Genomic DNA, 144,179 nt, shown 5'->3' on the forward strand with positions numbered 1-144,179 from the left:
GGTTTATGGCCATTTCCTGTTCTTTGAAGGGCAGGAGCTTAGTTCAGCAAAACTTCCCTGACTGTAAAGGGCAGGTATTGTGCATCCATGTACATGCATGGCTGCTGTGACTGATTGTTGGTAAAATATGGAAGTTGCATTCAAATCCTGACAAAACTGCTCCGTCCTCCCTAATGGTCTGATTTCCCGAGATCTGCAAACCCCAACGGTTTACTGCCTAAGGTAGCTACTTTGTGTTGCTTTCTTCCTATTGTACCCAACTGTGGTTTGTAACATGTTAAAAAAATTGGCAACTAAATTCTTGTACATTTTAAGATCCTATTTTTACAAATCTTTTTCCACACATTTTTATTATTATTATAACTTAATTTCTGAAGACATGTAGACTGTATTTCAACTCTGACAAAAAGCACAGGTTTATAGCATTTTAGCTATAGGCGGCGTTAAAGCAGAATTATGCATTTAAATGGCTGTAAATCAGGAGTTCTGAGCCTGAGTTGAAGTTAGCATATTATCACCAAGTATAAAGCCCTAAGATGAAACTTTAATTGCTTTTTAGTTCCTGTGGAAAAATTTAAAAAAGGGATAGGTTGAACTTAACAACGACTTAAAAGTTTATCTACATCATTGAATGAAGAATCATTTAACAACTTCCATGATTGGAAAGTAAAACGTATATTTTACATACACTTCTTTTGCATTAACCACCACTCTGCATCCCTCATTCATCCTGACAACTCTAATTTATCAAGTCACATGAATCAGAGAGAAAAGGCCAGAGTTATTGGTGTGTGTGTGTGTGTGTGTGTGTGTGTGTGTGTGTGTGTGTGTGTGTGTGTGTGTGTGTGTGTGTGTGTGTGTGTGTGTGTGTGTGTGTGTGTGTGTATAGTGCAGTGTCTGTAGAGGTGCCAGGAGCACAATAAAATGTTTTAATATATCCTCAAACCATGTCGACACAGTGCCTCTGTGGCAGATGTTTATCTGTAATCAATATAAACACAGAGAGATTACAGCAAAATCTTATCATCTCACATTTATTACAGCATGTCCCTGTAATATACTGTGTACCTGTTGTGGGGGGTGAAGCCTGTTGTATAGAAGGGACTGAGCAGCTTTGAGTTGCAGTGGCAGTGGTCCGAGCTGTGATGATGATGAACAAACGCAGCCGACTGTGACGGGCTTTGTAAGTGGTATCATGAAAGCCCTCTATCATGTCAACCCAGTCTCACGGCATTTCGTGTTATAGTCACAAAATGTAATCTATTGATTTGTGTTCACCAACACGATTTTCCCCTTTTTTTTCGTGTCACACAGAACGATTTTAAAAGCAATGTATTTATATTGGTAGTAGGCTATGTTAACAAGAAGACCTAATTAAAAAAACGGTCCGATTTTGGTTTTTGAACAAACCAACTTCATTCAATTTTGTATTGAAGAATGAAGAAAAGCAGTCCGGTGGACCGGAAGTTAAAGAACATATTTCAAAAATAAAAGACACGAGGATATAATGGCAATGCTGTAAAAGTTCAATCCTGGAACCCAGAAGTCTGACGAGGATAAGTTTATTTCTGCATTCATATGCAGATATGCGTTTATAGAGATTAATACAAGTATGCAAGCTCTGTGCATATTGCATAGCTTTATTTCGCTGACTTCCGGTTTGTACGACTTTCAGTTTGTACTGTGTCTGTAAATCCAGTGTCCAGCTTGTCACTGTGTGACAACCAGGGCCGTCCCTCCCTACAGGCCGATCATGCAGGCTGCATGGGGCCTCACATTGCACAGGGGGCCTCGCGCAGGGGGCCTCGGTTTATGAGCTCGGCTTTTGTGCAGTTCTCAGCGCAGTTCTCAGCGCAGTTCTCCGCGTTAGGGTTTAGGGGTTAGGGTTACACCGTTGCAATGAATCGACATCTGACCAATCACGGCTTTGATACGGCCACTAGTGCAGGTGAAGAGATGTCGGCGAAAAGACAGTTTCAGTCCGGCGCAAGCAAGAGGGAAAAAAAAACAAAACATGAAGAAACTAGAGCATCACTCGAAGGTGGGTTATTGTATGAGTCAAATGTACAACTTGCGAATGTTGTATAAGTCAAATGTCAAACTTTTGCCAATTGCCATATTAAAACATCAGCTGCAATTCACGACATGAGGAAGGCAGTCTCTGCATAGCATATAGGCTAATGGAGATGCAGTTATTTCCAGCATTCTTTATTTACCATTCATTCAAGTATTTTATGCCTTTTATCTGCTAATGTACAGGAGGAAGAGTGATAAACTGTATGTCTAGTTGGCTTACATAACAGTTAAAGTTTACAGCCTAAAAAACATGGAGCATTTTTTCCCCTTTTATTCATTTTTATGTCAATTTACACATTTCATGGTGATGCTCAGCCTCTCCCCTTAACTCCTAACAGTCATCATCATGTCAACCACAACACAGAGAAATACTGATAGAATTGTGTGTGTAGTTGATACATTGCTGACAGAGGGAACTACATTTGAATACAGATTTAAGAAATATCAGTTTTTGAGCATGTAATAAGCATGTTTTGTCTTGACTATATTACAACTATATTATAATAAAATAATATAGTATTTATATTATTGAATTGATTATGATTATTATTATTAGTAGAAGTAGTTTATTTGCATTAATTATATTTTAATCTTTTTGAGGCTAGTATTTGGCAGGAAATGCAGACGTATTCACCTGTAAACGCATACTGGACGACATAGCCTACATGCTCATCTCACAATGTCGCTTGGGGCCCCAAGTTGGCCAGGGACGGCCCTGGTGACAACCATAGACTGGTGACAACATCATGTTTGTTGCATACCTGCAAGATTTACCTGTGACAAATGTCAGCGATGTGAACAGAACTGTCGCCCTACTTTCACCTGCACCCAGCAGCAAGCGGGAGAACGATGTATCATACAGTCGACCCCTAAAACAGTTCACTCGGTAATGGAACAGTTGTTAAGCATTATTTTGTCCAACTAGTCTATTATGAATTTGATGTTTGTCTAAACTGCTAAGAAGCTGACAGCTGAGTTAGAACAGAAAGACATGCAGGCCATAATCACTAGACGCTCAAAAGAGGAATGTGTGTGTAAGGCTTACATGAACTGAATTGAAACACTGTCCATTAGTTGATTAATAAACAAGACATTCAAGTAAAAGTTTTAGGCATTTTCATTTGTAGCACGCTGTAAATATGGACTATGAATGAACACATGCAATGTGGAAACACACAAATAGGTTTTACTGAGAGTGAAGATGACATTACTGTATGGTACTGAAGACAAAATGCAGTATATTGCATTTACCTCTTCCTCTAACTCTCTCTCCAAAATTGGCCTCCATTGTTGTGCACAACAAAGTGGCTAAGAACCAATCAGATTGCTTGATTTGACTTGTCCGTTTTATAATTATTTATAGAGCCCCGATTAGAAGACTTCTGGGAGACACATCTATGGAATCAGAATTTCAATAGCTTACCATTAAATGACGGATATACCTTTCTGTCTGTGATGTTTTACAAATCAGATATTAATGTGTAGAAGTAAAACATGTGAAATATTATAGCAATATCCTGTAAAATTATGTGAAAACATGAATAAAACTACACATCTTCAGATGTTATACATACCGCCTAGTGGTTAAAGCACGTTATAGAATACTTTTTTAAATATGTTATATTTGATGAAAAAGATATTAAGAGTACATACGCTGTGTGACAACCATAGACTGTGGGGAAAGTAGAAGGTCAATGATAGAAATATAGAATATAAAAAATCAAGAAGATACTGCAAGTGATCTCTACAATAAAGCAGTTTAGTGCCGGATGTACAAAGATATTAATAGGAGGATGTGCAACAGAAAACGAATTAACCTTTATTTAAACATTAAAGAATACTTTAGGTTAAGGTCTTCTTTTAAATAAGAAAAATCTACAGATAAATATTAAGCCTGACAAAGTACTTAACGTCTAATATATTGCTTTCCTGCAATGTTAACTATGTTGAAGCACTTATTTTAACTGATATTATACATGTGAATTATACTCTTATGTATGTAGATAGTATAAGAAATGTGCAGAATATGACAGTTTAATGGTGGAGGTATACACATATTGATAGATGTCTTGTAATGCACTGTTGAGGAACCTGCAACCCAAATGTTTCATTCATTGCATAACTCCAACGTAGTTGTGTATGATATGTCAATAAACCTTTGAAAATCTTGAAATCTTGAAAGGGATGTGCAAAATAGCCATTATATACAGTTTTTAATTAACTATTATTAGAGAATAACGAGTAATGAATATACTTTATAGGGATCTGCAGATAAATGTTTAGTCTTCTCAAGCACCAACTATCGAATATTTCTCCTGATTGTTGGCACTTGACAATCACCTTCCCTGAATTTTACTCGGGTGTAACTAAAGTCTGATTTAAGGGTTGTTTTTATATTTCACATCATTAATCAGAATCTATAAAGTAACTAAAATAAATGTAGTGGAGTAAAAATACCAGGTTAACCTCTGAATTGTAGTGGAGTAGAATTACAAAGTAACAATGAGCTGTCATGTGGGTATATATTAATGCTGCCCATTATGGACACAAGCAATTTTCACCCATTTATTAATTATATGTTTTAAATTTGATAACACCAATGTGTTTAATACTGGCAACTTCTAATTGTGGGAAAAACGAAAACGTTCCCAGTAGAGACGTCCCAAAGAACATTTTGCGAAACACAATAGCCAGCATGTGTAGTTCTGGGGGACGGATAGTCTGCCGTGGTTTCGTTCCATTTCAAACAAGTGCTGTTTGACGCTCGGCGTAACCTTGGCGCACTGCCACTCCAAAATCCAATCCCAGAGTTTGAAGATTAATCACGGGGTTTGTCAAGCAAAGGGACTGTAGTCCCAAACGATAGCTGAGGATTATGGGTAGGGTAGTGTCTTCGGCCATCCTAAACTCCGAAATGTTTTTCGGGTTTCATATCGCACTAACACCATATCCCAACGTGCATTGCGGCTAAAACATACAATCACCGAGCTTAAACCATAGCTGAGGATCTTGGGTAATCAGTTCAGTGGCTGTGTATCGCAATGATGCTCGAAATGTCCCATATAGGCCTACGTCTGTTTCCTGTTACTTTATTTTGAAATTCACTTCCTGACGGACGGTAAAAAAAGCCCGAGATTATAGAATTAAACAAATAAATAAAACAAGGATAATTGTGTGTTATTGTTGAGTAAATAACAGTGTGTTATTTAGAAAAGAATAACAAATTAGAAGGAAAAAAAAGATTTAAAAAAATACAAATTTCAGTATTCTGAAGCTCTGAGCCCCATTTCTTTTCCTCACAGACGGCAAAAAAAGTCAGACATTATACGATTTAAAATAAAAACAATAATCGTGGCTTGATATTGAGTAAGAACATGTTTTTATGAACCCCACAGCTTCCGGTCTTCCAAGACCCGACCGGACAAAAAGACGTGGTGCAGGCACGAAACACACCACCAATAGAAATACATTAGGCTTGTTTGAGACAAACGAGACCTGCGCAGACCTGCGCAATTGCGATCAACGTCTTGCTAGTGCGTTGCATGATGGTAAGTCATTTTGTCCGACTTGCTCTGGAGGCTCGCCTACATGAGACGTTGAAATCTCGCGGGACAAAGACGCCCGCAGACTTGAGAGCGAGGCGCGGCGAGGCGGCGCAGTTTCTCTCCACGGGCTGCGGAAGCGAAATGCTTGATGGGAAACGACTCGCTGGTATCTCAGCGCTCATTGGTGGTTTTTACCCTGTGCTGGTGATGAAACTCTCCATTGGCTCGGCAAAAGTGTGTTGTTGTTTTGTGTCAGTTTTACGTCGTCACTGTAGTGCCGAGAGATAGGAGTCGGAGGCGGTGCATCGAAGGTGCAAATGGGTACTTTAATGAGCGACAGAAATAGACATGTTGTCGGGTCGCAGCCCAGGAAGAGAAGAGAAAGCGAAAGGGAGGGCACGCAGTAAGTACCAACCAAGTATGTCCGTGTGGAAACAGTACCCCCAACCTGTAGTTCCATGATTGGATTATGTAACCCCAGTGTATGAATCAGTGATCACTACACAAGCCCCCCCAGAATTCAACCATGGACACAATCCTCGCGTCCGGGAGGAAGCACCACAGGGGCCGAGGAGGGCGGGGCCGCCGGAGAGGGCCGGGCCATGGAACAGGCCGTCGGAAGGGGGCCGCAGGAGAGGGCAGGAGCCCTAATGAGGGCGAGGGCATCCCCACCGGGGGTGGGGGGCGGGCCGGAACGGGCCGTCGTAAGGGGGCCGCGGTAGGCGTCGTGGCGAATGAAGAAAACCTCCGCCAGCCATAGAAAACAGGGCCGCTGTGCTGCGACGTGGGGACGGGCGTGAATATCCCGGTGGTCCCCAGCAGGGAGGAGCGCTGCCCGGCCGCAGGCGAAGGCACAGCGGCGGCGGGTACGAAGTCCTCGGGAGGAAGGAGCCGTGTCCCCGGGAGGAGGGAGCCGTGGACAGGGGAGAGGCCAGACGGGGCGCCGTCCGAAGCTGCCGTCGAGGCGAACCGTGAGCTGCGGTTAGAGGTGAGGCCAGGCAGGGTTCCGAAGCGCGCCACCCACGGGCCGATGAAGGCATGGGCGACGTCCGAAACCGCCGAGGCGAGGGAAGAGGCCAGACAGGGTCCCGAAGCGCGCCACCCACGGGCCGATGAAGGCATGGGCAACGTCCGAAACCGTAGAGTCGAGGCGAGACGGGGTCCAGAAGCGCGCCACCCACGGGCCGAAGAAGGCATGGGCGACGTCCGAAGCCGCCGTCGAGATGGTGAAAAAGCGAGAGGGTCCACACGAGGCCGACCAGACATGGTCGAACCTCCTCTCAGGCACCAGAAAAAGCTCAAAAGGGTCGTCCTGTCCACGATCAAAAACAGATGGGCGAAGTTGTGAGAGGATCCACACGAGGCTGACCAGACTTGATCAAACCTCCTCTCCGGCACCACAAAAAAAAAAACAGTCGGATGTCGATAGCCAATGGATGTCGTTAGCCGCTAGCTGCTAGTCGTTAGCTGTCGTCGTCAGCCGTTGCTAGCTGTCGTCGTTAGCCGTTGGTAGCAGCTAGCCGTTAGCTGTCGTGGCTAGCCGTTCTCGACGGCCGTAAGCCGCTGTCGGCGGCGGCGGCCCCGGAGCCCCTGCTAGGCGGCGTGCCCCCACCAGGGAAGGTGCCGCAGCGTGTAGTGGCCAGCACCTCAGGGGTAAATCGCCGGGCGGCCAGGAAGAACCGGCTAGCTTCTTCGGCCAAAGCGCGGGGCTCAACACTAGCCGTGTTAGCTAGCGCAGCCTGGACATGCAGCCGCATGTCCCGAAGAAACAGCTCCACGAGGTAGAAGTCAGGTTCCTCCATACCTAGCAGGTCGCGGGAATGGCGAGCGACGTCCTCAGCCATTCCGTGGGGCGCACCGAGCCTCAGTCCGTGTGCACGTGGCAGCCACGGACGTCTCCAAGAATCTCCGGCATTTCGAGAAAAGCTGCGCTTTTTGCCGTGTTCGGTTCAGTCTCGGATCCTTCGCGAGACTTATGTCGGGGTCACCAATGTAGTGCCGAGAGATAGGAGTCGGAGGCGGTGCATCGAAGGTGCAAATGGGTACTTTAATGAGCGACAGAAATAGACATGTTGTCGGGTCGCAGCCCAGGAAGAGAAGAGAAAGCGAAAGGGAGGGCACGCAGTAAGTACCAACCAAGTATGTCCGTGTGGAAACAGTACCCCCAACCTGTAATTCCATGATTGGATTATGTAACCCCAGTGTATGAATCAGTGATCACTACACCACTTCCATTCACATTTTTCATCATTGTTCCACAATGTTTATCATCATGAAATTAATATCTATATATTTTATACTATACTTGCACTACTTACCGTTTTCATACTTTATATATCTTAGCATATTCATACAACACACAGTTCATACTAGGCTATGCTACTGTGTATATAGTGTATTCATACCCCTCACTGTTTTTTCATCATTCAATTAATTCTATATTTTATTCTGTAGATTGTGTACATTACTTTTTACTTTACTGCTTTTTGCACTCCTGGTTAGAAGCTAAACTGCATTTCGTTGTCTCAGTACCTGTAATCTGTGCAATAACAATAAAGTTGAATCTAATCTTGAGCAGGAACAAATGTATTTACTTAGTACATATCTGACATTAACGATTAAACACATTTGTGCATTCTTTATAAATGCAAACCGAGTCAAGCCGACTCCGGAGGTGGCGGTATGCACCTTAAAGTTGTTTGCAATCCGCCAAAAAACCGAGAGAAGAAGAAGAAGAGGAAGAAGCCGACTCCGAGCTGTCCGACTTCAGGCGAGCTTTTTGAGACCTCCCCCGGCTGCGATCGGCTATTCTCGTCTGCTTTCGAGGCGAGCCGCAGCTCATCTCAAACAAGCCTATTGCTTGTTCTGTGTGACACGAAAAAAAGGGGAAATCGTGTTGGTGAACACGAATCAATATATTAAATGTCGTGACTATAACACGAAATGCCGTGAGACTGGGTTGAACATGTTGGGGCATATCTGATTTGCAAATCAAATACCCTCAGCCAAAATGCTCTCTTTCAGTTGTTCACAAGTGGAGTATATTAAAGAACCATTTGACTTGAATGGTAATGACTTTTAACACTTACGCTATGTATACAGGCTTTTTTCTTGTGCAGCTGCAGATAAACTGACAGACTGAGTTAAACATATCTAGTCCATCTGCGGGCGTCTTAAGACCAGGGTGATGAAAGCTTTAGAAAATAGAATATTGCTGCTGTAAACACGCTGCCTTTTCAATGCTCTGATTTTTTTGTACATAAATTTAACATTCACGTGATCAAACTGACAATTTCACAACTTGAATTCTTAAAATTCACTTATTTTCAGATACTGGTCACTAATATTGGTAAAATATTCATATGTGGCAAATAGTCGTGCAGGAATTAGCATAATCAACGGAAATTAGCATTTCAGTAAATTAGCATATTCTTAAACATAATAGGTCAGTGAATGTAATTATCTGAAGTTTCTATGTGACGGCAGTTGCTAAAAAGTGACAAAATTAGGCTACAGAATGTCACCATGTCAAACATTAGCAGCCTTTAGCTTAGCCACGATTATGTCAATTAATGATGGTCTGTTTAGCTTGACAAATTGCATTCGTGCTAAGAAAATCATAAGGGGTGTCAATATGTGGGGATTATCCTGTTGAACAAAGCTTGTAAATATCATAAATCGTTTCGTATCAAATACCAGAGTTCTTATATTCCAAAATCCAATGGAAAAATCCTGTTGCTTTTTATCGAGGTACGCTAATTTCCGGGTCAGGCTACAAAAATACATCATTACTGCACCACTCCATACAAACCAAACTACGAGATTATGTTCATTTAATCCAATTTAGTTCTGGAAATGGTGCAAGCTGATCACACACAAATCACAGTATGCCGACCATATTGCCCCTCAGTACAGACACTGCTCACAGTAAATGTAAGACACAGATGCAGACATGCATAATGCATGAGTGTTGAGCAACTGTTCACATTGCGATGCAAGTGTGCTATGTTGATAGTATTTATGGCATATTGTACCGTGAATAATGACAAAAAAACACACATATATATACACACACACATTCATTTGCATGTTCGCTGATGCTTGCACGGCTGCAGGCACACGCTGAACAAACTGGAGTCTGCTGGCAGTACAAACGGATGTCTTCTTGGCAGCTTATAACCCGTATCAAACTGCCTGCTTGGCTTGCACTGAGCAAGTAATTACATATACACTGGATTATTGCATGCATTAATATAAATGTACGCTGCAGTTCTCTCTTGGCTGTCGGTTTTATTCAGTGTTAATAATGAGAAGTTATTACTATGCTGTTCTTTACATCTAGAAGTGATTTAGTGTACTGCATGTATTGATCAGTGCACGGAGGAGGATACTGTATCCGTCGGTATTCTCTGTTGGGCAGAGCTTGTTTACAGAGACCTTGGCTCCTGTACTTGGTAAACGTATTGACCAGTAACTAGTATATGTTCCAATAAACCATGCTCATGAATATTGATCGACATCCCATAAAATGTTGATGAGTGGGCTGCCGGGATCCTTGGGTGGGTGCAAGGATGGATCAAATTATTTTTGTGTATTTTCATTAATGTTTCAGTCTGTTGTGTTACTAAATGAAGAAAACTGTAGCAAATCATTATCATTATGGTTAATCATATTTTTTCTATATTTTGAGGACCTTGAAGCTGACTCCAAAGCAATTGTGTTAAACTATTAAAGCTCATAACGCATATAATCTCTTAAATTAAATACACTTTAAAACTAGACACTGCTCTTCTCACACAAAATAATAAGAGAAACAAAGGGATAAATAAGCAATACAAATAAGTAAAGATATATCAGACTATTGCATGATTCCACCTCTTGCGATGACTAATAAAGGGATAATTATTAAAGAAAATACAGTTTAGTATTCATATTGATGAATGGTTTGCATTATGTATATGCATTTATTCAGTAAATACACTTTGTTAAATGAGCACATGAGTTAGTTTGATCTTAGAAATATGAGGGCTTTGAACTCTTAAAGAAACATGTCAAAGCACTTCTCATCAGACTGTAATGGATTTGAATCAACTTGTATCACATCCTACTTGTGAGTTGACCTGAGGTGTCACACTGGAGCTCACACTTTGACATTTATGAGCAGGAAATTGAATTGAGACTCGGACCTCACGAGGTAAGTGACTCAATCAAGGCTCATTGGGTCTCACATCTGTTGCTTGTGTGATATAGGGCTTTGGGGACATCCATCAATCACCGAGCTACTTTCATTTACACAATTTTGCTAGTGTTGCATTTCTTTTCAGCATGATCAACTAATGTAATGAGCTCAATACAGGAAGGGGGTGGGGGGGCTGATGTGTTGCTGATGGGGCAATGTAGTACATGATGATGGCTGGGGGCCCACTGTGTGGTAAACAGGCCTCTATATCAATCAGCTGAGGAGGACTCTGGAGCCCCCTCCAACCCACACACAGCCTCCAATTAAACAATTAGAGGCCAAGGCTGCAGTAATTGGAAACATGGCTGGTCCTGTTGCACAAGGGCCTCCACTCCATCAACAGCCCCTTGGCCACACTACTCCATGGCACTCAGCATGCCCTTGAGTTGAACTCTAACATCCCCATTGCACTCTGTCTCACTGCCCACCCCCCCTCCTTCTCTCTCTTTGTGAGTCTGCTTGTCTCTCTGTCTGCGTCTCTGCTTCTGTTTCTGATCTAATTGCAGCAGTCCATATGGATGCTGGGAAAACTGCAGTGTCTGCAAACCTGGATGTATTTCCTGTGGCGGCGGTGTCCTTTATTATGGCACGAGCTGCTGTAACGCAAGAGTAAGGATTCAGGATTGTATGTGTGTATTCTGCATACAACTGGGTGTCATTTCTTGCATAAATGTTACTATTTACAATCTATCATGACAAATGCCACCATGAGGTCAAATCGAAATGGCACAATTAATGTATAAAGTAAAAAGTGAGACATTTCTTACAGAATGTATTGTATTACGTTGAAAATGACCCAAAGAAACTTGAAGAAACAAGACATAAGGAAAATAATTCCCTGTAAGCAGTTGCTGTAAATCTGGATAGTTACCCCACCTTGAAGCTCAGTTTGAAAGCTGCTCCCCTCAAATGCGGCCCTTTCTCTCAGTGTCATGGGAAGAAAATGACAAAGCACCGTGTCTTGGAGGAATGCCGGGCATGTTGTAGCCAGTCACCCAGGTCAGCCTCCTGACAGCGGGCCCGTTTTTATGGTTTAGCTGACTGCTGCTTTTGATGGTGTAATGGTGACAATGATCTCATTCTCTGCCTGCTCTCAAGGAGCCCTGTGCACAGCCTTCCTCTCAGCGGCTGGCAGTCAAGAGGGAGAGGTGGGGGTGCACATTTCATTAGCCTTCAATTCATATTGAATTTATTAATCCCACGCTGGTTCTGCAGGGTGGGAGGCTGCTTAAGAAGGGGGAAAATATCTCCGATATAGACACCTTTCCATCCATCTGCTTGCAATGTGTGTGCAAAAGTGTATGAAAGAAAGGAGGCAGGGGGGTGGAAGGGAGGAAGGGAGGAAAGGAACCAAGAAAGCGGGAAGGCAGAGGGGGAATAACAACGACAGTCTAACAACAAGGGCTTGTGAAAAGACTGCAGCGGGAAAAAGTGTGTCAGATCATTTACCAGCGGGGATGCACGACTTCGCCTCTTTAAAGGCAGCAGCCCATGCAGAAAGGCTCTTGTCTAGTCAGCACTGCAACAAAGGCACAGCGACGGCTTTATTTACGCGCCTGGAATGTTCCTGTGTGCAGGGGGGCAGCACCAGAACAACTCAACCTCAGCTCCATCAAGGGAGGGAACATGGCGCTAACCTCAGCCAGACCTCACCCCAGATAGAGAAGCAAAGAACTGTAGCAAGAACTGAGCTGACAAGCACGTCACACCATTTAACTACAGAGGTGTCTCAACAAAGAGCAGCTCCCTGCCTAACTGCCTCTGAATAACACTGTTTGACGCCGTTCTGAAGAGACTCATGTTGTAGCACAGTGGTCCTGTTACAAAACAGGCACTCGCGTTCCTTGTGAAGACAGTTTACAAGCATTAGTTTAGTGATAGAATGCCTTGTTGGCGACCAGGAGAAGAGACTTTTTTTTGGGTTGGAGTGCTTTTGGTTCACAATCTGCTTTGGCTGACCCTTCACTCAGCGAGCCTTTACACACTCCACCCGGCTGCTCAGATGGAGGCTGTGGGCACGGAGCCAGCCCCCCCGCCCCCCCCCCCCCCCCCCCTGCATCCTCAGCACTCTGCAGCCCTCTCAGGCTAATGACCAGCGCTGCTCCCACTCTGTCATACGGACAACTCGCAACCTGCCATTGCAGCGCCTGGCCTTAATGTGGCAGGTTCCCATTCAAGTTGAAGTGGTTTGGCAGATTAAGATCAGAACCTGCTGATATGGGTGTTCGTTTAGAAACTTTTTAATGACTTTCATAAGACCTTTTTTTTCTGCACACAGAGCACCTGTCAGTCAGACATCAGTCACTTACTTGATCTGACAGGGATCAGATGGAACTTATGGCGCATTTCCACCATGGCACGGAGCACGGTTTAAGCGTGCCGTGTCGTGCCGGGCCCGTTTTTGGTTGCGTTTCCACTATGCCTAGTTCCGGCCCGGGGCTACTTTTTCACCTTTTTTCTGGCCCGACAAAATCGTGGTTCTATCGGGGCCAACAAACAGGGCTGAGTCGGGCTGAGTTTGCTAAACTAGAGAGAGAATCGCTGGCAAGGGGGCTACAACTACAACAAGATGAACATATTTGACCGTGATTTAATTGTAATACACGTTTCAAAATGATGCCGAAGTAACAACATACTGATACCGGTTAGTAAAAACCATGAATTAATGCTTTGACAAGTCTGCAGACAGACGGCAGGCGAAAAACCTTTTAAAATGCGCGTTGTCTAAATGGAGATCGGCTAAGCTAACACAATATATGCTCCGACCGTCCACACTCACAACAACGGCCTATACAGACATAAATAAACCAGCGAGTGTATTCGCCATGACACAGACAGTCTGTGGTTTGTACTTGTTTAACTTGTGTCTAGTTTCTGAACAGATATGAGGAGCTGTGAGCTTGAGTGCTAACAGCTAGCGGCTGATGTTGTTTTTCTAGGGTGCTCATTGAAGATGACGTCACGGCTCCGCCTACACTGCGTTACTATAGATACTACCCCAGTTCCTAAACTGTAATGGAAGCGCAGCATTAAAGTGAGCTGGGCCTAACTAGGCCTAACAAAACCGTACTAAGTCGAGCGAGGCCTGCGGTGGAAATGCGCCATTATAGGCCTCCAGCTCACACATGTTAGGGCCAGGAATAAGGGGAGAAATCACATGCAGATTCTTCTTTGTTTTGCATGTCTAGAATTTAAATAATAAGGTTGAAATGTTGAGAATAAAGAGGAACTTTTTTATTAATGTTTGTAGCTAAAATTGATCTTGAAATGCCTTGTTTTTTCTCAACATTTCAACTTTATTCTGAAAATGTTTACTTTGTTCTCAGCATTTTGACTTTATGCAGGAAAAAGAACATCTTCATATTCTTCTGTAGTTTTCTAGACAGGCTTCTTTGATATTATGTTTTGCCTCAAGGGGTTCTAGCAATACAAAAGCCATTGTATTCTGAAGGTATCATCAACATGTTTAATTATGTTGTAAATCTTTAAAGAAAAAACAGCAACATTTTGCTATTGTGGCTTTTATGGAAAATGATATATCTGCACTAAAATAATAACTGTGTTTGCTGTGACATAAAGCCAAAAGATATTGCAGCAATAGCGCAGCAGTGAACATTTCCCTAATATCTATTCCTCGCTTTATTCCTTGTGAAAGGAAATGTTTTCACTAAAACTTCAATAAAACAATATTTAATATGTCGAACTTGAGCCAACTGAGAGCAAATGAAATGCTGTGCATGATATCCTCTGTAGTCCTTGCTTCACAGGTCAAGTGTTATGCTTACTACCTGGCTTATTAGCCAAATGCATCATTATTCTGTATGTTGCAGTACAAGTTAAAGTACTCTACCCATTCCCAGATGCAACTTCTTCAGCAGACTAAAAGATTGTGCTTTTATTTTCAAGTTTTATTTTTCAGTTTCCTTCTTTAAATACGACACTGCCTATTGCACATTAAAACTGTTTATTTATTCATTAAATGTTATCCTTTATAAAAGGGCTAATTGCAAGTGAATATGAACTATAAAGAGTAAGTACTTGAATCTAATGCGTTTTTATACTTAATATCAGCCTCGTTGCTCTTAAAACATTATATCAAGCACAACCTTGGCTCTCAAGATGTTTTTATTTCACATTTTAATAACTTCAGTCAGGGCCAAGTGTCATTATGTGAGTAAATGAATGCAACAAGGGCTTGTTCTCATTATTTTCTAAAGCTCTCCTCAATCCATCTTGGCAAACTAGGCGTGTGCTCAATAAGCAGAGTGAATAAATATGTGTGTGTGTGTGTGAGGGCAGGAGAGAGGTGAAAGCAAAGAGCTGTAATGTGTGTGTGTGTTAACACAGGGGCTGGGAGGAGGGATAGTTTATTTAAACATGGCACGCTTGTTGACCCTCTTCATAACTATTCCTTCTTTGCAGAGGGCAGGAATGGGATATTACCACTTAGCCTCAGTAAACACAAGTTACGCTGTTGAACTGTGGACCTCGGAGTCACGCTCGTAGCTGCTGGATGCCTCAGCTGTGTCTGCCGGAGAGGAGAAAAGCCTTTCCTGTCTGGGTGGTCAATTTTATTGATTCTTTTGCAGAAAAGCTTTCAAAAAGCCACGTGATTCTTGTGATCTTTCAGTAGCAGCGCTGTACTTCCTGTGTTTAAGGTCATAGGACACGCATGCATTCATGCACACACACACACAACACACACACACACACACACACACACACACACACACACACACACACACACACACACACACACACACACACACACACACACACACACACACACACACACTCACACTCACACTCACACTCACACTCACACTCACACTCTCACACACACACACGAAAAACCTTCACATTACTTGAAAGTGTATTCTAACTGGATGAGATGTATTTCATGGTCTGCTATTTGAGTATGTTAATTGAATGCTAAGTTAATCATGGTAGCACCTTCTATGATTAACATTTATTTATTATAGACATTATAAACATGCAAATATTCAATGTTCATTTATTGTGAGTCTGCAACAAAGTGTTGCACCGTTGCATTTGCAGTTCAGTAACGCTAAACTAAACTCACTCTAAACACTAAATTGACTCAAACTAGTTAATTTAATTTCTTTCACCTTATTTAAAGAAAACAACACATTATAGTGACATTATATATTATAACAGGCCTGTAATGTAATATACCTTTCTATAAGTTGAATCACTTCCCTTAAATACCTAATGATCACTTAGGGTAACCCATAATCACATTAAGATGCATTGCAGTGATTATAATGCATTTTAAAGATGATTATGAGGCATACAGTGATTGTATTATCCATCCATCCATCCATCCATTCATCTTCTCCCGCTTATCCGTGGTCGGGTCGCGGAGGTAGCAGTTCCAGCAGAGAGCCCCAAACGTTCCTTTCCCTGGCCACATCAACCACAGTCTCTTCCCAGCTGGACGTGCCTGGAACACCTCCCTAGGGAGGCGCCCAGGTGGCATCCTTACCTTTTGATGCTATTATGTATTATAAAAATTATAATTTATTTACAAAAGGAAATCATAAAACACTAAAGTCATTGCAAAATAAAGTCAGTGAGTGACCAACAATTATGAATATCATGACACTTGACCTTATGTCCTTACAAAATACTTTTAATTACGTGATTATTATTACTACAGTGTAAGGGTGTTTATAGTCATAATACACTGTAATAAGCAGATTATGATGCAATATTGGGGTCATAGAAAATGTTACCTTATGTTCTTTAGTCTTATCTGACTACAGGCACTCCTAAATGAGCCCATGTTCTGTTTCTGAATCTCAGATTTATTATTCCCTTTCCCATGCTGGATTTAGTCACACAACAGTGGGACGGGGCTTTCTGGCAAACGCTCCTCCAGCAGAATGGCAGGGACCACAGAGCATGGCAAATCAAATGTCAAAAAAGCAGTTGGCTTACTCCAAACTATCTCACACTTTCATTCTCCCAATATTCTTGAGTGCTGCTGGGAGAGAATATATATGACACAATGTCTCTGTGGGACTTAGATTAGAGGGAGCTGGAGATAAGTGAGAGAAAACCATCAGCAGATATGATAGCAATCTGGGATCCACGTTAGTTATCCTGCTGTGACAACTGTGCTCATCGGCTGAGCTATTAGATGTTTTCTCTGTTAAACAATCTTACGCAGATGGTATCATGCCACAACTGTTGTTGGTTTTTTTTTGTATCAAGGAGTGTAGTGATAGAGCGTGGGAGGTACTGAATGTGAGATTATTATTCATTCCTATGGGGAGATTTAAGGTTGAGAAAGCATGCTTGATCCTTGGGGAAGAGATGGAAGACACAAAGCTTATGTTGCAGTGCATGGAGACGACACAATACACGCACAAAACCTCTGTAATACATTGTGTTGGTAATTAGTTCAAAGTGCTTTATTATTAGCATATCTCTGCCTGATCATATCATTGCTAGCTCTCTATCTTTTCACCATTGGTGGAATGTAATTAAGAATATTAACTCAAGTAAGTATGCTCTACGTCTCAGAGGGAAATATTGTACTTTTGACTTCACTATATTAATTTTGACACTTGTAGCTCGTTATTTTTACATACATATGTTGTGTTAATATGAACGTGTATGTATAAATGTATTTGCTGGTTATAAAAACAGAATGCTATTATTATTATCTATGACAATACACAAGTTTAATAAGTGCCACTCTGCACATTCAGAAAGGAGAAGTACATTTGTAGATAATGCTTCTGTATTTTTACTTGGGTAACATTTTAACTTAGAACTTTTACTTTAATGTAGTATTTTTCGACCGTGGTATGACTACTCATCCTTAAGGAAAGGATCTGAGTACTTTCTCCACCACTGCTATTCACTGAACCGGCACTGTACGTTGACATTTGAAGAAATATTGAAGTTTCCTTCAAGTGTTCACATCATTTTTATCCTCTGCAAGTCAATTTGGTGAAGAATTCTTCCAATAAATACTTGGGACAAACCGATCTCCTCGCTGTATTATCACTCTTCATTCTGCCACATCTTCATGAATCCTACATTGTTTCTGAAGTAGTCAGCTGCTTTCTGCCCCAGGACACGCTGTCATCGCCACTTTTATGACTTTTTTTTTATCAGCTCTCAATTTCATTATTTCAAGCATGACATGTAACTTATGATTCTATATCTCTCTAAGCACAGGGAAAGAGCTGTCACACATGTAGGTACAGATTTGATTTATTGATTCACAATCTCACTGTATATTAACCTTAATAAAATATAAAAAATAAAATATCAAAAAAGAGAAAGGGACATTTTGTAATCCTGGGATTACATGGCTAAATCAGTGGTCTTACTAGAAGAAACTACTACATACAAGTGGCATTTAAAGGGAGAATAATTATGCATTAGTGAATCCCAGGATAACAGAATTAATTATGGGCTAGCTGGTCAACCAGTTGCCATTCATTTCTAAAAAGAAACTACCATGACTAAAGAGAGCTTACATTGTATTTTCATTAGGAGGCAATGCACAATGATTGGACAAGGACCTGCTAAAAACTCATTAAACCTACAGCGCTCACACTCTTTTATTAGAGGAATTAGAGGAAGTAATATTCTGGCTGAGAGTGTGCCCTGGGGTAAAAATGGAAGGAAAGTTATGGTGGCTGAATTTAGTTAAAATTCCTGGGTTGCCTGAATAATTGATTGTGCAAAGCAGAATATCTGAACCACAAAATGAAATAAATTAAAAAGATAAAGATGGAAAACATGTCAAACTATTTTGCATGTACACTATAAATTGGAATAATAGCAGTTTAAGGATTTTATTCTTTGTTGAAACTAGCTATAAATATCAGCTCCAAAAGATCTAATAATCATAGCATGCACAGAATACTGAGGAAAACTACTGTCCTTGGTGGTAACGCAAATTCAACTGGAGAGGCCCTGTACAACCAATTAGCCTTAAGCTTAATGCTTGAACAAACACTGATTTAAATGTTTTATTTCTCTTAGAATTTGCAGCTGTCATTATAGCATTTTTGGTTGTATTATATCAGATGGACAGCTCTCAATTGTCTCACGTTTTGCAATGTTTGGTCTTTTGGGGGATTTGTCCTTGTCCGCTGCAAGTCTAAGGATGTGTAGTATGCTGTACAGATTTTAAAGCCCCCTAAAGCAAATGTTTAGTTTCTGATATTGTGCTATAAGTACAATTCTGGTTATCTGTTAACTGAGCTAATTTCAGAGAATGTGTTTAATGAGATACAACCGTCTCATTTCAGGTATAATTTATTTAGAAGTTAATGCCGGGTGCAGTCATAAGATGTTTTTCTTTAAATGTGTTGCCTCCCAAGGCAATAGCAAGAAAATAAATACATAAAAACAATTCAAATTGATTTCTGTTTAAACCATGAAGAATATACTACTGAGAAATACTCAGTAGCATTACTCTGAAAAGACTTGGTTATAAGTCTCTAATCTAAAACAAAATATAAATAAAAAGGGGGATGAGCGTTTGTATTTATTGAAAAAAGACTTTGCAAACCGAAGAGCCAGCAGTATCAGTTAGTTTGTAAACTAACTGATTCTGCTGGCTCTTCGGTTTGCAAATATTAAACTGTATCCTGGGTATTTGTATAATTCATACACTTGCCCTTTTATTCTATTTACCTATGAATGCGTTCCAGTGCACACATTTATAGCATCAAGAAATATGTAATTAATTGATGTGTTGAACTTGATTGTCCTCTTGTTTCAATTGCTTCTTAAATTGTCTTCATTAATATGTATTTATGTTGTTTCTGCACCAGATAAATGTTTCCCTCAACTGTCATAATTATATCACTCAAGCTACAATCTGCAAAATTGAGGTCAAATGTATGTATTTGATGAAAGAAAACAAAACAAAGAGGGAATCATTGCATCTCGGTTGCACATTTCAAAAGCAAGTGCAACATCACATGCGCTAGGTGGTGCACTGTGTAAGTGAGCAAGTTTATGGTTTGATCATTTGAAACAAAATCTGTTGCTCAGTAGCGCCACTTGCGCTGGCCTGGCGGCAATACCTATCAGTCTTGTGTTATTACAGCCCTCATGACCACGACAGTGTCAAGTTAACATACTGAAACAAGGAACCCCTGATCTGGACTGTCAAAATAAAACGCTCCCCGTTGGTTTCATGTTGAAGCATCCTTTCATCACATAAGATGCATCAATACGTAAAATATAGTATTAAGCATTGAAATACACTTTACAAATTAAACTTCCCTAAATATTATTTCATAGCATTAGGCATAATATGGAGAACAAAGATGGTATACTTTTACTTTACCGGAAACGTTGTCTACTTTGTGATGTGTGTTGTTCTGTCTCTGGTTAACTTGACAAAGCTTTGACCACGAATGAGCCAATAGGCTGTGGAAGGCAGAGTTGTCCCTGTGGCCGCCATTAAAGAAAGGAATCCATGAATTCAAATGGAAACCAACAGGAACCGAGGCTGAAATAATGACCGAAATAATCGCTAAAATATAGGCCGATGGCAGATTTCGAGAGGCTTCCACAGGATGTATTTCGTATTTAGACTCATTTTTGCGATGGAGGAATAAGACAGGACGTCTTTATTTTTTTTAAGCACAGACCGTTTTAGGGCTAAGGGGGAGGGGGAGAGTTGCTTCTTTGCTCTCCTTTTCTTTTTGTTTTATGAACATTTTTCGCTTCCCCTAATGAGTTTTTACAGTGTGCTTTTGGGATGTCGACATAAAGCCCTCACGGTCTCTTTTATCCGCTTTTAGCTCCGGCAGTGAAACTGCAATAGGAAGGTTGTTAAATTAACTATCCTCCAGCCAAATGTTACAACAAATATTTCTCGTTGATTAGACCTGCACATCTTCTGAAAACAAAAAATAGCAAATTGTTCTCTATTTCCCGGGAAGTGAAATGATGGAGAGTTGGACCTCGCAGTGAAGAAGGATGAGTTCTTGTTATGTACCAAACGGGGCCAGCTTGGAGGATTGCCATTCCAATCTATTCTGTCTGGTAAGAGATTTAAAACTAAAGGAAAGCAGCCATTTTTAACTAGCTGAACAGGGGCTAAGCTAACGTTAGCCACACAGGCATCAGTTGATAGGAGCTTAGCTAGGCTTACGGCCCTGTCGAGCTGACATCATTTCAGGGCAACAAGGTATCCCGGTTCGCTAATGTGCCCTTGTTTGAATACTTTGTCACTTAACCCGCTTGTAACCGCCTGTCTATTGGTGTCTCCTCCTGCCACATTTCCATTTCTCCACTTGCAAAGCAAACATTCAAGGTTAACGCCACTCGCTTGTTAAGCTTAATTTACTACATTTCTCAGGACAGACACAACAACATATCGCATGTGAGCACGGAGATACATGTTGTGTATTTCACTGTCAAAAGCACGGGTGTGTGCCTCAACTTAGTCATTTGTTGTTGCACTTTCTACAACCCCTTGTTCATTATTAACTTGCTATCTCGTTGTCATTACATCCCCACTTTGTTTTTATCAAGTAGTGACCCGTAAAGTAAACACCTCTGGCTTTGCAGCGTTAAGTTGTATCGCGGAGGCTGGGGAACCGCTGAGCATTTACTGTGAAATACTATATGTTTATGCATAACACTGACAACTCCTGGAGTGTCAGTGCACGACTCGCACACCTTGTTGATAAAAGCACGCCCCTTATGTTATGCACAGAAAGCCTTTTTGCAACAAGCATGCAACCAGATTTCTTGTGGTAACAGTTCTTGTGTTTAAACGTTAATTATTGATGTAATATGTCATCATCGTGTTTGTCAGAGGCTTAATCTCCTTGGACTTCATTTTCTAGTATTCACACCAACTAGGGCAAGGGCCCCAGGGTGATTATATAATCTTTGGCATGCATTCCAGGGCATTACAAACATGTAGGTAACTACATGTCTACACTTTCCTCTACTATAACTACAGTTTAAATTTAAGAAAACGTATAAAAGCAACTACCCTTTATCTATCTTATTCATCATACCATGTTGTCAGTTGTGGCCAGATCAAGTTTCCCTAAATAGTTGTGGTTTTGCTCCTGGAGTTTACACATATTCTTTAAATCCCATGTGGGAGGGTTATATAGTGCAGTGAAAATCTACTGTGTAGTTCACAATCTTTACTTGCTTATGGAAAGGTGTTGCTCATGTGTTCCTGGCTGGAAAATAATGGTCTGTGTGTTTGTTGTTGCAGTTAATAGGCTTGTCAGCAGGCTTAACTACTCTTTGACTTGTAGGTGAGCTCAAGAGTGTAATACCTCAATGAGCTCCTCTGAACAATCTGCTTAAACAGTTGAAGATGTGTTTTGTCATAAATGAATGTAACCCTTAGAAAAAGTAGTGTTTTGTTAAAGATTAAATGACTCCTAACCACTTTGTGGTGCAGGGCCAGAAATTAGAGACCGCAAAGTGCATCGATCCTAGATTGATTTGTTAATTTATGCAAAAAGAAGTTATTAAAAGAGGATTGCGGGTAGAAATGCATCTATATCAATGCAGCCTTCGAAAGTAGAATAATAACAACGTAGTGAAATACTACACTGCTTTTGACACAAATTGACACAGTTTCAAAGCTGTCCGCCCACTAAAGGTAACATTTCATCGCAGATAATCCCCACTCTCTCAATACTACTTAGTTGGGTCGATTGTGTGTGCTGAACTCGTAATTACAATGTTTACGACAGCACTTGAAGGCAGCGTTGGATACAGTGGACAGGCGAGGCAGAGGCTGGTGCTTGTGGTGCTGTGCCTGTCTGGCTGACATTTTCCTGCACACTGAGACTAAGCATAACACCACTGCTGTTATGACTCACTCGCTGAACAGACTCCACTTTGTGGTTTTATGGTGAAAGAATGCCAATACATTGTGGTACTTTTTTCCCTCTTCATTTTTCATTGGATAGTCTCCTCTTTTATTTTAAGGAGGCTTATTGAAATGAACTTTTCTGCATTTCTATGCATGCTCATATGTAGGCTCTTCGTGACACTTGTATTTTGAGCTTCCATGCATTTCAGCACCATTCAACCCTTTTAAAAAAACTCTTCGAAAAATTCAGTTTTGTGGAAGCATCAAATACAGTTAATCGCCAAAAGCCTTGTATAAAGTTACTGAAATGAAACTGATCTAATTTGCATTCATTTCAACCAGAAATGCAAACGCACATGTGTTGGTTTCACTTTTGCTCCCCGAGAGGGTTAACTGAGAGAGAGAGGTGACAGACAGGAAAAGAGACTTGGTGGAGGAGCGTCTGTGACATGATTTGAGCAGCTTCACCTGTTGCTTGTCTCATGTCTTGAAAGGCAGTAAGGCAGCTGTTTGAACACAGTGTTTCCCACTGAGTCCCTGAGTGGCCGCAGGGAAGGTGAGCAGCTGGCTATATCAGGGGTCGTAACCATCGAAGTGCATGTCACCTCAGGAAAACTTTCTTCCTTCATCCCGTGCATTTGGCCTTAAGATTCTCTGCTGATGCAGCTGTGTGGTTTTTGGGTTTTGCAAGGAATCAAAAGCTTCTTGAACATTAAGACACAGGCAGGGGGGAAAATGTGTAGATTCATGGTAACGTATCAAGTGTTTGAGGCACCACCTTGTACCAATGTATTTTAAAATGACAGAGCAATTGCAGAAGGCACATTTATCCTTGATAGAGAAGCAGTCTGCCTCTTGGATATTGTTGATGAGGACTTACATGTCCAGTCTTTGACATGGGGAAAATTAATGTTTATACAGTGTAACAATGTACAACATTTTCTTTATGCTATTTAAATGCAGTCGTCAGTTTTATTTCTGAATGTTATAGATTAGCAGTAAATCTTTTCAACTAGAGTGGTTGCTTGAAGTAGGCTTTATGAAGTCCTAAAAGGTTTTACAGCATTCAAGTAAAAATCAATTAATGTTATTTGTTGTTAGGATGAAGTGGTAAAATATGTATTGTGTTGCTACAGTTAATGCAAGATGGATGTTTCTTACAATGCTTGCAATCAGTCAGTCTCAGTTTCCCGTTTCAAACTCAGTGTTGCCACTCGGCAGTAAAACACTGTCCAGGTGATAATGTGCAAATAGTTACAAAAATAAATGTAGAGTGTTTCCACAATGACATTTGTAGAATCATGCATTATATACACACATTTACAGTTTGTATCACCAGTTACTTCCAATATGAATCAGAAGTGCATATATTTGGCTTGTTTCCTGTGTAAACATAACAGATTTAGCTAGAAGTCTCGAATGAAGAGACATACAAACATTTCTAAACTTTTTCTCTCAATTAAACTAGACACTTGTTATTCGAATGAAGTCATTCAGCTTTAAAGCGGCTTCAGATCTTCACTTTCTCGCTTTTCTCAAGCATGTGGTTATACTCTATACTTAGTAAGACTACCAACGGACCTACACCCCACAAAAGCTTGTGTAGTCACTTTATAGAGTTTCAGTTTCTCACCACATCCACACTGCATTAGGCTCAGCGTCTCACTGTTGTATCTTTTCAACAGTGAGACGCTGAGCCTAACAAGCAGTGCAGAAGGGAAAAGAGAACTCTAAAATATCCAAGTTGCACACATTGTCATTTGAAGCACCTTCTTTCTTTCAGATAAAAATTTAAATTGCATAAGAAAAAGCTTGGAAATTGCCAAGTATTGCTCTAATTGAGTGTTTAACACATGATATCAATTTCAACACTGAAGCCCTTGAAAAGAAAACTGTTAACATGTCTGTGGTGTGAGAGATGCCACTGCAGTGATCTTCTTTTGCAGTGTAATGATTAGAGACGGTAATAAATGAAGCGCCTGTTAATGATAAGATATTGAAAGCCGGGATTTCATTTATAGACTCAAGATAATAAACTCAATAAATTCAATAAGGCATTTATCACAGAGTATAATGCTTGTTGAAAGTCCTTTTATAACAGAGTTGCTGTAGTGAAGGTTTTTTTTGTGCCATTTATTCTAAAGGAGTATTAATAATGTATCACTCATTAACAGCACAGTAGCCGTATTAATCAGTGTGATAGCGGTGACTGCTGCTACAGTGGCTACATCTCATAAACCAGATCAAAGTCTGTGTGCCCACAGGATGTGGTCAGCTGGTTCAAGTTGCCCCATGTGTACAGTTGTAGCACAGTAGCTGTAGTCAATAACAAGAAGCATGTCAGTGTTTCAAAAACCACCAGTCTGACTGTTAATGAAACTGTTTAGCCTTCTTTTGACCACATGCACATACAATTGCAAGGTTTCCTTATGACTCTGTGTTCCGTTTTGTAAATGATCTGTGCACCAATTACACTTATTTGTCAGCTGAGAGACAATAACTTACAGTAATCCTCACATTTTCATTAGATCGACTAATCAATTAACGGACTAATTGTTTCAGAACAGATTGTAACTGCTTAATTGCTGTACTCACATTTTATTTGCCAGGAGATTGGATAGAGAGCAGTTTACGTTACCCTATAAATCTTTGCTCTTGTAAATGTAACGCTCACATGGAAGATGATACTGTAGGAAATGTTAAGCTTGAGGCCTTTTAACCCTTTATATCTGAAAGGGTATATAATATGACTGAATGATGCAGATACAACTCAATGCACTCTACCTCCACAGTAAAAGAAATGTCAAGCAATTATGTTGCAACTGTATCCACTTTACTACTGCGTTAAATCTTCCCTCTAAGAACCATCACAATGCTCATCTCATGGTCCTTGGTTACAGCTTAAACATAAACAAAAGAAAGATAAATAAAATGATTTGAGGCACAGCAATGAAGTAATGAAATGGGTAGAAAAGAGTAGCAAGAGTTACCGTAACACCAATTTCAATAAGAGTGATGTAATTCAAAGCAACGTAAAAGTGCCTTGTCACCAGTTTGATGCCTGTCTGTCTGTGTGCAGAACATAGTCAAAAAATGCTGTGCCAAATATCTATGTGGAGGAGAGAGCCAATCTGTAGGATCTTGGCTTTGGAACTGAAGGGTCGCCGGTTCAAGTCCCAATTAGACCAAGTATAGGGTGTGGACTGGGAGCTGAAGAGGTGCCAGTTCACCTCCTGGTCACTGTCGAGGTGTCTAGAGCAACGCACTAAACCCCCAAATGCTACTGAACTAAGGCAGCCCCTTCTTTCTTGACACCTCTCCCACTGATAGATGTTTATAGATCCTGTTTGTGCATGTGTGTATTTCGGGCCTATGATGTAATGTAAATCAGAGTGATAATGGAGTTTCCCCTCAGGGATTAATGCCTTCATCTTAATAATATAGGTAGGACAGCGACACACACCATAACATTGGGGCCTACCCATGGTCAGTAAGATGACTGGGTGGGGGTGGGTTTACTTGTTAATTCCCTTTACTGTACTGCTTAGGATCTGGTTTCCCAGTTAAGCGTGGTCCCCACCCTCCCGCTGCATTGTGTGCACAGATGTTTCCTAGCAAGCTGCAGGTGTAACATAGTGCTTCTCACACTCCAGCAGGAAGAAGCAGCCTAACTGCTGTAGCTCTGTTGCCACACACACGCACGCACGCACGCACACACACACACACACACACTCCACTGTCGGGGCTTTATACTCAGCAGCTTCTGAGTTCTTTAGAATTGTTTTTATAGGAGGTCATCATGTTTTGATCATGCATCCCGACAACTGCCGTGTTAAATTATGATGACACCTTGGGCTGTTGTTTGCGTGCCAGCCATTTTCCCCTTGAGTTAGCGGTGGAGAACAAATCAAACACATGCTTTCTGTTTTATTTATGAGGCACAAAGTGTATACTTCATATATCATTGTGGAATAACCTGCCAGTATGCTGCTGTAGTGTATTACTTGGACATACAGGAGTACAAAATGTAGTCAAACATATTTTTTACCCTCAGGTTTTTTAATTATTTGTCGTTCTGTGTTCTTCTTACTTTTTATTGTATGTTGGAGCAGAGCTACATCACAACAATTAGATTATATTAGATTTTCTTTGATCCAGAGAAGGACATTATTTAGTTAAGTCAGCAGCAGGTTAACAAGGCATTGCACTTGAGTCACAATTACATTTAAAACTCATGTGCAATGACTTTAACCTGCTTCTGTTAAATAAATATATTTCCAATTTGGGATCAATAAAGTTCATTTAATTCAATATTCCTAATGCTTACTAACCTGTTGTTTTGATCCAGCTCTGCTCCAGCTGACGCCATACAATGTTCTGTTTTGACAGACCCCCAACAGCCCACCCCCAGCATCACAACTAACACCACAAATCTCCGAGCTTATCCCTAGCCAGGAGAAAGACCACCGCTTTGCCATAACCACGGGTAATCACTTGTTCAGGCTCAGCGCCTCTGCACTCGAGTTAAGATATCCTCTGATTTGTAATGGATTAATTGGTTGAATATACAGAGGGACAGCTTGCCAACTCAGCCTGAACGGAATAGGACTAAAAGGCATGAAAATGAGCAGTCCCATGTTCGCACTGATTACTTAAAATGTCTACAAGGATAGATAGAGGACCAAGATTGCAGGCGGAAATAGGAATGTATGCTTAAGGGCTGCGTGTGTGTTTTGTGCTAGCTAGTGTGTGTATGTGTGCAATGTGCATGTGTTATAAGGTAGACACTGGTAGTCTGTCAGCGCTTGGATGATTAGCAGCAGCAGCGCTAGCTAGCAGTGGAGCGTAATGTTCCTGCTTTAACACTTAATAACCCCGCCAGTGATTTACTGCCTATGAGGCTTTTTCCTGTGTGTTTTGTTCCCTCTATAAAAGCCAGACAGCGTTTATAGAAAGGCAAAGCACCCCCACAAGCACTCACCAATAATGAGGATTAAGGTGGTGAGACCACAATTACCAGCATTAGTTTTTTCCTGTGTTTCGGACATCCGAGGGGATATTGAAAGCACCTGAAGCACAAGTTCACAGTTCTTTGCGGAAAGAATCAAAGATCCCAATTTGTTAATGGCAATTTCACTTTTACTTTTATTAAAACAGAATGGTGCCCTGCTTTCTGCTCTATTTTCTTGTAATTCACTCTGGATATTTTCATGTTTAAGTGTACATCCCCATATATTGAAAGCAAGTGAAGGACAAATAAATTCAAAATGTCTCATACTTTTCCAAAGAAAATGCTGCTCTGTTTTCTGGAAATGTACTGTTGATCTCTCCATCTTTAATTCTTCACCTATATCAGTTTCCCCCCTGGTTTTGACAGCCCGGGTGTCTATTATCAGAAGTAGTTGGTGGGTGAACTGCCACGTAAAAGAGGATTTATACCCACTCTTTACACTGCACTCAGCACACGTTTTACTCCGAGGTGCTGAGTGGATCCTGAAGCATCGACTCCGCACACTGACAATCTCTTTCTCTCCCTTTTTGTTGCAGGCTGACTTGACAGGGATCAAATGGAAGAGGTTTGTGTGGCAGGGTCCCACCTCTGCTCCCATCCTCTCTCCGGTCACGGAGGAGGACCCCATCCTGTGCAGCTTCAGCCGCTGCCTGAAGGCAGACATACTGAGCGTATGGCGGCGCAGTCAGCGGCCGGGGCGGAGGGAGCTCTGGCTCTTCTGGTGGGGGGACGACCCAAACTTCGCCGATCTCATCCACCATGAGCTTGCAGGTGAGGGCCTCTTGGAATACACATGAGGGCATACCATTAAGAAATAACAATGTATGTTTTATTAAGCTGTGCAGGTACATGCTCATTATGCTGCTCCCTCACTACTTGGAGGTCAGAGGTCAGGGTCAGATGCTGAACAACACCCAGGGTGCTTGTAGGGATTCATTGATTGAGTTCAAGAGAACAGGGAGAATGCTCCTTGACACAGAGGTGGTTGTTGTTGTTAAGGAGAAAGTCATTTGCCCTGCTGTTGCATGACAGTTTGACAAATAGTCAGTTAATTTGTTTTTGTAGTTTTGGCAAATTGTATGATTTAAAGAGAGCGAGGAAGGGCTGACATTCTATGTCCAAGTCTCTGCTCTGGGAAGTAGATTAATCTATGAATATGAAATTCCCTTCTCCTACCAATATATCTTTTGTTGGATTCATTCAAGGTTATAAAGCTAAAAGAGTGATGGCTGTAAAAGATGACGGGAAATGTAGAAGGCTTGCAGCTTTTGTAAAAGAAGCACTTGAACATCGATCACCCTGTCAAGATATGTTATTGGTTGTAAAATGAAAAATGATACAGATGCCACTGCTTGATTGTCAGGTATGTAAAGGGGAGGTACATTGTGAGTGAAAGGGAAGTGTTCAAATATGTGTAATCTGATGCCTACCTAATGCCCCCCTTAACACAATTCTAGGACAAGCCAGCAAGGCTGGTAGTGCCAACACCTGTAGGGCAACTCCTTCTCACTGTAGACGCTGGGCATCACGCTGTCTAATTATATCATGTGTGTTTGAGAGAGGGTTATCATCACTAAGGGCCTGTGTCCACATGGCGCCTACTTTTGGCAGAATGACAAAGATATCTCAACAACCTATTACCGGTTTTAATGAAAAACTAGCATTGCCTCCTTGGATATTATTATGTGTTTGTGCTACTATATATTAGTTTTTTCACCATAAGCACCAACCGGAAGATGCTTGCTCTCACACTGAATGAACTTCACCACTCGGGTTGACAGCCGTAGAGCGTGGAAGATGATTCGAATACAGAAATACAAATTACAACACTCACCAACAGTAACATCCAGTGTCTGCCTGGTCAATTAGCTCACACCAATGAGCTGTTGTTGTGGTAGTTTTTTTATGATATACACGGTCAAAAAAGAGGTTCTCTCTTTTGTTTTGTTTGAGGCATCTGCCCGAAAAGCCAGTGTGCTCAGAAAAGAGACGCTGGGTGCAGCACCTTTTCTTGAGGCGGCCACATGCACTCTTTTCTCATTGAAATCAATAAAAAAATGATACAGCCTCTCGGAAAAAGGTGCTATGTGGACACAGGCCTTGTGACCATTGCCCTAATCACATTGCGCCATTACACAAAGGATGAAGAAAAAGTTATAGGAAGCTGAGCTCAATCCCAAACACAGCATGCAGGAGCAGGCACGCAGAAACAAGGAATATGCATTCACCCCCTACTTTCTTATTTTCCATCTTCATTAACGAGGAAGTTGGGAGAAGGCCATCTTTATTCATCATCTCTGCCATGTAGATTGAACTCTGGAGTCCGAGCCAAACACAGCCGGTGTGGGACCCTCCTTCATTATGGAACATTAGGCGCTTTCACACCAAGTACTTTCCCCAGGAATAGTTCCCGGAACTTTTATTTCCTGGAACTATCTAGTAAATCGCGTTCACACCGGAATAAGTCCCTGTTGTTATTATTCTACTTTCGAAGGCTGCATTGATATAGATGCATTTCTACCCGCAATCCTCTTTTAATAACTTATTTTTGCATAAATTAACAAATCAATCTAGGATCGATGCACTTTGCGGTCTCTAATTTCTGGCCCTGCACCACAAAGTGGTTAGGAGTCATTTCATCTTTAACAAAACACTACTTGTTCTAAGGGTTACATTCATGCATATGACAAAACACATCTTCAACTGTTTAAGCAGATTGTTCAGAGGAGCTCATTGAGGTATTACACTCTTGAGCTCACCTACAAGTCAAAGAGTAGTTAAGCCTGCTGACAAGCCTATTAACTGCAACAACAAACGCATTCAGACCATTATTTTCCAGCCAGGAAGAGGAACTACACACATGAGCAACACCTTTCCATAAGCAAGTAAAGATTGTGAACTACACAGTAGATTTTCACTGCACTATATAACCCTCCCACATGGGATTTAAAGAATATGTGTAAATGATGTTGACAATCTCCCAGGCATAAAGAGCCGATGAGATTTTTCACATTCCCATCTTGCCATTTCTATAGTGTTTGGCACCCTGACTTACCAGCGTCTCGGTGTGAATGGTTCCCAGATGGGCGGTGTCATCCATGTTTCCTGTTATGGAAGCTGCTGCTCCATATCTTTTGAGGAAGACGTTTTCCTCCTGCTTCTTTAGCCTTGAGCTGCTGTGGGGCTCTGTGGGTGAAATAAAGCAGAGCAGCCACTCAAGATGGATCTATAGTCAGCCGGAGGGTTTCTCTTCCTCCTTCAACCTCCGATCTGCAAGTGCTGATCAATCTGTTCAGGAGGCCATGTCTTTCGCCTGATAACACAGCTCAGACGGAGATGGAGGAAGATCAGGACCTTTTTGTCTTGATGGCTTTACTCCTATATTTGCAACTGTACCACTGGATGCCATTTGCCTCTTCGAGAGACTTTTAAGAAGCACATAAACTCTGTCAAACTGCTCAATCAACCTTATGTCTGGCAATTTCTAAAACCTTATCAATTCGTCAATCCAACAATCACATCCGATTATGCAGAGGTGAACAGGAGCCAAGGTTGGAACATCTCTTTCTACCCCCCTCTTTTTTTTTCCACAGAAGTAGGATTGACAGTCTTTTGCGTTTGTGGACTCTCCTGGCTGCCTGTTGCTTGAGGAGGTGCAAATCAACAAATACCAGCTAGCGCTTGCACAGCTGGACCAGCCCAACTCAAATACTGTTGCCTTTTGAGCTCTTTCAAAGTGTTTCCACTAGTTCATTGGATTGTGTGCCTTTAGTCCCAGCCTAACTTGGGAATTTGCATTGCTATTCTTTTTTTTGACTCTTTTTAGCAAGTCAGTGTTGGCGGTAAACATGAAAATCCGGTCTTTTCCTTTCATTTTGGCCAGCTGAACTGGCGCTTACTCATCCCCCTCCTTCCACCCTCATTAGATTAGCGGCCTGTGAAAGTCTTTTAATTTTGAGCAAGTGCCATTTCTGTATACCAGTGTGCCAGTAATCCCTTCTCTCCAGGGAGATGAGGGGAGAAGGAGCGAGCTACAGAGATGAGAGTGGTGAAGGGCGGAAAACTTGAGGGATCTTTTAATGTCTGACACTTAATCACCATTGAAGGAAGGGTAAGGGTATCCACCAAGCCCCTTCTCTTCACTGTTGGACAACCCGCCTCGCTCATACGAACACAACGAGAAAAACTCATTCTAATCTTCCCCTGGCTATGCACTGAATTTATTCCCAACAAGTGAGCGCCATTGCCATTAAACGGCTTGACAACCCCTCCCACTGGTTGAGTAAAGGCATGTATTCTTATGCAAATGCTCTATTCATCGCCATCTCCACTCAAAAGCTGGTGGAATCTCCTGACTGGGGGGCATCAAAAGCAACAGATAAATGGCTGACTTTTCCTCTCCTCAGAGACCCACTGATCTTTTTTGCATAGAAATGAGGAATGGATGTCTGTCTGGGAGGGTAATTGCTCCGTGGTACATTTCTGACTAGTCTGTCCCGCTCCCTTTCCCACCCTTCATCCCCCTCTTGTACGAGTCCCACTGGGGTTTCTCTGCTGGCAGTCTGGCAACACTTGGGTCTCCCTCTTGGGTCTTTCCTACTCAACTGTTCCCTCAGCCGCATGTGACTCTAGAGTGTTGGCCTTCACGTTGCAGTCATTCCTTACCTTTCTGATTTAAGTTGAGAGGGAGAAAAACAGATGTAGGAAAGTTGTCTGCATTGACCAATGCTTTAAATTCTAGTTCTGCGCTTGCTTGTGAAAACGGGAAACATCTCCTCGTGGCCATTTCTCTCTTTGAGTAGCAAGGCTTGGATTATTTACCTGCTGTCCAGCACAGGTTATCAGCAAGCCATATCCACTGTGGTCCCTGGAGCTCACACATCTTTTCAGTTCTGGGTGTTGGGTCAGATCTCTCGGGTAAAAAAGAGGAAGAAAAATGGTGTGAGAGAGAAGGAAAGGACTGAATTTAAGATCTCCATCCCCTCCACCAGTTAATGAACATAGTTCTTGGGATCCATCGGTGGATAGAGGGAAGAAAAGCTGAATTTAGCAGCTCTCTGTGAGCTTGCTTTCCACAATGATTTCAATGTGACAACTGTTTTACTGGTATGCAGTAACTCTTGGAATTGTTCTAGCCTGGTCAAGTTCTTGTCCTTGTCTTAGCCCCCTCCTTTGTGCCTGTTTGAATCAAAGGTGCAACAAAAACAACACTGCTTTGCACCTTGGGGCAATATATCCAGTTCCAAAGGGCATATTTCAGTAGCCTGCGAGGGCCGTGTTGACTCCTTTTGCTTTCTATGAAAAGCTCACAACTTCAAAATGATTGAGCTGCCCTCACATCTGTGGGAGAAACTCAGTTTGAAGCACGAGCGGCACATTATAGATGTTTGTTGACAACCCATTTCCACTGCATTCAAATACCTAAACATCAGTTTAACTGATTTCCGATTTTTGTTTAAGTGTGCTGTAGTGTTGTTGTCTATCCAATGGTACGTGATGGGACATTATATCGATTACCATTTGATGGATAATGGGGCACATTTTCTTTGTTAAATAGTTCGGATTTCTAAAACGACAGTTGTGTTGTTTCAATAAATTAGGTTTATTTAATTTGTCATGAAGCCTCTCTTTCTTTCGTTTCCTGGTGCTTGTTTCCATCGGCCTACAAGTATCTGTTAGTATTCTGTCTGTTAGTAATACAAGCATCTGTTCATCTTTTGGAATGTATAAATATTGACAATATGAAGATGTTGGGTAATATTTGTCTATTAAAGAGCCTCATACTTACAGCACAATGTCAAGCCATCAGTTGTGTGTTTGCGTGACTCTGCACTTGCAATCCTATTTTAAAGATTGTACTAGCATATTTGCTCTCATGGAAAGTGACTGGAGCGATGACACACACAAAATGAATGTGATTCAGATTCAGTCCCACAGTGATGTCAGGCCTATTGTATACACAGCAGTCCAGTGAATGCCCGTGGCAAGGATTCAGAAAGGAGAAATGCCACTCACTTTTTAGCATTTCCAACTGTTATTGACTTGGACAGCAGTGGAGAGTCCAACTGAATTTTGAAATCTCCACACTTGAGCTGTAAACATGGACAAAGCGAGTTCCAAAGCTTTAAAGTGAACAGTGAAGTGTCTGGACCATGAACTCCTGGCTGTGGCTAAACTAATTATAAAACTGACTTCGAGTACTTCATTTGGAAAGGAAGCATTGCTTTCTGGAATGCTATTAAAACATCCTCTTATTACTGTAAAAATACCATTTTTAACCTCAATATGCAAATTGGCAGATTCTTAATTCCCATACCATTTGATCACTTGTAAACAACGCTGGAAGTACTTTGTTATTTGAGTGTGGATGTGGTCACAGAGAGGCCATGGATGGGTATCAAAGATAATTAGTCTGTGGTTAACCTTGGCTCGGGATTTGTGTTTTTTTCTCTTTTTTTTTATCCCTCAAAGATGGTTCTAAACTTCAGTATACAACACACAGAATGATGAATAGATAAACCCAGACCAGCGATTAAAAGAAAAAGTAAGGGAGGCTGATGGCTTTTGTGCTTGGGGATCAATTTTCCAGGGCTAATCTCCTGCCTGTGAACCACCCTCCGCTTTCCTCTCTTCCTCCTGCTCCATCTCCCTCTGATAGATCTCCATTGACTGGCATAGCGCAGGGACTCGACCATGCATGCAGCTCTGGCCCATGGGTGCAGCAGTCTCCCTCTCCCTGCTCTCTATCCATCTCTGTTTTCAACCTCTCTGCTCAAGAAATATTCATTAATTAGTAATGGAGCTTTTACAGTGCACCGCTGGTTCCTTCTCTCTTTCCTTCCAGATAAGGAGGAAGAGGAGGAGGAAGTGGAGGAGAAGAGAAAACCTTCTGGCCAGGCTTGGTAGAATCCCCCTGAGCACAGTCGATCACAAGGCATTAATCTTGCTGTTTAATGACCGGCTGCTGCTCTAATTGCTTATACACAGATGAGCAACTGGGATTGGGGCTTTAAAATGTACCCTAAATTAAACTACTTAACTTTATGGACCCGAGTTCAAGTTGTGTTCCCCGGATCAGCCTCGCAGCTGAGTCCCTGTAGCATCCTGGAGCTAACAGAGCTAACGGAGCTAGCAGAAGGACAGACAGCTAGAAGCAGCAGTCACCGCAGAGACCTGTCCATCAAAGTGACCCCGCCCTAATTTATGCAAACACGTTAAGACCTAATATAACTAAAAGGGGTGCGTTATAAAAAAATTCACTCCCCAATCCATTGTCATGAAGGTGGAATCTAACTATATCCAGAATGATTTTTATTGCATCAAGGGGTAGAAACGTGTTTATTTCTGCTGTAAAGTTGGGCATTTTAACATGGGGGTCTATGGAAATTGCTCCTTTCTGCAGACTGCTTCTACCGGCCAATAGATGAACTGCAGTTTGTTGCACTTCCTTATGGGCTTCCCGGCTCTGCCCCAGAGTTTGCCGCTTGATCGTAACCCAATGTTCTACGATGTGCGCTTTTGTGTCACAAGGTGTTTCCCTGCTAAAGGTAAATGTGAGGATCTTAATGGAGCCCCTGTGCACTCGCTTAAAAGCCCCTCTAAAGGTCAGCTCATGTGGGTCTGCTACACAGGAGGCAGAGACGTGTCCCAGCCATCAGCCCAGCTCATAAATCTCCGTCTAAATGAGGCCACTCATCTTTCGCCATGTCCCCAGACCCATCACATGTGCAACAACAGATCTGTCCACAAGCTTGAATTTTGGGTCACAGGCTTAAAAAGTAATTTGTTTTAACTGTTGATTATAACAAGCATTAACCATATTCAACACAGAATGAGTTAAGTGCACAAGGTCAAATTTAAAAGCCCTACAAAAGCACATTGACTAAAGACAGTTTAATGTCAATGTTAATGCACTCTTTCACTAAAGCTGAAACTATTAGCAGATTGAATGAAAATGAATGAACTGCTTCTATAGTTGTTCATTACTATACAGCTGAAAACACTTAAAGAGATCACGCCTGTCAGGGTCAAATTGATGACTCTATGCAGATGATTCTTATTTCTCTCTTAATTTCTCATGCAGATTAGCATCTAATTGACTTTCTTACATGTATTACCTGAATTTAAAGAAGTAAAACGGACTGCTTGGAAATGCGTAGAAAACATTTGTTTTGTCTCTGTGTCTGTCTGAAGAGGGGAGTGATGCATCAGGCGTTTCATGATATACGTGAGGTCGTTAGGAACACTTGATGTAAACCAGACGCCTGTTTCAGAGCCGCTCGGCACTCAAGAGAGAGACTGAGGAGGAACAAGTGACAGAGAGGAGGAGGAGGAGGAGGAGGAGGCCGGGGCAGATGTGGTCTTGGCAGAACAAAGCAGATGGGATCACCATGGCAGTTAATGTAAAAGTAGTGTAGGGAGATTTCTACAGAAGAGCCATGATCCACATAGCACTGAAGTAGGTCTGAGGGTTTAAAAGCCAGCTGGGTTAATGTGTCTCTTGCCGTAGATTTGAGTGCTGGTGCTCTCCTAATTTCCCCTGTCTTTTAAACGTTATCACTCAAACTGATCGGTCTCTCCAGCCAGCAGTTTGGCCTAAATCCTATTTTTCTTTCTTTTTTTCCTGTCCTTTCTCTTAATCTGCCGTCAATGCCTCAGTTGTCCCGCTTTCTTTTCTTGTTGACGTTTCGCCCTCTTGCCTCTCAGGACGGCCACAACAGCTGCCAAATCACTCAAAGCAGACTTGGGGGGGAAAGTGTTCTTGATCCCAGGCATGCAAAATCTCCTGCATCCACATTTACTAGAAAGTGAAATGCTTTTATAATGATGTTGATTGATTTCTATTTTGCTGTTCATTTTCAATTGGGAAATGACTGTTTTCCTTCCTCTTGCCTGCCTTTACCCTGCTCTTTACTGTGTTCCTGATCATATCTCTCAATGTGTGTGCACCTGATGAATTAGTTTGTTGCTTTCCAAATCATAGGGCACGTAGCCCTCTTGATTTGGCAGCTAGCCTGAGGTTGCTTTCCCTTGGTTGGCTGTAATGATTGTCTAGTAAAGCTGTGGCATTTGAAAGTGGATGTGAGCCTCCTTTGGAAATGAGAATTGACACTAGGGCTTGGCAAAATTGAGAAAAATGACGACGATGAAACACCTCAACATCGATATTGCTAAGATGTTATAGAGTTGACAATTGGTGCTTTAACAACATATTAAGACAATGACATCTTTAATAAGTTATGATCTATTATGGCTAAATGCGTAAAGGCAAATAATGGACCAGCTAGAACAGTCTGGTAAATTCATGATATGATAATCTAATGTCCATTCTCATATCACAATATTGATATAATATCCATTTATTGATTCGCCCTAATTGACACTCCTGCTTTTACATTTTGTCCAGCTGATGTTTACAATGTAATACATAGCCGTCTTTGCTCAACTTGGTACAATCATAAAAAAGCTATCAGCATTCATGATGTTTCTTGTTTAAGGAGGGAAATCAATGTAATTTCCTATTTTGATAGCCTCTGAATCATCTTATCTGTTATCTTACTTAATACAACAGCAGGCGAAGGATTCACTTAATAATTAAATACATCTTGATTAACTTGCTTCTGGGCCTCCCTGGTGCCAGCTGACATGAAGGGTGGGTCACACCCGGTATTTATTCCGTCTGTGCTCAGGCGGAGACGGCACACTCTGGGAGATGTTTGCCGGAGACTTGACTGAAAGGAGCTTAAGTGCTGTATGATGTGAGCAGTGGCTGTTAATAAGATTAGAGCAGCATTCAGGCCAGCGCAGAATGAAATTCAGAAAGCAGCTCTGATATGGGTGTAACGGTACATTTATTCACCCTGAACAGCTTGGTACAGGACACTCAGTGCGGCGTGTGACTCGTTCCGCTTCGATGCGCCATATGAACCAAATAATGACAGTCCTGCGAGCCCAACAGTTTAATTACAGGCCTTCTCTTTGCAGGTGTGGAACAGAAACTCAAAGCGTGCAAGTTCTACCAGTGTTTGCAGTGTGTGTCACTTTCTGGGCTTTTCTTAAGCATTGATATACAGGCTGGGATAACCTGAGAAGCATCCCAAGTCACACCCTGGTTGAAAGCATCATGGTGTTCCAGTAAATTAAAGGACAAAGGATTCCAGTAACCTTTTGGTTTTCTTGAAGTAGCTACAACGAGCATGTTGTCTAACAGCAACACAGAGTGTAACTATTATCTGAAGGAGGTTAATTAGCCTCAGATACAGGTTCTTTCTCCATTGTGTTTAAGCAGCAAATCGCTAAAACATCAGCAATGGTAGTGGAAGACTCACATTCAATTTGTTATTAAGTCAGTTTAGAATATGCATTAAATGTATCTGTGTAATGTAACTAAAAGTGAACAGATACAGAGACACACACACACAAAACTATTGCTTTCTGGCCATCAGTTTTACAGCAAATGAAAATAAATTAAATCTTGGTTTTCCCCACTGTACCGAAATCAAAACCAGGTCGCTATTGAACTGTGACACTGCGTACCCTAACACTCCTTAACTCTGGTGTCAAAACTCAATGAGCGGAGGAGCAGAACGCACCTGAAAGTGAAACTACTGAAAGCAGGCATCAGCAGGTTTCTACTTAACCTCTCTCTCAGTGGGAACACTCCTGTTTGCATTTTCATTGCCTTTTTATGATACAATTCCCAGATGTCACTTTAGATATGACGTACTGCTTTGCATTGCAGGAAATGTGCAATTTCAGTTTCAAGGTGTTCACCTAGCAGGCCCTTGAATGTGGCTTGTCATGCTTAGAATTACCTTGTAAGAAACACTTCTTTAGTGAATATTCTTAGTGCACAAGATGTTATTCACACCCGTTTGTCGGATCGGAAACAGAAGTGCTCACAGCCACATTTAGTAGAATTGCAAAGTGTTACATAATGTGATACACATGAATGAATTCCTTGAGTGTGTATTTCTGTGAGATTGTCGCTGTGAAACTTTACTTAGAGTTGATGTCATCCACATAAACAGTGTATCAAATACTCTTGAACTACATATGTGGAGGAAAATGTATGACCTATTTTTTTTTAGCTCAATGTAAAACTGGGGGTTTAAATACTTGTTAATACTTGTTTTATTACTTCAAGGCTTGATATTGGTAATACAGTGTAATGGAATCATATTTGTTCTAAAACAGTTCATGCTTAATCTAGTAACATTGATGAATATCCCCATTAGTGATTTTGTAAGGCTGCTTTATGCTGTGCTTCTACCACAGCCAGCAGCAACATTCTCACTGTGATTGTAAACTTTAGTTTTTCTCTCTGGAGTGACATTGTTTGCCCTGGAGAGATCTTACCATTTTTTTTAAATGACCTCAAAACTCTTGAAGCTTTCTGCTCCTCTAACTTTTTTCCCCGTCTACTTTTTTGTCCCCAGGCGAGGATGTTGGGTTGTGGGAGAACGGGCTTTCCTACGAGTGTCGCACGCTGCTGTTCAAAGCCATCCACAACCTGCTGGAGCGCTGCCTCATGAATCGCAGCTTCGTTCGGATCGGGAAGTGGTTTGTCAAACCCTACGAGAAGGACGAGAAGCCCATCAACAAAAGGTACGTTAGCACCACTTGTTCTGCTGAGTTGTTGTTGTCCACGCTGTCTCTTCTTTATGGCTCTGCACCTGTACCTGCACTGTGGAAATTGGTATTTCTTCTTTTTTTGCCATTTGTAGGCCTGTTATCTCTCTTCTTGTTTTTATCTGGAGGTCAGTATTCAGGTTATTGAATCCACTCACCCAGGGTCAGGAGTTCTGTTCCCACTTAATACAAATACGTGTTAATATGGATCCTGTGGATGGAGTCAGATATAAATAGCACTTATATTGTACCAGGGATTTCCTGCTCATGTTTTATTTCGCTCTGATCTCAACTGAAGTATCTGATGGTACTGAGCAATCACATTTTTCTTCTTTCTTTCACAGCACATTCAGCCTAGACTAAGGGTGCACAATTATTAATGACAGCTAAATAACCCGCATGGTTTTCAGCTGCTAGGTTGGATCTCTACAGAGATTCTTTATATATATACCAGAACTAAATGTTTGAAGTTCAACATGAGATGTAGCTCAATGTTGCTAAAAATATATTTGCAACATGTTTTTACACCTTCAGCCCTACAGCTTGCTTGTTCATCACCATTTTATCAGTTCAGTTGAAACCGCTGGCTGCTGTTTATTCATTTAGTGAGCTCCACAGGTAACCTGCGGGTCACTTGCTTGCAGGTTGCGTTGCATTCAGATTTTTAATGGACAGCGATTGTGCACTTTTAAGCCTCAATGGATAATATTGATGTATCAAAAAACTGTCTGGATTGGCCGCAGTCTTGACTTTACGGATCAGCTCACAACTTTCCAGCATTGTACTCTACACTACAGTTGTGATATGAGTTTTAAAGTAATAAAAAGGTGCTATTGTGCTGGCTCTGTCTGTCTCCTATCCCTCTGTTTACTCAAAGAGTGTTTGTGTACAACTGAGACATCCTCCCCTCCTCTGTGTATCTGCTGAGCTGGATTTTCTTGCCATGGGTGTCTGGGTTTATTGATAAGTGACGGAAAGGCCGTTAGTGAGGCATTATTTACCTTGAGTCCCAACTCTTCCTACCTCACCCCGTCTCCACATTTAACACATGTGTAACACCCTGAGGAGGCAGACAGCAGCATATACCTTGGGAAGCAACAACTAAAGGCGGTTTTAAATGCATTTGATAGCTTTCATAATCTGGGCTGTATTACGTGTGTACATGTGTCAGTGTTATTGTTTTGGTGGCGTTGCCAGATTTACCGATCAGGTGACCATGGGGTCCATGCGGTGGCATAATCTGGTGTGAGCCCAGCCACGCGTCTGTGTTTGTTTGCAGGCCAGTTGCTCAGAACTTGGCTACCTGCTGTCAGCTTGTTTTTGTCATCGACCCATGTGGGGGCTCAGATCAATTCAATTATTTGTAAACACAAAACGGACTTAAAACAGAAGACTTACTAATACATCTTGAATTGCAGAGAGTTTATGTATTATAAAGAAAAATGGCAAGCTAATACAATCTGAGTTGTCCGCTTTATTGCAGCCTTTTTCACGGCCTTGTGTCTGCAGACAGACTCTCATCTGTCAGGACGAGTGTGATAGATTTCCACTTAACTTGCAGAATAATAGACCAAAAGGTTAGACAAAGTAATACTGAAGAACAAGCCGCTTGTTTTGAGCTGTTTACCCAGTACGCTGATCACACAGGGCCCCAGTCAAAGGGGAGAAAAACAACACAATGGTCTTTTCCTCTGCTCCGGAATTCACAGGCCACCCTCTGTCTGTGTGTCTGGTTCTCTTTCTACTCTCTCTCCTCACCCTCCCCTTCCCTTCACCCCCCTCTGCTGTCACGGAGCAGACTGGGCAGGTTATAAATAGTGGTGCAGCCACCCTGAATCTTAGTTGTCGTCAAGGATGTTTTCCCCTCTCCCTTTGGTGTGCTCCGGCCACGCTGGGATTTCGGCAAACAAAGCACGACAAAACTGTGGCGGAAATGTACAAGAACCCTTTTGTGTTTTATTTAGTTATATGTCGCTACCGCGCTGGTCTGACACTGAAACATTTCCTGAACTGTTATGATGTAGGGTTGTGGTATTGGTAATTATTAGATTGCGAGAGTAATGTTGACTTCCGTTTCTTACGGCACAGTGTTCTTGTTCTTACATGCAATCCAGAGGTCATATACCGTTTTATACATATTTTATTTAAACCTTAAAATGCTCATGTTATCCTACCAGTGCTGCTATAAAAACAGCGTGTTCAGTCGAGAGACATCATCCACAATAATATTATAAGGTATCATTTCTCAGATTAAGAAATGTTTAAACACATACTCTATTTTTTCACATTTTCTTCTCTTTATTTGGAACTCTCATACAAACAAACAACTGCTAATTAGACAACACTTAAATAAATACAAAAGACTTCCAGGGAGTTCCCACTGTTATTTCCCCGTGAAAACCCTGCTGTACATTCTGGTCTGCCCTTCTTGGTAGTTTACTTCCTCCCTTAATACAGAAACACACATTAGTAAGCAGTGTTTGCTATCACCTTATCTTTCTCCTCTAAGCACCTTGTTTACCCTCAAGGAGAAGTAGGTCAGGCCCTAGTTAGTATTGCCTCTTCTTATGCAATCACACATACACTTTAAATGTGACACAAAGTTCTCAGAAGATAGTTTTCTATAATGACATTGTTATTATAGACCACAATCTGTTGGGTCATATGAGGACAACCATTTGAATTGAGTAAGAGTTTACTCAGAGTAAAAGTTAATCCTGTCACCAGGACGAGTGACGTTCATAAATATGTCTCATTAAATCAAAGATATTGTATTTCCCAAAGTTCACTAATATGGCCGGGGGCGTTGTTTACATGCTGGAGGAAGGCTTCAACTTCAGAAAGGTTACTTATGCCCCTTTCACACCAACGCAACTCCGGTTCAAGCTCCGTGCTAGAGCTTTTCTGGTTCAGAACCGGTTCTTCGGTTTAGCGCCGGCTCTTTTCACACCGCTCAGAGCCCGACTGGTGCTGCCGCTGCTGCGTCATGACGTCACAGTTTACGTCGCTGAGTTTCTCCCCAACGCCGGAGCTCACCTCACAATAACAATGGGCCGGGGACTGCGTTGCTTTTAATCATACGAAGCCAGATTAAATTAAATAACGACTTCTCCAACCTTATACTTTTCTCCAGTGTGCCGTGGTTCATTGTTTATTAATGTGTTTCAGCGGCATTTACCGACCGCTGCAGTGCTGGCCGGCTGCTCTTCCACGAGTGTATTCTCCCGTTAGCTCCGGGTTAGCTCACACGGCTCTAAAGTATTCACTGTCTGACTGTCACACAAGCAGCTGATACATATCCCCAGTTCCCCTTAAGTGAATGTGTGTCAGTCTGAATTGACGCTGTTTGGTGTCAGTCTGAATTGACGCTGTTTGGCATCACAACGCTGTTATGAAAGTTTCTCTGGTATAACATGGGTGATGTTAGCATAGCAACCGAAGCTAAACTGACTAAGCAGTTTTCTACAGGCACTTTTTACCGACGTATTTTTCATTATGATTCTACTTGTGATAGTCGGACATGACAACCTGTGCAGCCCATGTATTGATTCCATCCGATAGCTGCTATAATAACAAACAAAACGTCTGCCTGCTCTCCACAATGATCAATAACACCGAACGGATGGTCAAAGTAAGGTACAAATAAACAGAATCACACGAAGCCTGGTTAGTGTTGCCTGACTTTATAAAGTGTGTTTTTTTTTAACAAGTGTGTGGTTGCGTTCTAGTCACTTTGCTCAGCACTACTGCTTGTTACAACTTTTATTTGCCGTACTCGCCTTACTCGGAGCGAATTCGCGTCTGTCCACGTCTCTGCATTGACTTTACATGTAATCGCGCCGCCCCCAAACGTCGCATCGCGTCCGGTGTGAACACAGCATAAGTGTTAGCTCAGGTTAATCTCGCCCCCCTCCGACGTAAGCGTGACGTATGCGGTTCTTGCTTCTAGACGGACAACTTTTTGGTGCTCGAAACGAACCGGATTCCGGAGCTATGACGCTGCTCCGCTGCGGTGTGAACAGGAAAACCCGGTGCTTTTCAAGCACCAGCACCGAACCGGCCCTGAAACACCGTTGGTGTGAAAGGGGTATTAAGGACAGAGTCTTTATCGATTCAACGACTGTTTTCTTGAATCATGAACTCATTAGCAATTACATTATAGTAAATTCATATTTCAGGATTTCGGACAAAACAAGACGTAATGACATCACCTTCTGCTCAGATAATTGTAATATATATTAATGACTATCAATTAGTCCTAATAATTAACCAAAAAAGAACTAGACGATTAATTCTAAAAATAAACATAATCTGCAGTCCTAATGGATTACATAAATGGTTGCTGAAACATTTTTGGTTAGCAGTTCAACAATAATTCACAATCAAGCCCTGCACGTCATTGTCACTGTCAGTCAGACTTTTCGAAAGCTAGAAATAATACATTCCAAAATATCTTTTTGTGTGGGCCGCTAAGATCAAATGTGCTTGTGGGAAACCCTTGCTGCCCCTCGGATGATCAGACGATCAGACGACTGCTGTGCAGCATCCAGAGTCTCCAGCTGGTGGAGGATGTGGCCAGCTGACAGTGTTCATAACCTCCGCCTGTGTTAAAATGCTTACATCATCTCTCTCTCCCTCTCTCCTCCTTCCTCAATTCGCCCTGATGTGTGTGTGGTTAGCAGAATGAAGCAAACCTCCAGATCCTTGATAATAATAACCTCTAATAGTGCCTCAAGTTGCTCCTATTTAGACATCAATGAGCTAATTCAGGTATTGGCCATATGTTTTCCCATTTTTGAGTCTAAAAGGCAACAAAATGTCAAGAAAAGAAGAATAATTCAGAGCATTTGAACTCTTTAATATATGTTAATTATGAAATCAGTGTGCATTGATAAGCCTTTGTTTTCAATGCGAAGGCAGCAGTGTGTGTTGATACAGCTGACAGCAGTTCTCTTTGTTTGGAGTACATGCGGCTCCAAGTTGTTTCGGTGAACCTTGTGCTGCTAGGTAGACTGGCTTCAGAGAGAAGAGGGAGAGAACACAAGGGAAGGAGGGAGAGAGGGAGGGGGCGAGGGAACAAGCAAGGGAGAGCTCCTCTTGGTTGTCATGGCAGCAGGGAAATGCACCATGGGATTGTGTGTTTCCAAGGTGAAGCGGGATGCTCGTGCTCTATTGGTCAGTTCAAGGCAGACCAACATGTTGACTTGCTCCTAATTGGCCGCATTACTACATTCAGAGCAATATTAAATCACGCCTGCTTTTGATGTTTTTTCAATTTGATCAAGGTGTAATGTATTTGTATCCCCTTGATTTGTGCTGCGTATAAAAGACCCTACAATGTAGTCCAACTGCGCTGTAATCAAGAGTGTTAGATTACTACTCCATCATTAACTAATCAAGCTGTTATGAAATGAGGCCAGTGTGCAGCATCTAATATAACAAGAGCAAACGATGATGAATAAATGCAAACCACAGTTACACAATAACAAATATGCCTGCATAATAAACACATGCAACTGTCTGCATTTTTCTGCGTGACTGTGTTCTTCTATTGTTCTAGCCCAACGTTGGGATGTGAATGTGTGAGTGCTGGTGCTCTGTTGCAGACAGAAGCACAGAGCAGCACTCTGTTAAGTAGGACAGTGCAGGATAAAGGGCCACTGCCTCCAGTCTGGGGCTAAAGCGCTAAATTTATCCCCTCCCTGCTCCCAGCACAACACGAAACACACAGGGAGACGGCCACACAAACATGCTTGTCAACAATGTACATGTGAGCCGGTGCACACAGAGGGCAGGCGGTGACTTGGCACACAATGGAGATATCAGCTCAAGAAATGCAGCCAGAGAAATGTGCATGGATAACATGTAGTGTGCACGCAGACTAATACTGCTGATGGATGTGCAGAAAGACTCAGCGCCCGTCTTAAGTACCCCCCCCACCCCTTGGTCTTCCCCATACTTCATCAGTGTCTCTAGCTGCAGAAACCCCAGGGAGAGCGGGGTGAGGAACCATGTGACCCGGCGCTCCGGATATATCATGTTGCTGGAGAGATCCTGTCCCGAAGATAAATATGGCTCTTAAAGGAAAATACCAGTGTTTTTCATTGGTATGGGTCATTTCCTTAATTACTGCGCAATTATACATTATTAATGGTCCATTTCCCATTACATCACTTCACAATTTAAAGCAAAGCCTTTTCGCTTCAGTTTCCTTAAAGAGAGATCAGCCAATATACTTAATCTAACCAAATATCTTCCGTCATTGACTGAATTATTGGAAAAAATCTGTCATTTAGATCAGACCACTGAAGGCGATCTACCTCTCCTCTCCTCTCCTCTCCTCTCTGTGAGGTGCAGCTGTGCCACTGCCGCAAAAGGAGTGCATGCTGTGGGATTTCCTCCCGGTGAAGGGAGTGCTTGCAGGATAAAAAATCACACGTTCTTCTCAACACTTTCCCGGGAGAAATGTTCCAGACTTTAAAAAACGTTGGCTTTAGTGGTCTCCGCTGTCTCTACGGTCAAACATAATAACCTGCCTGGTGTGTGGACGGAAAAACTAAAGGGCAGGTTGCTGAGAGTGTTCTTCGTTTCTCTCTATACCTTTTTATCAGTGATAATTCAAGCTTATTATGTATTAAAATAATTCAAAATGTCACCTGACCTGGCAGAACTCCTGCAACCTTATAGATCCTCATGGACACTGAGGTCTGTTGACAGATTCCTCCTTGTGGTCCCGAGGACAGGTTGAAACAGCGGGGAGACGGGGCCTCTGCTGTAGCAGCTCCCAGGCTGCCTATGATGTACTGTAGCCAATGTGACATTACACTCTTCAAAATACTGTGTAAAAACCAAATTATCTGAAAGCTCATAGCAATTTATTAGAATGTTTTCCCACCAATATTCCGCTCCTTAATTCCAGCCTTTTCTCTTCTTTTAATGCCGGCCAGAAGCCCTTAAAGAACAAAGCGTTTATCTCTCATTTCTAAAGTGAGCTGTCTTTTTGTGTGTTGTGGCACTGAGGAAACCCAAACTCTGTCAGCAGCAATTCAAGGGTGGCAGCAGGGACACATCTCAGTGTTCAAAGAGAGAATCCTGTGTCCTTACGTTTCCCCTGCTCCCCCCCCCCTTCTCCCCACACCCACTGTAGCCTGCATTCCTCCCATTCCTCCCCTCTCCCTGTGTGACCGGAGGCTACGTCAGCGTTGGGGCCAAGGGAAGGTCTGAAGAAGTCGTCATAGTTAATCTGTCAGCCCTCCCTCTCAGTCCTTTTCTAAGTAACTGTGATTGCTATGCTTCTGTCTTTAATCCAGAGGTTCAGGCAGATGGCCACGTTTACAGCTAATCCCTAATATGGTGTTGGACCTTTCACCTCAGCGCTGTAGACTACACGGTGGCTGCATTGTGTTTACAGGAAGCTCACCACAGGCTATAGCACACTCCAGAGAAACCTTGACATAAAGTAACGCTAAACAGATGTGTGTGCTACGCTGGCCAAAGTTATGATTCAGTTGAAACTCACTGTAATGCAATTTAACAGAAAGACGCAGAATACATAATCCTGAAATTGATGAGATTCATTTTCAGTGTTTATAAAAGTGGATTGAGATTAATGCCATCGCCAGAAAAATGTTTGTGTAATTTGAAGGAACATCTAAGACGTTTGTTTTAAGTGGAGTGGGGTAGAAAGCATTTCAACATCTAGCCTGGGTCGTATTTTGTTTTTTTAAACTTATCAGCTGAGTTGAGGTCAGTTTTATTATTAAAACTAGTTTTTGGTATGATGTAAACACCATTTGCCTATAAATCTGTTGTCACATCACTTGTATAACCCAGTATTATTTGAAATTGAAAAAATTCAACTGATTTTGTATCAATAAGCAAACTTCTACTGCTACACTTAGAGCATATGAACAACTTATTTCTCCACCAAGAGCAGAACACACTTTGATTAGTCGCCTTTTCTCGGATTATACTGAAGTCAACACACATTACTGTTTATCTTGGGGAAAAATGACAAAGTTTTATCCACTGGAGCTAATGCTAATACTGTTGGAAAGGGAACATATTATCTCTTAATGTGCCGTACTCTTTACTTTTGAGTGTCAGAGTAAAGCAAATTAATTATTGGTCATTTTTAGTCATTCTAATTATAAAGTACATGTTCACATGCACCTTGAGCTTGATTGAAGTGTAAGAGAGTCACCAGCATTTATTCTGATACTCTTCAAGTTAATTAATTTGTTCAAAAGAACCGTTTAACCTTTCTTTGTGTCTCTGGGATTCGTTCACACGTTTGGTTTTGGCCTTCAGTTCCATTTCTGTGTCGCAGCTGGTGGTCAAACCACAGCAACTACAGTTTAACATGATTCTCAGAAAGCGTTTCAGCTCAATTGAATGAAACCGGACAGAAGCACGTCTGTCCTTTGTGGTTTTACTGCGGACGCCCCGCTTTAATCCAGGATGAGGCTGTCTAATTGGCCATGGCTCCGGGTAATGAACCTTTATCACAACTGCACAACTCATTACTAAGGGCATGGTGACCTAATGACTCAATGTGAGCATTGCTTCAAATTCAATCTCTTTTACATATTCCCATTGTCTAGTTTTTCTCAGACAGGGCTACGGAAAGCTTTATTCCACATAGGTTGTTCGCTATTATGTCATATAGTGCTGCAACAGACTATAATTATTCTTATTGATTAATCTGCTGAATATTTTCATAGTTAATCATAATGTCATAAAACATTTAAAATATTCATTCAAGTTTAGTAAAGTCAGTCCAAAAAAACAGTCACTTAATAATACTTAAATTAATGTCAGGTAAAACAGAGAAAAGCAGAACTATCCATGTTTGAAAGGCTGAATAATGGCATTTTTGTATTTGTTAAATTATTTGTGGATTACAGACTGCTCAGATGTTGATTTGAATACAGTGCACCTTGCCGTTAAATACATATGACACTGCAGTAATATATAAAGTGCTTTTTGAAAAGAACCAATAGATGTGGCATTACAATCACAAAGTAATTACGTGAATACGGTAATGAGCACAATTACCTTTTCTCAGAAAAGCAAAGGTATCTGGCTGATTGAAACAGTTGCCTTAAAGCAAGGTGTATTAGAGGAACCCTGGGGTGTGTGTTATCTTTAGCTGGCTCCAGCTGTATCTGTGTGTGTGATAGACCTGCAGTGGATCGGATTTCTCCTCCTTTTTATGCTCCTGTCGTTCTAGCTCTTTCCATTTCGCTCTCCCTTCCAAGTTTAATCTGACATATATAAAGAGGCTCACCCCCACTCCATTTGTGGCAGAGGCAAATCAATTCAAAGTAATAGTGTGTGTGTGTGTGTGTGTGTGTGTGTGTGTGTGTGTGTGTGTGTAATGCGGCTTTCACACCGGCGCTTTTCACTTTCTAGCTCCTCGCGAGAGCTTTTCTGGTTCAGCTCCCGTTTCCCTTTTCAGCTCCCGCTCTGTTCACACTGCCCAGAGCTGCCGCTGCTGCGTCATGACGTCACAGTTTACGTCGCTGATTTTCTCCCACAACAACAACGGGCCGGGGACTGCATCGGGTCGTGTTGCTTTTAATCATACGAAGCCAGATTAAATTAAATAACGACTTCTCCAACCTTATACTTTTCTCCAGAGTGCCGTGGTTCATTGTTTATTAATGTGTTTCAGCGGCATTTACCGACCGCTGCAGTGGCTGCACTTCCACGGGAGTTTATTGTCCCGTTAGCTCCGGGTTAGCTCACACGGCTCTAAAGTATTCACTGTCTGACTGTCACACAAGCAGCTGATACATATCCCCAGTTCCCCTTAAGTGAATGTGTGTCAGTCTGAATTGACGCTGTTTGGCATCACAACGCTGTTATGAAAGTTTCTCTGGTATAACATGGGTGATGTTAGCATAGCAACCGAAGCTAAACTGACTACTTGCTAAGCCGTTTTCTATAGGCACATTTTACCGGCGTATTTTTCATTATGATTCTACTTGTGATAGTCGGACATGACAACCTGTACAGCCCATGTATCTCCACAATGATCAATAACAGCGAACGGATGGTCAAAGTAAGGTTTCCTGCACGCCTCGACGTAAGAGACGTAAGCGACGCCGCGTCATAGCTCCGAAGCTCTTGCCTCTGGACCGACAATTTTTTGGAGCTGGAAGTGAACCGCATTCCGGAGCTATGACGCGCCGCCGCTGTGGTGTGAACAGGAAAAACCGGCGCTTTTCAGGCTCAGGCTCCCAGCAGGAGCTGGAAAAGCGCCGGTGTGAAAGGGGTATAAGTGAGTGAGCTGGCCTTAAGAGTTTCACTTCAGTGTTTTCTCTAGCACCTAGTCTCCTGTGTGTGAGCTGTGTGATAAAGCCGCAGCCGGTGTGTCTCGCAGGGCTCTGTGTGTTTATGTGTTTGTTTGTGTGTGCTTGTGTTCTCTGGCAGCAGACAGTGCTGTTGTTTCCCAGTGGTAAGGTGGCGAGACAGTAGGGGAGATTATATCACCCTGGAAATGCGTCCTCTAATTCACTGCTGTTTACCACCTTATTCTTTTTTCATCTCCACGCTTATTTGTCCTTTCTTTCACTCGGCAACACTCACACAATTCCAGCTCATTACTTAAGTAACTCATTATTTGTATTACTTAATTTTGTAATTTGTATTAAATTGCCTTTTTTTCATTTATTTTTTCAGCAATAATAAGATACGATGAGATAAACCTTTATTGATTCTCGTAGGAAGATTCAGCAGCAACAGCAATGAGAATGAAACAGGATAGATCAGGCTAGAGTTCAAACAAGGATAAATAAACAAAAGGAAAGAATGTGAGTAACCGTTTATAATAAAATAACAACAATAGAATTAGGCGAAACTGTCTAAATAAATCAAGATGAATACTTAAATGTCTGGAGAGGATTTTTGCCAGAACTCCAAAGATTTGTCCAACAACAGAAACATAATAATAATAAAAAAAGTAATAAATAAAAAAATATTCAATTCATTATCTCATTTATTTAAAAAATGCCAAATAATACGCCTTTCAGCCTCTCACATTTTGTGTATCTATAATTTTTACGATTTAAACAATTATGCAAACTCTCTAGTACCACTGCTACAGAAAAGGTTTTGATAACTAACCCTGGTTTCTTCTCTTTAGTCAACACATTCGTCCCTGTTTCATGGTGTCTGATTGTCGTTTAAAGCTTTAATTCCAGTAACATTGTTTGGTAATATGGTGCCATAAACTGTGACCATGCCAGCATGTCCGGTCAGTGCAGCAGCACGAGCTGTGAAAACATGTTGACATGCTCCGGATGGTAAGAACAAGCTGCTGCAGATGGCAGATATCCACGGCTCCACAGAGCAGAGGTGACTGTGCACTGATGCAGACTGGTCAGAGATAGAGGGCTGACTCCCCAGCTGTAGGGACACTTGCTGTTGTTGTTGTTGTTGTTGTGCTGAGGAAGTGTACTGCAGCTAAACGGAAGCTCGGTTCTTAGAGCGCTGCCAGCCGAGCCCAACAAACATCCGAGGAATGTTTCAGCCTCTTTCCCTTTTCTATACTCTCTATCTCCATATCTTATTCCACGCACCGCCCTTTTCACCTCAGGCGCCGTGGTTTCCGTTTCACTTTTGATTCACCTTAAATCAAGTTTCACATTTCCTTTGTGAGTATGCGTTTATCCGATGCATTTAAAGAAAGTCATGACTCGTCTCCTGCAGCTCATGGTCAGTTCTGTCATCGTTCACAGTCAAGACACAATCAGATTTTTCTTTTGCCAGAAGATGAATTAAAAACAGCAGTAAAAAAAAAAATACTGTGATTGTCAGGAATGACTGGTTGACAATCCCCTAGAGGCTTGTAAAAAACATTCACCTTGAAGCACACAAACAAGACAGCAAACCCTTGACAAAGTCATGTGAATAAAACAAAGAATGTATTGTAAAGCAAGGAAACAAAGTTGACAGGAGAAATACAAACTCAGTAAAATGCCACTAATGCATAACAATTTGGCAGGAATATCACACTGATATATCGCAGCTCGGACAGTAGCTGAATGAGTCGGGATGTTGTTGTTCAACTGCTTTTGCTGCCATTTGCTGTAACAACAAGCTCCACATGTATCTGCTGGCAGGCCTCAGTGCACATAACTCACATCAGATAATGAGATGTTCCCTGACTCATTGTTCTATTCAGAAAGGACACTCCTGTTTATGTTTATCATTACAGCTGTCCACTGTTTGGCAAATATTGATTGTATATCAGAAAAGACATGCTGGAATTATGATACTGATAATATGATATTGGGACACCCCTATTTTGGATAGCTACACATTAAACTCAGCCACAAGTTCACAACGTTTACTTCTGAAATGTATAAGTATATCTTGTATACAATATTTAATTACCAACTGATATCTCTCCGTCTCTCTCACTCTGTATATCTCCTTTCATATTCAACCATTATGTTGATTTTAAAGTAGCAAAAAGTCCTAACAAACTCCTAACTGAAAAAAAAAAAAAATCTGACAGTAATTCTAAAGTAAAAATCTTAAAAATCACAGCATTCATACAAACATTCTACAGAAATGCATAAATCAACATACAAATAATTGATCAATTGTTCCTCTCATTTATCAAAAGTAAAACATTCTTTAGTTCCTGCTCTTCTATTGGGATTATTCACGGCTTTTATCTGTTCTTATCTGCAAACGTTTAGTTTTTCGAACCAACCAGTTTAAATAAGGCATCTCAAATTCAGAAGGGGATGGGCATTTATTTGACACTTTGCTATACTCTCTATTATCAGCACATCATATCATAATAACAAATTGTGTTAGAATTTGAGGATAAATAGTGGAAAAATGTGAGGAAACTAAAAAGCTGTCTACATGTTGGGGGTGCTGGTCACATGTTGCAGTACATTGAAAATAAGCTCACAGATAAATATGAAAAGTCGTCTTCTGTATGAAGGCAATAAACAAGCTGTAATGCACATCATTTTCTGTAAACAAGTGTTATCTCAGTACTTTGGGATGATTTTAAAGGCTGAGGCTCCATGTGACACTGATGAAGGGTGTCAGTCCCACGCCGCTCGCTCCGTCAGTCCCCGCCGCCACACAGGCCCCTGCTGGCCTTTGGCACCTCATTTCCATGGCATGCCAGCTGAAGGCAAATATGCCAACCTACTCTCCTTTGTATGTGGGCCCCGCTCCAAATCCTCCACCGGATTACCTTATTGTCTCCTCGCCGAGCCAAAGGCCACCGGCCATTTGCATGGGAGAGGCGGAGCAGGGAGTGCCCTCTGTGGACGATCACGGTGGCGTGCGTGCGGGCGAGCGTACGCTGAGTGTGTGCCGCCGAAGAGAGGAAAAAAGGAGAGCAGATCACAGAGCAGCTCACTCTGTTTGCCAGTTAATAGATGAAGAGCAGACGAGAGGGGAGTGGGAGGAAAGGTGGAGACGGCGAGAGAGAAGATGATTAAAAGATCTTGTGGCTTTTTGTCAGGCTACAACCGTAACCCTCCCTCCTTCATGTTCTCTTGACTGAGAGGAAGAACAGCATGTGATCCCACACACCTCCTTATGATAACTGGTTCTTTTGAAGGCTATTGGATGCAACTTAGACGAGATGAGGAACATTTATTCTATTTAAAGAGGAATGTCTGCGTCCCATGCATTGAGCTGCTGACAGTTGGTGTTTTATTGGCACAGTTTTCTGTGGCGCTCAACACTGGCCTTGGGTTTTTCGCCTAAGAGCAAGCACTTTCTCGCCGCAGGGGAGATGACATTCTAAATTCCCAGAGAACCTGAGTCTTGAGGCAGGTTTGACATACTTTACCAGACACAATGTGTCCTGGAGAAGGGCCCCCGTGGGCTCCCTCACAGGGTTCCTGGAGACCCTTAGGCAAAGTAGAAAATAGTTTTCAAATGAAATGTTAATTTCATCATGATTTAATTTGGGGTTAAGGCAGACAGGGAAAGTTAAAGGGATGCTCCTGACCATTTTAAATAATGTCACTGCATTTGGCCAAGACTGAGTGCTGACTGAAGCTTCATTTAAATATTATCTTGCAGAAGCATTGAAAGTTTAGTGGACAGAAAGATACTGGGACTCTACTATTTATGTTCTAACGTTGCTTTAATGTTTGGTGTTTGCTGCTACATTTATCTAACGGCTTTAATTACTAGTTATTTTGCAGATTCAGTCAACAATACATGTAATAAATAATTCCAGATATTCTTCTATAAATAAGGGCGTGTGGCTACCGAGGGGGAAATTCTCACGCTACCCAGTGTTTAAAGTAATATATAAAATAATTTTAAAAAGCTACTTGTTTACCAGCATAAACATTAAAGCAAAAACCCATTAATGCATCATTTGTTGGTCAAAACAAGATGTTCTCTCATTTCATCCTTATCTCATAAGCTCCAAAAGGCTTCATTGTATGAGTGCTCTTTAATACTTGGGATTTGTTCCTACCAGAGAGATAAGAGAACATAAAAGAACATTAGTGAATCCTTGACATCAATAAGTGCTGAAAAGCTGTGGATGCCTTTTTAAAAATAAGAGGAAATGTGTCCTTATATCGCATACTGCAAGAGGCTGAGGAAAAAATGCTTAATCAGTGTTTTGTTCCCCCGTGCCTACACATTGCGTGCTCACCTAATCTGCTACCTCACACACACTTTCCCACCTCACTTAGCAGCTGTTGTTTGCCTGTTTGTGTGTGTGTGCCACTGGCTGTGGTGTGTGTGTGTTCTTGTGTTTGCCTCACCAGCAGGCCGTGGATGTTTGCAGAAGAATTGAGTTTGGCACAATGCTGCGTGTTTGTCCCATGTGGACGGGCCAGAGAACAGGGCGGTGTGCAGACCGATCAACAGACTCGTGCTGCAGTTAGTCACAGCACAGGCTTCTCTTAATCCTCCTCCCTTTGTGCGTCAGTGAGAGGTGCAGTGGTGAGGAAACGTGTCATGTGCTGTTGTTGTTTGTTTGATGTTTCATCGCTTACTGTGGCCAAACAGTGACACCTGTTGACATTTGAACCACCACTCTGTTGGCAACCACTCTGCAACATAGTGTATCTAAATGCTCAGTTGGTAAATAGTTTATTAATGACTGGCATAAAGGATCATCTCTATGTGGAAATATGAAATACTACATTTACAACCCTTTTTCTATGCTTCAACTGAACATGTTGACGTTAATACAAGTAATCTGTGATTTTGAAACCATTGTAGTGCATTGAGATACTTTTAAGAGATTTTCATTAGGGCTGTCTGAGTCATATCATGCTTCAGGATTGCTTTCAATTCATTGCAATGTATTGAGATTCTGTAAGCAAGGCGTTATTAGATCTAACTTTAGGGAAACTGTCAAAGTATAAGAACACATCACCATATGCATACATTTTTTTGGCTATGCAATCAGAGCAGTGGGCTATGTTACATCCAACATTGTAGCAAACTTTGTTCTCCAATCCAAATAAACATTTGCCTATAACAGCAAAGAATGAAACAATAAATACATTAAAAAGGGTTTACAGAAGTTTTAAGCATATACAAGTAAAGTAAATACAAATTGTAAACAGATTTGAATTGATAAAGTGTCACACAACTTGATATTGTGATAATCAAGGTCAGGGCTGCACACTTTAGAACAAATGTCTAATTCTAATCATTTTAACTCACATCGCAATTGAGATATGCTTCCCGATATCAGAAGGAATGATCGTTCTTGAGACAATATTCACATTATCTTTGAAAGAATATATTGAAATGAGGATCTGTGCCAAACAAAGTGTAATAACCCTGTAGAATACTCTTGTAAGCAGCACCACAATACTTCATTTATAATGATATTTTTACATAATTTGTCTCCACAAATGTTGTGTTTACTGTAAACTGAACATGCACTAGTCTATAAACTATATTGTGATTTCCAAACCGTTTGGAATAATGGTGCAGCCCTACTCAAGTGTAGTGATATTTCCCTACACTGCTAATTTATCAAATAGAACATGTTGTCCTCTAATCACTGCTGGATAGTAATGTGATCATTTAGCATGTGACAGTTTTAATGTCAACAGCTGGCATGTCTGCTAATCTGTTAAGCAATCAGCTGACACACACAATATCATACCAGATTTGAATCAATTCGTGTGTGTGTGTGTGTGTGTGTGTGTGTGTGTGTGTTCCACCTCACACTTCCAAGTGCCCTGTGTGAATGTGTGGTGTCAGGTTTTCTTTGCGTGTGAGAGGAGAACAGTAGACTGCAGTTCGGTTGATGTCTGCACAATGCAACAACACAGTTTGTCTCCCTCTGTTGTCCTCTGTGCCTCACTTGCTTTTTCCTTTCCTTCCCTTGACGTTCTTTCAACCATTCCGCCCCTTTTCCCTCCCTTAATACCACAACGTCTTTACAGCTTGATTGATCATCTTATAGGTTCTTTGAATGGTAAGACATAGCTTGACATCTCATCATTCTCACCAACCAAAAAGGGTTCATCCTTTTAAATTGAGCCTTAAATAACACCAACACGTCTTTCTAACAGAAAATACACAATTCACACTGACTTCCTTAAGGTTGAGCAATATTTTCTTTTAAACGTGTGACAGAATTGTACTTAACCTTGTTTTCATCAAATTTCTATCGCTTTTTTTTATTGTATTAGGGAAGCCTAAAGACTGAATATATTCTCACACTGCTCGACTATGTATTTCTCTTAAAATGCCTGTGTTCTGAAACTTAAATGACTATTTGTTGACTGGAAAGTAAACCTAATATGGTAAGATTTTAAACAAAATCCTCAATCAGTACTACATTGGTTCACAGCTGATATTTGTCAGGTGCCCATAAATGTTTTTCATTCCCGTCTAAATGTCCTTCAAACTATGAAAGCTTGATATAATATTTGCGGCACAAATGTAATACATTTAGAGGATTGGCTCATCTGAGAACTCAACTACAGGTCTAGAGAAGGCAGACATCTGATAGACGGTAGTTTGCTCCACAACTTAATCCAACCCGTAACCTTCTGGTGTTAAATATGGGGCCAGATTTCTTTGCAGGATTACGTTAAGTTATTGGTTGCAATCCTTTCCTAATTCATATCTAATGTTGACTTGGTAGGGATGGGGTGAACCAGAGTTCCTTTTCTGTGGAATACAGTACATCAGGCTGGGCGTTCAGACCAATAAAAGAGACAGCTTGGTGGGGGTTTGTACCTGAGTTGGAAAGCCTATCGGGTGCCAAAAATACTGCAGATCAGTTTTAAGGGTTTTGCAACTCTGGAAAGTTATCAGGGCCGTTTAAAAATCTACCAGGAATGGGATCTTGCAGAGCCTTGCATGATGTTGTCTGGCTAAAGTCGAGTCGGGTCCATCTTGTAGTCGCCTCATACACGACTGCATTAGAAATACCAGTGTAAAACGTGACTATTACAAACATAAAAAAAGCTATTAGGCTATAGATTGTTTGCTAGTTAAACTTCTTAAATCTTTGATGAATTCATATTAAAAGATGAATTGACATTTACTCAGCTCTGCATAACTGAGTGATCTTCAGTCACATTTAAAAAGTGCTATTTTCATCAATCTGTTCTGAAAAATAATGCTCTATGAAGTGACTGTTATCAAATTCTCCTTTTTTGGGATATAAACCCAAGAGTGATGCTCTTACGCTGCGTTGATGCTTTCATCATGCGGAAGTTGGCATAGTCTAATCTAAGTCGGATTAGAAAAATGATAGACGCACCCAGGAGAAAGGATTACAGCGATCAATAGTGCTTTCAATGTATGTATTCTATCATGCCAGACTTGACACATGTTTAACCTATCCTTACTTTTCACCGAGTACCTAAGCCTCCCTCTCTCTCGGCATCACCCTCATTAACCTACTTGCTTCCAGCTGTGGAATGTGAAGATTGAACATTCATATTAACTAGCAACACCTCATATTTCACTGAAAAAAGTCAAGTGTAAGATGAATGTCAAGCTCTGGGGGGCTTAGGGCATCTCTTCACTACGTAGGAGGAATTATCTTATTGAAGTGCACTCTCTCCATCTCTCCTTGCCTCGCTCTCCTTCCCTTTAATCCTCTGCAGAGTAGGTGTGCCAGAGAGAAGACTGATATTTGCTTAACCAAATCCTTGGAGGAGGCAACCCTCTTTAATCCACTTCCAAATTCACAGCGTCCACTTTCATTTGGTCATCCGTCACTTGCACTGCTCTCTAGCGCTCTCTGCATTTGTGTGATGTGTGTGTGTGTGTCTGCGGGTGTGTTTGATGGACAATGGTGTGCATTTTGCTTTCTCCTTCCATCTGCTGTGTCCTTGCTTTCCGTTTCTTCTTCCACGTGTCACTTTTGTTGTGTGCTGTTGAGGTCAGACTGGCACAGGCAGGCGTTGTTGTGAGCGAGAGAGAAAAGTACTGTTGTAGCTGAGAGTATTGGCTGGAAATCCAGGGTTAGTCCGGGCTTGCCCCTTTGTTTTACACACAGCACCAGAGGGACAGAGGCACACTCGCACACAAAACACCTGTGAGCCCCGCTGTGTGGAATTACTTTCATCCTGACCTTTACGCAGGCTGTTTTAAGTCTCTGAACTCAATTTCCACACCCATAAATGCTGTTTATTGAAGTATTTGCTCTTTCACATTACACGGAAAATATAGAGGTTACATTATTGTCCGTAGCAATATTAAAATACACACTTATCCCGCCATCAGAACAATTTGATACAGGCTTAAAATGCATCTTTACGTCATCTAACATATTAATAATGAATACTAATATTAATATGGTTATTTTTTTATGTTCACATATATGATTGCAAGAAGTTAAAAAAGGAAACGGAACAAATACAATAAAATAATTAAAGTTAACAAAAGATAAGCAGCTCAGTAAACATAAGACAGAAATAAGAGAAAATACTTAAATGCAAAAAAAGGAAATATATATATTTAAACAATAAATAAACAATTAAAAATAAGGATGAACGGACGCGGGATAAAGGCTAAGGTGAATTTTTTTATTTTCTAATATTTCTTGGAAGGTGTTTAACAACTTGGGGACTTTAGTAATATTTAAAAGGCCTGCTGTTGAGGGCTCACACAGGGACATAAAACAGTAGAGAATTGATGATTTAAGAAGGGGCCAGACCATTAAAAGCTTATAGGTGGCGTCTCCTTTTGCACCCCGGCTTTATACTCTGGCTTAATCTTTCCTATCAAGAGTCTTTCACATTGACAATGAGTGATAGGAGAGATCCTACTGTAAAACAAACTTTTATATCATATTTTCTGTCTGTAGGTTTCACACCCCCACCACTAAACTCTCTGATCTGTACTCTTTTCGCTGCAGCAGTCACTTCTCATCCTCACTCTGTATTGGAGTTAATCATTGAGCATCGCAGCACTTTTCAAAAGTGCATATTAAAGCAGCCTGATCTCAAATGACTCATCTCTCTCCTCTTCTTCCTCCTCACAGTGAGCACCTATCCTGCGCCTTCACCTTCTTTTTGCACGGGGAGAGCAACGTGTGCACCAGTGTGGAGATCAACCAGCACCAGCCCGTCTACCACCTGACGGAGGAGCACCTCACCCTGGCTCAGCAGGCATCCAGCCCCTTCCAAGGTGGGTCTCCAGTCCAATACTGTGCTGTTAGTGTGTGAGCAGCAAGAGGAAGGTTAGAGTTGAAACAATAACATCAAACGTGTGACATGGCGACAGCAAACACAGCTTTATTTGGGCCAGTTAGCAACAAATACAGAATGTCTCCTCCTGATAAGAGGTCATTATGTGGCAGGTTTGCCTTTGTCTCTTTCCTAAAAACCTCATCGGAAACTGGATAAACAAACAAACTGTTGTGCTCTAATGTATCTCTTTGATTTGACCCTCATGTTGAATGTTACACAGTTATGGTGAGGCAAATCATTACCCTCAAGTGACAGGAATAAACAGGAGGATTTTTTTAAAGAGGGAATAAACACTGCGGCTAGGGGTGCGTTTGTTTATCCAATCTGATGCTCTACACTAAATTAGAAGGTTGTTCTATTATACATTTAAATAACGGACGGGTTAATAAAACGTTCAAATCAATACGTATATAACAATTATTGGAGGGCCTCTTGCCTATCAGTGAGGAAAATAATGTGATGGATGATTATAATGAGACATGATGGCCTGTTGACTTCAACAATAAGCCTATAATGGTAAATTAGAAAGTGTAGGCTATAGCTAATGTTAGGATTTAGACAAAATGTTTAATTTTACTATATAGTATGGCGAAAAAGTATATTTCATATGTCCACTGAGCTTCTACTTTGTGGGGGAGTGCCTTCTGGCGCTCAGAGACTATCTTACGAGTGCACCATAAAGCTTGCTCTTTTTAATCCTTTCTAAGACTGCCTTGGTTCCTCATTCCAAAACAAATAGCTGCGATCAGCTGACAGAATCCAGAAGAAGCCGTCTGACGTTGGCATGATTTTTCTGCTTTGCAATTTCATTTCAAATGTAAGGTCAGCTGAGGATGATTTTTCACATACTGCAGCTTAGTAGAAATACATTTGGTGATGAATGACCTCATGTTTATTTATGTTTTATTTATTTATTTTGAACAATAAAAACTGGCATTCTAATCAATGAACGTTCATCGAACAGTGGCTCACCTGAAATGATCAATTGGGAAGAATTTTCACAGCTGTCTGAGTTTATAATGTTAAACTTTTAATAGAATAATGACTAAAGAATAATGCAGTATGTCTCAGGGGTTTTTCTTCAAGTCATGAAGTTATCATTTTAATATTTTAAAATGAAGAGTTGAGGTGGATACATCCCTGCTTTAAAGAGTATACACGAAATGTGCCAAAGTAAGGGTCTTCTGAGGACCCCCACAATGCAAGAAAAGACAATAAAACAGAATATCTATCGCTAATCAGATATTGGAAGGTAATGTTCTTACTGTAGTGGTGGTTCTGCAACTACTTAAATTTTTGGAAACCAAAAAAAAAACTGCTTGCAAAGAATCTAAGAAATAGCACCTGCTAACACGTTAATCTTCAAGAATTAAACTCAAGATAACAACAGGCTGTTGAGCACTGCACCCAGTGTATTTCTCCAAAGAGTTAATGTTGAGTACACTTGAGCAGATAAGGGAATTATGCTTTCAGAAGCATTTCTTTGAGAATATTATCTGGAAAACGTTAAATGCTTAGTGCAAGTGTAGTGTTTTTTTATTTTATGAAATATATTAGCAAGCCGTGTGTGCTGCTGCTGCCAACATAATGCGTATATTCTGTCAGGCTGTCCTTCATTACAGATTGGCTCGCAGCCAGTTCAAAAAAAGAAAAGCCCCTGTAGTCACGTTAAATTATAGTGTAGTGTAGAGTAGCTATAAACCGTGTGGCTCTAATGATATTCCATCATTGGCTCTAAATTCATTACCCCACCCTAAGCCAAACGCTTTGTAATCCCAAAACCATTGTTTGCTTGCATTTCCAATCACACAGAGACATTTTAATGTAATGACTATGATATACTATTACTTTGTGAAAGGAGAAAATCCTTTCTGAGTTTTCTCAATAACACTATAAGCATAAAATGAGAGTATTCCACACTCATCCTGCTTGCATTTGAAACAGATCAGTTATGAATATCTGCATCAAGCATTATTCTGCTTAACTTTGCTGATATAAACATAACTTTCACATAACTGACCCCCTGATTTAAAACAACATGCCATAGAGCTCCAGCGAACACTTCATTATTATCGATTAATTTGTTTCAGAGTTTGGTATTACATTTTAGGAAATTCTGTCGAAGGTCCATCCCAGTTTGTCAAAGTTCATTGTGATCTCTTTAAATATCTTGTTTCGTCATTCCAAAACCCAAAGATATCCATTTTAAAATATATTTATTTGACAATAAACTAATTGTTGAGTCCACTAATGTTTGCAGCTTTAATGCATTTTTAACCCAAGTGGTTCCAAATAGAAAAGAGGTGCCCTCAAAACTGGGAAAGAAAGCACTTTGGATTGGAGTTTGAAGTCGGACAATGATTACCTAATTCACCCATTCAAAAAAAAATACCCAATGACCCATGAGGAAATGTTCTTTTTCTTCTCACCTGCAGTTGGATAGAAGTTATTGAGCTCTCCCCTCTCTGTACGCCCCCTCCAGAGTAATAACAGTGATCTCTTCCTCCACTCACCACAGTAATTTGTGCACAAACCCTCCTTTACTGTGTGGAGAGCTCTCCTGACGGGAGGTGATAATGTCCCGTCTAGTTAAAGACTAGTGCCTTGGATATAAATGAAAAGGTTATTGGGACTTACGGGTTGCTATAGGGATGTTGATGGGGTTTCATAGTCATTAGGGATGATCATATTGCTCCCTAGCCACCAGCTACTAGATAGTTGCCTATGACTCATTTTATTGGTCAATAAATGCCGGTCATTGTGGCTTTTAAAAATGTCTTGTCAAGGAACTCCACAGACACACACCTCCTCTTGGTCCATTAAGAAATAACCTGGCTTCAGTTGAATTGCTCGAATATTATTTGTTCTTCATTATCTTATAATTCAACCATAACAATTATATTAATTTAGCCGCCTTTAAGCTTACTTGTACTGGGGTTAGGTAAAATATATGCATGTCATCCCCTCCATCTCCCTTTTCAACGGGCCAAAGAATAACCAAACAAATATATATTCATATATGAATTCTCATTTTAATAAGAGACACACTTGAAACACTCCATAAGATAACTTCACCCCATGTTGAGAATCACTGATTTGTGTGTGTGTGTGTGTGTGTTGTCTCTGAGTATGGCCTGTGTCTATGCGCAGGTGTCTGTTTTCACCGCCGCAGTGAATCTCCTCCTGGCTAACCAAGCATAGCGTCTAGGGAGGGCTGATCCCACCCCCCACCTCTCTTCATCCATCCATCCATCTCCTCCTCCCCCTCACCTCTGCCAAGCTTGGTTTACTGCGCGGCAGAGCGCTCTGGCAGGCAGACCTCTCCAGGATGTGACCTCATAAAAGGGCGCAGAGTGAATGTAATGAACTCTCAGCCCATTACACTGATCTGAGCACATTTGACATGTCTTCAGGGAGCAGGAGATAGGCCCGCAGTCAGAGAGAGAGAGAGAGAGAGAGAGAGAGAGGATGGCGGAAGGGATGGAGAGGAGGGCGTGGAGGGGTGGTGATGGGGAAAACGGTAAACCATTTCCATAATTGTGCTGAATTTGATCTCTCTTCCACAACTGGCCTCAGGTCTTAGCGGTGTGTGTGTGCAGGAAGAAATGCAGCAATGAAGGGGAATAGGAGTTGGATTTAATTAAGGTTAATAGGATGGACCATAACTGGATGTTGTTGTGTACCGCTACACAACCTTTTGTTCTTCCCTCTGCGGGGTAGCTTTAGCTGACGTAGTGTGTTCTATAGGTGAAGTTTTTCTGAGGGGCATCCAGGAGACATTGTGATTAGACAACATGTTTAATGCTTTAGCTTATTCTAATCTTTAAATGTTCCCGGGTTGTCTTTGTAGTACTAAACTTTGCCAAATAATGTTTCACAGTGCTCTTTCTCCACTACTTTATTTCACCTGACAGTCACTCTCGTAAAAATACCAAGAAGTGTTCGATTTTTAGATCTTTCTATCAAGTTGGGTTTTATACAAAAGCAAACTGTCTAAGAGCTTAGAAGTCCATCAGGAGAGCAGCTGGTGTGTCTGTTTACAGTGTAGAAGTCATTCAATAATATGTGTATTATAATTTAATTTCATGCTGCACATAGTGTGAGTCATTTCATCACAACAGCAGGACATAGTTAAGAGTAGTTGGGAGGTTTGCTGCCTAACAGTGCCTTCTGTTTCCATTACCCCCTTGCAAAAATTAAAACAGAGATGCATTAGAATAAATTATAATTTATTGTAGATGCACAAAATAGAACTCTCACATGGTAAACAGAAAACATTGAGGATGTATTGTTAGCTTCTGCTTATTGTGTTGGACACTGATAGAGGGGTGTTTCACAACATTTACATATCTTGAATGTATCGGTTATAATGCTGGCTGTAAATAGCATCAAAAATGTGGTTTGATTTCCTGAAAATCTTAAGGAATATAGATCTGCCTCTTGCGACTCTTTTCTTGCCGTTGTCTCCGCCATTTGCCCATCCTGGAAGCTGTTCCTTGGTCCAGTTGTAGGATCAATACCTGGGGACAGAGGCCATCCAGTGTAGTAATGACCAATGGAAAGGCAGCGCCGAGAGGGACGTTAACTAATGCTCACCCAGCCACACAGCCAGTCTGTTGGTAGAACCATTCATACACCTTTACTCATTCAAATGTATGATGCAGAGAAAGAGAATGTCTGCATAACAAGCAGAGCCGCTGTGTGTGTGTGTCTTCATATAATCTCTCAAGTTGATATGATATGGTTTCTGTGCTCATATGTATGCATTATGCATGCTTGTATCTGCATTCTGTGATGGATGTAGGTCTGTTCTATAAGCAGACTGATGAGCTCGCTGTGTGGCTCTCGTATGTCTGTGCAGTCAAGTGTGTTTGCCGAGGAGGGGGGCCTTTTTATAAGCTCCTGGTTATGGGCTCTGAGAGGCCACCGCTTGCCAATAATTGGCGTCTGGATTGCTCTGTAAGTATTTGGCGAGTCATCCGGGACTGGCTGGGTCCAGCGCTGCTCTGGAAAGGTCAGCGCTGAATCTGCCCGAGATGGCAGAGTGACACGGAAAGAAACGCACACAGGAGGAAAAGAAGAAGGGAAGGATGATCAAGAAAATAATTAGATGTTGCAAGTGTAAAAATGGGATGAAAAAATGTATAAATTAGAGAGGCAATGAGGGATGGTATGATTTCAAGGCCAGAACGTATGGAAAGGGCAAACAATGATTAATGATAGAAAGGAATTAGGGACAAGATAGAAGAAGGAACAGAGGGAGATGAAGAAGGAAATGTTAGTAAAAGAGGAGACAAAAGCTAAACATAACCTCCTTTGCTGGGGTAATGGGAAAATAGACTTACAGGAGTTAAAGGATACAAGGTGAAGGAAAGCAGATGGATGGTAGATGTGTCAGGTACATTGTATTTATATAGCCTGAGAGCCAATCTATTAGCAAACCCTTATGTCCATATAGCTAATTTGCCTCAAGAGGCTTTATATCTGTACAGCATTCATCACTCTGTGACCCTCAATCGGGTTAGGAAAATGTCTCGTCTTGTGAGGCAGTGTGGAAGATGTCCTCACGCTGACTAACATTGTCTTTCTTCTCCTTCCCACCCCTTTCTTTCTGACTAGTTATCCTGAGTCCTTTCGGCCTGAACGGGACCCTGACGGGCCAGTCGTTCAAGATGTCAGACCCGCCCACCCAGAAGCTGATCGAGGAGTGGAACCAGTTCTATCCCATCAGCCCCAGCGCCAAGGGGGGGTCGTCGGAGGATAAGGCGGAAGACATGGACTGGGAGGATGACTCTCTGGCCTCCGTAGAGGTCCTCGTAGGTCAGTTGTGAGGATACTGTGACGTGTTTTTAAATGTCGGTGTCACTGCTCTGGTTGCTGAACACCCTGCCTTTCTGTGTGCAGGTGGTGTGCGAATGGTTTACCCAGCATGCTTAGTGCTGGTTCCCCAGTCAGACATCCCTGTTGTGGCCCCTGTGGGGTCCTCCCACTGCACTGCCGTCTACCCGGGTGGCCACCAGGTGCCTGCTTCCCAGCGAGAGCCCGCCATGTCTTTGGTAACCCTCACCCCTCCCACATCGCCTGAGGAGGCTCAGACAGGTAGGGCGATAAACGCAGTGTACATTTTTAAGACCTCAGTTAGGTCTTAGGATGACGATTGCTTTTACATGATTTTTTTCGTTACATCTGTTTAACCTTGCTCCTTCCCTCCCCAGTGGACTCTCACTCGGCCCAGAAGTGGGTTAAGATGCCTTCAACATCTGATGCGTTCAGCGTGGACAAAACAAGTCACCACGGAGGAAAGATTCCACGCCGGTTATCCACCCAGGTGGTGGAGCGCGTCTGGCAAGAGTGCAATATCAACCGAGCCCAGAACAAGTACGTCTCATTTTGTCTCTTGGAAGTAGCAAGGATTGATAAGCAATTCTATAAAGAGAAATCTAACCCAGAAACTCAGACTGCTTTAACAGAGAACAGTTGTTTTTGTACCTCATGTTTGTTTACAGACCATAAACACATGTAGCTATTGTTAACAATCCTTTTTTGTGCAGAGATGAAGGCATTGTCCAATGGTCCAATCATTTTTGCCAAAAAGTTTAATATTTAACAGCTCATTTAGCAAGAAATAGTCCGTGACAGTACTTTTTTTTTCTCACAAGTGCTTAGTGTAACAAGCTGAGCAAAGAAGAGTGAGGTCATGCACACTGTTTAAGCACACTTGGAAAGTTTGAAACAATACAATTAAAGCAATGCCTGGTTAATTTTTCTAAATGCACTTTAAATTAGAGGTTTTTTGCCTTGGCGTGGAGCAGGTCAAACTTCTTTCACTGACCCTTGTGCCTGATGAAAAGGTTGATATGCATTTCCATGAGCTTCTGACTGCACATCTGTAGTTTACACACTACACTGACACAGTTTTCCATAATGTTTTATTAATCATACTGGTAAAAATACCAGAAAAATAGAGTAAAAACAATAAACACTTATAATTAATGTAAGGGCTAGTTTGCAGTTTAGTCACATGGCCTGCTGTGTTATTCACCATCAGTGAATCTGACACATTGGGAGCAGCCCGGGCTCTGTTGCCCCTTGACCAAGCACAGAGTGTCAGCCAGAGTTAGCTGTTGGGCTTGTCAGCCAAAATATTTTCGCTCCAAGCAGAGCAATGAAATCAGCCTCAGCACAAAGCTCTCACCATTCCACACTGTGTACCGCAGGCTGTGCACTTTTTTAGGATTTTAAGTCACAATTTAAAGATTTGGGTTTTAAAAGAAAAGGATGGGTCTGTTCACAATAAAATCACTACACGAGAAAGAGCTGAGTTTCCCACAAAAAATGTACCATTAGCAGAATTGTGTTATAGACATGTATTTTTTCTTCCTCCCAAGGCGGAAGTTCTCAGCCGCAACCAACGGTACCTGTGACGAAGAGCTGAGTGAGAAAGCGGCAGCCTGGGATTTTGTGGAACATTCACAGAGGTCCTACTGCAGCTGTTCCAGGTTAGTGCTCAGTCTTCAGCTTAACATCTCTCTCAACCGACCACAGTTGAAAGCAGCTGCTTTACTCACATGTGTACATGTCAACACAAGCGCGTGCCATCCTCTGAAGACTGCAGGTCCCATCAGTAGACAATGGCTAATGAGCAAGTACTATCTAAGCTGACCTTTGTGTGTTTTGATTGGTTGATACCTTGCTTGCAAGCGTGGGCACACTTCCATCGGGGAATCCGTTACTCGGCTTTTCTCCCACCTAGAGAGAGGAAAGTCGGCTTGGGCGGCAGACAAGAGCAGAGGGGATTGGCCCAGTCAGCCGGGGCATGTTCATTTGTTGGAAGCCACCCAGCACGTTGGCAACACAGATATGGGAAGCTCTGTGCGTTGCCAGGTTTAATGGCCATTAGCCTTGATCTGTAGATGGAAGCCTTCCGTGTGTCTGCTTATCTCCACATCTTAATTGTCAGCACACACCAGTGCACTGGCCATCAGCGAGACCCAGCTTCTCCTTTAACACTCAGATGTTTGACCGCAGCAGTAGACCCAGCGGCAGAGACAGTGGTATTAGTAGGTTGTCTGTTGGCAGGTTAGTGTGTCTCGGAGCAGGTTGTCCACATCCATGGGCCTACAGTCAGATACCAGCCCTATTTCCTCTCATCATCCAAAGGCAGTAGCTGATGGAGTTTTTTTTTTTAATGGACTATTTATCAACATTGTCGTTTTGAACACTGACTGAGGTGATTTATTGTAACTTTAAAGTAAGTCACAGTAACTCTCCTCCTTTTTCTCCTCTATGTGAGTGACTCAGCACTGCTGTAGCAGACTGTCCTACCTGTTTGCCCATTTTTGTTAGATCAATAAACAAATCTATGATTACAGAGTCTCGTAAACATTTGATAACTTATATTATTTCCCAAACTATAATCTCCTGCTGAAGTGGCGCTGCAGCACTACTGCGTGTTTAAGCCACATCCATCAGACTTCAGTCTGAGGCAAAGACACAAAAACTACTTTTATTCAATTTCTCATTATATTTGGCTTTTAACGCACTTTATACTATATTCCTTTGTCATGCATTATCTGATGAGCTTTATTTGATAGCAGAATAGGCAATAGAGCTAAGATTCAGTTATTATTCCCTTTTCTACTGTCAGCATGATTTTTTTTACCCTTCCTTCTTTATGTTTTCTAAAATAAAAATGTCTTCTCCCCTGCAGATACAAATCAATGAAGCAGCGAACAGGCAGTACCCCAGGCCAAACACCTACATCGGGCCAGCCCTCCCAGACTCCCACCAAGCACAAAGCTGGGGGGGAGAAGCCAGAGAAAGGTGACAAGCAGCAGAAAAGACCCCAGACGCCCTTCCATCATCGCAGCATGACCAGCGACGACGCTTCCATGGAGGCTGAGGCCACCGCCGGTCAGAGGATAGCCATGAGAGGCCAGGACGGAGGGAGATTCAATAGTATGCGCTCTACGGATGTGTCTGGCATCCAAATAAACACCCAGCTCCATTGTGGGGGGGTCAACGTAGGGCAGTCGGAACAGTCCAACTCCCCGCAACCCCCGCCTCTTAGCCCCCACCCCTGCGAGCGTGGCGAGGAATCAGGGGAGGGCATGAAGAACCCTTCAACCCCCAACAGCCAACACTTTTACCAGCCTCCGTCGGAACCCTGCCTCGGCGGGGGGAAGGGCGGCGGCGAGGATCCCGGAGGGCCCGAGGGTCTAAATCAGCACTTCCACTCCCATCACCCCCACCACGGAGCCTCGAACTACTCCGACCCCCCTGAGCCCGCCATGTATTTGGGCGCAGGGGTCGACCCGGAGGAGGACAGCTCCCTCGCACCATGGAGGCTATTCAACCTCCCCCGCACGAAAGAAGCCGAGCTGCCCACGCCACTACTGCCCTGGGACAAGCTGAGGGAGGAGGCTGTGGCACAGGAAAACCTGGTGTCAGTCACAGAGTGAGTGACACCTGCCAATCATTACATTATGTTCATCACCCTCTCTGTCACACACAGGGCAGTTAGGTAGTGTTCATGTTAGCAGCAATTATCCTGCACTTTATCCTGCCTTTTGGTATTAACTTAGTAAAAGGAAGCCCTAAGGATTTTATAGTTTAATAAATGGAAAACTTTATTCTTGTCAAGATTTGTATTTTTTTAGATTAACAACACAGGATGAATAATTAAAAATACTGTTTTTTACTAGTCCTCACAACTTCTCATTAGTGATGAGCACCGAGTGTCAGTTGTAAACAATATGCCTGTTATAAGAGTCAACCAACCAAACCCACCTGAACCAGTGTCAATGGCGCTAGCAGAGAAAGAAAAAGTTGAATGTGGATAAGTTAACGGTTTAAACAATATGTAAGACTAATCAGAAACAGTATTTCATGCTAACATCATCACAGTTGGCTCTTATCGACTTATGTGTTGTTGTCTCGTCAAAGTCAGTAATTATAAAGGTTGAGGATGAGCATATTTCCTCATCGTTATTGTCAACAAAATGTGTGCTTCTCCTGGGCATCCAAACCCTGCATTTCTAACCTTTTCCCACTGTTGCATAGTGCTGCTTTAGAGCCGTTTAAATAGTCCAGAAAAATTGTTTTGAAAGAGCAAAACCCACCTCAGTCGCCCTCCCTCATCCCTCAGCTTCAGAACGTGCGGTATAGCGCTTAGCCGCGTACAGCATGTTAATCTCCTGCTATGTGCCCATTTGACATCATACATCACCAATTTGCAGGGCCAGCACTACTCATCCATTCCTACACACACACACACACACACACACATACACATACACATACACACACACACTGGAGCTCGGAGAGAGGAAAAGTTATGGTAGGGTTGGATTCAGATATTCCTCTACTTTTGTAATAAAGTTGAAAATGTAAGGAATACTGCCTGCTGGCTATGGGTTTGGCAGCCTTGAGAGAGACTTGCACCAAGAAGAAGCTGCTAGCCAGGCGGAGGATCACAGATGGACAGAGCGAGGGGGCTTCTACAGTGTGAAGCAGGCCGTAGGGTGGACATTGTGGGAATTATTGGCGGGGTTATGCAATCCCAAGGGGCCAGCGCTCAGAATGGCTATTCTAGTGAGCCGTAATCCCCCCGGCCGCAGCTCTGAATGGCGGCTAATCTCTGGCCCAGGCCACTGCACACCATCACCTCACATCAGAGCCGGACAGGCATGACGAGAGGACCGAGGTGCAGAGAAACATAGCCGGCAGTGAAGGGGAGGGGTAACACTTGGGTCAGTCCCTCCTCTCCTGCCCAGCAGCCAGTAGTTTTTCTTCTGCTCCCTCCTGTTACATGCAAGGAACAAGTAGGCCACCGTCAGAGCCACATTTTAATAGAGTCACAGTAACAAGTGATAAATGTGTCTGTCTGTAAGTGTGTGAACTGTCAGTGTCGCCACGTCTCCATAAATCTGCTAGAAATGTAATTGTCTGACAACAACAAACATGATGCATTCAGTTATTTTTGCCTGACAGCTGTCAGAGCTGTTTGCAATCGCTGCCATTTCTGTTTCTGCAGATCAACACGGTGGCAGCTTCCACATATGATATCCAGCAGCATGAGGCCAACACAGAGCAGAAATGTTCCTGCTGTCCAAATTCAAAATATAGATTCATTTTGAAGTAGTTTGTTTGACATATATTCTTTCCTTCTTTCCAATAAATATTTTTACATCATATCACAGAAGAATAACTGGAGGAATTATTAAAATTGTGCATGTTGGCCTGTTACACTTTGTATTTATTTATACAAAACTAGTTATGAATCAGTATTAGTTAGGAGGATGAACATGTGTGTATTGTATTATCTTAACTCCCATTTCTGCTACGTTTTCATGCGATAACAGCATGGGAATTACTTTTCAATCTAATATGGTTGAAGATATTTCTCTCTTTTTCCCTTAGTATGCTGAATAAGTAACTAAGAGGGTCACTAAGGTTGCTGAATCTAGCGATAAAGTTGGCGGAACTGTGTGATGCTGGGACAATAAACCTGACCGTGGATACATTTGAAAATTTGACTGGCAAAACATTGGAGACATGAGACTGATCTGACCACCATGGCTGACAACTGGATAGTTTCAAATGGGGCTTATTAATCGAGAATCTCTTAATGAAATGGTCTGCAAATAAAATATAGCTCTAACGTTTACATTATGTGGTATCTGTTTCCTGTGAGTTGTTAAACTCTCTGATAGTCATCCTTAAAATCTGCGTTTCCATCTTCCCAGGGTGATGTCTACGACCAAATGGCCGCTGAAGGTGTCTGAAGAGCGCCTTCAGATGTACCGAGCCAGGAGGAACCAGTACCTATCGGCTGCCATCACAGACGGAGACCACGAGCCAGATGTTGACCCTTACGCCTTCGAGGAAGGAGATGTCAAGTTCACGTTCTCCCACAAGAAGGATAAGGCAGGCGGGGAGCGTGAGCCAGGAAAGAAACATAAGGTACGTCAAACCAAGAGGAGGAGAGCTGGCAGTATTTCATGGATGAATTGTTCCTGGCTGTTAAAATGGTCCCTTTTGCTTATTGTTGCTCTGGGCAAGGGCATCAGATAGGGGCAGGGTCAAATGTAATGCCATGCTACAACTACTATCATTTCCCCCTGCATGTGTATTATCACCTAACAATGTACATTAAACATAGTTTTTGCATTATTTCCCTCACAACAATCTGCTGTTCCTTTCTATATTGGCAAATATTTACCAACAGCATATGCTTTACACCAATATTTACACATTTGTTTCACAGAGTTTTTATTTCACTCAGTTTTAGATGCACCCACACAGTTGATAAGAATTATTTATTTACTTTTCATGCTATTCTCTGAAAGTCTTTTTTTGGTGACCAGCTTTCACTGAGCTCTGCAACTTTATTACAATTTAGGGTAAAAATGTCATACTCACAAGAGACTTATGCATCATGCTTTATTTATTACCTCGATTTAGATGTATTACCTAGTAGTGTAGCTTGTGTTATGGTTGTATGTCTACAGCACAGCTAACACTTGGAATGCTCGGGTATTTCTGTCATAACCGTCGACTTTTCAATTTAACATCCTGCCATTTCTTTATTGTGACTAGTTGACCTGAAAAGCTGACATAAAGAACTGACAACTCCACTCTGCCTAGAAATAAGACACGCACATTTCCACGTTCACTTCTTTCAATTCAGTTTGCAGTAACTTCCTATTGGATATTATGCAAAAAAAAGGCTGTGGCGGGAAGCTTTCCTAAAAGGCAGCATGGAGCCACTTCATTCATACCTGCATCTCTTTCCTGGGGTAAAGAAAAAGGACAAGAGGGCTGATTTTTAAAATCAGGGAGCATTCAAGGTAGAAAATAGGCCATCAGCATCCTCTGTGATACTCCACTAAAAATAACAATACAAGCGCTTTCTGCATACATCCGCTTTCACTGCACAAGTCTAACTGAACAGGAAGCTATCCCTGGATGTCTATTGTTAGTCGAGCCCAGAGGAACCCCACATAGTTAGCCTGTCCAATTTCCTTTTAAGTTGTTATGCTTTTCCTATTTGATCTGCCTGCTTCCTCCTGTATTCCTGTGCTCTGCCTCTGGGGCTGTTGGCTCGGGCTCCAGACGGGGGCCACCTGTTAGCTGTGATCGCCCCCAGCTTTGAAAGGGAGATTCAGGGTGTGTGTTCATTCTTTGGCTGCAGCAAGCCTCACAAAGCCTGGAGTCTAACCACGGCAACAAACCTGGCTCACTGAACCATTAAGCTTTAAAAAGCGCTCTCAAATATTTAGCTTCTCTTCTGTGCAGGAATGTCAGGGTGAAGGCAGCTCTCAGTGGAGCGGGGAGTCCCTGAAGAGCAGTCTGTGCAGTGGAGCCCTCACACTGTCAGCTTTTAAGTGGTGTGTGTGTATACGCCAAATGTGTGTGTGCGTGTTCCTCTCCAATTTCTTTACTTTAGGTTGATAAAACTATATTTTTAGGGCCCTTTAACTTTCTTTCTTTCTTGCTGAAATATACATAACCTCCTACCTTGCTGATAAAGGAATATAAACTTGCTGCATAAAGGGAACTTCCTCAATTTAGTCTGTCAAGGTAAAAGTTTGAGATTCCATCAGAGGTTTAATTTCCGATTGGATATATTATTGATTATTTCGGTAACAATAACACATTTGTTTATATCACAAATTCTGCCACGATATGATTTTCAATCGTATCATGCTCCTGGATCGATATGAGATGATTGACTAACACCCATGTGTTTGATTAATCATCTCAATGTGCATTTATATCGACTCACAAAAAGGAGCTAAATATGATGTAAATATACACTTTATTACCAACCCTTTCCAAACACTTAAAAGAAAAAAAGGTCTTATTTTTTCAATTATTGAATGAAACTAAATCTCCTGTGATTCACTGAGAAAAGGCCGCTTGGACTGCATGATGATATGTATCCGTGTTTCCACTTTGCATCGATGATATTGGATCGAACATTAAATGAATACATGGATGCATCTTTGCGCTCCTGGATTTTGTACCATTCTTATCCAATTCACCGCTTTTTGGTGGGTGAATTTAAGCTTTACAAGTTGTATCCAGTCTCTCAGCAGAACCTCAGACCACTTACTTATTGCTCACTATTGAGTGTCTTGTGTAAACCATAATCGAGCATCTCCAGGGATCAGACTATGAAATCCTTTAACCGGAGAGTTTTTGACTCTGCTGCAGGCCATGTGACACGCGTGCTGTAATGGACCATGATCTGATCATCATACCACTACACAGAGGTGGATGTCAGATCCTGCTGAATAATGTAGGATAAGATACATGCAGATAAATGAGAGCTGAGAGGAAGGAACATGGTGATGGAAGGCTTGCATGCACGCAGCCTTGGAGGGGGAACAGGCTTCTGTAATATGTAAAGACTCCACACATATACCCTTTCCCATCCAAGGCCAGATCATTGATAACAAGGGGTTAAAGCATCATTAGCACCTATAGATTGTGGCCTTGGTGTGGATGTTGTGTGCTCCGCTGTGGATTGGGCCTTTAAGGGAAGACAGATTAAAGCCTGCGTTACTCAGAGAAAAGCCCTGGAGCGTAATGAAATCGATGGCTAGGACATAGCATTCCTGTTCCACAGCGAGAACTGCTCAGTGCACATTGTACACACAACCCGTCATAAGAGAGCACACACACACACACACACACATACAGAAGTCCAGCCCCCCAGCCCCCTCCAGATATCGATGTCTGGATGGGAGCCTAAGAGGCCATTCCTTGGATCATGATTTCACTCCGATCCACACTGGAAATCTCATTTGCCACAGCAGAGGCCAGCAGTCTATTTTCTCTTTGCCTGTTACTGTCCAATTTTCTCTCTGGCTCGTGTTGCTTTTCTTATATTATTTGTTGTCCTTGATTGGATAAAGGAGCCCCCCTTGTTTAGTTATTTTTAGATAAAATGTACAAAGTATCGGCCAAGCCATTTTGATGAATAATGAAGAAGAATGAAAATGTTATTTTTATCACACGACAATACGTGAAATATATGATAAATCAATATATTTACAACAAATAATAATAACGTTAAATAAATCTGATTAAAGGATATTACACCTATAGTAAACTACACCTATTTTTATTTGTTAAAAATAAAAGAAACTCAAATAAACTGACATTTTAAAAGATGTTGTTTCATTAAGATATGTAGCTTTTATGAATATATCATTGTATGCATAAGTTAACTTTTGTCTTAAGTGAAAATATTTGTATTGTTTTGCACAATATATCGTTTTCAAAGTTAAAGCTTTCGCAATATAAAACAACCGATAAAACAAATTAAAATGGTTCTTGCAGAAAGTATATATCTTTTTCACATCTGAATATGTATATATATTTTTTGTAATATTTCGAGATGTATTTCTTTAATTTTGTTTGGGATACATAATCTAAAGTGAATAGGCAATCCTTTTCATCCGTTTATGTCTTAAAAATGTGACTTCTACAAATATTTTCCAAGTGATGTATTGACATTTCCTAAATGTCTTTATGCGCACCTGCTCATAAAATCAACACCTTTTGATCGAGTGTATTGAAATGTTGGCACATGATGTTGCTTTCCATAGCTCAGGAAGCCCCTGTGGAAGTTTAATGTGGCTGCTTGATGACACGTTATTTGTTGTTGTTCTGTTTTGTGATTTATTCCAGCTCAGCTCCAGTCAGATGTATTTGTTTAGTTTTAATCACAGTTATGGGCTCAAAGGATTCACACACCCACAGGGTAATGAAGCAGACTCAGCCACGGGCCCTCATTAAGTACAAGAAAAAGCTTCATCGCACTAGCGTCGGTGTCATATTAATATAAACAATGCCTGGACTGTGCACTCTGAGCATTGTTTAATCAAATTATTCAAGTATGATGGATCTCTCTGGCCGCATGACTACGTTTGTGTTGTTCCTCCATCTAAACTTCTCATCTTTTTTTTTCTCACAGGGTGAAGATGGAGGATCTAGTTCATCAGATGGTAAGGAGCCACTTTATTTACCAACATTTACCTTGACATGTTCTTCAAAAATACAGTACAGTCTTCCCATTTGTCAATAGAGACTGCACTCAACCACTAAATAAGGAACATTTATTTATCTTTAAGTTATTTTAACACAGATCCATCATGCTACAAGTATTTAAATAATTGAATTAAAAGACTTTCTGAGTTGATTGAACTGAGATTAAATTGAGACTGACCTCAGTAGTCAGTCAGCATAAACGATCATAGCACAATTTCTGCCTTTCATTTAGTTCTCAAGCCCCCTAATATGTACTTGCTGACATTAATATTTTAACAGAGAGTCTGTTTGTTTATGCAGAAGCTCAGCGGGCGGCGGCTCACAACCGCATGGCTTCCACCAGCCTGATCCACGAGACCGACCTGGCGGTGTCCATCAACGACCTGGAACACCTCTTCAATTCAGACGAGGATGAACTGGCGGTTAGTAGAAACTCACACAGTAATGAATATCTCATTACACAGAGTGTGGTTTGGCACAGCTTTTGTGTATGTGTGTGAGTGTCTGGTGTTTCCACTTGCATGCATGCACCACAGCACACTGCCCATCACCAGCTGACAGTTCTCACTCACCTGTTACTCTATTCATGTGTGGTGATAGTGACTTACAGTAGCCCCAGGTGACCACATTAATACAGTGATGAAACAAGAGTAGTGGTAATAACTGACACTTTGAGTTACCAAAATGATCAAGTGCTAAAATACGTATTTTGTCTTTGTCCTCAGCCTGGCTCCAGGCGAACGGTGAATGGAACGGATGATAAATTTGGCAGCAAGGAATCTAAGTCCTCCACTCTGGACCCCGTGTCCTGCATTAGTATGTATCTCTTCATCTGTCTCTACCTTCTCTCTTTTTCTTTTCCCTGAACACTGATGTGTTGGAGATTTACCCCAAATGTTAATCTGGAATCAGATGTGTCATACCCCTGAGCCTCTGGAAAATTAGGAATGGTTCACTGAGATTGTGCCTGAAGCCACTTCAGTTTATAACGCAGTATTCCCCCATGTCATACTTTCAGTGGAGTGAAGCAGCTTCATATCCTTTAATCCACTAAATAAAATTAAAGCTTTTACCTCTGAAGCCTCAATGCTGCTCACAAATGGCTTTGCCACCTAGTGGTGGAGAATATGGCTGTGATTAACTTGACAACGTGCATCAGTGTTTCTATCCACCTGCTGTCTCCTGTGTCAGCTAACAGACAATTTAAGGACATTATATTTTACTGTGAAGCATATCTCAGTTCTGCCATTAAGATGCTTCAGATACTGTACAGTTAAATTCTCTGCCCATTTACTATGCATTTTGTTTGTTCTCTCTCACAGAACATCTCACAGTAACGTAAATGGTTTAAGGCCTTGGATATTCCCTATCCAAAGCCTTAAACCATTTATTGTCTATGGCCACCTATACATATAGATATTAATAAATCATTACGTATTCTTCTAGTGTAGAACAGATTTATGTTATGAAAATGAAAAAAGTGTAAAAAGAAGGCGCTCCGCTCTGCTGGATCCTGTGAATATGCCCGCTACTATATTTTTAAAATGTGAACAAACATGCCAAGGTAACGATGACAAACTATGTAAACATTTCATCAGTCGTAGGCGAGCTGCCTGTCAGACCTAAAGCATGTCTATTAAGTATTCATCTGTTTTTGTATATACATTGTAGCTGCCTATAACAACAGCTGCTTGTCATGTTTGGTTGCAGAACAAGAAAACCTCCATCAGCAATCATCTTGACAGAAGCCGTAGTAGCAAACAGCAGAGTCCTAACAGCTTAAGATTACACATCATCTACATGAGTCACATAATTATCTTAAGAAACGGTTTGTGTTTGCTGTTTGTAGGGCAATTAAGATATTGCTAACAGAGTATAATTGATGTTATTTTGCTATTGTTAGCCGTGTTAGCTGTGTAATTCAGGCAACAGTGTTGGGATAAACATGTTTTGATGGTTCCTTGTTTTTCTCTCCCTCCAGGTTCAGCAGACATGCACCAGATGTTTCCCACACCCCCCTCCCTCGAGCAGCACATCATGGGCTACTCACCCATGAACATGTGCAGCAAGGAGTACGGCAGCATGGAGGCCAACATGGGCATGACCTCGCTGGACGGCACCTCGTCTCTGGGACACTTCAAGATCGAGGTGGAAGAGAGCTACTGCAGTCCCAAGCCATCTGAGATCACGGTGGGTCTTAGGCTCGGGCAATATATCCAACAATCTTAGTGTATTGCAACTTGTAATTATTTAAAGGCTCTGACATGAGAATGACTTTGATGTTTAGCTTCTCACGCTACTTCCCGCAACATACAAGCCATGTGATTTGATTCTGAGTTAGGAAAGGTTAATGGATGTTGTCCACTTTTAAAAAGTTGTTAAAACGAACTTGGCGTTGTTTTGCAGAACGTGTAAATATATATAATAGGCATTATGCTTTAAGCATGTAAGAAGAATTCAAAATAAAGTTACCTTCAGGTGAATGTGACTGCATTTTCCCCTTTATTTCCTTTTAGTCAATCGGTCTGTTGATAATTAAATAAATAAAATAAACGTATAAAACATTATATCTAATGAATGATGATTTACAGAAATTTTTTAATATTTTAAATTGTGTAAATAATTATTTAAACTTAATAATTAAATAATGGAATTGCCTAATAACAGTTTCACTTCAAAATAAAAGAACAGGTTAGGTTTGAGAAACTTCCTGTTTTCACAGAACAATTTTACTTCAGTAATATATCAGACCCCCTCAGAGATCACTCAGACAATATGTGGCCTTTTGAGAATTAAACTTTCTAAAGTGTCATTTTACGAGCGGTGTTCCCTCTAAATTTACAGTAGTAAACAAGAATGATCAGAGGGTGTGGTGTGCTCATAAGCATCAAAGAGTTAAATCAAACAGTTGTACTATGTTACATTGCTAGCTACATAGATCGTAACTAAAGTGTTTATAAGCCATATCACCCAGTCCCAGTGAGTCCCTGTAAATCTGTCGGGTATTATCGCAGCGTCAATTACAACTGACTGAACACATAGGTCAAATTTACTGCCTGAACCAGTAGATGTCATAAGTCAAAGTGAATGATTATTGATGGATGAGTTTTCTTTCCCTTGCTCATTTTGAGGCAGCTGGGTGACTACACTATCATATGTTGCCTTTTCATATTAGGAATCTGTGAAACCATCATATTTGTCTGACTTACTATGTCTTGTCTTCTTCTATATTGCAGGACTATTCATTCGTTTACAAGCCCGAGCTGTGCCAGTCGTTCGTAGGCTGCTCCATGTTCGCTCCTCTGAAGATGTTACCCAGCCAGTGTCTCCCACCTATCAAAATCCCAGAGGACTGCATCTACAGACTGAGCTGGAGGGAGATGCTCAACCCCGTCATGCCTGTCATGAGCTTCCTCAACAAAGACAGGTGAGTTGCTGTAGTGCTTTCAGTGAGGTTTGCAGAGTGGGTGTTTGTCATCTTTAGTGAAGTCCGCAGGTGTTTCTGTTGTCACACAGCTGAGATATTGATTATTAGCACATTTAAATGATTACAGCACAACTGTGGGTAGGCAGAACCCTGTTACTAGTGTAATTATCCACTTGCTTTAAGGTATGATATGTGATTTTGCCACATCAAAATGACTAAGAACAAATAGACCTATTGTGAAGAATTAGTTGTGAACTAACATTGACCATGCGTCAGTGTTAGTCTGCAAGATTCTGTCATAAATAGAATTCCATATTCAGTTTTATGCCACATTTTATGTTTACATTTCTTAGATCTTGGTGGGTTTTCCAAATATTTTAATTGATTGAAGAATTGTTTCATTTCATTTCAAACCTTTATTTATCCAGGTGTATCCCATTGAGATCATTGATCTATTTTTCAAGGGAGACCTGCTCAAGTAGGTTCCACATGAAACATAAAAACATAAACAGAACATCATACAGCATCATTACAGGGATTACAATTTACATAACTATCCACATGAACAGGTACCAACAGCTTCCGATTGAGTAGCATCCAATCGAGCTTTAAAAACATTTAGTGGCACCAGATTGCTCAGTTTCCATTTCAATTGCAGACTATTCCAAGACAGTGGAGCTGCACATCTAAAAGCTATCTTCCCTAAGACAGTCCTAGCAGTTGGCACATTTAATAAAACCACAGCATGCGATCTCAGGCAGTAGCCACTTACAATTATTGTAATAATTGGATCAGAAATGATCAGAGTTAACTTCAGATCCAGACGTCAGGCAGGGTTTCAGTCTGTAGGGACTTGGCCTGGGAACCGTAGGGTCACCGGTTCAAGTCCCCGAACAGACCTAAATATGGAGTGATGACTGGTACTTGGAGAGGTTCCAGTTCACCTCCTGGGCCCTGCCGTGGTGCCCTTGAGCAAGGCATTGGATGCATGAAACTGCCTAATTTTGTGTTTTTATGGGTTCTAAACACTGGGTTAGTTTATTTTAAAGAAGAGGAGACCTCTTTGGATATTTCTGCTTTCAATAAAAGAATCCTGAATAATCAACCCTGAATTTAAACTTTGCCAAACTTCGTCTTTTGCTATTGTTTTGATTGAGACCCTAGTGGGGATTACATTTGGTCAGTGATATTGTCTTGCTGACAGGCTTCTACATGCCTTTCTTCTGTATAATTCCATGTAGCTTATCTTTATCATGTAATCATGACAGAAGCCTTTCTAATTGAGATGTTCAGAATAAATGGCGAGGCTGTGCCGGCTGGTTTGTGTGCACAGAAGCATACACTCACACGCCGCTCCCTTTTCCGTCCACACACACACACCCTCTGCTCTCTCCCCGGACACCCCCTTAGCCGGCTGCTCAATTTCTCATGCATGACTGCCTCAGGCAAAGCAGGGAAATGAGTGTAAAATGCCAACTTGGTTGAAGATGAGGATTATCACTGGAGTGGTGAGATGGGCCCCTCCAGCGGCTCCATGCCACCTCACTGCTCACAGTCTCGATGATATGTCACTGTTGCTCTTGACTGCACACAGCTACCCTCTGATCATTTACACACACACGGGAGCTTCTTATCAGCATGCTAAACAGACAAATCAAAAAACCAACCTTGTTTTGTTCTATTGATTTGTTCTTTTTCTTTTCTCTCCATAATCAGGGCAGTAGAATAGACCCTTCATTACATCAGTAAGGATTAAAGAGCATTATAACTGTGTTTCATTGACCGGAGAACGCAACATCTTCCACGCTTAATATGCTTCTCTGGTTCAAGTTATGCATGCAGGCTGAAACTCAGCTGTGTTCTGTCAGGAGACCCAGTGGCTGATGATATGATGAGATGAGATAAACCGTTATTGATCCCCGTAGGGAAATTCAGATGTCAGAGCGGCAACAGAATAGGAGTCAAACACAGGACAGTACAGACAAGAGTTCACACAAGGTTTATAAGAATCCATTTACATACACCTATGTTACAAACTACACGAAAGCGGAAACCCCCAAAAGCATAACAGGCCTTAATATATAAACATGTCATGTACATGTGCAGGTGCAAAGAGCACCAATAATGAAGCAGCGAGCAAGGAAAGATTCTGCTAGCTGCTGGGCTATTTTATACAGTAAAAAAGGCTATGGGCTTAAGATAATGATGGTGATTACTGTAGTTTTGGTATTATACTTTTGATGATTGTGATGGTGATTATTGAGAAATGTATCTTTGTCTAGAGCTGGAGCATGACAGAACATGAAACAAAGAGAGTCCCATTTAAAAAAAGTGCTCTTAATTATTGAAACATTAAAGTGTTAAGACTGTTTGCGCAGGCAGGAAGGTGTGTCTATGCTTCACTAAACTTGGCAAATGTTCCAAGAGTGCTTGGTAAAGATCTTTTAATGTGCTGGTGCTGCCTTGGCGTCTGCCTCCGTGCAGAACGTGCCCTGGCTGCAGCAGAGAGAGTTGTGCTGGGACTTCCTCCTAATGGGTCTGTGTCAGGAGTTTTCCCCCCACATACAGCTCGGGACATGATGTGCTCTACCTCTCTCTCTCTCTGCTTTACTTACACTCTCTCTCCCCTCCCCCCCCCCCCCCCCTCTCTACTTCCTCACTGTTGCTTGCCAGCCCAAAAATAACCCTTACCTCAGAGGGACACTCGTTGAAATGTTTATTGAATGCCTTTCTCTCTCCCTCTGCTTCCTTTTGCTACCCGTTTCTCATTCTCCCTCGTTCCCCCGCATTCTTGTTCTCTCATGTGTAAACATTTGTTAGTGTAAGCTCACTCTGCATTCCTCTTGTAGTGCATGTTGTCGTGCCGTACTGCCTTATTGCTCAAACTAAATTCACAAATACAGAGAGACAGTCGGATAACAGCATTTTGTTTGCTGAGCATTGGGGAAACAAGTATTTTCTGAGTACAAGTGCTTCCCCTTTCATGCCAAAATTAGACGGTTAGGACCACAGTTGAAAGCTGTGAACAGAAGAGTTATATTATTTGTTATTTAATAGGGATCCTTTTTAATTGTCAACAAAGGATTATTTAAAAAAAAAAAAAAAAATGTTGTATATGAATTACTAAAATTATAATCTTGATACCTTTATGGTGAATAAATAGCACCAAAGTCTGCATTTAGGTAAATGATGGCTGCATTTAACAACAGCAAAATGAACTCTAAACATCACTTAACAATCACTCATACACTGTTTATGTGTTAAGTGTTTTAAATAGTATGATTTAAGTGAGAATGGATGTGTTTTGCACGTGTTAGGCATACAACTGGATTAATGTTATAAAAATAATAATGATACATGGGATTTTTATAGCGCTTTTCCTTATGCAAGAGTTTGTAAATGGATGTTATTATATAGTTGTGCTGTTGTTGAATGAAACCCCCATTAACTTTACTTCAACACTTTTTTTTCATTTTATTTGTTTACCTTGGGAGCCATGTGAGGAAAGTCATTGCACATCGTGACATTTGGAGTGAACCTTCCTTTAAAAAGCTGTGGCCTCATTTAACAAAACCTAAATTGTGCCGCTGTGTTTCCCCTACTACTACTTTCTAATTCTTGTCCTTCTGTCCCCCCCCCCCCCCCCCCTCAGTAACATCCCCAGTGTGGGCAGCACCATGGACCAGGACTACAGCCAGACCTACACCCCTCAGACTCACACGCCTTTCATGTCTAACAGTGCTCCACCAAGTAACAGTGGCACTGGCATCCTGCCTTCACCCACCACCCCTCGTTTCTCTGCCCCCACCCCACGAACGCCACGCACCCCACGAACACCTCGAGGCCCTGCCAGCGTCCAGGGCTCACTCAAGTACGAGAACTCAGACCTTTACTCCCCAGCGTCCACCCCCTCCACCTGCCGACCGCTGAACTCAGTAGAGCCAGCCACGGTGCCCTCCATCCCCGAGGCCCACAGCCTCTACGTCACCCTCATCCTCTCCGAGTCAGTCATGAGCCTCTTCAAGGACTGCAACTTCGACAGCTGCTGCATCTGTGTGTGTAACATGAACATAAAAGGAGCCGACGTGGGCGTGTACCTCAGCGACCCCATCGGCGAGGCTCAGGAAGCGTGCAGCTGCGGCTTCAGCGCCGTGGTCAACCGGCGCTACGGCAACGGCTCGGGCCTCTTCCTGGAGGACGAGCTGGACATCATCGGCCGAGGCTCAGACGTCAGCAGGGAGGCAGAGAAGCGCTTCGAGCAGCTGCGGCTCTCCTCGCTGGAAAGAACTGGAGTAGGGAGGGGCGACCGTGTCCCAGACGAGCTCATCCTCCTCCTGCAGGATCAATGCACCAACCCCTTTTCACCCATATCAGTCCTGGACGATGACATAGTGACGCGGGGGCCAAGCGGGGCCCCTGTGCCGCCCTGTGTGAGGGTGGAGGAGAGGGACTACCACAGCGACTGCTACATGGCCCTGGAGCACGGCAGGCAGTTCATGGACAACATGTCGGGAGGCAAGGTGGACGAGGCGCTGGTGAAGAGCACCTGCCTGCACCACTGGGCCAAACAAAACGGTGAGAAGCGCCAAGCGGGGTCTAGAAACTCATGCACAGCAACATTTTCCCTTCTTTTTTTTTGACACCAAGTTATGTTTTCTTCAGCCACTGTAGCTCTTAAGGTTTTTATCATAGATTAATAAAAAGTGTAAAAATGTAGTCTGCAAATAACCATTAATAGAAATGATGACAGCACAACTATAAAAAAGATATACCTATCAGGGTTCAATATATTCCCAACAATTATTGGAAAGATTGAGTTTAAATCATCCAGAGTCTAAATGGCTACACGTGTTGAAAAGGAGAATATTAAACAGTAGTTAATGAATTCAGACATACAGTAGTGTTGATATTTAAACCTTAAGACCCACCTCCGGGTCACACCTTAGATATTTGGAGATATTTTCACTTTATTAAAATATTCTTCAAACTAATTCAAACTGCATTCAATTACTAAACTACACTAAATGCACATTTGTAATCTAAAACATACATTTACTAAACTGAAGTTGTTGTGCTTTTTATGATGTCATTTTCAAGTATGTAATGCTTGTAAAAACGAATTGGATTATATGAATAGTTAAGTGTTTTCACTAATGATTGGTTGAGAAACATAAATGCCCATTGTTCAATCAAGTTATACTCGAGTACATGTTAATTACATAGACAGAATTTAGAGACATTTTATTTGCCAGCGTGAAGGAATTGGCGGCATCTAGCATCGTGCATACAGACTGAATGCCCCTCTGCTCACCCCCCCTTTACAAGATTTTGGTAATAAGCCACCAAGTACAAAACACTATACTTATAACTTCTTATAACTTTGCTCACAGGAGAGTGTGTGTCGGAGAACTATGGTGGCCTTTGGGTGACTTAAAAATGTGAAATGGTCCTTTTAGAGCTAGAGTTAACTATAACCTTAACTATAACCAAGTTAAGGAAGAAAAGATTAGTTAGAAGCACACTTATAAATGTTTTGAATGTTCTGTTTAAGTGTGGTGTTGCTTATGTTGTGATTAATCTTAAGCTTCCCCTTTACTTCGTTCTCCAGCAGTGGACGTCAGTGCGCTGTGCTCTCAGGATGTGCTGCGGGTGCTCATGTCCCTGCAGCCCGTACTCCAGGACGCAATCCAGAAGAAGAGGACGATAAGGTCGTGGGGCGTTCAGGGTCCCCTCACCTGGCAGCAGTTCCACAAGATGGCTGGACGGGGCTCTTACGGTAAGGCTGTAGCCAAACTGGGGATGTTTGTCTTAAGTCCAGCTGTCAGTGAATCAATATTGTCCACCTCATGTTCAATTGAGGTTTCAGATTTTCTGGCAGGCATAAGACTCGTAGAGAAACTGTGTTTGAGTGTGTGTCTTGGGGAAGAAAAGCTGTGGATGTTGTCAGGTCAGTCGGCAGGGTGGTCCCTCTGCTGTGGTCCAGATGTCTGCTCTGCTGGGACGAGCTGTCAGATGTTTTTTTTGCAACATCACATTCTGGTGCACAGAGGAGGGAGGGGGGCTGACACCTCGCCTGTAAACAGCACTTCCTCACTGATCTTTCTCTCTGATCTTTCTCTCTGCCCCTTTCCACACTTGGTTTCCCTTTCTTCCTCCACCTCACAGGCACAGACGAGTCCCCGGAGCCCCTGCCCATCCCCACCTTCCTGGTGGGGTATGAGTACGACTTTGTGGTGCTGTCTCCCTTCGGTCTGCCCTACTGGGAGAAGCTGTTGTTGGATCCCTTTGGCTCGCAGCGGGACGTTGGGTACCTGGTGGTCTGTCCTGACAACGAGGCCTTGCTCAGCGGCGCAAAGAGCTTCTTCAGGGACCTCACCGCTGTCTACGAGGTACAGACTCTTGAGGAAGGGTGGAAATGTTTTACTGTTAAGGCTTTCCAAGTGTTATGTTGCTTCAATTTCTATGAACCGCCGGTTTGGCAGTTATTTGTACACATAGAATTATTATCTAATGTAATCCGTGATCACTTTCTATTGAAAACATATGCAACATTTCACTGCTAGACCTTAAATCAAGCTAATGGTTTGTGATAAAAGGAAGAACATATCTTGTTTACGTACATACAAGTGTTCGCCTCTCGGTGTTTAGTATTTATTACAACGGTTTGTTTTTATTTATTTGTGCTGCTTTTCCATTTGCCATGTAAATGTATCCCTATAGGTTTATCTACAAGTGCAACCAGTATTTTTGTATGTATCTTACAGAATATGCAGTTTAGCATTTGGGGATTACATTTTTATAAGATTACTGTATAGAACCTAATGTTAGCGTTTTGGGGTAATTTTGTATTCTTTGAAGTGGTTTTATTTTCTATATCTTTATATGAAATGCGTAATTGTCAATGAGTAAATTGATGTTAGATATTTCCTGCTGCTCTGTTGCACGTGGTGAATGTAAATTGGCGGTCTTGCAGCCAGTCCCTATTTAAGACTGCTTTTTATTACCACACACCTGTTGAAGGTCTAGCAGTAAATATTACACATAGCATATTTGTGCAGGTTGAAGAGCATGCAGGAGTTTATTTGCAACTTCCATCCACTTGTTACTCTCCCTGGACCCGTTTCATCCAATATCTGTTGTCTTTTGGAATTGCAAACATGCACTTAAACAAATGAAAAAGCACTGTTCTACATGTAATTACAGCCTCTTTTCATCAGTTATTGTCAAATAAATGTATGTTTATGTTCCAGTTCAAACACTCATGGTCTTTTCCATCCTGTCTATTTTCTACAGTCATGTCGGCTGGGCCAGCACCGGCCCATTTCCAAAGGCTACCCCGATGGCATCGTCCTTGTTGGCGGCAGCGGAGCCAAGAACCTTGTGGATCAGCCGGTCAGCGATTGGTTCCTCAAGGCTGCCAGCAGCAACAGCGACGCCTTCACTAAGCTCAAACTCTATGCACAAGTGTGCCGACACAACCTCGGTACGTGTCTTTTCCAGCCTGCCGGGTTCTTGCTGCATCTTCTGTTGCGGAGTGCTCATTTCACACAGTTCTTTGTGCTGAATTTCCACCTCCGACACCACTTAGTTTAGTTATAAAAAGTCTAGCTACAGAGCCTTGACTGTTCAAAAGAGAGCTTGATATCTGTGTAGGAGGAGTTCAAATGGAGTCTTTTCATTTTTCAGAGTGTGATTGATGTTATTAATGCCGTGCTTTCTCCCTTTAGCTCCATACCTCGCCTCACAGCCATTGGACAGTTCCCTCCTCACACAGTCCAGCCCCCCGCCCTCGTCCAACCAGTCGTCATCCACACAACAGTCCAGCTCCACATCAGGCTCAGTGGGCCAGCAGTGCTCCGTGAACTCCACAGGCTCCTCAGTTCCCAATAACAACAACAACAACAGCACTAACAACAGTGGGTCTGGAAACGGCCCCGCGTCCTCCAACAGTCTGGTCACATCCTCAGGCCAGCCGCCTGCCAAGCCCAGCTCTTTCCCCCCCTTTGGGAACATGGGCCCCCAGGGCCAGGGGGGGGAACAGCTGGGACAGCAGGCTGGTACCCAGAATACTGGCACCTCAGGGGACAACTCCAGCAGCCAGGCCCCGGGGCCAACAGAGCCTCTTGAAAGGTACCGCAGCACACACAAACCTTCACACCACTGAAACATTTAAATAAAATTAAATAAAAGTGTCGTAGGTCACAACAAGTATTGATCACTTATTACTATATCTTAGTATTTCAATTTTGTGAAATCATTGTAAAGCACTTAGCTGATAATGATTTATGAAATGATAGCATACAATTATAATCCAAAATAAATATGTTTACTGCAAAGTTGCAGAAGAGTTGGGTTAGGCAAAGAGTTCGCTTAGCAACACTCAAAGGGATTTTCTGAAGTGTGGTTGTATGAAGTGTGCATCATAGCCACCTTAAATAAATCAATATAATTTAAGTGTGTGTTGCATTAATAATACTTTCACAGCCCTTTCCAACATTCTATTTAAGTACCAGTTTAAGAGCACATTTTTGATCATTGCCATTTGAATACATTTTGAATTACTGATTAATGAGTTATATTTATAAATGTGTGATATATTTTTTAGGAGTCATGACTGTGACTCAGCCATTCAGAAGCTGAAGGCAATAATAAGTGAATCGAGAGAAGGATTGGTTTATTAATACTGCGTGCGTGTGATCCTCCTGTGCTCTCCACAGCACTTTGGAACGAGAGAAAATAGGCGTTCCCACGGACGGGGAGTCCCACGCCATCACGTATCCACCTGCCATCGTTGTTTACATTGTGGACCCCTTCAGCTACGAGGAGACGGACGGGGGCCCGGGGCCGGTGCCGTCCCACTCCAGTGTGTGGACGCTGGGTTTACTACGCTGCTACCTTGAGATGCTTCAGTTCCTGCCCCCACACATCCGCAATTCTATTTCAGTACAGGTAAAGCTCCCTGGAGAGCCACAGTGTTATTGCTAACCACATTGTATTTGATTATCATGAAGAGGGAAGTACATTAATTGTCAGTGTGTCAAGTACTCCTTAATTATTAATAGCTGATTTTCAATGGCACAATTACTGACATTATCATATGAAGTGGTGTAAGTTGAGTGACCAGAAAATACAAACGCCTTAACAATATCATGCAATACAATAGTAGTAAATAACAACTTACTAAAAAGGCTTACAATTTGATGTCTACTTTGATTTTAACCCACTTTTCGAGGGGAGCACTTGCTTTTTTTTTTTTTTAATGAATACTTAAAAAAAAAAAAATACTCAGAATTTATGTTTTTTTCATCATTACACCTAACCTGAAATCTCTGACTGTTTTCTGCTTCTTTAAGAAGTATAGTTTGCATTCGTATTAGCACTGTTAGAAACAACACTTACTCTATATAATCTCTCTAACAGCCTCTTGTCTCCCCTCAGATTGTCCCCTGCCAGTACCTGCTTCAGCCAGTTCGAGGAGAGGATCGTCACATCTACGCCCAGCACCTCAAGTCTCTCGCCTTCTCCGTCTTCGCTCAGTGCAGACGGCCACTGCCCATCTCCACCAACGTCAAGTCACTGACGGGCTTTGGCCCAGGCCTGGCTATCGACACTGCACTGAAGAGCCCAGAGGTAAATGCTGCAGTCAAGTTTTAACAGTGGCACTCAAATATGTTGAACAGAGAAAGATTTGAGCTCTTTTGCTAATAAGTATCCGCTGTGTGTTGATATGCTAGCATTCTCCTCTGATCGATACGGAGGCAAACAGAGGGTGACACTTTGCCCCAACAGCAGTAATTCAGTTGCTTCCAGCTCCCCCTCAAAAAATAAACTTCACCTCATGTGACCCAGCCTTTTTGACCCCACTGTTTCAGTTTGCCACAGAAAAAAGTCTACGAGATATAGAGTTTTTAGTGCTAACCATCCTGCTAGTTTTTTCTTCTGGAACAGGACCAAGGCAACTTGTAACCCTCTGCTACTTCAGAGTTTTCTTTCCATGTTCTGCTTGGCTAGCTCCGGAGAACTCCGTAATTGGATCTCGACTCCTGGTTTAGACAAAGGGGCACCTTAGATAGTGGTGCTTATAGCCAGCACCACCTCTTACCTGTTACGCACTATCAGACCTTGAGCCGGCTCTCTGGGAGAACTGGGTTATGGATTGGACAACTTGAGTGACATGTGGGGCATTTTTGCTTACAGTAAAAAAGCCAACTAGTATGAATTCAGTAGAAATTGTAATTAAAAGACAGTATATGCTGCTGTGAAAGCCAAGCATGCACGCACAAAATGTACAACCAGTTTGTCCTGTATGGGCTGAATTTATCCTAACTCCTTTATCCTGACATCTTCACTTCCCAATCTACAGAGGCCGGAGTTTCTGCGACTCTATACACCTCCGTTCATTCTAGCACCAACAAAGGACAAGCAGACGGAGCTCGGGGAGACATTTGGGGAGGCATCGCAGAAATACAACGTGCTGTTTGTGGGATACTGTCTGTCCCACGACCAACGCTGGCTCCTGGCTACATGCACTGACCTGTATGGGGAACTCCTAGAAACCTGCATCATCAACATCGATGTTCCCAACAGGTAGGACAACCAGCATCTGCAGGGTACTAAAAGCATTGGATTAAAATCAACAGAAATCAATTAAAGCCACTAAACTCACTCAATGAACTTACTTAACTCTGAGTACTCAATACAATACAAAAACACAACAATAAACATACGTAGCATGGTCAAAAAGGGTGGATAACCGATGAATCTATTTGTTGTGGAATACCATTAGCAGGGATGCAAACTTGTCACCTTTCGGCGAAATTCGCGGTTTTGAATCCAAAATAGGTAGTTTGTGTGATTCATGTAGATCTGCAATAAAAATATTTTTGGGGTATGGGGGGGGTCTGGGACCCGGAGTAATCGGCGGCCGCGAGCTGTTATGTGCCATCATGACACGCATGGTGTATATATTATAATGCAGCGCGATCTGTGTGCTCGAGTCTTCCTGCCTGTCGGCTCTGCTCATGGATGTATAATAAGGCTCTGCTGCTCCACGATGAGGGTCTAGCTTCATTAGCTACATTACCTACGGTGCGTTCGTTAATATTAACTGTGTGGTCCGGAGTCACTGTGGCACAGACTGGACCGCTGGTGAACAGCTGTTAGAACGGGCCGTTCAGGTGTTCAGAGCAGTGCACCCTGTCGGAGCGGCAGAGCGTGATGTGCACTGAAAAGTTTTTCTGTCGCTATATTATCGTTGTCGAGCTAGCTAACTAGCATACATTGTCACTATCTGCTAACGTTAGCTTTAGCCTTCGTTTTCTAATAGTTTTTTTCATAGGCTATAAACGGAGGTGGTATAAGTATCTTGTACTTGAGTAAAAGTAGAAGTACTCGGATCTTGTACTTAAGTAAAAGTAGAAGCACTCAGATCTTGTACTTGATTAAAAGTAGAAGTACTCAGATATTGTACTTGAGTAAAAGTAGAAGTACTCAGATATTGTACTTGAGTAAAAGTAGAAGTACTCAGGTTTGAGTAAAAGTAGAAGTACCAGAGTGTAGGAACAATCCTGCAATCAAAATGTTCCTCAAATAAAAGTACAAAAGTATTATCATCAAAATATAGTTAAAGTAGCGACAGTAAAAGTAGAAGTACTCAGATCTTGTACTTGAGTAAAAGTAGAAGTACCAGAGTGTAGGAATACTCTGTTACAGTAAAAGTCCTGCATTCAAAATGTTCCTCAAGTAAAAGTAGAAAAGTTGATTTCTCATCAAAATATAGTTAAAGTAGCGACAGTAAAAGTAGTCATTGTGCAGATTGGTCCATTTCAGAATAATATATATGATATGTTTTATAATGATTGATCATGAAAGTGTTCTCAAAGCTGGTAAAGGTGCAGCTAGTTTGAATGACTTTGTATACTGCAGGGTAGCTTGTGAATTTACTCCAGGTGGAACTAAAGTCTGATTTAACACTTGATTATATTTCACATCATTCATCCAGATCTGTAAAGTAACTAAAGGTATTAAATACATGTAGTGGAGTAAAAGTACACCATTTACCTCTGAACTGTAGTGGAGAAGAAGAACAAAGTAGCAAAACATTGAAATACTTAAATAAAGTACAAGTATCTCAAAATTGTACCCAAGTATAGTACTTGAGTTTATGAACTTACTGAAGTTACTTTACACCAGTGGCTATAAAGATAGAAAGACTAAGCCTTGCACAGAGGCATGAAAATACATTTTCAAAATGCTCAACAGTGCTGCCAAAATTATAAACTGACTGCTACACAATTAAAATAAATGCTTTTATATATTTCTATTAGATGTGACTCTTTGGCGTTTCTGTTATTATTAACTGCTTTAGTTGTTCTGACTGCTAAAATCCTCTGTTATTCCTCATTTTAAAGCCGATATTCCGTGGGGTCGGGGGGCTCGGATCCTTGTCACCTTTTTCATACCTGATGAGTTTGCATCCCTGATTAGGAGAATGCTATGGTAAAAAGATAGGTGTCTAAATTTAGTTTAAAGGTATTTACAAATTGTGATCCCATAGCTCTTCAGGCTTAACTGAATATCTGTTCTGTTGCTGTTTCTTTTGTTTTGACTCAGTGTGCTGCGAAAGATCCAGTGAATGATTGACCAAAACGAAATTAAACCACTGTCTTTTCCAGTTTAATGCCAAATGAAAAACTGGACCCGATGGTTTCAGCGGTTAGGTTTGGCTATGTGCAGTGCTTAACAAGCACGAGAATATGGTATTAAATCTGCTAATATTTAAGAAAAATAAAGAAGAGTGCTAACATTATTGAACACAACTCCAGCAGTTGTAAAAATGAATGGTGATACTCAACCAAAAAGTTAAATATCGCTGCCAAACTACATTGCGTAGCGGAATAATCATTGCTTCTTGTCAGTAAATTGTTGTTGTGTTTAATTTATGAAACACTACCAGCTACAGTATATTTAGAACCCACTCCTGTCTAACAATGTCCTTAAGCTTTTTTTAAATCTCTGTAAACCACGGCCCCTCGACTTATTGCATGAATTACTTTCGTGTAACAAACATGTCAGCTGACAGAAAGCGGTGTTTTTATTCGTAGTGCAGTAATTTATTTAAAAAATGTAGTCCATCACACTTGTCTGAACAATGTAACACTCACACCAGTGTTGCACATGTACACCTGACTGGTGCACTTGTCTCTGTGAATATCTCACATCCAGTCACAGCTGCATAACAGATATCTGTGACCTTACAAAAGGTGCACGGCAGCTGTTACCCACATTTGAAATGTGTCTGCTTGAAATCAAAACCGTGATTTTTGCATCAATTTATACAGTAGCATGCTAGCTGTCAAATGACACTTTTCACTTGAGTGTAAATCAGCCTTGAGAGATACGGCACACAGCTGTCAGCACAATGTTAAAGCAGCTCTATAGATTCACAGCCAAACTCTACATACAAATGTATTTATCTCAAAAAGAGAAGAGATGATTCCAATTGTAGCTATTCCATCTGCAGCCATTGGCAGGTACACACATAGCATTCAAATAACAGCTTAACTTTACAAAATGACTATTACACTAGTTAATGTTGAAAAGACTGGTTGCTCAATAACCATTTCTTTGCACCATGGGAAAAAGACTAAAAGTCTGTGCATGTTTTAAGCTTAGCTGGAAGCATATTCCAATGCTTGAGGGCCCTATATGAAAAATCTGATTATGCAAAGGCAGTGCCCCTCAGTGCGATGTTTGATTTCGATACATGGTAAGTTTCTACCTATTTGCTCGATTATCTTGAAAATCAATCGAACTTCCGAAAACAATAAGAGTTTTTATTTGGACAATGATTTAGATTGAATGATTTCCTATCAAAAAACCAAGCATAATGTTTTTTGTGATTACTGAAAAGTGGTTGTGACATGTGAATCAATGTGTGTTTCGCAGGGCGCGGAGGAAAAAAGGGTCTGTTCGGAGGCTGGGCCTTCAGAAGCTGTGGGATTGGTGCTTGGGACTGGTGCAGATGACATCAGTCCCCTGGAGGGTGGTGATTGGTCGACTGGGCAGGATAGGACACGGAGAGTTAAAGGGTAAGGAGGACTAGGTTAATATAAAATGCTTCAGAAGCTAAATATAATCCTGCTGAAATACTTTTAGCATTCAAGTGTTTTTCGTACAACATGTTCATTCCTCTCCTCTCTTCATTCTCCAGACTGGAGTATTCTGCTGAGCAGAAGGAACCTCCAGTCCCTGAGTCGCCGTCTGAAGGAAATGTGTCGAATGTGTGGCATCTCGGCCTCAGATACTCCCAGCATCCTCAGCGTTTGCTTAGTTGCCATGGAGCCCCAGGGATCATTTATCATCATGCCAGGTAAATTGTGTGCACATTGACAAAGATCATAAATACTCTTACTGTGTGTTTTAACGCACACTTCTCATCTGAGTCGCATTACTCCTCCAAGAGAGGCAGTGAGAGGTGTGTTCATGTCTGACTGTGTGAGTGCGGGGCGTGATGGATGGCTGCAGCATATCACAATGCGTGTCCCCTCCTTGTCCGGAGCAGATTGATGGCAGGGGAGATCATGTACCTTTTGCTCATAAAGCACTGTCTCTCAGATGCCCATTGATCTCAATGCGGTGTGATGGAGAGACAGATCGATGGGTTTATTTTGGGAAAGGAGTGGGGGGTTGTCAGTGCGTCATACCAAGACTGTGTTGAGCGATGCTGAGCCGAGGACATCTTCTTTTATTTGTAAAAAGCTGAAAGAGATTACTAAAACAGTGTTATCCTCAAATTGCAATTTTTTATCACAGTTAAATAGCTTGACATACATTTAAGAGAGTTTTTGGAACAAGACTTAAAGGGTCCCTATTGTGCTTTTTGGGGTTTTGCCTTTCCTGTATGTTATTTGGTTTTTGTACATGTAAATGGCCCGCAAACACTAAATCCCGTTCTCTCCCAAACACTTTGTTTTTAATATAAGTATGTTTCTATAAAATCAACTAAATTAAAATCAGTGAAAGGACCATGGTTTCTGTTAGAAACAAGCTGTCAATATCCTTGACAAATGGGAGAAATTCTGGTCATATATTATACTGTATATATCTTTTTTAAAGCCTTCCTATTAATGAAAAAAGAACATAATTTAGAAGACTAAAGATCCTTCTGAGCTGCACTGTTAATTGATCCATTTCTCTCTCCTTCATCTGTGCCTCCCATCAGACTCGGTGTCGACGGGCTCAGTGTTTGGCCGCAGCACCACCTTAAACATGCAGACGTCCCAGCTGAGCACCCCCCAGGACACCTCTTGCACCCACATCCTCGTCTTCCCCACATCCGCCTTCGTCCAAGTGGCCAGCTCCAATTACACCAACATCGACCCCAACATTGACATCCTAAACGCCAACCCTGGTCAGTCAGCTCCTTCATCTATCCTGTGCTACTTCCCTAGGATTCTCTTGTGTTTTAACACAGTGTGGCTCATCTAATTGCTGGACATTAAACAGATTTTTATCGGGACATTTTTAAATTCCTGTGTTTTCCCTTTTAAAATGCACTGTTTGCTTACTAACCCTTACTGTTTACTTTTCCAGTATACTAAGAGTCTATTCTATAGTAGTGTGTGACTTCATAATTAATGCATATGCAATACCCTCAAGCATCTTCAGCTTGTTTCCTTTATGCAAATATATGTATTGAAAGAAGTCCGAAGAGCGGTCCCCTACATTCCTTAATCAGTAAATAGATCAATTATCCACACATCGGCATCCATATAATATGGATGTTGGCTGTGTATTGCATAATGATTATATGATTATATTGTTTATTGTTTATTGCCACAGAAAGAAATACATGTTATTTTAGCTAAAAACATAATGATAAGAACTAAGGACTATTTAGATGCTTTTCCAGGACTAAGAGGGTGTATAAGTAAAACAAATAATAAAAGGTTATCACCCACAGACCTGTTGAATAATTATCCTGATTTCCGCAGATGGGCCTGATGCTATCGGGATCTTTGACCTGCTGGATCAGGAGAATGAGTTTGTGGACCCGGACATCATCAACATCTCGCCCAACACATCACCAGTTCACTCCCCCGGCTCTCATTACCATCACGGGGGTGATGGCAGTAAGGTAAATCCATTTGTACATGCACACAGACCATAGTGTGTACCATATACTTATACCTTGCACTATTGAAAGAAGCTTCGGTTTTATGTCCCATGTCATGACACATTGAAACAAAGCTAACCTTGAGTTTGTATCTTGCTGCAGGGCCAGAGTACAGACCGTATGGAGTCTCATGAAGAAGTTCCTAACCTCCTGCAGCAGCCCCTGGCACTTGGCTACTTTGTCTCCACGGCTAAAGCCGGCCCCCTACCTGACTGGTTCTGGTCAGCCTGTCCGCAAGCCCAGAACCAGTGTCCACTCTTCCTCAAGGTACCCGCTGCTTCTCCTCTCACTGATGTTTTTAATAATAGGTTGTTCTTAGCTCTGCCTTTTAACACAAGTGCTTTGTGAGAAACTAATGAAACTAATCACTGTTTAGGGCACTTTGACAAGCGTTTAGTATGTTTTTTATAAAGCTCTAATGTAGTTAAAGCCCCGGTGCATTTTGTTAGGGCAGTGGAAAACATAGTAATTGTACTCTGGGCGGAATAAGATAACTTGCAAGAGGTGGTCTCGATCCATAGTGTGGTTTTATTGCAGCGAGTCAATTATCAGACTTGAACCAAAATGCAAAGATTAGGAGCTTTTGAAGAGGACTGAGTTCTGGTCCGGAGTCCGGTGTTTGCTTGATCTTGGGGCCGAAGACCACAGAATATGTCCACAACAAATGTGACACTTAAAAAGTCATTAGCAAATTCAACTCTCGCCCTGACCTTTTTGTACGCACCATTCAGCAACATAATTGAATCAGTTATTTAATCAAAGATGTATTTGGTCTGCTCACATATGTGCTGTGGGAAAACGAACCAGTCTAAATGGAATACATACCAAAATGATACATTTTACTGTGATTGAGACTAACTAATGTACTATGACTGGTTAAAGTGTCTTTAGCGGAACATTTAAAGAAGCTTACGGGTCCTTAGTGGACCAATAAATACTGCAGAGATAATAATTACTTTTCCTAGGTATAGCTCAAAATTTGCTTTTCTGATTAAAGTAAGATCAGAAGATTGATACCTCTCATATCTGTCCATTGAATATAAAGCTATCGCTGCCATATGATTAGCTTAGCATAAAGACTGTGGAAAACAGTTAGCCTGGCTATATCCAAATTAAATACAATCCGCCTATCAGCACTTCTAAAAGCGAACTTATCAATAAGTTACATTGTGTTTGTTTAATTAGTGTGAATACAGAAAAATAATGTTATGAGGAAATGTATAGATTATTTATATACAATATTTCTACTATAAGAAATAGTATAGAATGCAAGTCCCTATGAAATAAACTCTCCTTTATAAACCCAGTGGTAACCCAACACCTCAGCATAAACTCTCATTTTGATTTGCACTGATCACCCTTGGCTCTGAAATGAGCTCCAGCCTCACTGCTCTGTGAAAAGGGCTCTAATTATTTAGATGAGATGTAATAAAAAAGGTTAATAACTTCATTATAACGCCATTGACACCACCTCTCTCTCTGTGCTCCCTCTCTCAGGCCTCTTTGCACCTCCATGTGTCTTCAGTGCAATCAGATGAACTACTGCACAGCAAACACTCCCACCCCCTCGACTCCAATCAGACCTCAGATGTACTCAGGTAAACAACACACTCCGCTAATGTCAAGTTAACACCTGCTGACCGTGCTTTCAAGGGGATTCTATACAGACTAAAATAGTATTTTTTGATACAAATCATGACGATGTACAAGAGCTAAACATGTTTGAAACAGCTTTAAATGCTGGATGTGCACTTAGTTTCTTATGCATTTTCTTTATTATAGCCTAGGATGGATGATTTAGAACAATAAACACTTTTGTTCTATATATATATATATATATATGACTTTTTTTAAACCCTGTGTGTCATCCCATTACATCTCCAAATGAAATACTAACTGCATTCCATCTGTGCGTCTGAACAGATTTGTGCTGGAGCAGTACAACGCCCTCTCCTGGCTGACGTGTGACCCGGCCACGCAGGACCGACGATCATGTCTACCCATTAACTTTGTGGTGCTCAACCAGATGTACAACTTCATCATGAACATGTTGTAGCCAACAGCCAGTTACAGGGGGGGAAATAGATAATAGAAACATTTCAAAGAAGAAGACTTCAAGACTGAAGAAAGAACCTGAGCAGCGTACGGAGCTGGATCCCGCACCAAGATGTCAGCTGTTCCTGCTGAAAAAGTCCTGTCCCTGTGAATCAAAGACATGCACACACAGACAAGGGAATAAAGAAGCAAGAGTCGCAATTATTGAACGTGAAAGAATGACAGATGGTTGTCATGGTATGTAGCATGGCAGCACAGTCACTGGCCAGTCTGTATTTGAAGAGACAAGTCTATCTGTAAAGTTATTGGAAGAAAAGGGACATATTTGATCAAGGAAAAAACTCATGAATGGATCTTTTTTTTTTAAGATCTGAAATTCCTTTGTATTCCTTTTGGGTGAAATAGTATCCAAATTAAATGCTTGCATCTATCTTATTTATTGTAAGTTTTTAAATGTATAATTTGTCTTATTTCCCAACCTCTTTTATATATAAAAAATGGAGAAGGTTTATATCACCTTCCTGCTTTAAAGCAATTGGTCTAAGATATATGTAATCGTCTTAATTAAAAAAACAACCAGGACAAAAATCTCATGAAAATGAAATAAAGTCCCAGTAGGTCGCTTTTAGAGTATTATTTTTTGTAATGAAGACAGAATATTTGTATTGCCGCAATGTACAGATGAATTAAGAATGGAGAATTATGTTTCATGCCTTTAAGCATGAAGGACTTACAGCAAAGCTGTAGCTACAGAGGACTTGTACAGCAATGAACTTCACTGTGTTCAAATAAAGAGGTACATTGTTGTATATAGTATTTTATACCACACATTTAGACACAAAACCAAACGGCAATATATATAAATAATTATATATGAATGCCATGCCAGCAGTTGGTGGTGTGGCTTCTGTTTTAGGAATAAAGTGTGTCAACTTATTTACCTGTGCTTGTGATTATTGCTTTGGGGAGGGGGACTGTGATGTGGACTTGGACAAGGACACCAATTGTGGAGCGGAAGGAGAAGTATTGGTACCTCTTGGACGTAGCTGACCTCAGGTTTGACTTTTTATAGGAAGGAAAATGAGAGCACATGGCAGAAGGGCAGTGTTCTCTCCAGTGTTATAGATACATTTAGACCAGTCCCATTTTACTTCATTGTGAAAGTAAATGTGTGGTGTGAATGAACTGTAACCGGATATGGATGGCTGCCCAGTAGATATGCACTGTTTGCACAGAGGAACGTCTGTTCAGAGGAAAACTATACTTTGGTATTGCCGTTAACCATGCAAATTTACCAAGTTTTGCTTGCTTAATTATATGACCTTCAATATGTATGTGGTCTTTCGTTGAGTGTATAAATACATTCATTATTTCATAAAACCCTAAGAAAAATATTTTTAGTATAGTGCCATGTTTTGTTTTTGGGAAATCGTGGTTAGATGCAGAGTAGCCTGGCCATATGCTTCTACTAAACTAGGCTACTATAAAGTAGATCTAACCCGTTACAGCACTAGTGGAAAAGGCACTGGGATTACCCTGCATAATAAATTGAGTCAAAACTCTGACTTGTAAATTGCTGAATTGCCCTGAGGTGTTGCAGTAGCAGCTGGCAATTCATTTTTTTTGAGAATTGTCTGCATTTTTCCTGTCTGTCAGCAGCCTTTGAATACACAGAGGTCCTGCTCTGTTTTCCTGTAGCCTATCCCTCAGCAACTGCTGTCAATGTGCCTTTGGAAATGTAGTGGAATTCACACTGAATGTCAGTGACTGGGTAGGTAATAGTCTACAGAATTCTAAAATGTTACATATCGTTACTTGGGATGTTTGTTTTGCCTCTAAAACCAAGTATTCCATGTTATAATCAATCTTAATATGGTGTAATTTATAACTTTTTTTTTAGAAAGCAACACATTCATAATGAGGTGTGTTTATTGTATATTTTAACATATCAATGTCTGCAACTTTATCATATGGATATCAAGCAAATCTGCCACCAGAACTTGGGGAATAGATTGATAAGTTTTGTTATATTGATACTATTGTGTGAGGTCTACACACAAAGTATGACTATAAGGAGATTGTTGCCTTATCCAAGAAGCCGAACAACTCAACAACTGCTTTGTTCTGCAAATGAAATATTGGAAATAAGATAAACTCCATAATCATTAATGGTGTCAATATTGCCCAGCACATGTTGATCTGCAGTAAGGACCGGAGTGTGGTCCTGCCTCCGCTCTCTGTCAGTGATACGGGCAGTTAGCTCTGCTCTACGGGGCTGAAAACACCGGCTACCTCACTGACATAGAGATCGCTGTAGATAGAGATAATTTCCAAGTGGATATGTGGAAACAATAACAGACAGAGCGTTACAAATACAAATACTAAGACGTTTCAACAAACCTACCGGAACAGCTAAGACGAGCTTCTTTCTCTGTCACTGGCTGTGGACTCCCCCCATAGCGTTTAAGGCTGACGGTACACAACAGAGTCCGAGGTCTGAAGGCCTAGATGGTGACATTTCTTGTTTAAAGACACATTTTCATCTTAATAGAAGAGGTAAGATGGTTGTGTCTGACTGTTGTATTTTAATTGAATGTTTAAAATGTAGAGAGGGACCAGTCGGCACACGCGAGCCTGACAAGTTAGCCTAGCTGTTAGCAGGCTAGTAGCATGCTAAGAGTCGCTCAATGGGATAGTGAATGAGTCTTAGCTACTGCTAGTTAGCATAATAATTGAAGTTGGCTGTATTTTACTATATTACTTGTGCTGTAAATATTTATATTAAACATGTACAAGTGCTACACATGAATCAGAATAATGTCTTGTATTGGCGCAAACAAATCCCACTTCAGTTAAAGTTAACGATATGTAACCTTCCAAGTACAAGCTAGCATGAGCACCATCAACATTGCGGTAAGTCATCTGTGATAGCCAGCTTATACTTTGTTAGCAAAGTTATACTGATATTACAATTGTCACGAAACGTTAGACAGCAACATTCAGTAGGGAGCTTCTTTGGTGTGCGTATCAATATATTCTTACTCTGTTATCAATTACTGGAACGACTTTTTAATCATTTTTGATCGACTACACATGAATTATAATTGTAATATTTACTAACGTTAGCTAAACGAGAAATTAATGCATTGGTACTTTTGACAATGTAACTTTACCCAGCCTCTTCTGCCAGCTGTAAGCTACCCTGAATGTCTGGTTTTATATAGTTTTAGTTGTTAAAAGTCAAAATGCCCAGACTAGATGACTGTCCACTGTATTTGCTTTCAGATGACATCTTAATTTGCTCTAAATTGTCTGTTTGTCATTTCCTTCAAGGCTACGTTGCATAGAGATGGCAGACAGTGCAGGGCTGCAATTTGTCAGCTCTTATGCTTTTGAAGCAATGCAGAAGGTGGATGTGTCTCGGCTGGCTGCCCTCAGTGACCCTGAGCTGAGGCTGCTGCTGCCCTGCCTGGTGAGGATGGCTCTGTGTGCTCCAGCTGATCAGAGCCAGTCCTGGGCACAGGACAAGAAGCTTATCCTCCGCCTGCTCTCTGGAGTGGAAGCTGTCAACTCCATAGTAGCACTTCTGTCTGTTGACTTTCATGCCTTGGAGCAGGATGCACGAAAGGAGCAGCAGCTTAGGTATATCTAACTTACATGTGGTGATATGATTATTACTAAAGTCTGGTTATTTTTTAGATTAACTGCATCTGTGTCTTCATAAAACTTTTTTTAGCAGTATACATAATGTGCTGTCTTTTCTTCCAGGCATAAAGCAGGTGGCTCTAATGGAGAGAGCATCCTGGTGTCACAGCTACAGCATGGCCTGACCCTGGAGTTTGAACACAGTGATCCCCTCAGGAGACTCCGTCTGACCCTCAGTGAGCTGTTGGCTATCATGAATAAGGTAATAAGGTCCGCACATGACTCATTGACAACATGAACAACATAAAGTTAGCTTGAATGATAAATAAGATGATAAAAATAGTTTATTTGCTGATAAAATCATTACATAATTAATTAAAAAAAAGTATGAATTGCAATCAAATCAAAAGATTAGATAATTAATACTTGCATCTTCATCGAATAAGATTACACAAATTATTCATCCACACTGACTGTTTTCTGTCCCCTTGTTGTTTTTCAGGTGGTAGACTCGAATGGAGAGTTTTTCTTAAAGTCGTCTGAACTCTTTGAAAGCCCTGTTTACTTGGACGAGGTAGCTGATGTCCTCTGCATTTTACAAGCAGGTAACAAACTTATTTTCATCTTCTTACTAGTTTTACCTACATTTTTTGTGGAACTTTTATGTTGCTAAATACAATGACGTTTGTAAATATATACTGTACAAACATATTTGGAAAAACAACCTAATATTTTGTAAAACCAGCCTGAAAATACCTCGCCTGATTGATTGTGTGTGTATGTGATACATTTTTGTCTGTTTTAATTTTTTTTTTTCTAGAACTGCCTTCCTTGCTCCCCATTGTGGATGTGGCAGAGGCTTTGCTTCATGTCCGCAATGGAGACTGGTTTCTGTGTCTGTTGGTTGCCAATGTCCCCGACAGCTTCAATGAAGGTAATGCATCTGTCTCACATTATTGTGTCAGTTGAAAAGTGTGAAATAGAGTGGCTGTTTAATTGCCAGCACAATTTTCATATGGTTAGGTAGTGTGCCTGCTGTGGCAGAATTATGGCTTTACTTACAATTACATTTGAAGCTTTCTGTGATAGCTTCATTATAAATATATGCAGATTGCTATTTAGTTGACATCACATGTTTTCTTTCTGGGTTTAGCCTTTTATCCTCTATTTCTAGCCAGGCCCCAGGCTGTGTGTGTGTTTGTGTTAAAATGATGATAAACATTATTGTCTGCTTTGGCTCACAGTGTGCTTTGAGAGACGCATTATAATAAAACACCCGCCAACTCCAGTGCCTTATCACACAGAGAGTCAGGCTTAAGTCCATAGCTTTTTGTGTGTGTTACAAAGCGGTCACATTAATCTTTTTGGCTTTGTTTCATCAAGGCCTGTCAGGTAGACAGCTGGTAACCACACCTTACTACGCTGGCTCCTTTTTATAGCATATGAAATAATCCACAAGTGGCAGAAATGGAAACTAATATAATTGTATTTCATTCCATAGTCTCTGCCAACCATAAGCCGTTTGTTTTAAACTGTCATCTGTGGACAAGTGCAAAGAACTAGTGAGAGGTCTTATGATGGCTGTTAAATCTTATTTACAGGCAAATAAACAAGTCATGATTTTAAAGTTTAGGGTAATTATGGAGGAACGTGACTTGGCAATGACATTAAAACATTTTCTATTTCAAGGATGTTCTGAGCTGCTTGTTAATTGAGATGTGCATGTCTGCCTTTGCAGTTTGTCGAGGTTTGATCAAGAATGGAGAGCGTCAGGATGAGGAGAGTGTGGGTGGTCGGCGCAGGACTGAAGCCCTCAGGCAGCTCTGTCAGATGAACCCCTCGCAGGCCCTCAACATCAGAGCCATGGTGGTCAGTAACGCTATTAATATAATCACTGGGCTCCCTACCTCCTGAATCCTAATCCATTGCCTCCTAGAGTTTATCTTTTTCAAAAAGTAATACTTCTTAGAACAATTATTTTTGTTGTGTTTGTGTGCTTTCATGTCAAAACATAATTCTTACCAGATGTTTGTTTTATAATTTTTCAATTAATTGCAGAAACCTGGATACATACAAAGAACAGCAGGCAGGCAGTCAAGACATATAATAAGACATATACACATAAGATCCAATTTGTTAATCAAATAACAAAAACAAAACAAAAAAAATATATATAAGAAGATATAAACAATTATCATTGAGTTGTACTGCAAAATATATTAACATCACTCATTTTCAGAGTAAAGTATTTTTTTTTTTTCCCTCCTTTTTTAAACAAAACGTAAGCCTTGAGAATCATTTACTAGTATAATAATGTAATTGACTGTGTGTATTTCCAGGTGGAGGAGTGCCACCTGCCTGGCCTGGGAGTGGCTCTGACTCTGGACTACAGACCAGATACTCCAGATGAGGCGGTCAGTCCCCTCGTCTCTTACGTCAGCGGTCTCCTGCTGGGTACCAACAGCAAAGTCCGTACCTGGTTCAGCATGTTCATTCGAAATGGGCAACAGGTGAGGCTTTATTCTGTATTCCATCTAATGCAGTTTTGGGCGCACAAAAACACTAGTAGACACAACACTGGGTTCAGATATAGGTCAGTAGTTTAACATATAGGAGATTGTAATGCAGCAAGATCCTATCTGTTATGCTTAAATGTGTAATCATTGTCTCATCATGTTGAGCAGAGGAACTGTGTGTAAGCTGACAAGACAAGATGTTGAGCTGTACTTATGGAGCATGTTACAACAATCTCACCATGTCGGAGCCAGCAGCTTATCTGAGTCTACTGGATGAAATGGGGTTAAACTAGTTCATGTTTACATGATTTATCAACTTTGATTAGATATTCAGAACAAGGTATTAATGTATTAGGAGTAGCATCACGTCAGTCCAGAATAAGCCCCGCTTTCATATGTGCGTGTCATCATCCTAATTACCCTGATTGTAAATTCTATGGACACATTCTTACACACAAATGTGTCTTTCTATTCTTGTAATGACCCTCATTGACTCAGTGCATTGCCCATTCCAGCAAGGGACAATTGTATTAAGTCATACCCCATACTGTTTCATCCTCTCCTAATTCTCATGCTTTAAGTTCAATGTTCCTATATTTAGGCCAACATTTAAAAATGTTACAGAATATTTAAATGGTTTTATATATCTTTCAATCCGCTGACAATCCTGGCAGCTTATTTAAACCGATGGATACTTTTTAACAAACACACTTTCTCTGTTAAATAATTGTTTTTTGTATTATTATTATTATTATTTAACCACATTATCTCTGTATGTGTGTGCATATTAAGCTTTTCCTGATTTGTTCACTAGAACATGTAAAAGACAAATCTTTGATTTACAGAAAATTGCCTGTCCACAATATTGTTAATCTATTGTTTGTCAATTATCGTAACAAAATAAATAAATAACTGCAGGAGCCTTAGTGTAGGCATTTGGTATAAATCCTGACCATGTCCATGTCCTCCTCCCTGTTCTGCCAGAGGAAGAGAGAGAGCAGCTCGGTGCTGTGGCAGATGCGCAGACAGCTGCTGCTGGAGCTGGTTGCCATCCTGCCGCGCTCACGGAGCACCCACGTGCCCAACAACAGTGGCATGGAGGAGGAGCCCGGCTCAGGGTACTCCGGCCTCAGAGAGGAGCATGTGGTGAAGGCCAGCGCTCTGCTGCGACTGTACTGCGCCCTCATGGGCATCGCGGGCCTCAGGTAGGTCATAAAGATGTAGTTCCCCTCACCATTTGTTCCACAATCTTTTTAAAGTATTGGTTTTGTTCTGAAAAGTTAACATCTTCAAGATAATAAACTCACTGTGATCGCTCTACAGACCCACAGATGAAGAGGCAGAGCAGCTCTTGCAGTTGATGACCAGCCGGCCCCCAGCCACTCCTGCCGGAGTCCGCTTTGTCTCTCTGTCCTTCTGCAAGCTGCTGGCCTTCCCTACTCTGGTCAGGTACATAAAGCCTCATTGACTCACACTTTTAGAAGTAGTGGTTTTATTTGTCAGCCACATGTACAGTTGGTTGGGATCACACACCCTAGTCAGCCAACAGCAGTCTTGAGTCCACTCTGCATCTTTGAGGTTTGAATATTGTCACTTTGTTATATGCAGTGTGAGCATTATCATCTCTTTGTTTGTGTCCAGCACTCCGGAGCAGGAGCAGCTGATGGTCATGTGGCTCAGCTGGATGATCAAAGAGGAGGAGTACTTTGAGAGGTAAGGAGGATCTCTGTACAGTTTCTGTCATAAAGAGGTATTATCAGGCTGGCTTTTGGTTTCGGCCCATTTTACATTTACTTGAATTATGCAAGATTGACTTTTTACTGTGTGTGTGTTTTTAAATTCTTAACTTTTATTAGAAAATATGAATAATAGATACATTTTGTACATATATTTTAACACCACTTTAATGTAGCGCTCAGTATTGTTAGAATGAATATTTAAAAGCAGTACCTTTCTTAACATTTCTGGACGGTGTATATGGGTTGTGCATGCAGTTTGAAGAACAGCGAAAAGGGTTTTAAGTAATAATAAGTGTCTTTATATTCTACTAATTTAAGGAGTTGTGAAATCGTAACACAACCCTAGATTATACTGTTCATTTTTTTTAATATAACGCAAAAAACATTTGTGCTGAAATGTCAGAATTTATTGTGAGATTTCCAGGGTTTTACTTTGTCTGATATTCCAAATAATATTGTCTTTTTAGCCTTGCCAAAGCACTGTGTTGTTGTCTTTGGTAAATATCTGATTATAAAAGTATTTGGAAACTTTTCTTGCACACAGTTAAAACTGGTATGGTCTGCTTTAGAGTTTATGGACAATTAATTGAGAACCTCCAAACCAATATTCAGAAAATAAACAAGGAGCAATAGAAGTTCAATTGACTAGTTAAATGTGGGGCATTTATGTCTGAATTCATACTTAAATAGGATTGTTCTTTGTTTATTTCCAATATTTGGAACACGTCAATGTTCCCTCTGTACTTGTTTTTTTAATGGTAGAGATAAACCCTGCAAAGCCTTTCTTTGTTGGAATGTTAAAATGAAGTTTATATAGCCTGTCGAAACAGCAAATGAAAACTGCAGCAGTGTATACGAGTGTTCGACTCTATTCCATAATGCATAAATCATCACAGACTAAAGTGACTTCAGGGGATGCGGGCTGATAGAAGGTGTGTGCGTGTGCCACTAGCATAATCAGTTTATTAAAATTCAGTCTTGTAAAAGGCAGGATTAACGACAAGTCTAAGTATCTTCTCTCACTTGCCTTGCATGCATATCTGTGTCCTCCTCCTTACAGTGCTGCGGGCGTATCTGCTTCTTTTGGAGAGATGCTATTACTGGTTGCCATGTATTTCCATAGCAACCAGCTCAGCTCCATTATTGAGTTGGTGTGCTCTACTTTGGGGATGAAGGTAAGGTGCTAGGTGGGAGGGAGGGAGGCAGGGAGGCAGTGATCAATACATCTGTCTGGCTGACCAGCGACTGGCTCCTCTGCAGCAGGGGTGCATAGAAAGACTGAAACTGATGAAACAGTATACAAATATCTACCAAGACACTCTATACCCTCTGGCCAATTTGCTGCTTTATTACTTATTAAGTGCACTATTGTTTCCTGCCTGTGTGCTAAGTAGTTTCCCTGTCTCTGTGTATTTTCCGCTAAGATGTGTAATGTCATTGGATTTAGAGCCTGTTTGTTTCCACCCCTAGGGCAAGCCTCTCGATTCAATGTCGCGCCTGCAATGTAGAATTTTTCTTATGAAATATGAAAGGAGGGAATTAGAAAATAGCAGCACTGTAGCCTGCAGGTTGTTTTCCCCCATGTTGCCATCATTGTTGATTTTCTTTTTTCTATGTCATTGTTCAACTTTTTACAGATTGCCATCAAGCCGAGCTCTCTAAGCAAGATGAAGACTATCTTCACACAGGAGATCTTCACAGAACAGGTACATACAATGGCTGGTTTTGATGCTTTTATTGAATAAAGTTTTGTTAGTCCGCTTGTATATTGAAATACCTCAATGTCCAAAAAAAGGGGGAAAAAATAATATTAATAATTGTCAATGAAATCCTTAATCCTAACAAAGTTAAATTAGTTAGCCTTTTTTTGTTTAATAAACACTTTTGAAAAAAACGTATTTAAGTTTTTCCAACACTCCAAAGAGCCATGACCATGGCCAAAAGGTTGTTTTTGAACAACAAAATGGCCAAAAATATATATATATATATATATATATATATATATATATATATATATATATATATATATATATATTTGGAAGCAAATATTTGGTTAGATAAGAAAATGTTGAATTTTACAAATGACTTTTAATCTTTTCAAAGCTCAGGAGTTAGACATGTCTGAGACTTGGCAGTGGAGTAAAAGAGGTGGTTTATGTTCTTCAAGAAATCTCATCCCTCTCCTATGTAAATATTTTATCACAGAAGTCTGAAAACTATCCTATGCGACCACTACTGAGTATTATTGTACAAATAGTATAATACTAAGAATATTTATTCTGCCTTATCTTTACCTGCAACTGTGCAGAAGTATAGGGTCTTAATAGAAAGAAAAGACACAAAGAAAAAAGGAGAAGCAGTGGAATATTTACTTGTTAGAATGCTACAATTTGAATGTCAACATTGTGAATGAAGCTTGAAACTATTCGGTACAGCCAACTACATACATTATTATCCTTATGCACATTTTCTCACAGTTAGTTCTAATGTTCAAATTTGAATTTGTTTAATTGTGGAGGCTTATTATCTCATCAAAACATAATAATGGAGGGTCACGGAGAGCTACTGTAAGCTCCGAAATGTAGAAGCTTTAATTAAAGAACTTGACAAAATGATATGAAATGTCCCTATAAAACACTGTAATTATATCATGGTGTTGTACTAACCATACTTTTTTTGTGTGCATTGTCTGTTTACCATTTTTGCAGTTTAGATAACTTTGTTCTGTTGTGTAGGTGGTTACAGCCCACGCGGTGAGGGTCGCAGTGACCAACAACCTGAGTGCCACCATCACAGGATTCCTCCCCATCCACTGCATCTACCAGCTGCTGCGGAGCCGAGCCTTCACCAAGCACAAAGTGTCCATCAAGGTAGGCAATGTGCACTCATTGACTACTAGCTGATAAGTGTTTGTTAGGTCTGTTTTTAATGTTGCTCATCTTTACTGTCTTCGTGTGCATCTCCCAGGATTGGATCTATCGTCAACTCTGTGAGACAACCACCCCGATCCACACCCAACTGATTCCACTAATAGACGCCTACATTAACTCCATCCTCACTCCAGCATCCAAGGCCAACCCAGAGGCCACCAACCAGCCAATCACTGAGCAGGAGATCCTCAATGTCTTCCAGAGCGCTGCTGGGGTGAGTTAACCCCTGGGCTCCTCGGGAGAGTAGCATTTGTGTTTTATTGGTTGAAAGGCAACATTTATCTCTTTAGTAGTTAGTATTAGATTGTTGACTCTTTTGCAAAGCAATTTGCAAAAGAGTAGGTCATTGGTCGTTTCACCTCCCTAAATCTAAAGGCCTTTAAAATAACCAATCTTGTTGTGCTAAATGGACGTATTATAAAGATAAACTATATTTTAAATGTGTATTATAAAACAACACAAAAGACCCATTAGTCCAAACCAATAATTGGTACTACTATATCTAATATGTCCATTGTTGTATTGTTTTCCAATCAATCTGGAAACTCTTATATTGTGAATCTTTTGAAAGCATCCATCCCCACATTCGCTAATGATTGAGACCTTGTTTTGCTTCTCTTTTTCCATTGGTTAGCAGGGGGAGGGCAGTCGAGGAGGACGGCAGCGCTACTCCATCACCACCCAACTCCTTATCCTCTACTACATCCTGTCCTATGAGGAGAACCTGTTGGCGAGCACCAAGCAACTGGGTATGTACCACACAATACCCATGGTCCATGTAACACTGTGCTGTTGGCTCCTTTCTATTTCGTATTATCTCTTCTTCTGTCTGTCCAAAGTGCATTCTTTGTCATCTCTTCTGCTGAAGGAGGCATTGTGTGTGAGATGGAGGGAATTTGTCAGGCAGTGAGAGGAGAAAGGCAGCTTTTGTCCTCTGTTAAGTTGTCGGGGATGCTCTCTCTCTGGATGTGCAGTCATTCATCCTTTTCTCTCTTGGCACCGAATGTTGGCTGCTTCATAGAGAATAAATGGAGGGCTGACAAAGAGCCAAGTACAATGGCTGCGGGAATGGAGCTAACTAGGACAGCTGTAGGTTAGATGGAGCATTAGCAGTTAGCCTAGTCAGACTTTATTCTCTCCCATGACGAGCCCTCCTCTTGCCTTTCATTAGGCCAGATTTATGAGAGTTTTTGCCCATCTCTTTAATTGCTGTTGTTTACCTAAGTGCTCCGGCTGCCTTCAAAAAAGGAGTAATGAAGCCCATCAGCAGCGGTAATGAACCCACGTCAATGAAAAATCACCTCCACTCCTCTAACGCAGCAGCTCTGGGGTCCTCACACCGCATAATAACACTCATGCTCGGTCTTGTCCTTTTCTTGCTTTATGTTATCATCTCCTCCATTTCCTCTGTTATAATGATGTGCTGCACTCACCCCTTTTCTCTCTTGTTTTCAGCCATGATGCAGAGGAAACCAAAGTCCTACTCGGCAGCCTTAATGGACCAGATCCCCATTAAGTACTTGGTTACCCAGGCACAGGGACTGCAGCAGGAGCTGGGAGGTGAGACCAGGACTTACATTTCTATGTGTTTGTTTTGCTTTACTAATATGGTATTCTCATAGTAAATATCACTACTCCACCTAAAAGAACATCCAATCTGTTTGTGTTTGCCTCAACTATATTTGTTTTATTTTTCTGTGCACATTATCTCTTCTTGTAAACAAATGAGAAAAACACCAAATGATTGTTAGTTATAAACTTACAAACAACTTTCTTCCTCCTCTCTGTTCCCAGGTCTGCACTCGGCCCTGCTGAGGCTGCTGGCCACAAACTACCCCCACCTATGTCTGGTGGAGGACTGGGTGTGTGAAGAGGAGGTGACTGGCACTCTGCCCCTGCTGAGGAAGATGATGCTCCCCAGCAATACCTGCAGATACACTCAGAGCCAGCTCCACCAAGGTGAGGATGAGGGAAATGGGGGGGGGGGGGGTTAGAAGCTTAAAGGTGTTAGATGAGGTAGAAAGTGTAAACCCCTACAGTAGATGTCAGTTGTCATCCTCCCAGTTTGGAGAAACAGACAGAGGTACCAGCCCGGAAGCTAAGCAATACACGGCTGTAGATACGCTTTTGGTTGTCAGTCCCCACAGGTTTCTACTTCAATGACCTAGCAATGTGATGAAATCTGTCCTATATATTTGCATAAGGTAAATAGAAACAAAACAACGTTAATTGGAAACATTTGAAAAGTATTTAACATGAGAAACCAAGGAGCCAATATCATACATTTCCAGGTATTATCTGCCTTAAATCTTATCTCAAAGGCTATTACTTTAAAGGTTAAGAGGATTGGGCTGTAACTGTTTATTGTTCTTCTTTCTTTAAAAGAAGTGATTTGACCAAAAATGCAAAAGTGTAACAGATAATCAGTTTCACACACCATTATGCAGGTTAATGTATACACCTTACCCACCTTCACAAATTGATATTTCATTTTTCTTTTATACAACCACGCACAACTGTGTAATTATATATAATTATATCTGCTTTACAACCTTAACGAACCTTGAGAATAATGGTGACAACACAGACAGTTCATGGATTAATTATGAAAAGGAACGTCTGGTAAGAATAGAAGAATAGCTCCTGGGGCTTTGTGTTAGGAAATGAACAGAGGTTTCAAATTAGAGTTTGGAAAAAAGGTGTGATTGCATTGGTGTGGAACTGAACCTCTAGTTAATGACCTACCTTTTGTCATTCTGTAGATTTGACATGTGTCATCACAGATTCACAGTTTTTGTAAATTAATGTTGAAGGATGATAACTCTGTGATTTATATATTTACTTACGCCACCATTAAGTATAAACCCTAATCCCATTTAAACAAAAGTGATAGCCAGATGTTGCTACTGTCTAATTGATGCTCTTGAGGTTTTTGGTTTCCATCCCTATGGTTTCATGGAGTGCACATTGGGTTCATATTTGAAGATTCATTTAGCGGTCTGTCCCTCCCCCCATAGCCTTCCAGAAGTTACCATCCAGCAGCCCGAGGCTGATGCGGATCCTGGAGCATCTAACGCTGCTTTCCCCCGGAGACCTCATCCCTTATGCAGAGGCCCTCACAGACAGCATGGCTCTGCTGCTGGAGCCCGCGGTGCCTCGCAGAATACTGCAGACCCTCAACAAGCTCTGGATGGGCCTCAACACTGTGATGCCTCGCAGGTACGTGCTCTGGACAGGAGAAGATGTTGTGACGAAGGATAGAAAACCTTACTGTGACAGCCTCTTGTGAAAATACCACTGAATGTCACATGGGAAATATCCGTCACAGTTATTTGGAAAGTGGAGCCAATTAGGTTGAGCAAGTTTAAAGGTTGTTTAAAACCCAAATCATTTAGTTTGCCAAGTTGATAGTGTATTCTTTTTTGCCTTAGGGCTTTATTGGTATGCCTTTTTAATTAATGCCATCATTTGGGTTTTCAGTCCAAATAAGTATCTTGCATTTCTAATCTTTGAATCAGTATTTGGGATCTTTGCTGAACTTGATGAGAGAAATAGTATACAAAAATCTCAACTGCACACCCGTTAAATGTTGTGACCTCATCCTGCTTCAAAGGCTGTTGGAGGAGCCTGTGACCTAAGATTTTCATCGTCATAACTACACTGTAGCTATGTTCGTATGACCAATAAAAGCCTTGAACCTTGAACTTGAAGGCAACATGTTGCCATGATAAGACACACACAGACTCACAAGATAATAACAATACCAGCATCGTAAGAGAGTGGTATTATTTCCTCCTGGTGAGATTTATAACTGTAGGTATTTTCAGTCAATGGTTCTTGGCTTGGGGTTATCTCCCCCAAGGCTGTGTAAAGCTGCTGTGAGACTCTGTAAATGGATTAAAGGGACACCTGTGGAACAAGAGTTGTTGGCCTTAACCCCAGGCTGCCTGCTCAATGATTATTGTGTGAATAGATCAGAGGTATCGAGCTTAACAACTCTGTCAGCCTGCGCCAACCCTCCGGACAGAAGAAGGGGTGACCCTCACTCTGCCCCGGGCCCACAGGAGCACAGACACCAAAGCTCTGAGCAGACATCCTATTGATCCAACAGGGTTCTCTAACAAGAAGGGCTCAGGGCAGGAGGGGTGAGGGAGAGTGTCCATGAGGGAGATGTATGGTGTTGGTGCCCCCTCCCTCTCCTCTTCCTCACTCCCTGTCACAGTGTTGAATGTTGCAGAGGTCTGGGCTCTGGTGAGCCCTGCAGGAGGGCAGCAGTGTCACATTTCACACAGATCCACTGATGGATGCCAGGGTACAAGCTGCAGGAAGGCTTTGAGTTTCAAGAGTCGCCTGCTGTTTATAGTTTAGCATCAGTCTGATAAGAGATGAGGGGGAAATGCCCGCCGCAGGCTAATGTGTGGGTAACTGAATTAAAGCCTCACTGAAGGGTTTTTCCTCCAAAATAAAACAAATCCATTTCAGAAAAACATGTGTCTAGATTATGGTTAGTTTAGTTTTAGTAGTTCTTCTGGATAAGTATGTTCATTTTTTTCCACCAGCAACAGTATTATTAAGATTATTACCCTGAAAATCTGTGTTAATGCTAATACAACATTGCATACACACATTTTTACATATTCATTTTAGTTTTTACAATGTGCACATTTGTACCTTAACTTCTTATATTTATATAAATATTATTATTCTAGTTTATTTATCTTTTATTGCATATTTTAACTTCTTATGTGTTTTATAATTTAGTTATTTAGTGTATGTTTATTTTATCCTAAAATGGAGCAACTCTCACCAAACCAAATCTCCCCTAGAGATAAAGTATTCAGATTCTGAAGTGCTCTAATGTCTCATTATGTGATATATTCTTTGTATATGTTAGACTCAATTCATGTTAGATACCGTATCTTAATTTGAAATTGAGTGATTCTTTTTTTTGGTTTACTATATTACTCAACCAGAAAGCTAAAACTGATGTGTTGCAGGTTGTGGGTGATGACAGTGAACGCCCTCCAACCGTCAGCAAAGCTGCTCCATCAGCAGAAGTACACTCAGAACGACCTGATGGTGGACCCTCTCATCGTGCTGCGCTGCGATCAAAGGGTGTACAGGTGACTAAAGAACATATTTGGATATCTATAAAGCAACCATATACGCTTCTGTTTATGGAACATTAAATGTCTATTTGTGCATGCCAGGTGTCCTCCTCTGATGGACATTGTCCTTCACATGCTGAATGGCTACCTGCTGGCCTCTAAAGCCTACCTGCACTGCCACCTGAAGGAGACGGCTGACTTTGATCGGCAGACCCAGACGGTCTCTAACCTGGGGGTGCCCGGACAGCCAGAAACACCCGAGGTCACCAGGGAGGAGCTGAAGAACGCCCTTCTCTCTGCGCAGGTAATTGAACCACTAGCGGCAGGTCTGAGATTATCTACACATCACCGGGAGGATGTGTAATTGAGATCCCACCAATCAAACAGAGTTGAATGCATCCTGTAGCTCTTACCAACTGACAATCTTCAGACCTTTTCCAGTTACAAAGAACATGGACTATCTCCAGTTGTGCGCTACATGTGTGAAAGAGAAACTCTGGATAATGTCTTGAATTTATTCTCCGGATATTGTTGAGTTAATATAAGATTCCCATAAGAAAAATGTATTTTGGTTTGAGTGTTTGGTAAAGCATGAGTATGTAAGAGTAAAGTATGAAAGATGACCATTCACACTTGCCATGATAACCACCTGTTTCTCTAAAACCCCAGGACAGCGCAGCAGTCCAGCTCCTCCTGGAGGTGTGCCTGCCAACCTCCGAAGAGCAGCAGCTGGGGGCCAACACAGAGAGCCTGCTGAGTAGCATTAGGGGCTCCGTGCCAGGGAAATCGAAACAGGGAAGCCTGGGGCCCCGGGCCAGGGGGGGCGTGGAGGACGCTGAGCCAGAGGGAGGCCTGCTCAGTGACTTGAGGGAGGTGCAGTGTCTCATCTGCTGTCTGCTGCATCAGATGTTCATCGCTGACCCCAACATTGCCAAGTTGGTCCACTTTCAGGTAATAAATGGGAGGAAGATGAAGTTTTATTATTTGTTGTGTTACTGTGGCAGTTGGAAGGCTGGCAGATAGAAATATAGAGTCATATAAAAGAGAGTGTGTTGCTCAGGCTCTTTATGACAGTCCTTAATAATGACATGACTGTGTGACTACATTCTCTTGCTTTCCTCAAAAATGGCCATAAGAAAAGAATGTTCTCATGCAAATACCTGTTTAAATAGTTGACCTGCCTTAGTTCTGAAAATACCTTTGAGTCAGTTAGTTATTCACAGAGTCATGTTGACCCCATTAGTTATCATCACATTGTGCCGTGGCATTAGCAGTAAGTGACTGCAGCACTCCATGCAGTATCAGACAGCCATATGGTGGACTTCATCAAACCAATCCTCTCCCCCTGCTATGCTAATCCCCCCCCCCCCCCCCCCTGTCCACACTGTCCACACTGCCAAGCAGAAGCTGCTGTTTAAACATGTTTAATATTCAAGTACTTGAATGAACTGACTTTGTAAACCTTCTTTATCATTCTTGTTTTGTTATGCGAAGATTTATGTCTGCTGTCTGTGTGCCTCTCTCTGTCAGGGTTACCCTCAAGCTCTGCTGCCTCTGACTGTGGCAGGCATCCCCTCCATCCATATCTGTCTGGACTTCATCCCGGAGCTGCTGGCCCAGCCCCAGCTGGAGAAGCAGGTGAGGCCCCCCCAACCTCCCCTCCAATTTCTTCTCTCTTTCCTTGCTGTAAATCCCAGACTTGCCCTGGGCTCGTGCCAGAGCCTCTCTTAAACTCACATGTTTTTTTAACTATCTCTATTAGGTACTTTCTGCTGAGTGTATATTCGCTACATGAAAATGTGCAGATGTTCTGAATGGGTTTGTGTCCTCACAGATCTTTGCGATCCAGTTGCTGTCGTACTTGTGTACGCAGTACGCGCTGCCCAAGTCTCTCAGCGTGGCCCGGCTGGCCATCAGTGTCATGGGCACCCTGCTTACAGGTCAGTAAGAGAAACGTCTCTCTGCATCCAATGAATTCATGCTTTTGGTTGTAGCGCCCTTACCTCTTTGTACCCACTTTCCTGTGACTCACAATGCAGCCTGTACATATTATATCAGCTTTTCATGAAACGGCATGTCTTGGTGTTTGTATCCCTATATTTGGCTGCCACCATCTGGTCTCTGGGTGTCAGTGCAGCTTTCTCCCTCTGTTACACAAGAGCACAGTGTGTACCAGACTATTAGCCGCTGTGTTTACTGTTCACACAGTTGTACTGTAAGCGTGTTTTGTTCCTTTAGTGCTGACTCGGGCCAAGCGCTTCTCCTTCTTCATGCCCATCCTGCCGTGCCTGGTGTCCTTCTGCCAGGCCTTCCCTCCGCTCTACGATGATGTCGCAGGTCTGCTGGTGCAGGTGGGGCAGGTCTGTGCCTCCGACGTCGCCACCAAAGCCAGGGACATCGACCCTCTCATCACACGTAAGTACAGGCTTTATAACTAAACAAGTCGCTGTGTCAAATGCCTCTCTTTACATTTCAATTGAGGCTTTCAAAGTGATTAATTTGTCATTATCTTGAACATCAAGTGACGGTATATATTGACTGGCATGGTTATCAAGGAATCCTCTAAACACGTTTTACACAATTGCATTTATAGTAACAGTTTACATGATAAAGGCTTTGATAGTGTGGACATGTTTTGTTTGTTCACCTTCACACTCTTGAAGAATGTTAGAATTTTGAGCTTTAAAAACGTTACAAATGCCGATGAACCTCTTGTGTGCACTTGTAGTACTCACCAGATTCTACATCTCTGTAGCCTAATCAGGTGGATGCTTAATAATGAATAGCAGACAGATGACCAGTGACCATTAGAGAGATAACAGAGTTGTAATAATGACATTAATAAGGATTTTGTCCTGTCCCTGCCTCAGGCCTGCAGTATCTGAAGGAGAAGCCTCGGGGCGCTGTGGCTCCAGGAGGAGGCGCCTCCAAACTGACTTTACCCCAGAGGATGGCAGAGGAGCTGGGGGGAGCTGACCCTGATGTCCAGCTCTGCTACTGTGTGGAGGCCACCTTCATGGACATCATCACCTCCACCCTGCATGGACTATAGACACAGGTACGCTAGAGGAAGAGCAGGGGACTGAACTGTAATGAACAACCCTGATAACTGCCTCTGAAAGACATGAATTCTCCTGAGAGGGCTACTGTCACACACGTCCATTCTTCTTCAACTAGCGGACTCAGACCGACTGTGGGTCTCATTCTGTGCACATGACGGGACATGTATTGTTTGTCCATTCAATTTCTTTGTAGTCTGAACTGAAAAAGCCATCTTCTACTATTCCACACACTGTAAATAAATCCTGATTTGCAATTTATTTTGAAAATGTATGTTTATGTGCTCTGTCAATTTGTAGAAAGTAAAATACTGAAAATGTTAAATGAGTCAATTTCATTCGCCTTTAGGCATATTTTTCTAAGCTTTAAGTGAGTCAGCAATGGGGAATAAAGGAACATGTTACCATGAAATAATATGTAGAGCTTTTGTACTGTGTTTGTTTGTAATAAAACAAAAAAAACGTTGAGTTGAATTTGCTTTGTTAGTCCATTTGACCCTTAGTCTGAAATCTAAATCTTGTGTGGTATCAGGACGTTTTATATGTGTGTTTGTCCACCAGGACTCGTCACATCATGGCCACTCGTTGTGCAAACGACAGCTTTTGTTCTGTATGAGTTTGTCTCGCAGCTTTAATTATATTTGATTATGTAAGGTGTATACAAGGCCTTCATTTTGTAGGACTGCAGGCATGAATGAAAAGCCACGCAAAATGTATCCAAACCAGCGGTTGAAGCTATGCTTACACACATGGTGTTGAGCACGCTTGCTGACTGTTACATACAAGATATGTACCTTTTTTAAATGACTACTGTAAAAAGAGCTTATGGACCTTTTTTTGATATTTTGACTTGGAAAAGTACAATTGATAACATTACAAGGCTCAGTTCCAATAAATGTTCAAAGAGTGGCAAAGCAAATCAGTCACTGCATGCAGCACTTAAATCAAAAAAAGATTGATTTGAAAGACTAATCGGTAAAAGAATGACCTAGGACTGTCACACTGTGTAGGAAACACTGGACTCTTAAATAACAGCAGTATTGAACTTCGACAGGAATGAACTGGTACTTCCTACTAGGGCTGCTCGATTATGGCAAAAATCATAATCTCGATTATTTGGGTCATAATTGATATCACGATTATTAAAAACGATTATCCATTTACTTTGAAAACATCAATTTATTGGAGAATTTTTTTTGAACAGTATGTTTTTAACAGTTGATTACCCTGAACTTTAAGTATAATTCAACTGAAAAGTAATAATAAAAAAATAATCGTTTTATTTCGATTACGTTGTTTTCGTAATCGTTGCAAGCCATAATCGTAATTGCGATTAAAATACGATTAATTGAGCAGCCCTACTTCCTACAGTCCTGCTGGTAACAGACATTCACTGGATTGGGTCACAGCTATATTCAAGACAGAGAAGTCTTAGTTGTCCTGGGTGGAGATTGTATTCAATGTCTGTATCATTCCACAGAAAAACAAACAGACTATTGTTGCAGCAGATCATGCTCCCAGATGAACATCTCTAAACACAAAGCCTCTATTCCTCTTATCTTTGTCGCTTGCAAGGTAAAAGCGTCTTTATTACCAGGCTGATCGTGTATTTTGTCAGATTGTCAAAGGAGCTACAATTTTTTTTTTATGCCTTTTGTCTTTTTGATTGAAACATTCAAAACCCATTGTCAATGATATCAAGGATCTCTTTATCCGTTATAAATCTGGATTAAAGCCACTTCCTTATTTTCTGTTATACCACATACTTCCTGCACGTATGACCACACATGGATCCATGTTGTTGCAGCTGTGCCATCATATCCCGACAGACTTATCCTGGTGATTCACCAGAGGGCAGTCTTGCCACGCTCAGATCCTCAGATCCATCCTGCAGACTGAACCCATTAACCAAATAAATCCTCAGTCAGCAGTGATGAACCTGGGAAAAGAATTTAAGGTTTGCGCAAATTATACTGAAATATAAAACTTGAAGTGGTATAAAAAATACAGCACAAGTGGCCTACAGTATAAGCTGTGTTTATGAAGGAGATGTAGTGAAAGGAAATGCTACTTTCATGTTTAAGTTACTTCTCTGCCTCTATATGCAGTTATTCACAAAGGTGTTATGACACTTTTTCATTACCATTCTAAAAATGTAATATTATTTTTACATTACATGTAACTTGTTAGACTTCCATACTCAATACTGTGGGCAATCCCCACAGGAGCAATTTGGGGTGAAGTGTCTTGCCCAGGGACACAACGACATGCTGACTGCAGTGGGGTTTGAACCTGTGCTCCCCTGATCCGAACACCAACGCTCTAGTCCACCGCGCCACACGCCTCCATGCAATACAAATAGGTAGATAGTATACAGTAAAGTATGTTTTGATACCTTTTTGTGACTTGCATCAAGTTTCTCTGTGTGTGTGGAGGCAGTCTGAGGCTCCCTGCAGCAGCTTGTTGAGTTGCTGCAGTTTCCCAACGCTGTGAGAGATGCCTGAAGCAAGTGAGGGTGAAATCACACGTCAGTTTTGTTTCCACTGGCGTTGCCGCTGTGCTTCCAACGCCAAGCACAACACAACTCCTTTCAAACGGCAGAAAAAGTGTGTTGCATGAGGAGACAGAGGAGATGTATTATCTGTTCAGTCTGAAGACAGGACGCATTAAACAGGACATGTTCGGCTCGTGTGATGGCAGTTGTCTGCTACCCTGGGATCACCTGCTGATGACATTCAGTTTGTAATTAGACACAGGCTCCCATGCTGCAAGTCTATTAACAAGTTGATGGCATTCAGAGCTGATTAAGTTGTTTGTGTGAGACAGAACATTACTGCTCCTTCAGCCACACAATGTAACATTCATCTATAGCGATTCATGAACAAATGTACCTGGAGAATCCTGCAGGTTTTACACAAAACAAACTCTTGTTGTGATAAGACTTTATGAGTTTTTAAAACAATAATTAGGAACATTTTCATCTTATGGTCATTCTCAGGTTCATATTTGTGTTTTGTGCCCCTTCTGTGACATGTTGACATGCTTTAATGTTCAAAAAGGTCTTTATTTTTCTCTTACTGCCTGTTCTGCAGCACCTCTTTTCACCCTCTATCTATTTTGGAAAGTATAAAAAGACAATTTACAAACTTAGAATATTTTACAGTGTCATAAAGCATGCTTAATATCATCAGAAGTTGACTTAAAGTGGACCTATCATGCTATATTTAAATGATATATTGTAGGGCCATAACTATATAAGGTATATTTATACGTTTCTGTTTTCAAAATTTCAAACCGATCATGCATTTTAGCCATGCCTCATTTCGCTCTATGTGCTGTTTGCTGTCTACGGGGCTGATTCTGTGAGCTGCAGCTGACCACGCCCCCCTGCAGGAGAGGGGAGCCGTGCTCTGATCAAGTCAAGAGGGGGAGAAAAAAATATCTTCGTCCTCCGTGTTTTATTATATTGTTATAGGCCTATAGAGTCGTTATTCATTTGTTTTAAAGCTCAATAAATAACAAAGAAGACCTTTGACCGGCACTTTTCTAATTTTGTCCGGAAGATTTAAACTTTAACGGACATCTTGACCGGCGAAAGAAACTGAAACTGAAACTCTGCCGCACGGTCCCCTCGTTCCTTGGAAGAGGCGGAGAGGTGGGTGTTTGTCATCTGCTGGTGGACTAACCGGAGAGAATTACAGTGCTTGCCTCGACGGGGAGGGATTGCATTGAATTAAAGCAGTGGGAGCAAACGCTTGCCTCGGGGAGGGAGAAAAAAGACACAGCGGAGAATAAACAGAAGGGTAACCATGGTAACTATGGGTGGGAAGTCTTCTTCGCTGCTTTTGTGGCAGACTACAGCGCCACTTACAGGCCTGGCATATGTACTACAGCGTCTCCAGCGCTTTTGAGCACATTCCTCTGATAGGTGGAGAGTTGGCCCAATAGCCGTAGCGCCACTTCTGTGACGTCATTGAAGTGTTCAAATCTGGATCAGTTTGTATCAGATCCGTTGCAGCCCCTTTTTTAGAGATTTGGGTATGGAGGAAAATAGAGTGGGTTGTGTTTTCTGACACTTAGTGAGTTCCCTGGAACACCGGGGACACATATTCATGTATAAAAGACGTACAAAAGTGCATTTTGCATGATAGGTCCCCTTTAACATTTCCCTTCAGAATTTTGTTGTTGAATGGCCATAGAGTTATTCATTTCTTGTTAAGAATTCTGTTCAGACCATAGACTGTGGTTCAGACACATAATGATATTATGGGTTCAGTGCGTTGGGGTGCACAGGTTCTGTGGACTTTGAGCTTAATCTCTTATTTGAATGTATTTTGTTTTACTGCCCAGCTTTGTTCTTTAGCCACAGATGCGTAAACAACAACCTTATTGAAAACAGTTTCACAAAGGCACCTCTACCTTTAGAAATCTCCCAGAGAACACAAGGGAAGCTCCTAAATCGTGTTCTTAATGCACTTAGCGGGGTATACACTACCTGCAGCTTTTTCAATTCACATCACAGGTCTATTTGCTTCTGTTTACTTGCTGGTAATAAAAGACGGGCCCTTGAGAGGCAGCAGAAAATCCCACTCCAGCTTCTTACAAGAGTCATCGAGGTTAGCAGAGCATTCTCTCCCTGCTGGCCTCAGTGGCTCTTTGAGAGAAAGGCACTTCAGGTATAATGCAGTTAAACACCCACACACTGCTGTGACTACTGTGGAGCCATACAGGAGCACAATGTGGGTCTCTAGTGCTCTTTTGGTATTTGACTTCTCCAGTTTGCTCTTTGATTTGGAAGGAAGGTACATACAGTACTCTTTATTTTTTCTTTACAGTACAGAGACCAGAGCACCAGATGACTCATCGCTGTCTCTTCCAAACTGAAACTCTGAACATTCTGAGACCACTGTCAATTTAATTTCATGTAACATCAGTTGTTTCATCTATCCGTGGCCATGTTGGTTCGGTGAACAGATTTCCAAACAGATGCATAGCTTCATGTTTTCTCCCTGTCCTCCAGCCATGTAATCGCTGTAGGTCTGGACGCCAGATGTCCGTTTGGTTGGTCCAGGTCCAAAACTGAAAGATCTCCACAACTTATGGATGTACTGCCATGACATTTAAAACATACATTCATGTGTTTTATCAGGATGCAAATATTTTCTCTACCAGGTTACACAGGGCTGCCATCCTTTACATTTAGCACGAAGTGAGAAAGTACATTTACTTCAGATTTAACATGGTCATTGAGCTTCGTGGACACAGGATGGACACATAGGAGGAACAGGATGACACTGAACATTTCAGCAAACCTTTGGAAAAAACAATTTAATGACAGTTAAAACATTTTGATATGCTCTGCAATGTCCTTTGAGGAATTAAAAATAATCTGACTACGACTCTCTTGGAATTTGACATGGTTAGGGTCAGAATAATTCTTAACATGATTACACTGATAATGTCAACAAACCTCTAAAGCATAACATTTATTTAATTTATGGTAGTTTAAAGTGTGGATAATGGCAGTGTATTAGAATATCACTGAGCGTACCTTCAATGTACAGTAGATAGTGTACAGGGAATCTACATTTCTGTGCTGTTTTTCTTTTAATAAAATGTGTCTTGCGTGTTCGTCAGTCTGCTCTTTACACACTAACGTTATCATTTATACATCGGTTTTTCCCTCCTTGAGGAAATGGACATTGGAGCGTGTGAAAAGTGACACTTGCGTGAGTCTAATGGTTATGTCAATGCATGAGAATGATGTACACTGGTGCATCAGAAATATGTTGTGTTAATTTAAGCCCTGCTACTTTCTTTTGGCTTCCTTCAGGGACTTCTCTGTTCTCATTGACGATAAATAATGTTGCTGTTATTTTGGAGACTATATAGATATTAAACAGGTCATAAGGCTGTAGGAAAGGTTTTCTGCAGGGCTTACAAGACTGTCAGTGTGTGCCAATGTGAATATGTACGCTGGATACAAAAATATAAAGGTATAACCATCATTATCTTCACTACAAATCTGTGCTTTAAGGTTGTGTGTTTAGTTTGTTTGATGATTTGACAGTGACCACAGACTTGAGGTCAATGATGACTAATTGCTAATTAGGCCTATATAACCAGGTAAATTCATATTTTTACTTTATAGATATGGAGGTTTTCTCTTTATCTACATTTTCATGTGAAAAGCACCTTGTTTTGCCTGATCAAAGAACAAGGGGAGACAAGTGTGATGATGGTTTCTCTCAGATCTCCCCTCCACCTCGTCTTCCTCGGCTGCTAGAATCTGACAGAATTGATTACACGGAGCAGGAGCACTTTGTCAGGCCTGAATGCATTTCTCACAATGTCTTGCAATGAACAAAGGGACACTATTAAAGCTCTCGTAACACCCTCTAAAACTTTTGATTTCCCCCTCGGTGGAGCAGAAAACGTCAGGAAGACGGCGATTTCAAATTAATTGGCAGCGTGTCAGCGGCGTATTTACATTCTGTTCTTTTAAAGATGCAATTAATTACAAGAGATGAAGAAGTCTGCAGAGAGATGAGATGCGCTGCGTTGGCTCCCCGCCTCCCTGCAGACTGTCTTCTTCTCTGAGGGAGTGTAGGCAGGCTTGCCAATTAACCACAGACTAAAAAAGATTCAACGCTCCCATGTTCCAGCAGGTAAAAAAGGCTCCAATCTTAAAATGCCTGGCAGGAGATGTAACAGACAGACAGTAGCATGTGGTTTGCATACTTTTGTGCTTCAAGCTACACTGGGAAGATGTAAGAAATATGTTTTTCTTTCAAGAGTTTTGTAACTCCAGGAAACTATTGCAAATTGGGTGCAGGGAATTCGTAAACTGTAAGAGCTATGCAATAAGTGAAGGCCCCTACTGCTTCTGCTTTTATCGTCAAATTAGCTTTTCTTCAATGTGTACCTAACGGGAGTGAAGCCTGAAAATATGTTTGAAGTCACCCTCACACAAAGCCTGTCTGGCATTCATCATCACCATCAAGGGAGCAGTTACATCGACATCCCATAGTCTTCCCCGTCTGGACTATTTACATCACGGGAATGAAAAAACACATTTAGTAAAATAATTAAGCCAATGAAATGTGTGTCTGGCAAAATGCTGTTATGTTCTTTGAAAGCATGCTAATTTGTTTTGTTTTGTTTAAACGGCAGAGTCCTTATTTAAATTGCAAATTATTTTCTCTCCAGCATCTCCACTTGTGACATGTGGCTCCACTTCCCCCCCCCCCCCCCCCCAGCCGCTGGCCTCCCCAGACTTTCTCAGAGAGACCCATGTCACAACAAAGCCAGCGTTCGGCTCTCATTCCTTTAATGCCTAAACACTGAGAGAAGCTGTCAGAAACACCCCGAGGCAAAATAAGGAGTATTTCTGTTCCTGCCTCTTCCCCCCCCCCCCCCAGCGACCACAAACATGGCGACAGCACCCAGGAGTTGCTGCCGAACTTCTTTAAAAGCAACATATGCTTTTGTACTAGAAATACATTAGTCATAAGGGGAAGGAAGGGGGGCAATTGATGTTTTGCAATAACATCTCAAATGCCCCATATTTCCACTCTAGTACGGAAAAGTTTTAGTAGAAAGAGAAAGTTTGATGTAAGAACATAAAAAGGAATAATGCTAGATACCTCGGGAGCATACTCGCTTTGCGCATTCCTGTGAACACCAAAGAGGGCCTTTTAAAAAGCTTGTATAATTGATTCCACCCAGAGGTAACCCAAGGCAATCACCTACCCCACCAAAAGAGAAAACTAAAGCCCTGTGTAAAGAACGCCTGTTTTTGTGCCATGTTATTGCTCTGCAGTCTCTGCCATCTTTCTGTGAGAGCTTTCATCTGTGAGTGAATAACTGCGAAGTGAGGCAAAGCTGAATAAACATTGTCTGAATAAGTGATTGATGGATCAATTTGGGTCCCTGGTTTCCTAGCGCTGGTGGCGGCGTTCACATTGATTATGTTGCCTGTGATCGCTGGCCAAAAAGCAGTCCTTGAAATAAGCACGCCTGCTGGAAGAGCTCCAGAGCTGCCTCAGCCAAACAGATGGCTCCCAACGCTGAAGTCATATCCATATTAATGGCGTGATTACAATGCATTATAATCGAGAGATCTTGTCATTAACGTTGTGATTTAAAAAGCTATTATGGGTTTTGATTATCCTCCGCCGCAGCTATAAAGTGTGTGTGTGTGTGTGTTTTTCTTCGCCGGTGGGCCCGTAGAGATGGCAGATTGTTTCCTCAGCTGAGACAGTGTTTAGCCTCCTGACCAGGGGCGCCGCCAGGGATTTTGGGCCCCATGAAAAGATAATCACATTGGTTACTTAAAGATTTTTTTCTTAATGTTCTACAATTGTTTGGGCCCCTGTCAGTCACGGGCCCTTAGAATCGTCCTAACTTGTCACCCCCTTATGGCGCCCCTGCTCCTGACTGACACCTGATGAGCTGAAGGTTTCTGCATAACGATGAAAGGGGGCCAGCATCCAAGGAAAACAATGGAGAATATGAAGTGCATTATTGTTGGTGAGAATGGAAATTCAGGGTTGTGTGTTTTTGTGTATTTATCTTTGCCTTTTGTCCTCCATTGTGATCAAATAAGTGACCTTTATTGAGCAAAATCAAGTCAGTCTATTTGCATTTGCGCCGTATTTTTTATTTATTACCAAATACCTACCAAATGAGGCCATTCCCATCAAAATAAGAGGAAATGTGGTTAAAATGTGATTAGATTAAACTAAGATGGCTAAACATTATGCCTGGCTGTAGACTCTGCTCTGTGATATTCAATAATTATACAGGGAGAAACCCATTGTCGAAGACGCAGAGTCTCAGTAGGGCATTAAATGCAGACAACAATATGTGTATTACAACCCCAACTTGGAGCACTGTCAAGATTGTTTACATGTTCTGGAATATGTTGATGTCCCAGTAGAAAAAAGCACATTTAAAGTCAAATTAATACTCACAACTCTTCATGATCAGATGATGAAATCCCCTCTTGCACCAGCTAATCTAAGCAGAAACATAATGTATAAAAAAGGAAGAAAAATGAGCATCAGTGGATTTAAGTGAATATAAGACACTGTGTTGCTCTTTTTCAGCATGTGATATTGTAAGACCTTGTAAAGGTTAACATCAACTTCCATGATGAAGAGGAACAGACGGCTAGCAGTGTAAAAATGTGATCCCATCATCTACCTCGCTCAGTTATTAACTCAGATGTGAAATCCTTCCTTGCTCACGGCGGAGAACCAAGCGGGCGTGCTCAGCTGTGAAATTGTATCTTTTCTGCTCCTCCGCCCGTCCCACCAGCTCCAGGATGGCACGATGCTTTTTTCTCCCCTTGCTTTAAAAACAAGTGGCACTCCCTGTTGTGAGGTGCAGCTAAATAATCCTTTCTATTCTGCAACTAATAATGAAAGAATCAAAGCTACAGAAACACCTTGACACGGCAGTACGGCGGCTGTCACGAGTCGAGACGGCTGACTTCCCACATTACCAGAGACTGTGCTAATGTCGCTTGTAAGAGCACTCAGAGGAAATGAATCACACACAGCTGAAAAGCTCCATCTGGGGACATTTCAATTGAGATGTAATAAAAGCCTAGCAAAAAGGTGCCATCTGTTAACATTATAAGGTAGTTTGAGTACATTTTCAAGAGCAGTTTGCCAGTTTGAGGTGCTGCGGTTCTGAGATTGAGGCCTTATGCTACTCAGGTTGCTTCTCCCATGTGTTGTCAGTGATGCCCTACTTTCTCTGTGTCTTGCCCTCTGAGAGCAGATAGCTCTTCCACACCTCAACACTGCCAGGGCTCAGGGGAGCAGCTCTGCCTGGAGGTTAATGGCTCATACAGCGCTGCCCTGAACGATGACATGTCCCAGAGCTGGAACACACAGACCAGAGGGCCCCCCCCTCACATGCTGGAGACTTCATTTGCTTTTACTCATTTAGATTTAAATCAAATTTGAGCTAGTTTTATTAGATTTTATTTATGAGAATATGTCAAGAGGTCATGTTAAAGTTATAATCCTTAAAGGGGCCCTATTGTGCTCATTTACAGGGTTCATATTGTTTTGTTTAGCCTCAACTGTGACATGTTTCCATGCTTTAATGTTCAAAAAGCTCTTTATTTTTCTCATACTGCCTGTGCTGCAGCACCTCTTTTTACCCTCTGGCTGAAACCAGAGCCCAGTCTGCTCTAATCGGTAGCTTGCCAGCTTGGTTGTGATTGGTCAAACGCCTAGAGATGTCCCACCCATTAACCACGTCCAATGTGTTGGAGCACTAGCCAATAAGAGCAAGTGTTATATGTTGTTGTCACTAGTCAGGCTGATATCAATGACTCTGTAGCTGGATTACATGCTGCGTTTTATCCTATAAATACATAGATATTCATTCAAATATGTTGCTATTATTCATGGAACCCGCTATTAAATATATAATCTATTATATAGAGGAATTTACAGTGTAAATGCATTGATTATAAAAACATTGTGAACTACCTGTTGAATGAATTCCCAGGATTGTTACTTCCCAAGATTACATCATAGATCATCTAAAACACTGTGCTGATGGTTGACCAGCGCTAAAACGGAGTCTCAAGCTCGGATCAAGATAGCGGCTTGTTGGATTTACCACCTAGAAGGGTTCTCTAAGTGTGAGCTTATCCCATAGTGTGTGCTTCTCATGTGTGATTTACTTCCTCTGCAGCACAAAATGTTGGGGAGGCCTACTGGGTGCAATAAATCCTTTCCCCATGAAAATGCTTCTGAGGAAACATAATATTCTGGCTTTTAAAAAATGTGATAACACCAGCGTGGGCATTTTTATGTGATTTTATATGAGCCATAGTAACTCATTGAGTACAGGTTGAGTACTGCAGGCTGCACAAAACTGCTCATATTACCAGTAAAAAGAAAAGGGTTACATCAATTAGGGAATGTTAATAGAAAGAGAGCAGATAATGACATAAACGAGCAAATTGGATTGCATCTCTGACACACTGAAAAAACTCATGCTAACACACCTGTGCCAACATATTTTGAATCTATTCAACAGGCAGCCTGATCTCCACACTCTGTATAACAGAACAGTGTTTTCCCTCCTGCCCCCTCAGTGGAGTGAGGCTGACAGTGGGAATGCCTGCAGAATAATTTAACAGGACTGTGGGGAGAGCTAGAGAAAAGACAAAGCCCTCCAATATGATCCCCGAGGACCCCGCAGCAATCCACTGTTCTCCTCCCGCCACCACCATTACTGACACTATTGATTATGGCCCTGGGAGTGATGATAGCATTCGGCTCTCCCCCTCCAGCGGAAGCCACAATCATGCCGCCGTGTTTCCCAAATGATAGACTGTCTCGGAAATGAAAGAGGAGGTGAGGGCTGGAGAGAGAGAGATAAGGGTGATTGAGAGAGATAAGGGAGGGAGGCTGGTGGGGTATTAATATGGCTGGGTTGGTTTTTCATAGCTGCTGAGAAATGTAATGTTCCTGTCGGCCGTATTAAAACACGGGGCACAGTGTCAGAGTTGTGTCAGAGGCAGCGGGGCCTCGTGGATACATGGAAGTGGCGTAATTGCTTCGTTGGCTGTTTGAATTGCTAACAAGGGAGCTTGACATTTTCAAATGTTCCTGATTGCAGAGAGCTCAGGACACACAGGCAGCCGAGGCTCTCATGTTAGCGTTGCTTTTAAATGACTCAAGGGCCAGTCTGCTTGTGCATGCAGGTCATAATTAAACACATTAACTTTAATCTCCTCTGGAATGTTTACACAAATGAGTGGGAAGTTTGCTATAGGACACACACCACATTTCACAGCCCGGTTGCTACTTGATTTAATTAGAGCAGTGGGGCTTTAATAAGCCACAATAGTAAATCTGCTTTGGAGTCGATGAAGACTGCCACTGCTTTCCATTTCTCCGGTAGTATAATACTAGTACGCTTCTTATATTTAATCTGTATTATCTCTGATGCTTTCCCATCTGACACTCTCAGAAGTATCTTAAAATAAAATCTCATCTGATACCTTATCGTGTTTGACCTCATCTCAAGATTTCTCCACCTGTTTGGAGATTACTATCAGATTGTTTACTTATAAAACAAATCTTATCTTATTCCAAAAATAATGGCATCAAATACAACGTTCTAGAGCCCCTTTGCCACTTGATAAAAAACAACTGACTTTTGTCTTCAGTGGTAAAAATTAGAATTGGCATTTATTCCCGGGACAAATAACTTTGTAGAAGACATATGGTCATTTTATAGTCAAGTATTTATGGCCATCTCCTGTCAGTGGTGAAGCCACGGTGGACACACTAATTATTCTTCTTTTCTGCTACGATAAAAACAATTGGGATTTATTTAAATGCAATTGAATTCAACATACAATGTAAATGCACTCCCTTAAATACACTAAACTTTATTGACAGAAATCGTAATTTTACTTTGCCGATCCTCTTAAAGCACACTTTTGATGCAGGTCAGTGGTGGCATGTTTTCACAAAGTGTGGAGTCAGGCAGCAGCAAGACATCCTAAAGTGTCTTAAAGGTCCCATGTCATGGCCATTTCCACTGATCATAATTCCATTGTTGAGGTCTACTAGAATTGATTTATATTGTGCAATTTTCCAAACTCACATTGGTTTCTCATACAGCATCTCTGTATAGTATGTGTATTCACTCTCTGTCCTACACGCCTTGTTGGAGCTCCTGCCCCCCCCTCCCTGTGAGCCCAGTGGCCGTCTGCGAGACAGCGAGACACAGCGAAACCCAGCCCGAAACCAGCCCGAGCACACACACACACACCCGCAGCCTGGCTGGGAGTTTGTGTGTGTGCTCACACACAAACTCGCAGCCTCACAGCCTCGCCGCGTCCTGCCGTCTCAGGCTGAGAAATCCGCTGCAGCTGAGAAAAGATTGAGTGTGTGTGTCTGAGAAAGTCTGCGGATTGGTCCATTTGGACCAATCCGCGGCCTTAACGTAACGGCTCCGCGGACGTAATGTAACGGCTCTGCGGATTGTTACGTCACTATACCCAAATACGTCACTGTACCCAGGAAGAAAAAGTTTTAACTTCCAACTTTCAGGCTTTTTTCGTAGCGTCTTAAAATATGAATGAGGATCGTGAGAGTGAGATACTTGCTATTGTTGCATTTCTAGTAGAAATGGATCAACTAAAACATATTCTCTCAAACACTGTCTGCCGGATTATGGGCTTGGAATGTCTGCGAGAGAGACCTCGTAGAGTTAGGGAACCCACTTGAAAAACATCTTTTACTACAAATGAAGATTCTGGGATTACTGTGGTTTGGTCAAAGCTTTTTTTAGATGTTTTTGGCTATTTTTTGCCTGCCTGTCTGGATTTAAGCTACAAATAATTTGACTGGAATTCAGCTGTAGAAAAGACAGAGTGTGAGGATCTAAGGCTGGAAACTTCCCCAGCCTCACACTGTCAGTCCAGATGAGGGTTGATTGACAGCTCAGTGTGTTGTGGAGTAGCTTCGGAGACATACTGACAGCGTGCCACACACACACACACACACACACACACACACACACACACACACACACACACACACACACACACACACACACACACACACACACACACACACACACACACACACACACACACACACAGTAGGAAGCTCAATCAGCTGTGAAAACCTTGCTATCAAGGATTTATCTGTGTGTGTGTGTGTGTGTGTGTGTGTGTGTGTGTGTGTGTGTGTGTGTGTGTGTGTGTGTGTGTGTGTGTGTGTGTGTGTGTGTGTGTGTGTGTGTGTGTGTGTGTGTGTGTGTGTGTGTGTGTGTGTGTGTGTGTGTGTCACTAATTGAATTCAGAGACCTTGGCACCGTCAGACAGCGTTCACTGTGTTGGTAACCCTGCTCTGCGTTTATCGTTATGAATCAGGCCAGCGTGTAATTGCTATTTTGACTCGGATGTCGTGGCTCAGACTTTTACAAATTCCCTTCTGCCGCACATTTTGTTCATACCTCAGGGCCTGTGCTTTTGATAATACCCACCCATAATAATATGGGTGGGGGAACATATTGTAACATGACAAATGTGACCTTACAAACATATATTTGCATCATATGCCTCTTTGAGCTTTGAACAGATTTTATAATAATAATGCTGTGTTGCAATGATGTGTAATACAAAAAAAGCAGTAGGACAATAGCGCAATCGTGCAAAGTATGGTGAAATAAATATTAAATCATAAATGTAACAGGTCACTTATAGAGTTGGTGGATATGTGACAGTATTACAGCATTAACAGTGGGCATATATTTCCATTTGACAGTGACAAATATACATGTGACAAAGTGTGTTTTACACTGAAGTACATCATTTATGTAGGTGCAGTGGGTGCTTATTGCTAAGAGAGTTATTGATTATTTTGAAACTTTTCATCAGAGTAATGGTGTGTGGAAAGAAATATACTAAACAGTAATTTTGGATGTTTTATTCCCACTAGACGGTAAGAAGATATGTATTTGACCAATCCCTGTAGTGTTGTGCCTTAAGTGTGTTTTCCATCCACCTTCCCATTCACAGCTGCAGAGCCAGCAGACCCATCAAAGCATCAGATGAAAGGCTGACCCAGAGAGAGCTGCTCTCAAAACATTAACATATGCTGCTGCAGCTCATGGCTACAGCCACGGTGAGGGCCGAGCAGATGGAGAACAGCCCGGAAAGGTAGCATCCAGTGTGTGTGTGTGTGTGTGTGTGTGTGTGTGTGTGTGTGTGTGTGTGTGTGTGTGTGTGTGTGTGTGTGTGTGTGTGTGTGTGTGTGTGTGTGTGTGTGTGTGTGTGTGTGTGTGTGTGTGTGTGTGTGTGTGTGTGTGTGTGTGGGCGGACAGACGGGAGGCACAGTCAGGGCTTGATCCTGAGGACTTCAGCATGCCTTGAATCCCTCCTTGTGTTTTATATGTGCATTTCCATACACACCTGCTACAGTGAGCCTACCTGGCTGATGTTGGCTTCCAGATGTTCTGCTTTGCATGTGTGCAACACTCTAATGTGCTGTAAAAACTGGTTCTGTCACAGTCTCAAAAGTTGGCATCAACTTTGACCAAAGTATCGGTTCTCAGGACAACCTATAACTTCTTATTATATACCCATCATAAACTGTTGGCGGCATTCCTTGTGGTGCAGCAGGTTGATATCACTCAAAACATGATTCAATGCTCATAGCTGCAGGATTTATAAGATGTTAGATACTAAGTAAAATCCCCAAAATATATACGTCAAATGCGTTTGTAATAACTATTTGTGATTAGCCCACATTAAGACCAATCGCTATTCAGAACACATTACGCAAAAGCAAGTTTGTGTGCGTTTCACTACTCTGCCACCTGGAAGCGATGGCAGGTGTCAAAGGGGAATGTAAGATTGCCCTAACTTTCGGGGCCTCCAGTGCCCAACGTGAGAAGTGGTTTATAAAGCCTTGAAACATTTTTTTTTAGCGATTACCAACGGGGCGACAGAGCTGAATCAGCGTAAAGTTCCCCTGATTCAACTCCGTGGGGTTAAAATGCAGGGATGACTTGCGACAAGTCGCTGAGATGTCATGCGACAGGGAAACGGACGGCGTCTCCAGCGTTATTAGCATCACGCAGTGAGTAGCCTATTTCCATATTAGTTCAATCGCTTTCTGCTAAGTGTGTAATGGGGTACCGTGTCTGTGTTGTGTGCATGTGTTTGCTGCTGTGTTCAGCTGTGTAGGGCCCAAGCAAAGCTTTTATTGTGATGCTTGTGCCGCCGTGCACACAATCCTGGTTGTTGGTTATGTGTGTGTGCGTATTTGCGAGCAGTGCTGCTTTACGCAATGATTTTGGCTATGCTGTTTAATGGTTTGTGGGCCCTCTCTGCGAATTTGCACTTGGCTTTCTGATAGCTGTTTGTTAGACATGTGGAACTAAAAAAACATTGATGGTCCCTGGACAACTGAGCGGCCCGTTGCATTGATAAAACTGTCCACTTGTCAGTGGCTAGCCATAGCACCTACAATGTGGATATCAGGTGGGGTCAACCCATCAAGCTGTTTGCTTGGTCTAGGGTAGCATTCAGAGGCAGATGTTAGCTGTCAAATGGTTAACTAAACTATGATACCTACTGCAGGGCCAAACGTGTTTACATTTACTGGATCTCCAACGGCACATTGCATGTTGTGTATTGATAACAGTGCAAAACCTTTCAATAATTTGCAACCCCTATGATAAACTTTAGTTAGTTTCCTGCAACTGTAATTATTCCAACAGTCACAAGAAGACACAAGTCTGAGACATGTAAACATACTGTTGGCAAGGTTAATTATTTAATCAAACAGACAAAGAAATGCTGATGTGTTTGCTGTGAGTACAGTCTCAGTTTAACACAGAGACTCTTCTAACCTGTTATTCCTCACTGTAGTGTGGAACACTGAAGCCAAGACACCCACATAGTCCTTCCTGTAGTGTAGGATGAAAGAAGTTGGCAAACTTCATATGACATTTTCAAAAACCTCCCTTTAATCAAAATTTGAATGACCAAGCGAGAGTCAGCCAGGTTGTAAAAAGTGATGTGATTTTTCGGATAATACACATTAATATGAATGATGGTTTGTCAGTGCCATTAAATGTCCATCTGACAGGAGAAGGTGGGAGGAAATGGAAGATGTGAGAAGATTAGATGGAGTGAAAAATGGGCCGTTATGAGCAATACTGTTACCATGTAAAGTAGTGGATTGACAAAGATGGATTTTCCACAGCTCCCTGCTGTCCAATATATCACTGGGGGCTGACTTTGTCCTTCACTAATCCCTGATTAGTAAAGTCCTTTAAGTCAAAGAGTTCCTGAAAAACTGTTCAGCAATGTCACTCAACTCACATAGGATGCCATTAAAAATATCAATTTAGTCCATTCAAACAGTTCAACTTTCCCAATTTCTCAAAGTTTTATATCCTTTATTTTATTTTTACGTGTACGGTACATTTGCTGAATTTTAATTAAAAGGCTGTTTTCCGACATACCCTCAATTTCAGGTAATCTTACACTTCTTTGCGAAAGGTCTGTCTTCCATTTGCTCCCCAATAGCCATAGTTATTCAGATTTATTCCGTACAAAGCTGTTTTTCTGCTGAACATTTGTATTTTGATTCATTTTTGCAGGCTCTGGCACAATAATTACATTTGTGTGGTGTCTACTGTTTCTTGTTCTTTTTTTCCTACCTGTTGGCTTTCTCAAAATCTTACAATCCACCTATGCAGATACACTTTCCTGTGTTTAATATATATATTTTTTTCATATTAAATACTGTAGTTTTTTTCTGCAATTTGCTCCTCACATACCAAACTGTTTTTGACAAAGCATTTGAGGTCTTTATTACTAATGATCTCATATACAAAAGGGACTGTAACAGTTTTCTCTAAGAGTGGCAGCCCCCCTGTTAGTTTTCCTAGTATCTTAACATTTCAAATAATGTAATCTCATTAAAACCAGACACAGCGGCTGCTGGCTTCCACCCAGCTGAGTCTGACGGAGCTCCAGGCTGACAAACATGAAGGATCCTAGATTACAACAGCTGAACGCACTGAGGCAAAAAACTTTGAGACGAACAGACAAGGCTGGGATAATCACATCTGTGGCTACCTCTATTTATTCAGCTATCCGTCTTTGATAGCAGAACCGCAGCTTTGTTTTGACCAGAAGGAGTGGAAAAGCTTCTCTATCAAACACAACAGTTGCTCTCTAAACACAACCAATTAGGATGACGGATGACTTGCGCCTCGGCAAGTATCCCACGAGAGACATGAACATACAACACGAATAACAACACAAACAAAGGAAAACAAAAGAACAACATCTGAGAGCAAAGTGGAATATCTTTCATCCTGGGAATTTCGCTGCTTTGATTCCCTCCCCTTGGTCGATTGTTCTTTATCACGCCTGACACTCTGTTCTATTTGAGGAGATTTGCAGCGCAGGTTTTGATGCATAATGGATGGGGGCTGACTGGGAGCAGTGCCTTGTGGGAAGATGGAGGAGAGCCGGGGAGGGCGTGCCGCTGTTGCTGATTGCTTCTTATTGAGCCTGGGCGCCCTTGGGATCATGTTTATGAAGCGCTCAGCATGCAGAAGCACTGTACTGTGTCATGCCTCATTCTATGACCTACATGAGTTACATGCAGTGTATCAATGCTTAGCATGTCCACAAAAGAGCCCCTTCCTCTGATTTACACTTCAGTAATGCACCATTATCGCATGTACGTTTCCCACGTGCTAGGACAGGGAAAGTGTCCTTGAAATAAACTGACTTGTAAACAATGTCAAGATGGGCTCCATATAAGCAAACAGGGTCCTGCGTGTTCTGCAAATCTGTTAAGAAAACTCATTACTGAGAACTACGGAGCATTGCTAGTGAGAAATCTGTTTAATGAGCACCATTTACCCCGAGGACAGAATAGTGGAACAACTGAGAAATTTAAAATTGTTTTACTGATTCTATATTTGTAGATTAATATTCCAGGAATCTTCAGTTGCTCAGAGGTTGTTCACGGTTTATTAACTCGCAGGCATTTTATCAACATCTACTTTATTGTTTGTAATATTGTATGATGTTGTGTTCAACCAGGAATGATGTTTGTTTGACACACGAATTTGGTTTAAATTACCAGCGTGTCTTGGCTATCCCTCCAACTGTTTCCTTTCCCATTTCTTTATCTTTCTCCTGTCCGCTTCTATTTCCCCACACAGTGGTATCTTTGTCGGTGCTGCCATAGCCTACACAAATGCCTTTGAGCCCTGGCTCTCCTGAAAAAGGGAGTTATGTTCAGTGATGACAAGAATTGATTTCCAATTTCCTCAACAATGACTGCATCATTTCCAGCGACTCGGGCAATTTGGCCTACATTACTGAGGCTGCCGGGGGCTGTAGATCAGTGTGACAGCTGTCTTCACCTAAGGGCCCTGCTCACTGAGATCAGAGGGAGAGAAATTTACTCTGTCGTTTCACTGATGCTGAAATCAGAAATTGGTCCTGTCCTTTAGAGAGTTCAGGATTTGAACCCTTATTGTGGACAGACACATGTGCTTTTGTGTTTTTTATTAGAATAAATACAGCTCAGTACAAATTAGCTGCAACATTATCATTTTATCATTATTATTTATAGGTATGGGGTTGAGAAAAATATGTTTTATCCTCTAAACTACTGACACGTGAATTCCTGAATTCCAGATAAATGATGGAGCTTTTTATATAATATTTTTATTTGGCCTTTAACACATTTCTTGCTGAGAGTCGGATGGTTTCATTTTAAATTTGACATTTACTTGTTTATCTCAACAACGCCTGCCAGCAGTAGTCACTTAAGGGCTTACTGAGGCAGAAGGAGCTGAAAAACTAGCCTGTCGGGGTCTACTGAAGGAATAAACTGCTACAGAAGGGTACAAGCATTCAGTGTGGAACTGCTGCAAACAGTGCTTAGGAAAACCCTACTGGGACAAATGTATAGATTTGGTAGTATTTTAATTAGTATTTTAGTCTCATTGAGATTTAGAGCCGTATCCAAGAGAGACAAACATTCGCAACAATGTAAACAGAAACAACAAGTACACAATAATAATGAATTAAAAACAGTTATAACAATCATAACAACACCAGATATTAATGTTTTTAAAATATCTCAGTGCATTGCAAGGTTCAAGTTTGAGAGCAGTTTGCAATCCATTTAATTCAAAGGTGTAAAGTACCTGATGCCAGTTATGCAAACTTTAGTGCGTATGAGAGATATCTAAGGTTCATTATTTACTAGATTGATGCCTTTTTTCTTTATTGACTGTAAGGAGGGCCATCCGATGTTACAACTAGAACTGACCTCATTCTTCTTTCCAGAGAAGACGGGTTGAAATGTTTTTGGACCATCCAAACTCTTACTAAAGGGAATTCAAGTATATACCATTGAAAGAGCAGGACCATCTTTTCGGTATGCAGCCGATATCTCCAAAACCTGAAGCCAATAGCAAATCGCCGTAAACTTGAATTCTCTCTTGTATATCCAGCTGGGGGGAACTTCACTTCCTGCTAAACAAAGTCTGGTTGTCTAGAATTTCATAAGAAAATGACTCTACTTCTCACTTGATATGTTATCTCAGTAAACATTGAGTTTGTTCACTCAAATACTAGTTACAATTATTTTTGTGAATATAGTCCCATTCAGAGTCAAATATATACGATAAAGCTCCATTCTCTTGTATCACTTCTGATTGCAGAAATACAAAACAGCAACTAGTGTAACTCTGTCCACTTTTGTATAGAGTCTATGATCTATGATGATTATACAAAGACCACTCAGGGTTTTAAGCATATTAACGAGAGAATGGCTATTGACTTGGTGTTGTTGAAAAGACAAAGGAGTTCCAAAAGCACTGCTCACCTCACTGATTTGTTGAGCCTAAATATTAAAAGGCTGAAATACTGAACCAGGATGATGTTTGTAGGTCATGCTGTGTGTGTTATGGGTCCTTCAACAGAGTTTTTGTGAGAGGTTTGATTGGTAGTGTTGATTCAGTGTGTTTTTGAGAGTGCTTCATGGGGAGTAGTGATGGGCAGGTCATGTTGCTGGAGATGTGTGTCTGTATTTTTGGAGACTGTGGTGATGGAGGGGTTGTACCGATCAAGCAGCCTTCAACAATCAGCCTCCAGCTGTCAGCTCTCCACCAGCCTCCTTCACTGTTGCTGGCAATTCTGCAAATATCAAACTGTTAGGACAAGAGGTTCTGTCAAAACACAGAAAACATTCACTGCATGGTTTTATTTTTTTGTCAAGGAAACATGGATCCATCCTTGGCAATAGCTACCCAAAAGATGATTTCATGTAACACACCATTGCAAGTTAGAAATCATACACAACATCAGTAACAGACAAATCACGCCACAATGAAAGACCAGGGAGACTGTGCGCCCATTAGAAAGGCATCATTCAATATATACCACTTGTTACATGTTAAATTGAGTCTCTATAAGGTGACAGTGGCTCCTATTAGACATGGTGTGAGGATGGAGCTTTATCTGGAGCAGAGGGATAAGTGGGAGGCCATTTGTCAGCTGTAAGGCATTGCTCACAGCAGTTGTAATCAAAGAGCACTTTGTCCTTTTGACGAATGGTGTGGTGAGCAGTGTTCAGCACTAAAATCCTTCGTCACCTAGTTAGATGTCAGTATGGACTTAGGCTACAATATATGCCTGTATGGCTTCATTATTTTTGAATTTAAGGACATAGACAGTACTTTAGTGTATCATAGGTGCTGCTACTGGATAAAGAAATGCAATTTTTGGTATTCTTCAAGACTTATGACCCAGCCTTAAAATCCAGAGAACATTATGAATATTGTTAGCCTCGAGCCTTTAACGTTAGTTGTGCCTTTTTATAAATTGTAAATCTACTGCATTTTTATAGCTTATTATATTTTACCGACCACCCAAAGCAATCTACAACACATGCCAACATTCACCCACGCATTCATACACTGCGAGCAGAGGGAGCCAACCTGCTCATTGGGAGCGGTTAGGGTTCAGGTTCTTTCTCAAGGAAACTTCCCAATTCTCTCTGGAGAGAGCCAGGGACCCAGTCAGAAACCTTTCAATCACAAGGTGACAACTCAGAGTGAGCATAGTAGTTCATATTTTTATTTGAACAAATCTGCATGCATTCACAACTGTTGTGAAGATTTTAGCTGCAATCTTTTTGGTAATATTAGTATTTTGAGCATGATGGTGAACTTTCTCTCCCATTACATTACATGTTACTTGTTAGACGCTTTTATCCAAAGCGACTTACATACTCAATACTGTGGGCAATCCCCACAGGAGCAATTTGGGGTGAAGTGTCTTGCCCAGGGACACAACGACATGCTGACTGCAGTGGGGTTTGAACCTGTGACCATCTGATCCCCATACCAAGGCTCTATCCACTGCGCCACACGCCTCTCCTGGCTCTCTTGTTCTCCTAAAGGAATTACTGCAGCAGATCATTGCTTTTTGTTTTTGTACAAGGCTTCACATGGAATAATATTGAGATAAGGGAAATGTAGTTCACAGCCCCCCCCCCCTCCCCAATGGACCACAAACAGAATGTGATATAATTAAATCAATCCCAAGATGGCTGTAACCGTTTATAGGAAAATTCATTAGCTCTTATTCAACTGGCAACGGGTTTACAAGTCACTTTAGTGAAAATTACGGAGAGCTTTAAATGGTCTAAAGACATGTTTGTGTTGATGAAGGTGCTCTCGTCTTTAAAATATTGCCTTGGCATCAAGAGACTGAAGTGCTCAGAAAAGGAAACATAGTTTCATCTAACGAAAGAGAAAGAAGAAGAAATGGCCTATCGAACCATTCCTTTTCCTCTTCCCAAAGACACTGGGCTCTCCATTAAGTCCCCACTCATCCATGCATAGTTCCAAATCTCTTCTACTGTTGACTAATGAGTTGGCTCATCCAAAACATGCAGCCAATCAATGTGGAAACCAGAGTCTGGATGAATGAAAATGCTATCAACTTATCTGGGTATTTTCTCGTGGCTAAGCCTGTGATTAAACTAAAGGAGGCGAGGGGGGGGGGGGGGGGAAATCAATAGTTGAATACATTTTCCAGATCACAGGAAAGTATTAACGTTGTTAAACATATTCCACTTAAGGCACCAGATGAGCGCTTTTCAGACACATAAAACTATTCATCGTTTATCTTTTAGAAGTGTGTCTCCACTAGCCATTAAACGCCGCCAGACCGTCATTAAGCTACGTCTCATTTCTTGTCAAATGGTCATGTTGATGGCACTGATTCATAGACGCAGACGTTTCAAAGTCTCTCAGCTGAGAGGAAAGCACCAAAGGGGCTCATCAATTTAAAGTTATCTTCACATTGGCCTTAAACTCCCCTCACTCCCCACACACACACACACACACACACACACACACACACACACACACACACACACACACACACACACACACACACACACACACACACACACACACACACACACACACACACACACAGGCCCACACACGCATAGACTATAGAACCTTTAACATATACAGAAATCCTTCAGGAAATGCTTCATCCAATTGAGGTCATATAATAATAGTTAGGGAATTATTATATATTCTACTAAATGTGATCATACACATTAATAGTGGGATGCGATCCAAGGGACCACCCTGGAGGATCATCATCATCATCATCATCATCCCCCTACTGTCTGGCTAAGTGAAACCTGTCCCTGGCCACAGGGTGGTGATGTTTGCTTATGAATAATAATCTCAGTCATGATTGCATTCTGCTCAGGTGCACCATTAACTTCTATGGAAAGGTTTTTCATGGCTAGAGGAGCCCAGAACACAAGTTTGCAGTTGGGCCCCTAAACATCCTGCAGAACATCACTTTTGAGGCTTCATTAGTTCAACCTTTTTTCAGCAATCCCTGCTGTTCCACTGTCATCCTTTTACTATCTAGGTATGGTAAATTAGCTCATCGATATTATTGTCCATCTTTGGACATAATTTCACCAACTGGTTAGCAGACTGTAGCTTTAAAGGTTTCTATGTGAGTTCTAGCAGAAAACTGATTGAAAATGTGTTTATCTGAGAACATTTTATCACTGGATTCCATAAGTAAAGAAGATTAGATCAAAATGAAATAGAAAAAGAACAAATTAACTTCATCATACAGTAGGAGAGAAGACCAGTAAGAGTTCAAACGCTCAACGCGAAAGCATCAAGTGACCCCAGGCTGCCAGTCTTGTGGGCAATCCTTTCTGTATATTTACAATTACTCCTCTGTTGCATCAAAAATGATTAGGTTATGCTTTATTAATGTTCTAAAATGATACAAACAACATGGCAGCCTGACAGGCAGCAATGCAGGAATAGAGGGCTTTACTAGATACAGAGTTTTAACATTTCAATTAGGATCTACTGTCTGGCGTTTGATCATTAACAGATTCTTTACTTCCATAACCCTCTCTCCTGTCTCACATCCGCTCTCTCTGCTGTGCTTCGGCTGAAAGGTGTTGCTTAGGAAGATGTAGCAGTCGTGCGAGACATGCAGTGAAGGATGTTGACACGCTCAGCTATCAAAGGAAGTTATGTTGATTAGGCAGGAAACATGCCACCTTGTGAGGCATTACATTATTTATTTGAAGCCTCTCTTTCTTCCTCTCTGAGTAAGCAGCACAACGATGCATCACTTCAGTTTGCATCTTACATGAATAGTTGATGTGCTGGGGTGAAAGGCGATGGCTGCAAGCATTGTTCCCAATAGGAATTTTCCTATTTTAAACGTCAAGGATTAGACATTATAGGAATTGGAGTTTTGCAGATATCTCACATTGAGACAAGAGATCCATATGAATGGGAATATTTGCTGTATATATGAAACAAAAGTTATGTCTTTCTGAAAGTACACAGTGACTCAAGAAACTTCACCTGTTTCCTCTTTATAGACTACCGCTTTCAACAAAGTAGTTCCCACCGTTCTCATCAACTGTCTCAAGTATGGGCTGCTCATTTTTGGTACTATTTCGCCAACAGAACATTCTTAGTAGTGATCAATTCTATGATCAATTCTATTATGGCAAATTTCCACAAAGGATGATACTTGGCCCCACTTTCCCAATCTACCTTCTTCACCAAGGTAATAAGTATATTACAATTTACCACTGCTATGCTGATGATACTCAGCTCTACATTGCATGGCCCATCAGACCATCATCATTAGAGATTGCCTTGAGGACATCAGTCTGGTCAAATGAAGGTGCTGATTATAAATAAACTAAACTTTAAATGTGTGCTGATATGTGCAGTATGCATAAGGTTAAAAGGTTAACAAAACTCCCAGCCAAAAAAGCAAATACATTTACAGCAATGTTCATATTCTCTCCTTCTCAGATTTTGGAGTTGTTAAGAGATGTGGAAGATATGCCTACACATCATGGTGGTGTAGTGCAGCAGGCAGAGGTGACTGATTCAAATGGATGAATCCAGACGTACTTCTCCAGGTTTCCTAAAAGCAGCAGCCTCAATTTCCTGTTCTGATTTAGGATGAAGTTACAGGATTATATGTGTGGTACTGCATTGTTAGTGGATTTTTTTGTAGTCCATATATCGAGTGAAACTTGATTCTGTGGTTTGTTTACCATATCAAGGCATAACCTCATCAGAATTCACCTCTACAGGCAGATAAAAGGAAACGGGATAGACAGCTTTTAGACTTCCTTCAATTCTATGAAAGATAATAAATCTAAATGGTCTGTCTGAATGCCACTAACATTAGATTAGTCAATTTAAAATACATGTAAAAGCATTTAACAATGTAATCCACTCAGAATACATTTAGAATAACAAAAAATTACAAATTATAGGCTGCTGGATTACTAGCCGCATACTAGCTGCGTTGCTCTTCAGATGATAATGTTGTTGCTCATCCAAATGCTTCCAGCTGACCTTTAAGTGTGCACAGACTTTCAACCGTTTCTCCCATGGTGCAAAAAAGGTTATTCAGCAACCAGTCTTACCTACATTGTTTTGTCTCTAATTTGAGTTTTTAGGTGAAACAAATTTGTATATTATAATTGTACTGTACTACGAGAAACACCGGCTGTTGTTATGCCTGCTGTGACGTCAAGTTACTCCGTTCTCCGCTTGTAATTATGCCGTGACAAGCTTCAATGTTGTATTTATCATCTGAATTTGCCGAAACAAGTTTAATATTCTGAAAAAATAATATGGACAGTGTTAATAGTTTACTGTATTATTAGTGTTTAATATTACTGCTATAACAATCACACATTGAGTTCATTGTTGTGCAATGTTAAAATCAGACCGTTGTTTTTTTAAATAGTCTGAATGAAAACGGCAGCTCTCAGGGGAACTCATATGAAATAAACAGCTGATTCCTCACACACACAGTATTCTGTTGTTTCTATGCATAAAATAGTGAGAAACATGCCTCTGGTTAATAATTATATAACTTATTTTCTCCATAAAAACTGGTGGGTTGAAAAAGCAATACGGGAGGTGAAAATAACTATATTGTAGAATACAGAAGAATTGTGATGCCGTGGCTTTATCTGAAAACTGACAGTATACTTACATTTATGGCCCGGGACACACATATTTATTTAGATATGTTTTAAACAAGTTTAAATAAAAGGCTGGAGTGTTTCCTGCTCTGCCAGGTAGGCTACAACAAGTGGGATTTATCTTGTATTACTATACTGTAGCATATCGTTTTTTATTCCCACTGTCACGGATATAATCATATTCTGCATTGACAAGAATATTTACTATAATATTATACTATTGTTAATAGTTTAATGTATTATTACTGCTATAACAATCACACATTGAGTTCATTGTTGTGCAATGATAAAATTAGACGTTTGTTGATTGTTCTGTGTCCTGCCCAAGCACTGCAGATGGGAATGAGTTATTGGCTCAAATCTTGCTTAAATCATCTTTTCTCCTTTTGAGATTAATGTATTTTTATGCATGGTCCTTGTTCGATAAATACATATTACTAATAATAATGCTAACGCGCGTAACTACAATGTTGACAATGGTATATGGGTGGGACTAACGCAATGTGCCTACTTACGTCAAAACTGTCATGGGGATTTGTGGATGGGCTATGGGTAGGTGATGGACTGGATGTTGGAGCGGCTCCCCGCTCTATCTCCAGAGCTCTTACCCTTAGGTGCATGGCTTCCACCTCCAACTCCCTGTGTCTCAGCTCTACCTCCCTGATGCACAGTCAGCTGCAGCTCTTCTGCAGTCATCCCAGCTTGGGAAGGCAGACCTACAACATCACCCGGCTCCATTTTACCTTTGAGAGCTGGCTCATCAAACAGACCCCTTTTAATCAGTTTTTAACATAGGAGTTCTTTTAATTCTTGTTTTTTGCATTAATAGGCACAAACACATCATAAAAATTAGCAATCAAAACCAAATCTGCTTTTGTACAGTCATCCAATTTCTCAACAGAAGGCTCGGTAGTGAAACATTCCAATTTACTTCCGTAATGGCATCATTACGGGGCGTAACAATTGTCACTGCTAAATATCCATCCATCCCGCTTATCCGTGGTCGGGTCGCGGAGGTAGCAGTTCCAGCAGAGAGCCCCAAACGTTCCTTTCCCTGACCACATCAACCAGCACTGACTGGGGGATTCCAAGGCGCTCCCAGGCCAGCGAAGAGATATAATCCCTCCACCTGGTCCTAGGTCTACCCCTCGGTCTCCTCCCAGCTGGAAGTGCCTGGAACACCTCCCTAGGGAGGCGCCCAGGTGGCATCCTTACTAGGTGCCCGAACCACCTCAACTGGCTCCTTTCGACGCGAAGGAGGAGTGGTTCAACTCAGAGTCCCTCCCGGATGACTGAACTTCTCACCTTATCCCTAAGGGAGACGCCAGCCACCCTGCGGAGAAAACCCATCTCGGCCGCTTGTATCCGCAATCTCGTTCTTTCGGTCATGGCCCATCCTTCATGACCATAGGTGAGGGTAGGAACGAAAATGGCCAAGTAGACAGAGAGCTTTGCCTTCTGGCTCAGCTCTCTTTTCGTCACAACTGTGCGGTAAAGCGACTGCAGTACCGCTCCAGCTGCTCTGATTCTCCAGCCCATCTCACGCTCCATTGTTCCCTCACTCGAGAACAAGACCCCGAGGTACTTGAACTCCTTCACTTGGGGTAAGGACTCATTCCCTACTTGGAGTGGACAGTCCATCGGTTTCCTGCTGAGAACCATGGCCTCAGATTTGGAGGTGCTGATCCTCATCCCTGCCGCTTCACACTCGGTTGCGAACCGATCCAGTGAGTGCTGAAGGTCGCAGACCGATGAAGCCATTATCACGCCCCTCCAAGTGTCTCCATCATTGCCCACATGTGCGTTGAAGTCTCCCAGCAAGATTAAAGAGTCCCCTTCAGGAGCCCCATACAGGACTCTTTCCAGGGTCTCGAAGAAGGCAGAATACTCTGAACTGCTGTTTGGTGCATAAGCACACACCACAGTCAGAGTTTTCCCCCCCATAACCCGCAGGCGTAGGGAGGCGACCCTCTCGTCCACTGGGGTAAACTCCAACAAAGAAGCACCCAACCGGGGGCTTGTTAGTATCCCCACACCCGCCCGGCGCCTCACACCTTGGGCAACTCCGGAGAAGAATAGAGTCCAACCCCTATCCAGAAGTAAGGTTCCAGAGCCGACGCTGTGCGTAGAGGTGAGCCCAACCAGATCCAACTGGTAACGCTCCACCTCCCGCACAAGCTCTGGCTCCTTCCCCCCCAGAGAGGTGACGTTCCACGTCCCCAAAGCCAGCTTCTGTCGCCCGGGTCTGGCCCGTTGAGACCCTCTGCTTTCACTGCCAC

At 41.6% G+C, this 144,179-nt stretch overlaps 2 protein-coding genes across 4 annotated transcripts; both read left to right on the forward strand.

Annotated features, from left to right (window-relative positions):
- Positions 1–20,305: 20,305 nt before the first annotated feature.
- med13a (mediator complex subunit 13a) lies at positions 20,306–97,704 on the forward strand. 2 transcript variants are annotated; one of them, XM_034112787.1, is made up of 31 exons: positions 20,306–20,693; positions 20,808–20,910; positions 28,265–28,499; positions 39,167–39,335; positions 58,840–58,985; positions 64,667–64,867; positions 64,952–65,146; positions 65,263–65,425; positions 66,436–66,546; positions 67,758–68,504; positions 70,795–71,011; positions 75,036–75,066; positions 75,410–75,531; positions 75,835–75,925; positions 77,091–77,299; positions 78,346–78,536; positions 82,189–83,111; positions 84,145–84,312; positions 84,702–84,925; positions 85,830–86,019; positions 86,264–86,666; positions 87,254–87,485; positions 87,975–88,166; positions 88,900–89,123; positions 92,484–92,626; positions 92,749–92,907; positions 93,760–93,948; positions 94,532–94,674; positions 94,816–94,980; positions 96,211–96,311; positions 96,637–97,704. In XM_034112787.1, exons 2-31 carry the CDS (start codon positions 20,845–20,847, stop codon positions 96,767–96,769), a joined length of 6,483 nt encoding a protein of 2,160 aa, XP_033968678.1. In that variant the 5' UTR covers positions 20,306–20,693; positions 20,808–20,844; the 3' UTR covers positions 96,770–97,704. The 2 variants fall into 2 exon arrangements, with proteins under 2 accessions (XP_033968678.1, XP_033968669.1); XM_034112778.1 differs by having other exon boundaries at positions 20,306–20,910.
- Positions 97,705–99,010: 1,306 nt separating this feature from the next.
- ints2 (integrator complex subunit 2) lies at positions 99,011–116,233 on the forward strand. 2 transcript variants are annotated; one of them, XM_034114059.1, is made up of 25 exons: positions 99,011–99,324; positions 100,102–100,410; positions 100,537–100,675; positions 100,916–101,018; positions 101,234–101,347; positions 102,152–102,282; positions 102,753–102,923; positions 103,914–104,134; positions 104,253–104,378; positions 104,571–104,642; positions 105,729–105,843; positions 106,306–106,374; positions 107,404–107,538; positions 107,636–107,812; positions 108,233–108,347; positions 109,054–109,158; positions 109,393–109,557; positions 110,616–110,817; positions 112,596–112,721; positions 112,809–113,010; positions 113,376–113,657; positions 114,237–114,344; positions 114,541–114,646; positions 114,945–115,121; positions 115,577–116,233. In XM_034114059.1, exons 2-25 carry the CDS (start codon positions 100,118–100,120, stop codon positions 115,756–115,758), a joined length of 3,636 nt encoding a protein of 1,211 aa, XP_033969950.1. In that variant the 5' UTR covers positions 99,011–99,324; positions 100,102–100,117; the 3' UTR covers positions 115,759–116,233. The 2 variants fall into 2 exon arrangements, with proteins under 2 accessions (XP_033969950.1, XP_033969957.1); XM_034114066.1 differs by having other exon boundaries at positions 108,236–108,347; positions 115,577–115,758.
- The last annotated feature ends 27,946 nt before the right edge of the window (positions 116,234–144,179 follow it).

The sequence above is a fragment of the Trematomus bernacchii genome, unplaced genomic scaffold (assembly GCF_902827165.1).
Source record: "Trematomus bernacchii unplaced genomic scaffold, fTreBer1.1, whole genome shotgun sequence".
Lineage (NCBI taxonomy): Eukaryota > Metazoa > Chordata > Actinopteri > Perciformes > Nototheniidae > Trematomus > Trematomus bernacchii.

Bases quoted from the DNA above. Each gene is read 5' to 3' on its own strand.
- med13a (XM_034112778.1), top strand. From the start codon at position 20,845: ATGAGTTCTTGTTATGTACCAAACGGGGCCAGCTTGGAGGATTGCCAT. The intron at 39,336-58,839 runs GTACGTTAGCAC...TCCTCCTCACAG, and splicing joins GAGAAGCCCATCAACAAAAG to TGAGCACCTATCCTGCGCCT. The intron at 92,908-93,759 runs GTAAATTGTGTG...GCCTCCCATCAG, and splicing joins ATCATTTATCATCATGCCAG to ACTCGGTGTCGACGGGCTCA.
- ints2 (XM_034114059.1), top strand. From the start codon at position 100,118: ATGGCAGACAGTGCAGGGCTGCAATTTGTCAGCTCTTATGCTTTTGAA. The intron at 108,348-109,053 runs GTATGTACCACA...TCTTGTTTTCAG, and splicing joins GGCGAGCACCAAGCAACTGG to CCATGATGCAGAGGAAACCA. The intron at 110,818-112,595 runs GTACGTGCTCTG...GATGTGTTGCAG, and splicing joins AACACTGTGATGCCTCGCAG to GTTGTGGGTGATGACAGTGA.